Source organism: Chaetodon trifascialis, chromosome 1 (assembly GCF_039877785.1).
Source record: "Chaetodon trifascialis isolate fChaTrf1 chromosome 1, fChaTrf1.hap1, whole genome shotgun sequence".
Classification (NCBI taxonomy): domain Eukaryota; kingdom Metazoa; phylum Chordata; class Actinopteri; order Chaetodontiformes; family Chaetodontidae; genus Chaetodon; species Chaetodon trifascialis.
This window is the reverse complement of record NC_092056.1, coordinates 7,767,179-7,909,880: the sequence shown is the minus strand read 5'-3', so window position 1 is coordinate 7,909,880 and position 142,702 is coordinate 7,767,179. Positions and strand designations below refer to the sequence as shown.

Genomic DNA, 142,702 nt, shown 5'->3' with positions numbered 1-142,702 from the left:
CACCAGATTCACCAGGCGATATCGGTGCTCTTTCTCAGCACAGATTCACTTCCTCCTTTTCACTCATCACTTCCTGTTCCGATCCCTCCTCCCTCTTGCATGCCCACCCACCATCCTTTGGCATCCTTACTGTTGTGTACCAACTCCTCTTTGAACCTCAGTATCCTCTCTTTTTCCCAAATTGTTGCAGCGAACAAACAAATATGTACTTTCATTGGTCTGTGAATGTGATAAGACAACACGTTGTTAAAGGTTAACTGTGGTTTATTCATTATTTTGTCAGACACTAACCTTAAAAATCACCCATTGCCTATGCCTACTAACTGGGATGATAACAGTATGCTTTACCCACGTCTGCACAATTTGTTAACAGTTTGTTTGTCACCACAGACATGGAGTTTTCATCAGCGCCAGTCACTGTCCACCCCAGTGGGCCCATACACCCCCCAGTACTCATACCCACTCAGAGCCCCAGCTCTGGACCTGGTCCAGAGCTCTACGGCTCAGGCTTTGTGCTGCAGGATGACCCAGCCACCTCCCATTCTTTAGACTCTATCCCAGGGGGCCAAGAGGGTAAGGCCCGCAGGGAGGCAGCCAGCATGCTGCATTGAGCCTGATCTGATAGCTGCCAACAGCTCACACTAAGCCACATAAATGAGAATCCACACATAGGCACACATATGCAAACACACATGTGCACACAGTGGCAGCTATTTAGGGTTTCCATTAGTTTCAGATAGGCATTTTCATACATAATTTATGTAACTATACATATTATATTTTCATGTTGTTTTGTTAAAATTGCAATTTTCTTATGTTCTTTCTTTCTTTTTCTTTCTTTCTTTGTTTCTTTCTTTCTTTCTTTTCAATTATTTATTCCTAGTTTTCTAATCATTAAACCTTACACTCACTGTTTCTTTACAACCTTTTGTTTGAATTTAGTTTCTGTCTCTGCCAGTGTAGTTTTTGTTTTTAACTCTAGCTCTAGTAACAGTTTACCCTGGCTGGTAGATCATTGACTGGGCCTGCTCTGCCACATCACCGCTGTGGCCGCACGGTGGATGACTAACTCTTTCAATGTCTGTGGTTACTAACAAACTTCCAGTAAAGCAGTAGCTGTCCCAACACCTGGAAGGCAAGCACTGCTTCTCTTTCCTTTGAACAACTTCATGCTGGTTGATCTCTTGTGCGAAAAGATCGATTTGGCTCGCTATCTCAGATAAGAGTGCATTCCTAACCCTTTCGAACCGGTTAAACGCATGACAGAAAGGCTGTAGTGAAACGTGGATCAAGGCAACACAAGTCTTCCCTTCTGAACTAACATAGCACTGCTAGTTGCAGATGGTGAAATGGATGTGGGTACCTAACAGCTTCTGCCAATTTTCACCATAATTCTTCTTCATCTGGGTTTAGATGAATAGGAATGTGTCGGTATTTATGGAATTTGGTTGTGGTTGACTGGCTACCTTGTATGGGGGAGGTGTAAAAGCAGAAACTCATGCATGATTGTGTTCACACATAAACATGCACAATTCTGCTGCTGAATGGGGAGGGATGCCTCACTGAGCACTTTGACACTCTTCGCCAGGGAGTTAACCAATGCCTCAATGTTTTGTAGGTGTGTGGGATATCCAAGCAGGTGAGACCAACCAGATGGTCCACATGAACATCCTCATCACCTGCGTGTTTGCTGCTTTCCTCATGGGTGCTCTCCTGGCTGGTCTGATTGTTTTCTGCTACCGAGACTCATTCCTCCGTAAGCCAAGACATGTCCACAAGGATACAGAGTCTGCACCGTCCTGCTCCGATTCCACTGGGAGCTTTGTCAAGCTCAACGGCCTCTTTGACAGCCCCGTGAAGGTACGCCATAAAAACAGCTCCAATGCTACATCAAACTTTTTTGTGCAGAGGAGTTATTGAACAAGATACGAAAGGTGTCTAACCTTACTCATTTGATCTGTTGTCACAATCTTAGGAGTACCAAACCAACATTGATTCTCCAAAGCTTTACACCAATCTGCTGAGCAATGGCAAAGACCTGAATACAGCCAACGGTGACACCAAGACCATGATCCTGCGGGAAGGCTGTCAGCCACCTGAGCTGGCTGCCCTGCCTACACCTGAGTCCACCCCTGTGCTTCAGCAGAAAGGCCTGCAGCCCATCAAAAACCAGTGGGAGAGAGCTCAAGGGAAGGCCAGTGGGCCCCGTAAGGAGTCCAACTCATCAGTGAAGAGTCCTCAGTTCCTTCCTTCTTCTACTTCTCCTCCAAACTCCAACTCCCACCCACCTCATCTCACCCTGGGCCATTCCCACATCCCGAGTGCAGTTGTCCTGCCCAATGCCACACATGACCACCCTAACTTTGACAATGGAGATGATACACTGCCACATTCGTCTGAAAAGAAGCTGAAGAATCCAGATCCTAAGGGAAGTCGGAAAGACCAGAAGAGGTCTGTGGATGCCAGAAATACCCTAAATGACCTTTTAAAACACCTCAATGACTCTGTGGCCAACCCCAAGGCCATTCTTCAAGAGGGATCAGGGCCCCGCCCAAGGCAGCAGCTCACACTGGAGCCCATGGAGGAACTGACTGAGGTACCCCCCAGGGTGCCCAGCCGGGAGGCTTCCCTGTACTCCCCTTCATCCTCCCTGCCGAGGCACAGCCCCACCAAGAGGGTTGATGTGCCCATGCCCACCACTCCCACGACGCCAACAGGCAGCCTAAGCATGGGGGGCACCCTGGAGAGGCAACGAGGGGGCTATCAACTCCACCGGAGTGCCTCTCAAAGGCAGTCCTTATCCACCTCACCAAATGGGGTAACCATGGGGGTGTCTGTGTCTCGCCAACACAGTATGAACAGAGGGGGTTACATGCCCCCAACACCCCCCTCCAGACTTGACTCCCATGGCGGAGTGATGGGGGCAGGAATGCACTCAGCCCACCCATCCTCTGTTTCCCGACAGAGCAGCTACAGTGGGCACTGCTCACTCCCTCGCACAGGGCTTAAACGGACCCCATCACTAAAGCCAGATGTGCCCCCTAAACCCAACGGGTTTTCACCACAGACTCCACAGATGCGAGTGGTCAATAAGTACAGTTATTGAAAGAGCAAGGACACTTCTGAGTGAGCTCTTGGCCTTGACTGTAGAGCTTTGAGCCCTGAGGGCTTTTGGGGGGCGGGGGGGTTACGGATGGGGTTGGGCCTATTGTGTGTTTGTGTATCAGCTTGAGGTGTTTTCCCCCTTTAAATGATATGCACATTCACTCACACTAAAAAGGGAAAATCACACATGTGGCCAAAGATACTCCTTGGGGCTTTTTCGCTCCCTATGTCTCCATCTCGCTCCCTTGTCATGGTAGCCACAAGATATGAACAGTGGACAGTGGTCAGTCTGCTGCTCCTCATTGTATCTGGGCTTGGGTGTCGCCCGTTCCCATATCAGGTACGAGGTTTAGGACACTAGCTAGGGCCGCTATGGCATCTGTGCGTGGGGTACCAGGACAAACACAGTGAAATACTTGAAGAATGGGTCTCATTTGTCACTGCCCTTGAGCACTGTCTTCCCACTAATGTGAACTGAACAAAGAGACGAGGTAGGCAATGCCTTTGTTAGCAAGATGGCTGGGGGCAGAAGAGAGGAAAACTGAAAAATCATAGTGTGCGTGTTGCTTAAGATACATATGACTGCAAACAGCTGAATCAAGAAGCAAACGAACAAAGAAAAAGCGTGCAAATGAATGTGTTTGTTTGTGTGTGTGTGTGTGGGGGGGGGGGGGGGTTGACTGGAAAGCAGGTTTGTGTAAAGGCAGTACACGTAATTGGCTTTCACATTTGGTTATCAAGAGTGGTGCCACATGCCAGAGGATGCACCTTAAGATCTAAGACCTAAGTCACTGTCTCTCATTTCAACAATATTATATCTTCTCTGCTCTTGTTTGAACCCATCTGAACTGATCCTAAACCATATTTTTTGTGTCACGCTGTAGTGTTTCTGGTAATTAGGTTAGGCTGAGGTGAAGTGAGTCGTGCTAGGTGTATACTGGGACAGGGAAATTTTACATAGTACATTTGCTGCTATTGGTTTTAGACATGGGCGTTTGTCTTGGATTTTTTTCGTTACCAGACTTTGATAGCCCTCGATATGGGTGTGCACATCTGCTTGTGTGTGTGTGTGTGTTTGTGTGTTATATTGCAGATAGAGGCCATGCAGTACAGTTTTCAGTAACCAAAAGCACTGTTAAAACTGATACATGGCAAAAAAAAAAAAAAAAAGACTGAAACCTCCCCTAACCTCCACTGCCCCTTTGTAGGACTTTACTGGTGGTTCAAGAGACTTCTTTCTTTATGTAGCAATGGTATTAAGAAAAAACATTTCTCATCTCATTCTATAAATGAATTTTGAACAACATGATTTGCCTTTATAATGTTATAATGTGTTATTTAAAGAATTTACCATATGAAACTAAAGCAACACCAATGGTTTAGCCCATGTATATGAATTCAACATTTCAGGGCACTTCTCTTCTGTTAAACCCGTGTGTCCCCTAATAGAAGAATACTAGAATTTTCTTCATACATTAATCCTATTAAAGGTATATAAACTGACCCTAGAACAATACATGGATGTAACACCTCTGTCATCTGCCGTGCTGGTTCTGCAGCCCGTGTTCCCTGTGCAGCCTCCCTGCAAGTGGCCAGTGTACAATCAACACAACATTTACCAATGTGTCCAAATGAGTCATGCTGGGAATGACAAGATCCTGTACATACTTAAATATTATAAATAAGGAGTATAAATATTTTTAGGCAAGTGAACCTGAATCTGTGCATTGTGTGCCTTATTCACAAAATGAACTAGTACATTGTATAATATTGGCAAAGTCAATTGGTCCTCTGTATGTTATTGTCATATACTATATAGACAATTTTTATATTAGCAATTTGAAAAACAGCAGGATGTGTTGGAAAAATCCCTCCCTAATCCAAACTGAAGTGATCTGAAAACAAATTGTCTGAATAACATTCCACTTGTGAATGCTATTTGTAGAAAAGGACAGTCAAAAAGACATTAATTTGGGGCATAAATCAGTTTCTCTCCTTTACTGCCGGTGTTGAAAAGAATGGTGTTAATCCACCACGTAGAGGTGCCATGCAGTGAATGTATTTTCTTGACAGTGGGATGTAGGGTGGTTAGACCTCGTACTGTGGAGCAGTCGGCTCAACGCAGCACATCCTGCCCACAGCCAATGTATTAACACAGTGTTCATGTGAAATCCGTCTGTTGGCATGGGCGGTGGTCACGCAGAATCTGTAATTCCCCAGGATTGCAGTGGCAGGAATTGTTTCTATTGGCCAGTAGGGATGACTGAGGGATCATTTCTCTTAGCAATGGGTTCATTATTTGGGTGACATCTGCAATCCTATCCGAGTGTCAGCTGCCTGTTCAGCCCAAAGCCGCATTTTGTTTACAAGTGATGATTGTATGTAAAGACTTTCTGCCTGTCATCTAAACCAGTGTTTGGGCTCTCTTTTCTACTCGACACGTGCACACTGACATCACAAACATACACTCAACATAGACTGCTCAACTGCCTTGTACATTGCAATATGAACTGGGTCTTTGTGTTGCAATCTAAATTGAAGCCTTTATATTTCTGAGCTCGGTGTATGTGCAGATGAACCGGATTTTGTCACGTAATTTTGATTTAAATACTGTGCAACATGGCGATGCAAGGCCAGCTGTATATATGGTCTCCAGAGTATTTGAGCGTGTAGATATGTTGTAAAGTTGTACTGTGAATGTGTAAATAATAATGATGGTCTTTGTTTCATGATATTTTTTGTTGATTTTTTTAACACGGCATGTATAGTTGAAATAAAACATTACTGCACAGAAGATGGGCCTTGTTTTGTTGTTGTTGTTTTTTCAAGTCATGGTATTTTAACCGGTTGAGTTTCAAAAGTCGACTCTTTCTGTTATGTCACAGAACATGATGAGAAGCTGCAAACAGTTAAATCAGACGCTTAGTGTCTTTGCAAATCCAGCCTAAGAGCAATGAGATGTTTTCAGTACTTAGAGCATGACTTGGGTGGAGGTTATTTATCTGTCCAAGCTGAGGTCTGTGAGCTGACTATCAGAGACATTAAGAGTCTGCAGAATGATTAAGAGCTTGAGACTATTTTTAGAGCTGGGTTGTTTTGAAGTTTGGGGCCCGTGCGGAGTCAACCACACCAGCTAGCATGTGGGAAAGTTTCCAGGGTAGTATGTTGCTGTATACACCAACATCTGGGCTAACTGCTGCTCAAGGCATAAGATCTGAGCCACCAATTAGCTGTAGAGGAATGCACACACACACACACACACACACTAGATAATGCATACATTTAGATGCATGCAGCATCAACATCCAATGCATGATGTTACGCACAGATAGCCTTGTAATAAGATTAGCTGCCAACAACAAAGAAACAAAGGAGTGATGGTTGGATGAAGAATAATCACTATGATGTGTTTCTGATATTCAGACCGGAAAAAAATTAAACTGCTTGTTCTTCATGTCTCAGAAAGACTAAAAACATACAATCGCGTGTGCTTCATGTGCTGCAGTGCTGAACCTCCAGGCATTCGTGTGTAGTTCACACAAATACATGCAGAAAAACACAGTGTAAAAACAGGATTTTGTGTGAAAACATGACAACAGGAATGCAGATGTCCGAATTGTTCCAAATCACACAAACACGGGATGTCACGGTGGCTTAGCGGTCTGAAAACACGTACCACATAACAGCAACATCGCCAGTTTGAAGCTGGAGACCTTTGATGCATGTCATCCTTCCCCTCTCTTCCCCACATTTCCTGCATCCCTCTTCATGTTTACAAGCAATCAAAGAAAAAAAAAACATCCAAAATATTATCTTAAAAAACAAAAACAACTTTTGACCATCATTTATAATCACCATATTGAGTCCTGACTTCGTGCGGAAGTCAACGACCGCGGAAACACTTAAAAGTCAACTACAGAGATTGAAAGCGAAAGGGTTTTCATCTCGCTGATCTGCACATAAAGAGGGGGTGCAGGAGGGCTCTGAGAGCGCAGCCCTGGCGTTTTCACAGGGAGGTTATGCAGCCCCTTGGCTGTTTGGCTGGGAGGCTTTGTGGCTCATCGCTGCCGTCAGAATGTTGACACAAGTGCTCCTTCATTTGCTTTCAGCAGGACCTCCTGAAAACTCGCACCTCCTAGCAACCCAGCTCTCTCTCTCTCTCTCTCACACACACACACACACACACACACACACACACACACGCATGCACATGCACACACACAGAGGCAACATTCTCCCCTCTGGGTGTTCTAACGGGGGCTGGTGTGTGATTTGGTTGGAAATGGGGAACAACAAAGAGGCGCCTCTTGCTATTCTGATGTACATCCCATCCTCTCAATTTATCAGATGGTCTCTTTGAATTAGTGGAGGCAAATCAAACACAGCTAGTGATTCTGTAGCTGTTTCATTCACTTGTCCCTCCGCCTGGCCACACTTAGTCTCATTACTCGCACCGACTGTTCCCGGACAAAAAGCATGTGCTTGTCATCATGCAGACGTGTCCGTGTGTGTCTGTGCACATGTGTGTGTGTTTATTCCACCTCACAGGGGACACAGAGAGCAGATGCTAAAGAAAAGCTCATCTCATAGTTAAGTGTAAGTGGAACACAGCAAGGTCACTCATTGAGATGCAGGGAGATGAAAGAAAATTGCTTAAGTTGAAAGAACAGATTAAAATGTGCTTTGAAACTACGATGCTAGCAAACTGGAAAATACAGAAACATGCAAGACACACGCCTCATAGTACGTACCAACAGAGAGAGTGATCGGGTCCATTTCTCTGCTTTCTGGCTTTCTCTGCAGCATGTCTTTAGAAATTTAAGGATGGTGATTAGACTGAAAATCATCCATCTGTACTCCTTCCTGTCCTCTTTTCTTAAAAGCCCGGAGGTGAAACCAGCAATTACATTTACAAGCCTCAGTCATGGAAAGGTGCTTAGAGGGTTTCTTTGTGGGCTCTAGCAAGTACATGTGCTCTCTCTCTGATGCATTAAAATCTGACAGAGTGTCCGGGTAATGCTTCATTTGAAAGTGGAAATAAATGACAGGGTAGGAGCTGAAATTTCTCCAAGTTGGATTGAAAAAAAAAGTTTTGACGTTTTTGCAGTACAGACTCGGGAAAAGCCATCAAGTCTAATCCATAGGCCAAGCGCCCTTACATTGACAGTTGGTTAATAGCACATATTGCTTTGAAAAGTGACTTTAAAGGGAGGCAGAGAAAGGGAATGTTGAAATACGAGGAATGGATGTGCAGACAGGAAGGGAGCAGCTTTTCCTATGTCTTTATGAGCCAATACAGACATTTGGATTGGAAATAAACCATAAACAAAACAGCTTAATGAGAGACTAAAGCACATACAGGGACTTTTCCAGCGCTTCCTTACTGAGTTGCAGCCAAGCTCTACAATCAGCGGCATTGACACCATAGTCAGGGACACACAGAGAGACATGGCGGGAGGGAGAGAGAACTCAGCGGCAGAGATTTTAATTCACTGGTTGAAGATTTCCCCGCAGTGACTGGCTGCTGTGTAGCCAGATAGCCTCCAGAAATGACATGATGACCTCTTTTTATGCCTGCAACTGCACTGCCACCTGTGTTTTATCATCAGACAGTATAATTACGGAGGAATATGGAATGCGATACACAGGGAAAAGATTATGCCGAGTCGTCAGAGGCAATGCATTTATTAAGCAATGACGTCAAGAAATTACTTGGACACAGAAATAGAACATCGGTGCTATTACTCACCAGTTTTTGTCCTTAAATTTCTTGCAATACAAACACAGTAGCTCTGTTGCTTCATGTTAACATATTGTGCACAATTAGAATAATTAATTTTCTACCTTATTTCTTATACAGTTTTTCTCCAGCATTTGAACACACCACCGTGCCTGCCAGGGCGTGCTTTGCTTTCGCGTGGATCACACCTGGATAATACAGCCAAGCTCAATGTGCACTGCAATGGGTATCGTTGCAAGTTTCATGTCTTTTAAAGTTTCGTTCACACACAACACTGAAGCAACAGGAAGAGCAGTGTAGAAGGCGTAGTGTACAAAGCTAAGTGAAGTGTAGAAAACTAAAGGTGTAACTTCATGAATGCAAAACTGTCACTCTGCTGAATAAATGTAACAAGCTGGATCTAAAGAATTAGATGTAACAAGGTAGGGTGTCTTGTTAGTTTAGCAAGCTTGACATGTTGGATTTGTAAGCGTACTGTATCTACTTCTTAACAGAAAATAATACTGTAGAGGAAAAAAAAAAGCTATGAAGAGATGGGGTTCCAAGGTAAGTCTATCTGTAAACCCAAGCATATTAATGCATCTAGCAGTGAAATGTGGACATATTAGCAGGTAGGCTAATTTTAGCAATATTTAAGTAAGGAGGTTTGGCGTTACAGTATATAAGAGCTTTGTCTTACAACACTAAAATGTGCCAGTTTTCACCACAATTAAAATAATTAGAATATTAAATTTGTTCTCAGAGCTTTCATAGACATTTATTATGTTCCGTCTCGCTCATTATTACTTTGGCCCGGTTTAAAAACACAAACAGTGCACCATGCTTCTCATTTCAACAATGACTTGTCTGTGTCAATCAATCAATGTGCTGTCGTCTATGATGCTTGCAGCTCCTTCTGACAGGACCTGTCACTATGCTAACGGTTAGCTGTCATGCAGGAGAGAAAGTCAGTCTTTTCTAAAGAGCTCCAGGAGACTGACTCCTTCCTTCACAAAGTACCTGACGAAGAAAATGCTGCACTCATGGCGTCCATTGTGTTCAAAGGTGGGCTCGGTAGGTGTGCCAAGTGCAAGAAATAATTGTCCTCCATCCAGATGAAAACGCCTCGGTGCGTGCAGAAGTGCATATGCGAGCACATGCATGAATGTGCCATACATTTAAGTGTCCCGGTTTAAGGGTTTGAAAATATAGTTACTCTAAACGTTCACCTGTTAATGACCTTGGGCCTCCAGCCATTAGTCTGTGATTCAGTCACTTCACATTCCCTGTACCAACCATACAATATTAGTCCCTATTCTGGACATAATAAGCAGCAAAGAAGAAAATCAAACAGAGCCAAGTTTGAAGTTATTGAAGGTAACAACGCAACAAAAAAAAATTTACTCAGCCTTAAATGTTCCCTGGGCATATATTTTATTACTCCTGGCAGCCGGCACACATCTGTGTTATCACAGATACCTTCGAAGATACCACCCACAGCTGGAAAATCTGTCTTTTGAAATGAAATAAACTTTTGAACTTTTCCTCAAAACTTGGTATAAGCAACACTGTGTGACCAAACAGAGCAGTGTGTGGAGTGTAAGGTCACAGAGGGGCTAGTACCATCTTTGGGCTTGTTACCAAGTCTGGAAATTAGAGTGACAAGGTCTTGAATCTAGATTTATGTCATTCTGCATTACCATGCATAGCATCAACCCGCGATACAGGCCGGTCTGATAGAAGGAGTCGAGAGGCGCAGATAGAGAACAGTGTTAAGAGCAAGAGGAGAGAGTGAGATGAATATCTGACCAATGTGGTTCTTTAAGATGCACAGACCCCGCTCCAGCACCTGCAGGTAAAGGTGCTTATCTTTCTGATTCAATCTGCTCACCAGGCAGTGGTGTGTGTGTGTGTGTGTGTGTGTGTGTGTGTGTGTGTGTGTGTGTGTGTGTGTGTGTGAGCATGTTTTGGAGAAGGGGTGTTGGGTGGGGCAAGTTGGAGCAAGCCTATTGAGAGATCATTCACTTACTGAGACTGTAAACACCTCACAGAGTCTAACTCGTGTTGCACAGGTATCACATGTTTAGGTCGGAGTTTATCACTACAAACTGTCCACCTGATAGCTACGTAACCCTCGACCTGCTCTGTCGAGTTGGAAAAAAGCAACTTCTCTATCTTTACTTTCTTGTTTCCTGTTTGTCTCCACTTTCTTGATCTGCCCCCCCTCTGAAGCCTGACTCAGGCTCTTCACAGTGTGGGTGTTCTGGGAGCTTTGTTGGTAAACCAATGGATTATCCCAATTGCTTTATGACTAAAGCCAAGCCTGCTATTACGGTGCTTTGTCATTGGGAAAATCACATCTTCCCAGACACTCACCCTGAGACACACCCCAACACACACACACACACACACACACCCTACCCCTGAGGGGTGAGGAGAACATATACATCCCAGCCGACGGGACCCTCATCACCTGCTAAACCCTGAGCCTGGGAAAGCCCCAAATGCACAAATACATACATACAAACACATAAACAGCCTGTAGTGCAGACCTACCCTCGGGCAAATACTGTGGTTGAATGAGCCGGATGCTGTAATAATTATAAAAATCTGACGCCATGTGCAGAAACATTTCTTCACATAACAAAGAACCCCTTAATTGCTGTAGATCCAGAGTTATACAGTATATTACTGCTCGGAGCACCTGCATGAAGACAGGCCATATGAATCACAGAGATGCAACAGTCCCACAGATCAGGTCATGTGGGGCAGCTGTAAGTGCAGCACTTTGCTTTTGCTATTGAACATAGCTCAGATCTGACGCTGGCTAACATGAAGTTAGCTCCCTCCTGCATTAGTGCCAGAGCAAATTAATTCTCTCTACAGATCAATGGGCGTATAGTCTATACACATCAGCATGGAGAGATTTCACAAGCCGGCTGCCGTATCAGCTGCCCAATTTTCTGCCTTTACTCCACAGCCATCCCCCAACCAACCTTGTTTATTATTGAGAAATCAGATCAACACACAGAGGGCAACACACAGCCGACAACTTTCTCCTGTTGTTTCCATCTTTTTCATCTATATCGATACAATCATTAACGTGCCCTCGCTGCCCTACACAAAGCCCAGATCAATACGTAATGGGTGTCACGCTGAGCGGATGAGCCCTCTCTGACTCTTCCCATCCTGACTGAACACTGTTGTGTTGTTAAGGCTCGTCTCGAGTCTCAGAGAGAGCAAAAGGACTGAAGGAGAGTAGCTGGAAGGAAAAAGAGGAGTGAGGACAGAGAGTGACGGAGGGGAGAAGATGGCACAGAAAGGAGGGAAGAGCTGAGTGCCAAGATGTTGCACAACAACCCCTAGTCTTTCCAACAGGCAGAATTATCATTCAGGGCAAAAACACATCAACAACGATCCAATACCCTGGACACACAGGATATAGCTTTGCACCACCCCCATCCCCAGCAGCACATACCCACACATAACCTAAAAGCAGAATTCAGCCATTTTCGTTTCTCTAAATATAGCCAAGAAAAATTCTTCTTAACATACCCTATAGAAGTTATAGTAAAGGAGAAGAAGTTATTCTCTTCCCCACTGTGAGCAAATTCCATGCAAAGTCCATCTCTCAATACTTTTCACTTTCTTACTTGAGCCCTAAGCCCATTTGTTCCTACTGAAGATGTACTGCAAATCCTTGAATTGTGTCACAAATACGCAGTTTAATTTTTTTAATTTTTTATTTAACAAAAAAAAAGGTTCAGTAAATTTTTAATAAAAAAAAAAAATTAGCAAGCGTTACTCACAGGAGTATGTGAAGTGGTATTGACTAAAATGAAAGTGAAGGAACATGTCATCCATACTGTGGCTCATTTCTGCATTTATTACCCGAGCTATACAGCAGCCCAATCGGCATTAATGAAAGCAAATGGGGGTGATTTACTTTTCTTTCAGAAATGACAGACCTAAACCCAATTTCAATGGAGTGAAACCAGGGTAGCCGGTCAGAGCTACCTGCTTTCTCAATACGATTTCATGCTAAATCTTCGTGCAGCAAGTGCTTTTAAAATCTACATCATGCGGAGAAAATAGCCAAAACCTTTAGTCCTCGGCAGTCGGCCCTTGAGTGCTGCTCTTACAATAGTGGCAAGGCAGAGTAGCAGCCATAGCTTAGCAGTTGTGCCTCTGCATGATGTGGAAAGTAAAAAGGCTGTCGTCTGGCCTTAGGAGCACTTCAAAAAGCCCAAAGCAGTGTGAGCTGCAGCACTTGTGACACACACACAGAGGGGGCCAATGGCTTGTGTATGTGTTGCATAGGTGCACGTGTGTTTGCGTGTGCTTATGCATGTGTGTTTATACGTGTGTGGGTGGGTGCGCTGGGTGAGGGGAGGCCTATTAAAAAGCTGCCTGAGGAGAGGGCTTTCAGTTGGGAATCTATGGGGGGCAGAGAGGATGGCAGGGCCATTGTGTGTCAGAGTTCCATCCTGAGAGCTGGAATTAGAGCCTTTCTCCTCTGCTCGGCTGGAAGACTCTGTACCACCACCGACCCCATGTTTAATTAGAGCAGTTCTGGAGAGACAGCAGAGGGAGGAGAAGAGAGGGAGGAACACGAACGATGAAGATAAGAGACAAATGAAAGAAAATACATAATCATCGGGGGGAAAAGAAAGAAAAATTGGATACACACCATTTGGCAATGCTGTATAAGTTTGATTGGAAGTGTAATGAGGTGAAAGATAACAACATGATATGAAATATGATAAAGGCCAGCCCCGGTGGAGTCATGAGAATCTCTATAGCGTGCCGCGGATTGGAAATAGCAGCTAATGTGACAAATTTTTACCTGGGTGGGGTTTATTTGACTCTCTATTCAATTAACCTTTCAGGACTCCTCACATAAACAACACAGGGGAGCGTATCTTATGCCTTTGCAGAGGTTATAGTCCAATCAAATTAGGTAAACAAACATTAATGGATGATAATGAATGCGAGCATTAACTCCAAATTGAGTGGCCATTAATATTGATGATTGTTTTTATTCCAACGCATTACAAACCAAAGCAGCATCAATATTTGTCAGAGCAAACGAGTGCGAGAATGTACATTCGTCAGTGATTGGATAACTAAATGGATAGATGGAGGAGATAAACACAGGCTGGTGTCTCCTCTGCTGATGATCTATCCATTTAGGCTTGTAGGGTTCATTTACGTTAAATGGGTTGATTGTTATGGGAGGTAAACAACGTGTCAAGCTTTATTCCAGAACAACTCATTCTGCTTAACAGTTAATGCCATTAAGGCCTGCTGGTAAAAGGGTTTGTCTTTGAAAGAGCTGCTTGTTTCTTATAATACTGGATGTCAGTGTAAATGCTGTTGTACTGTGTGTGTGTGTGTGTGTGTGTGTGTGTGTGTGTGTGTGTGTGTGTGTGTGTGTGTGTGTGTGTGTGTCTTTAAACTCCCACCTGACAAGACTCCTCACAAAGGAAAAAGAAGGTTTAGTGATGTTGATGATGGATTTTCTGAGACTCATGTCATAACACTGTGAAGCAATTAAATGGGGGGGGGGGGGGGGGGGGGACCTATCATGGGACATCACAAGACTGGGCCTACAGTACACACAGACACACACACGCTCCCCTAGCGTGAGATGTGTGTTGACCCTGGCTATATTTGGGCTTTCTCTCTCCAGTGTGTCTTAAGCCTGCTGTCTGCTGTGTTCCACCTGATTAGTCTGATCATTCACTTCTGACAGACCCATTTCTTAACAAACACACACACATAGAAGAAGCCACGCACGCTCGGACAGACACACATGATACGTCACACATACACACGCGCGTGCAATCTGACTCGAAGGGCAAGAAAATAAAAGCCTGAAGAGAATGACGTGTTGGCCCAGTCACTCACAAGGAAAATATCCCATCATAGCCTGCAGTTACCAGTGTCACACATCACTTCACATGGCCAGTCACAAACATTGGCTCATTTAATGTGAGCTGCACACACATAAACACATAATTAAAGCCAATCAACATATATAAATCCCTCAGGAAAAGGTTTCCACATCAAAATATGCATAATAAACCCATGTGCCTTCTCCTAGGGGACTTCAGCGCTGTGAGATAGAGAGGTATGAGCTCAGGAGGCAAGAAACGGATGCAAATGTGAGACACGACTGTGGGGGACAGGCTGGGTTTCCCGAACAATGCCTGAACAATGTTGTTCTTCACCTGCCGAGATCTAAAGCAGTAATCAAGAGGCGTGGAGAGCCATGGCGACTATTTCTGTGCAGGGGACCTCTCTGACTCGTACTGACTCCCTCAGGCTGCAGATAAGAGTCAGCGTAGTGTGTGTGTGTGTGTGTGTGTGTGTGTGTGTGTGTGTGTGTGTGTGTGTGTGTGTGTGTGTGTGTGTGTGTGTGTATGTATTCATGCATGCAGGTGAAGGAAGTGAATCCCTCCCCCTCTGTTAAGCCATCTCTCTGTCTCGGTTGCTCCCCAATCTCATTGATCGTGTATTCCAAGCAGTTCCTCGACGACCAGCCTGCTGTTTGAGCTGTTGTTGTAGTCGCAGTTGATTTAGTTGAGCTTGTCGTGCCTGATGTCTGAGGGACCATTCTGCTCAGTGGCTGTAAATTACATTTATTTACAAGGAAGATCAAGAAAGGCAGGAAAATGTGTGAGTGTGGGTGTTTTATCTGTGTTCATGTTGTGCATGCCCAAATAACTCAGTGCTGCTTTCTGACCAGTCGCCCTTTATGCAGTCTATAAGACTTGAAACGAATGCTATTGTTAATGCTTAACAAATACTAAACTGATGTTTTACGGATCAGTTATAAGACATTAATGAAACAACTTTGGGGTTGCCAGGTTGTGAAAACCACTATCTTCATAGGGTTCACCTTAAAGGAATATATTGATTTGATTTGGGAGGATTAGATTTGAAGATTGGTGCCACTCTCATGATAAATATATAACTGGAACATAAGCTGCTGGTTAGCTTAGCTTAGCATGACTCAGGGACAAATGTTTAACCTGGCTTTGTATTCTCACAAAATCCTCCTACCAGCGCCTCTAAAGCTCACAAACTGTACCTTGTATGTGTAAAAATGCTAATGTGTTGTTTTATGGTTATGGGGTTATGTATCAGGCCATTTCTCAGCTGGTTGCCTGCCAGCTGCTCAGATTTTGTAACCATTGGACAGAGTCAGGCTAGCTGTTTCCCCCTGGCTCCACTCTTTGTGTTAAGCTAAGCTAACCAGCTGTTGGACAAAGCCTTATCTTTAATAGACAGATGTGACATTCATCTAACTCCATAAAGCAAACAGACATATTTCCTTACAATTCTTTTCATTCCTCTGGTCAACTGTTGGACTTACTTAGACTTAACTGATGCAAATTTGGGAAATTCTTTACCTTCTGGAGAAGAGCTGCAGAGCTTCTGGACCAGAATCCATTCATTAAGAACCTATTGACATTTACAGCTGTAGACACAATGGACTGTTTTCTGGTTTCCCATTTTTTTAAAAAGCCATCATGTCTGCGGTTATATGTTAATAGGTCATTAATAAAAGGGCCACAATTCATCAAGTCAGCTGCAGCTGTAAATGTTAATTTTTTGTTAATTAATAGATTTTGGTCCAGATGCTCTCAATCTTCCTGAGGAATTGGAAGATAATTAATCATTAACCATTAATGAAAGCATTCATTATAACAACCTCTGGGGCTAAAAAATGGAGCCAGCGCATAAGTGCTACAAATTGCAGTTCCTCAAATGGCCACTTGAGGCTGGCACCAAAAGTGAGTCAATCCCAATAGACCCCCATATTAAAATGGCAAACTTTACAGCAGAAACAAATATGTTTAAAGTAACTGTTTTAGTCTCTATAGCTAATTTCATGGCAGCTGTAGGGGGTGAATTTTTATATAACTTAAATCATAAAGGCTTAAAGTTATGTGTAATTATGGGCGTGGCCATTTTGAGTGACAGCTAGCTTCTAAGTTTCAGCAACCAGGCTTCACTCGGCTCACCTCAGCTCCACCTACACTCCACCTCTTTGCCCATTTTTGGATTAGTTTGGTGGAGTCAGGCACTGCCAAGATGGCGACAGCCAGAGAGAGAGCCACAGAGACTACATTCTCTGTTTTATACAGTCCACGGTTACAACCTATAAACCATTTACAATGAGTTCTGTATTAAGAAATGGTGCCACTACTTCTGACACTAAGCAAACATTTCATGATATTCCCCTGGTGGCATCCTAACTTCACCTAAACCACAAATCCCAGCTCAGTCTAGACCACACAAGAAACTCTCACAAAGAGCTGTGGCTGCGGTTTGGAGAAGGTGAACACAAATAAACTTTGCAGAGTGATTCCCTCTTTCTGTCTTCAGCGTAGCTATCCTCTTCCTGCCTGAGGCCAAGATCCTCTTTGTTTAAACAGCGTCACATGGTGTTCTAGATGACCCTACCTGAAGCCAGGGACTCGTATCTATTTCCCAACTCCACTTCGACATCCCTTCCCCTGCTCGGGCCTCAGCTCAACCACAGACCAGCTATCCCATTGCTTGGACAAAGGAAGCTTCACTGGGATGTAACTCATGCCTGCACATATAGAAAGTCAGGACAAAGCCTTCTATTCTCCTCCAGCAACAACAACACCTTTTGTCTTGTCTGACAAAAGAAAATACATTGTGAGCATTTGCCAGCAAGAACTAAAAGAGTTGCAAACAGCCTGAACATTCAGTTAAATTAAAAAGAGACACAACAAATATAAAGTATGGAACAACAACCATTAGTTACATGCTTGTGCATTTAACTTGTGAGGGTTTGTGTAAGCGCATGCAACTATCCAGAACTGCCAATCCCCCCCTCCCACTGCTCCTGATATTGTGATATTAGTGTGAAAGAAGGAAGGGTTAAGTGTCCCTTTAAGGCATATCCTGTGAAAAACAGCTGTAGGTGTACTGGTACTTACTGACTGTAGTGTTTAACATTAACATTATATATTCCTTTATTAGCAAACTCACAAGTTACGATATGCGCTTGTACTGTATAAAAACAATTAAAAAACTGAAATCAGTATGAGTTTATGACAGAAAAAGAAAAGAAGTCACTCCTCAAATTATGTAACCAGGATCTTAATCTTATCTTAAAATTCCTGCCTGCTGCTTATCTGATTTCCATGTGACTGTGCTGCATAAATGTTAAGGTCACAGGAAACCAATGTGACGATAATGCTGTTTCCATAAACAAGGCATGAAGGCGGAACAACACACAGAAAGCTATTTATTTAGGAGTGATCAAAAAACCATGAGCTGATTCTACTCAATGAACAGATTCCAGTTCGGAGCACAACTAAAGCAACGATTTGAGTTATGGATCTGAAAGTTTTCTGTTGATGAGAGGTAGCTGGTCAAAAGTCTTGGGTTTTTATGCTGGTTTATAATAAACATACAGAAAGAAAATACAGATTTTTTGTGTAAACAGATGCATGTCATAGTGAAGAGAAATAATTTACACATGCGCAGCTGGTGATACAATTCATCCCTAACCCAAATGAAACAGCAACAGACACACACACTCAGCCCTGGAGCATCTGGATGAGACGGTTTGCGAGTGAGGCTTTTTGCATGATGATCCTATACATGTGGTAAACCCAACATCCTCCACAATGGAGACAGTCTTCTCTAACAAAAAAATGCTTCAGTCCTCCAAACATCTAAATCATCCTTCTGTGCTGACTTGTCCTCTACATGCAGCCATAGCTGCAGCCTCCTTCCATACTCTACCTCCCCCATAACCAAATCATCCTCCCTCTTCTCTTTCCCCTTCACCACTTCTATATTATTTCACAATGTGAAAGCATCTGCTGTATATACCAGCTTAAGCCAGCAGACACAACCCACCCTGGCATGGTGACTTGGCATGAATGTAAATGCAGAGAAACCTGTAGCGCTGAGGGAAAAACATGGCAGAATACACAGATAGGAGGCGTATGGATGAACTACAGAACAGACTGGGGACATGTCTCACACTGGTGTCTACTTTAATAGTACTGGACTGCCACTAAAGTCCGACATGTTGTAGGATGTCGTGCTGATACATCCTGTATCATTCATTAGACAAGGCTCAGAATAGCAAAGAAGAAGAGGAAACAGACAAGTTGCAATAATCCTCCTTGTACAAACATTTAAATACTGCCAAGTAGCTCTTTGCACACAGATTAATAACTTAAATCATCATTTCTTCACATCAAAATCTTACTTAAAGGTCCTAAGTGCTGGATTTAGAGGGCTCTTTTGGCAGAAATGGAATTTAAAATAATAATTCTGTTTTCATTGTTGTGTGATCACCTGAAAATAAGAATCATTGTGTTTTTATTACCTTAGAATGAGCTCCTTAAATCTACAGAGTGAGTGGGCCTTTCAAGGAGTCCACCATGTTGCTCCACCATGTTGCTCCACCATTTTGCACCACCATGTTACTACAGCAGCCCAGAAAGGACAAACCAGACACTGGCTCTAGAAAAGGCTTTTCACATTTTTTTGCAACTTTCATGATAGGAGAGGATAAGACAAGGGGTGTTCAGTTGGTTGCACTCTCTGCTGGATGCAACTAAATCCTCCATGCTGGTCCCTTAAAGAACATAATAAATGCTCTTCCTATTTATTCATTCGTTGTTTATATTTTAGTTTGACATACATAATCTACAACTGATATCATATAGATGAAAAGAGGAAAATACTGTCAGATCTCTGTTCATACTAAATTATTATTTTACTGCATCATAGCTACTCTAATTTTAGCCACTGTTTCTGTAAAAATGCAGCCGAAGCTGAGCCGTGTCCTAGCACTGACCCTTGGTGTACAAAAATTAGGACAAACCTTCCAGTGACTTTTATTGGTAAACCAAATGGCAGCCACAGCTTGTGGACAAACTGTGCAGGGAAGCCCAGGCAGGCCTGTGACAGATGGTCACAGTGAACGGGTGACTGCTGACAATGTGTGCTGCGTTCAGGAGAGCACATTCAGCACAATGACACAGAAAGAAGAGACAGGGAAGAACCTGGAGCTTCTGTTGTGTCACTTTAGACACCCAAAACCCACCGTCACAATGGAGGTAGACACACACGGACACAGGCGTGGACAACGGGACAGAAAAACACCACGCGAGCAGGAAAGGACAACGGCAGCTAACACCCTGGACTTGCTTGTGCACAATAAATCTTTCAACTTAGTTTTTCCCAACTCTGTCTCACCTGCTTCCTCGCTTACATCAAAGTCTTCGCACAAACATGGGCCCCCCTCCGCTCCCCAGATAATGCCTCCTTTGCTTTCCTCTTTGTCCTGCTAGCGCTTCACAATTAAGCAAATGGGTCATTAATTAATCGCCGCAGGCAACAGGACACACGAGGAGTTAATCAGACTGGATGGATGGACTGCTGGGAAAGAGCGCGACACACAAACACACATTGGCACACAAACATGCCCACTTTCACCAAGTATTGACATTTCTGCAAAGTGAGCCTCCAGTAAGACGTGCATGAACAGAATTACAGAAAATGGCAGGAGCTGATGAAAAGCAGCTTGATCATTGATTCGCGTTGTCAGACTGTGCTGAGTGGCAGTTTCTTCCAGAAGGAAACTTTGGTTGAAACCTTGCCTCAGGCCATCAACATTCAGACTGAGACAAGAGGATATTTTTCTAGCGTGTGATGGTACACAGCTCAATCATTGAGACTGAGGACTGCTGACAAATCGTTTCCATGAAGTATATACAAACAGGGCTATTGACGGAAAAATCACACAGGATTCGTATAGGCTGGATTTATACTGAGCAAATTGGTTTGATAAGTACAGGGTCGGTCAGGTGCAGGCTCAGTGCTGAGACATCACTTCGGCTGTTGAGACAGAGGCTGATTGTGAATGCAGACATGTCTCTCAGACCTTTTCTGCTTTAAAGGTGGGTTTATCCTGAGGCACACAGAACAGAGCAACTCTTTTTATCTTTCTCTGGCTGTCTCTGACGTGTGTGTGTGTTTGTGTAATAGTTGATAGATAGATTGGGGTACGACTGAGGAAATGACACGCACAAATGTTGGGAATGTTTGGAGTCTGCACCAGCAGGACGTGATAAACAACACATGCAACAACTATTAATACGAAGTACTGCTGCAACTAACAGTCATTTTCATTATCGGTTATTCAGCTGATTATTTTTTCGATGAATCGTGGTGTCACAGTTAAATGGTGAGAAATGCGTTCACAGCTACCCAAAGCAGAAAGCAACATATTGCAATTTGATTATTTCACCCACTAACAATTTAACACACACACAAAAAAAAAATAGTTCCCCTTCATTTCTCAGTCAACATAATGCTATACTAATATTTCTCCACTAGATGGCAGACTTTTAATCATTAGCACCTATGTGGTTTTGTGATACAAAACCTGGATGAAAGGCCCAGCTGCTGTTTCACCAGCAGTATGGGCGCTTGAAGTATTGTTTTGCACACAGATAAGTGACATCACTTCCTTCCCCTGTCATTGAGTCAGAGGGGAAGAGGTGTTTCTTCCCCGGGACATCCTCTCTTTTTTGACCTCACATGCCGACCCCCGCTGCCTCCACTTTTGCTGTCCGTCAGCAGGAAAAAGAGAGCAAAGGAGGGTGAGGCGGCCAGCGCGTCAAAGGACAGGACGGGACGGGGCAGTAGCGACAATGATGACAGGATGAGAGTTGTTTTGTCCAGCGCTCTCTGCACTATCTGATCTGCCAGAGGGGACAACGAGAGGAAGGAAGGGTTCACAACATCAAGCAGAAACTAAGACTCTCACCTGGACAAACCTGAAACACTGTGTTGGTTATATTAGAGCAAATATGTGCTGAGCTATTTGTGAGGTGACTTTACCCGATTACATAATGCTGGCAGCAAACATCCCAGCACTGAAACTGCTGCACCAGATATGAAGCACATCAGCCATCAGCAAAATATCTGCTAATATTTCCAGAGTCTCCTCAATAACGTGAACATAAACCGATCGGCCAAAAGACATAAACCTTGCCGGGAGGGAAAGGAGTTGTGACTAGTATACTCAATATTTGCACTTCATCACTGAGCCAGTGAGACGCTAAGGATGTGGAGTGGAAGGTTTATATATATCTAGCAGAGCATTTGGGCTAATAGTCAATGTAAGCAGTAAGAGAAGAAAGAAATGTTTTATGTTGTACTTACGGACTAAATGGATTCATTTGTTTCTTACTGCACTTTTCTAATCAAATTTCCCTCCTTCATTAAGATAATTACTCAGACAGTCTGGGACAACAGAGCCTGAGACCAACTACTGTAATTTAATTAGAAAGACTTTGCTTCACTCTGCTGAAGCTGCACGGCAGAGGGAGAGACCACGGAGACGGACAGACGGACAGACAGACACAGAGAGACAGGACTTCAGCTGGGTCATTAAAGCATACAGCCAGCGAAGTAGTAAATTTCATTATAGTGGGATTTATTACTCTGTACTTTCCACTCAAGCAAGAAATTGCCCCTGTACCTGAAGACCAAAAATGAAAGGATGGGACTGGCTTGTGACCAGTTTTACCTTTGCTGGGGCTGAATTCAAATTCACTGAGAATAGGGATTTTCTCCACCAGGTGGTGTTGCAGGGCTATCATAAATATTCAGGGACAAGCTGAGACAGTTTGGGCCTAAAGCCTGAACATAAAGCAATGTCCTCTTGTATATTTAAACATGTCCCCGCTTCTTTTTTTTCCACTCAGTACCAAGCTTCCAGGTGTATTTGCTGTCGCAGAAACATGAGATATTTTCTGTGATTAGACCATACAGAAGCAGATAAGCTCTCAGGTCACTGCAGTAGTTAATTCCACTGTTTGATTCCTATCTGGAACTGAAGGTCAAGTGCAGTATTAGAGTACAGCTACAGCCTAGTATGCCATTAAATGAAAACCTTCTGACTCAATTTTCTCTTTAACAACGGCAATAAATCAGACGAGCGCCACCGCTGAGCGGAGCGTGCCTCCAACCCAGAGCCTGCCAGTTGTTTCCCAGCCTGGCCAGTTAGTTCAGTATTGATTCTCTGTCTCGCTGTGATGCCACTATAACCATCTGACCTATGAAGCTCACAGCCCTGGCCTGAAATCCAGTGCACACTGCCCTCGGAGGGGACAGGGAACACCGTGAGAGGCAGGGCTCAGCTCACTCTCCGGACTGTAGTGAGTTCGCTAAAAACTTCTGGCCTCAGCGCACGGCCCGCTGGTCTACCTGCTTCAGCCTCCGCATCTTCCACTCTATCTCCTCAATCACTCACCTTGGGCAACTTTTCAGACATCAGTCATTATATCAAAATAGCAGGATGTTAAAATGAAAATTATTACTGACAAAAAGCATCGAAGGGCCATCAGAGCAAGGATGGATGACCGAGCATGCCAACAGGGCCAGTGCCTTGGAGTTTCTGACCTAGATAAATTGGAGGCAAAGCCCCTTGGCATGGAAGTAAATATGAAAAATCTAGCATTTGATTCCGAGCAAATAAATCATAGTACGTGTGAAAAAAGTTCTAGAGCAGTGGTTCCCATCCTGGGAGTTTGGAGCTCTCAAGGGGTCCAAAGAAAAGTTTTTAAAAAATTCACTTTCTTTTGCTTTTTTCTTGGCTAATTCCACCTATTCATGCAAATGAAACATAATCTGTGCTGAAGGATCACACATGGGCATTGAGAGGTCACAGCTAAAAACACTGGGAATGGCTGCCTTAGAGAAGCAGCTCATGGTTAGCACATCAGCTGTTTCTAATCATGGAGGCCCAAAGTCCTGAATGACTCAAGATATTTAAGATGTTTAATAGCCTCATCTAACGAACTCCTCACAGACTTTACTGTGTGCAACCCTGACTCCAAAGGAGGTGGGATGCTGGGTAAAACAAACAAAACTGAATGTGATAACTTGCTAATCGTTTTTTATACTCAACTGAAAACAGCGCGACACTATATCTAACTTTTCACCTCATCAGCCTCATTGATTTCCATAAATATTTGCTTATTCTGAATTTGATGGCGCAACAAGTTGGGACAGGAGCAACCAAAGACTGGGAAACATCTGTATGGAACATTCCACAGGTAAACAGGCTCACTGGTGACAGGTGATAGTGTCATGATTGGGTATGAAAGGGGCATCCTGGAAAGGCTCAGTCATTCACCACTTTGTGAACACATGACTGTACAAAGGATATTACTACGTGGACTCTGGAACACTTAAAAACCACTAAATCATAAAACCACTGTCAGCAGTTTGCTTGCAAATGATTTCTTTCCATTTATATTTCTGAGTCCCACCTTTTCTGTAATCAGGGTTGGATGCACTTCTACAACACAAGTGATGGATAATAAAAATATTATTTCCATTCCATTGCCACACAGCTGCACATCTCTACATGCTCGGTCAGGCCCTTCTACTTATGTGATATGATGATTATCCAGCTCAAGCTCAAGGTGTGTGCGGATCGGCTCCCACCTGTGCAGAGGTAATTACAGTTTCACTGCTCTCCAACAGTCATCGGGAACGAGACTGTAACTCTGAAAGCGAGACACTACCACACACAGACCTGTCTGATGCAGAGCAACACATGCATATTCACACACACACTCACATATTCACATACAGAAACACCATCCTTACATGCACATATGCTCATAAAGTTGTCCTCATTTTGAGGGATTTATTGCATTCTAATAGGCATCAATGTGATTTAATACAGCAAGTATTATTCATTTTTGCAGGACAATTTAAGACTCTTGGAATCTGTAAAAACAGTGGTGAAAATGATTCAGTATCGAAAAATATGTTAACTACCATAATCAGCACATCCCCACCAGCAAACAAGGAAATGAAGCAATTCTTTAGCTTTACCATTTACCGAGGGACACGCTCAATCTTTGCAGGAATCTCAGACGCGTTCAAACATTTGCATATGCAAGAGTTCAGAGGTAGACCAACAAGAACTGAATAGACTTCATTCCAAATAATCCAAAATGAACAATCTGGAAGACCTGTTCAAGAGTTACAACTTGTGTTTGTACATGAAAACCAGACTGCATATCCGTCATGTATTACCTTTAAATGAACAGTTAGAGATTCATGATTGATAAATGTATCTCATTATATATCATTTAAAAAAAAGAGCACACATAAAGGTGATTTCCCCCCATCCAACAGACAGATAACATATTTAAATACATATGATCTACAGCTCCTGACATTAAGTGAATTGCCACATTACTGTGGGACTTTCTATTATAAGTATTATTATAAAGGGCTTGAAAGCTCTTATTTCATAAATGCAGTAAACATGTTTCGATGGACCACGTTACTAAACACTCCTAGACCCTTAGGCGACATTATTCACTCATCCTAGTGCAATGTGTGCCATGCTGCATTTCCAGTCAAGGGTGTGTTCATAAGGGTGTGTTTGTAAATCCAGCCTGAGGACCTGACAGCTGATGAATGGAAAAACACACTGATTGAAAGGAAAGCCCAATTGTTTAAATGAATCGAATTAAGAGAAATAAATTATGCCGTGGATTTAAAAGCTGTTTGTCTATGGCGTGGGACTGTGAGCAGTGCAAGCTAACAAGCTTCTTGTGGAGGGAAATTTGGCCCTGATTTCAAACAGGTAGTCAAATGCTCTGCTGCACATCCGCCCTAACCAGTGTTGAGCCGGTGTGCTCACTATGCAAAACAGCCATTTGACACTCGCAATGCTGCATGACTACTCAGTTTTCAGAATCTATCCGAACCATCTAAAAAGGCATCTTTATGAACACATCCAATAATTACACACTTGCACCAAGACAGACACAGAGAAAATGCAATGGCATCCAAGCTAATTACACAAGGTCCATTAGGATTTTTAATCCTTGGATTTTATGCTGAAAATCTATTTTAGCATGCCTGCATTACAAGATCAACATCGTTTCTCCTGTTGGAAAATTAGTTTGATTCCGTTGTGCTCATTCAATTTCTGTTTTCCCACAGAAGGTTCTTATTTCAAACAGGGAGTTTGTTACTGCTTCCTGGCTTGCTGGTGTTTTGTTTCCCGTTGCTGTTGCTCATCGTCTCACAGCCTCTGAGTCTCCCTCGAAGGCCCTGTTGTCATAGCGATGCTGATGTCTCTCTGGGTCAGGGCTCGCTGGGTCAGTCAGTGGGACTTCATACATGGCTTCCCCTCCTGTCACTGTGATCACAGTGGCATCTGCTGGCGATTCACCAGAAATGCTGTCTTTTGTCTCCTCCTCAACCCCCAGGGCCTTCATGATGTCGCACTTACACATAGGGCAGGTCCTCCTCTCCAGCAGCCAGGGCTCGATGCAGGATTTGTGGAAGATGTGGTCACATGTCAGCACTGTCACCACCTCCCCTTCCTTGTAGCATTCAATACACACAGCACACATATGGTGCTCGGAGGTCGTTTCCTCGTCCCCCCTCTTGAGTGTGCGTACTCGTAGGCGCGCAATTGCCTTCTTAGCCTCCGATTTCAGCCTCCTCTCATTGCGCCTATGCATGTTCAGGTTGTAGAGACGACTTGCAGAGATAAACACAAAGTAGGTGATCGAGGCTGCTGTCACAATGAAGAAGGCGATGGACAGGAAGTAAAGCCAGTAGGTGTCCATCAAGGGTCCCTGAGGGCTGCCGACATCAATAAGCATCTGAACATCTGTCCCATTCTTCACCAGATTGACAACCTCCATGCCCTGAGAGTTGCCAATCATGATAGCCACCATATCAGTTGCCTCCGAGTGTGCCATGAAAGAGGTGCTGTTGCCACTGCCATCCACATTATACACCACCACACCATCTGCCCCATGGCGTTTGGCAGCATTGATCTTCTCGCTGAAGGTACAGTTGCCTCTTTTAACCAGGGCTATCCAAGGCGGCGAGCTGGAATTGCGGCTGTAGACAGAATCTGAGCCACAGCCTCCGGGGTCTCCCTTGGGAAGTGTTACAATGCCGGAGGCTTTCGTCAGCAGAGAGTTACGGCCGTATATCCCACACTCACAATATTTGTCCACAGTCTTATTGCTGCTGTTAACATAGCTTATTTCCACCATGGCTCTCCAATACAACATGGCAGCTGAATAGTGAACAAGTCCAGAAAAACACAGCAAAAGCAGCAGACCGTGTTGTGTCTTCTTACCCATGGTAACGCTCTTCTTAAAAACAACAGGAAGCCCTCTGTTAGCTTCTCTAAAACTCCTTTGTTAGTCCCAGTTCCTGGTTTGCTCGAGCCACAGCGATCTGAATACAGCTGCAGTTTCACCCAACCTGCTGTCTACCGTAATCTGATATGAGCCTTTGGTAACACAACACGAGCTATGCGTCAGCCACTCACCTCTCGTTATCTTCCTGAACCTTGAACACTCCTTGCAGAGGGCAGGGTGCTGGTATTCAACAAGTTGAAGTACACCAAACACACAGACCTGTGCTGTTTTAGGAGCCAGCTAACAGCATATGAAAAGGCAAGATGCAATAAAGCAACGATAAGGGCGATTTCAAGGACAGAGGTCAGAAACACAGAGCGATCTTATGAAACTGACTTTTCCTATGTAATGATGAGCACAGCAGCTCGGCCAGTTTTTCAGGTTTGGCTGGCTTCCTTCCCCTATTTCTGTGACTGACATCACTGTTGTGAAAGGCAAACTGACAACCCTGGTTTGTGCATATTCACTCTGCAGTCAGCTCCTTCCACACATTTCGACAAACTCACACAGACGTATTATAAATGTGTCCTTTAAGTTTCACCAAATGTGCGCACACTCATATAATAAAGGTTTCCCCTGTGTTTGGATCCGCTCACATACCAGTGATAACTGAGATGGAACAGGGCATTGTCAAGTTTCCACTGTATCTCCTTACACACAAGTGAAAGCACACACACACACACACACACACACACTGAGAGACCGAGAGGCTTCCAGTGACAAATGAGATGGAGAGCTTTCTTGCCAAGCTACCATTTTACCTTAGTTCTCCAACACAGACACACACACACACACACACACACACAGACACACACACACACACACACACACACACACACACACACACATAAAAACTGCAGCACACAGGCCTCTGCAGAATGTGCTTTTAAATCATTTATCTCAGAGGGACAAAAATGCGTACATAAAAGAGAGCCTGGTATTTATTCTTATTTATTCTGCTGCAGCTCACAGTCCTTGATAACAGGAACAATGGCGCTGCACTGACCCTTAAATTCCTGAAACTCAAATAATTACACAGCAGAAAGTAAAGCACAATGTGCAACCCATCAAAGGGTCACGCTTTATATTAAGGCACACAAATTCCCCATTAAATTTCTTATTAGAATGCATATCATTAGCATATCACCTGCCTATTAATCATTAGTTAAGATTAGTAATTAGGTTGTTGAGTAAAAACTCTAACTTACTGATATAACAGTTGTACAGTGTGTTCATGCAGAATAATCCTTTAATGAGTGCTTCATAATGACTGATAAAGAGTCAATATGTCTAATCATTTGCATGCTTATAAGCAGCTAATAAATGCTGAATATGTGTTCCTAATTTAAATGATCTACATGTTAATTACAGAGAAGAAATGTTTTGTTTTTCTCCATAAAAAAAACATTCTACCACATCGGTGTGAATTTAGGAATTGCATTTTCATGATGTCCTCAGAGGCTTTCTGCTCCAACACTGGCATCTGCTGGTTGGATAAGGGTCTGCTCAGAGGCCATAACAAGCTGCTGCACTGAGTGAGTCACTCCAGGCCTGAGCACTGTGAATAATAATGCATGTGACATGAGTATCACATGACTACAGATGACTTTATCCACAAGATATTTAGTGCTTTCTGAAGTATTCCATACTGTCTGCTGGTGAGCTAACACCCACTAATAGTCACAAGTTTGGACAGAACTGCTTATGCAATGCTTTTTCTTTATTTTCTGTTATTTTTACATTGTGGGTTAAACACATGAATAACAGTAATAAAATGGACCTTTTGCTTTGATGACAGCTTTGCACACTATTGGCATCATCTTCACCAGCTTCATGACGTCGTCACCTGAAATACTTTTCCCACAGTCTTTACGGAGATCTCATTCGCTGAGCACCTGTTGGCTGCTTCTCCTTCACTCTGCGGCCCAATCCATCTCATTTCAGATCAGATCAGATCAGATCAGATCAGATAAGATCAGATCAGATCAGATATACTTCTTTGATCCCAGGGGAAATTGCTTTTGTCACAGTGCTCCTTAAAAGAATAGAAGAAATAGAAGAGATGAAGAAGAGATAGAAGAGATAAACATGTGTGTGCAATTAAAAGAGAAAAAACCTATCTATCTATCTATCTATCTATCTATCTATCTATCTATCTATCTATCTATCTATCTATCTATCTATCTATCTATCTATCTATCTATCTATACATATATATATATATATATCCTCAGCCATCCTCAGCCTGCTGCCCCAGCACGCAACAGTGTAGAGAATAGCACTAGCCACCACAGACTCACAGAAAATCCTGAGCATAGTCCGGCAGATGTTGAAGGACCTCAGTCCTCAGAAAACAGAGACGACTCTGGCCCTTCCTGTAGAGAGCAGCAGTGTTCTTTGCCCAGTCCAGTTTATTATCAGTATGTACTCCCAGGTAGTTGTAGTCCTCCACAATGTCCACACTGACCCCCTGGATGGAAACAGGGGCCACGGTGCCTTGGTTCTCCTCTGGTCCACTACCAGTTCCTTAGTCTTTGCCCCATTTAGTTGCACATTTATTTGGGCTCAGTTCAGGTGATTGTGGAGGCCAGGCGCTCGAGTGCTTGGTTCTCCTTCTTGGTCAAACAGCCCTCACACTGCCTGGAGGTGCGTTTTGGCACCACGAAACACAGGCCAGGTGGATGGCATGTCGCTGCAGAATGCTGCGGTAGCCATGCTGGTAAAATGTGCATTGAATTTTGATGAAGTCACCAGCAAAGCACCCCACACCGTCACACCTCCTCCTCTATGCCTCAAGGTGGGAACATGCAGAAACTATCTGTTCACCTTCTCTGCTTCTCACAAAGACACAGTGGAACCAAAACTCTCAAACTTGGACTCAGATTTCCGCTGGTCTAATGTCCAGTCCTTGTGTTTCGAGGCCAAAGCCATTCTCTTCCTCTTGTTCTCCTTCAGCAGTGGTTTCTTCGCAGCAGTTCCACCACGAAGGCCTGATTCACACAGTTTCCTCCCAACAGTTGATGTTAACATCCGTCTGCTGCTTGAACTCCATGAAGCATTGATGTGGGCTCTAATCTGAGATGCCCTTCACTGGTGATTTGTGAGGCTGGTAACTCTAATGAACCCATCCTCTGCAGCAGAGGGAAGTCCTGGTCTTCATTTCCTGTGGTGGTCCACATCAGAGTCAGTTTCATCAGACTGGACTTTCAGATACAGTCAAAGTCTTTGACATTTTCTGGTTTGACTGCCCTTCATCTTCATCATTCAGCATCTTAAAGTGATGATGGACTGTGGTTTCTCTTCATGTGGTTGAGTAGTTCCTGCCATAATATTGAACACTATTGCTATCAAATAGGGCTATTTACTGTATACCAACACTAACTGTGGACAACACAAACTGATGGTCTCACTACTAATTGTATTTACTTATTGTTTCCATAATTCCATGTACTATTTCAGACTTTTGATGTCTTCAGTATTATCTATGTAGAAAATAATAAGGAAAAAAACCACTGAATGAGAAGATGTGTCCAAACTTTTGCCTTGTGCAGTATAAAAATACCACGAAAGAAATCTGAAGTTGCATCACAATTAAAAGCATAAATAAATTGTTATTAAATAATCTTGTGAATAAAAAAGACAAGTCTATATTATAGGCACAAAATGGTAAAATAATCCAATATATTTTTATAACTCAGCTGAAAAGTTGTGTCCACTACAGTAATGACAAGTGAAATTATGAAATAAAATGGTCAGTGGGGGAAAAGCTGTTGTAGAATAAAAACAGACTTTACAAAAAGGATTTTTTGAAATAAAAACTGTTGGAATTAAATTTAAAAAATGACCTGAAATAAACTCTGTTGTGAGGAGAAGCAGGATGTTGTTTATGTTTATTCAGTATCTAACAATCCGTGATGCTCCACACAGCTACACGCGCCAAAAAACTGCAAGATGACTCAAAAGTGATTAAACAGAAGCATGACACCAATCTAATTATACCACACAGGGGCGCCATTTACTCACTCTTCTCTATAATTTCACAATAACAAACACTGCTTTGACACACTGTCATCCATCACAACAACACAAGCCTGCGCGGCCTAATTTGGCGGACGCGCTGCGCCCGCTAATGCGACCAAAATGCCAACAAGTATTTCCAGGAATTAACCGGCAATCTTCAAGAAATCCAGCCCAGTGTTTTTGCATGCACACCTGACAGGCCTGCACGCTTCAGCGCCCGCAAACTGCACAGCTTAGTGGCGCCCGGCTGAAAAAAATGGAAAATAAACAAAGCAACTTACCGCTTGTTCCGCAGGTCTGCCTCCGCGGCTGTCCATCACTTTAATGTCTCCTGAGCGCGCACCTGTCTGGAAGTGCGCACGTGTTCCCTGGTTTGTGGTTGTATTTTTTTTTTTTTTTTTTTTGGGGGGGGGGGGGGGGGGGAGGAGTCTGAAAGAGTTATAATGTGAGTGGGAAGTTTGAATACACACATATTGCAACTAAAGTTAGTCACATTAATGTTTTTATAAGTCATATTGTATCAATATAAATAAAGATAAATCAATATATAGCCTATAAGATAAGATAAGGCAAACTTTATTAATTCCACGATGGTGAAATTAAAATTGTTACAGACAGCAAAGCATAAAAGAGAGATGTAGAAAAGATCAAGAGACAATACAAACGGATAAAGGATAAAAAAAAATAGAAATAAACTATATATGTATATTAGATACACGAGTATAAGAATACCGTTGCCATAAAAATACTATTGCAATTTCTTCAGTTTATAGGCCTGTGACCAAAAATTACCCCTTTGCATAAACATTTCATTATTCATCTGCAGCCTAATGCACTTAGAGGTATGAGTCTGCAGTCGGTGTCAATTATCAAAGCATTACTATAAAACAAACCTGCAGAGCTCCAGTCCTCACCCAGAGTCTAAATATTTACAGGCGTGAAAATTTGCGTTTTATTTCGGCTTCCAGGACAGAAATAACACACTTTGCACACCGAAAGATGTGTTGGGAGCGTGTTAAAGTGGCTTTACGTTGGATTACACCCCTGATGCGCCTCCGGCTGGAGTCTGTTCAAGTGGACCGGAATGACTAGCAACTCGTGATCCCTCATTCTTGGTTGCGCCGGACCTTAAAAGATGCTTTCTCCCCCCAATAATCTCTCTCTCTCTCTTTCAGCTTGTAGTCGTAGTGTAGTGTTAGATGCCGCTCTCACTAGCAGCTTCAGCCCACATTGAATATTTGCAAGCTTGTTAGGCTAAAGACATATGACTCCTTGGAATAAGTGCTAATTCCTCTTTACTGACTCCAGGGACCATGACTAAGGTTGCAGCTCTGCAGAAAAAGAAGAGGAAAGATTTCATACCTTACTTTCTGGGATTTGTTATATTTTTATATTGCACGGTTCACCTCGTGTCATTTACAGCCAGGAGCGCTCGGGATGCCCACCCTGCCAGGCTGCGTCGGGCTCTGGGTAAGAAAACGTTCCCAGATAGATTTGTTTTCTTTTTCTAATCAGTTTAACGTGTCATTAGAAATGTCACGGCTCATTTTCCTGTTTCGCAAAGTGCGAGTGATCAATTGTGGCCCCGCAGCTGTGACAGAGTTGTTTGCTCTGCCAATCCTCGTGTCTTATTGGCATGAGAAGCGCGTAACCGCCGTGAAGAGGTCAGGCTCAGCCGCAGCAACAGGCTGGTTGTTTGGGGTTTGACGGATTTTGATGTGATATTCGTGTGTGTGTGTGTGTGTGTGTGTGTGTGTGTGTGTGTGTGTGTGTGTGTGTGTGTGTGTGTGTGTGTGTGTGTGTGTGTGTGTGTGTTGCAGAGAATGAGACAGAGTGCATCTCACCACAGTCCTCTGAGTTTCCTGACGGCTTCTTCACGGTGCAGGAGAGAAAGGATGGAGGGCTCGTCATTTATTTCATGCTTATTTTCTACATGCTGCTGGCTGTCTCAATAGTCTGCGATGATTACTTCCTCCCATCCTTAGAAGTCATCAGTGAACGTAAGTCACATGAACCCTTGGGTGGGTCATTGCATCCTTACATCACCTCTCATACTCCAGAATGTTAAATTAAATGAATGTTAACTAACTGGCGCCCGACCAATCGATTCATAGAATAATCATTAATAAGATATAAACTGTGGTAATAAACCTGGATAGAAAATAAGGCAATTCCATTTTCCACACATAGTCCTGTAATAAATATGACCCTTATGAGGCTTCAGTTGTTGTTGATTGGTTGTTTTTAGGTTTGTGGTATGGTTGAACTAGACAGCGTGTCATATGTGTTTCTATTATTTTGTACACAGCAGTTTCTTGTTTCCCTCTCAGGTCTGGGGCTGTCTCAGGATGTAGCAGGAGCCACCTTTATGGCAGCTGGGAGTTCTGCACCTGAGTTGGTCACAGCCTTTCTGGGTAATCATGCATTAATATTAGAATAATTACAACCAGCAGTGTTGACGATGATGACACCAGCATCATCATCGCTGCCTCTGTGCCCCTTCCCGACCTGATGAACTGTGACTTCACGGCCATATGGGAACAGAAAGGGACTGTGGCCTCAGATTAGGACATTTCTCCTGCCGGCACTTTGTCATTTTGCTTGTATTTCCCCCGCTTGTTTGTCAGTGCGTCCACGCTGTCGCTGTCCTCAAAGCTGACATGTGCTCTTCATGTGTGTGTCAGGTGTGTTTGTCACGAAAGGAGACATCGGGGTCAGCACCATCGTGGGATCGGCAGTGTACAACCTGCTTGGAATCTGTGCTGCGTGTGGACTCTTGGCCTCTATGGTACATTCAGACAAAGATTACCCAACTACTGCTACCTGTACACAAGAGTAGCATCTGTACTGGGTCAAAGCAGGAGAATCTTTTGTCCACAGTACAAGCTGTGAAGCAACTGTTTTTGTTTCCTTTATCAGGCAGGTAGACTCACCTGTTGGCCACTGTTCAGGGACTGTCTGGCGTACGGCATCAGTGTTTCTGCCGTCATTGCCATCATTTCTGATAACAAGGTGTACTGGTGAGTGCATTTGTGTGCATTAACTCGACATCAGGTTATGGTTTCCTGATCTTCAGACTGTACATGTCAGATGGTTGTAAAAGATGTTTATTGCGTCTTGTGACTCTGAGAACAACAAACGAAAACAGAACACAAAATAACAGCGTCATGCCGTGATGCACAGACATTTATCGCACGGGCAGTAAAGAGCAATAAATGTCCCTTAAATCCTGCGGTATCACTTGATAAACACAGCAATTGCAGTAGCTTTCAGCTTTTATGGAAGATTGTCACGTGCAGTGGAATTATTTATGTTTGACAGGAAGACGTACTATAAGCTGACAAAGAGCACAGCTTTATTGTGCTCAAGATATGGAGTTTCATAAAAGCCAAATTACATTTTTTTTTTCTTGTAAGATAACAAGAGATCAAAACCAGACTGTCATCAAAAAATAACCCAAATATAAAGATGTCTAAAAAGGTTTTAGGCTTTTTAAAGCCCAAACAGAACACGTTTAGAGATCATTCATACACTCTACGTGTTCTGTGGTAAATTTCCCAACAATTTTCCAACATCGCCAGAGCTTTCAACCGTATTCCACAACCCTCTTCAGCAACCTCTTCACATGTTGTCACAAGTTCTCAACTGTATTTTGGTCATGCGAGCTCCATTCACTGAAGCAGGCCATGGGATTTTGGCTGAATAGCCTAATAAGTAGAACTTCCATTGAGACTTCATCGCTCACGGTGTATCTGTCCCCGAGGTCAACGATGCTTCTTCATGCTCAGACTGTGTTGTCTGTGTCCAGGTACGACGCTGCCTGTCTGCTGCTGGTCTACGCCGTCTACATCGTGGTTCTGTGCTTCGACCTTCGCATCAGTGAGTTCGTCCTGAGGAAGGTGAGCCCTTGCTGCACCTGTCTGGGTAAAGGATCTGGCGAGAAGACGGAGACACAGCCTCTGATGGGCTGGAACGAAGACACCAGTCTACGAGTCCACAGTCGCTCCAGGACAGACAGCGGGATCTTCCAGGACGACTCAGGGTACTCTCACCTGTCCCTCAGCCTGCATGGACTCAATGAGATTCCTGACGGTAAAAACACATATTTTAGGGTCATAAGAGCAGTTTTCCAGTACTTTCAACATGATGTCTTCATTTATGACGTCTCATGATGGGATACACATATACTTATACATGTTTTTGCCCAGCAGAGCATAAAAATGTGTTTGCCGTGCCGGACAGCGACCTGAAACGGATCCTCTGGGTTCTGTCTCTGCCCATCATCGCTCTGCTTTTCCTGACCATCCCTGACTGCAGGAGAAGGTTCTGGAAGAAATGGTTCATGGTGACCTTCCTCATGTCAGCCGTCTGGATCTCAGGCTTCACTTACATCCTGGTGTGGATGGTGACGGTGGTCGGTAAGATCTTTTTGGAGCTTTGCATTCCGTGATGAGTAAAATCTTTCAGTTGAGTCTTTTCAGTTGGGTCGCAGGTGGGAATCAGTCTGGGGGGGTTATGGAGCTTTGTGGATCACAAGTGTTTGAAACTTGTGAGAAAAAATGTCTCATTTGCAGAGTAGAATCACATGTTGGTCTGCTGGCTAATTCCTGAGATGCCATTGTCCTGGAAAGTTAAGAGGGGGGTTATTGTAGCTCCAGTGGGCCATGTGCCTACCAAGCCACAGCAGGATTACAGCCTGCTTCACCCTGAAGGAGGCAGTCATGTGAGCCCTGTGGACCCATAGGCACGGCTCCAAGAACAGCTTTACATGTATCTACAACAGAGACGTAAACTATGAAACTGACCTAGGATCAGACTAAAAAGGGCAGCTTCATCATGTGATGCAGCAGGTCTGCAGAAGTATAATGAGATTATTATCCCATAGTCCTCTGATTCACGCGGAAGCAAAGTTTAGTCTTATGAAAGGGCAGACATGGGACCAGGCAGGTACAAACGTACTGTATGTGACTGAGACTTTCTGACTGCTGTTAGCAAGTCATCGTCATAGCACGCGATGCAGAGCAGACGTGAAAGCCTGCAGTGCTCTGAAAACGTTTGGAGGCTGTGTTGAGCTTAAATAAAACAGCCAATCCTTTTTGACATAGACTCAGCTGAAAACCTCGTCAGCTGCACTGAAACTCTTCAGTGGAAGCGTTGGTTCAAAATACATAACGTGGTTAATATTTGGGTGCCATCAGGGCTTAAGACCAACTGAAAACTTTCCCACTACGGCCTCCAATCAGAGTCACAGGACACAAGGTCATGTATTTATATTACTGGAAATCTGGGGGGTTATATTCAGTGAGGATTACACACATATTACGCCTGTTTGGTTTCATAAGGCTCATTCTTGTGTTTTTAGACTACAATGACTTACATTTATAGTACATACGATTGAACAATTAAATAATGAATAAAACACTTTTGTAATTCTTAAAAGTTGTACAGAGTTAAGTTTGTGGATGACTAGTTTTCTTAGATGGGTGGAGTTCTGCTGCAGTCTGGTCTTATGACCTCAGTGCTTCTGAAATCCTGACCACACCCTGCCCCCAGTGTAATGTATTAAGCTTATAACCACTATCAGCTGATGTTCTCTTCCTATCTTGATGTTGTCGGAGGAGACGCCCTCTGATTGTGGTATTGTGTCGACACAGGTGAGACCCTTGGCATCCCTGATACGGTTATGGGACTCACTCTGCTTGCTGCTGGAACCAGTATACCTGACACCGTGGCCAGTGTGATGGTGGCCAGAGAAGGTAAAAACTCACATTTTATCAGCTGGAATCCACCAGATGTAGTTTGAGGCTGGATCAAAACACTTTGCTGACACATTTTCCCACCAGCCTTCTAAGAAATGACAAGAACTAACTTAGATACTGAGATTGTGTGTGAATATAGACGTAACTCCAACATGCAAACGTGTTCTGCTCATCAGGGAAAGCTGACATGGCCATGTCAAACATCGTGGGCTCTAATGTTTTCGACATGCTGTGCCTGGGCCTCCCTTGGTTCATCAAGACCGCCTTTGTGGACACCAGCAACCCCGTCGAGGTCAACAGCACTGGACTGGTCTTCATTTCCTGCACTCTCCTCCTTTCCATCGTCTTCCTTTTTGTGGCCGTTCACATTAACGGATGGAAGCTGGACTGGAAGTTGGGAATCATTTCTCTCATCTGCTACATCCTCTTTGCTACTCTGTCCATCCTGTACGAGCTGGGGATTATTGGGAATAATCCTATAAGACTGTGCAGTGACTGAGATCTGACCCCTGCAGGACTGAAGCCATATTGTCTGAGACTCCGGGAGCAACAGTCCAAAAACATAACATTTTTAAGCCTGTAAATCTTCAAATGTCAAGCTGAGGAAGCATGGCCCACGATACTGTTAGATACTGTAAGATGAAGACGTGTGCTGGTCACATCTCACATAGATGATCATTACTAGTAATATATTTCACTGAAGGCGTATATGTGCCAAAGATCTGTCTGAGTGCATGGCAGACAAGACGTCCCCTGCAATGATGATGTTATCAAGGTCTGAGACGTCTCCTGTCTTACTCAGGAACCATTAACAGAAAATGTGCCATCACAGGACTGACTGCCGAGTTCAAATAAACCCAGAACTGATGAGTCAGATTCAAGTAATAAAGGTGTCAACTATTCTCATTTGGCCTTGTTCTTTTTGGGTCAGTGGTTGAGCTAAGACAAAGATGCAACTCTGATAAGCTTTTATGAGCGAGCTTACTGTCTGCAAAGGGGAAGTTGATGAGGTAAAATGGTAAAAATCCATTTGTCTTGCTTGTGTCAGGTCATCAGGTGTGCTCACAGTTAACGAGAAATCTTACGTGGACTTCAGACGCTGACCTACATTTAGATTTTGTAACAATCAAAGTGATCATCCTATCCTACTGAATCAAGAAGCACCACCAATCTGAGACTTTAAAGAGCTTCCTGTGATTAGTGTTGGACACCACATCCGATAAAATCCACATCCATCCTGTTGTCACTTCATTCCAAATGGCGATTGGTGATTAATGTGGAATTTCGCCCCTTCCAGGAGGCCACTGCATGTCAGTGTTGAGCAATGACACTGAATAGACCAGCACCTTCGGTTCACTTTACCCGACGCCAAGAACACCTTCAGACTTTGATCCCAGGACATTTTACAACCACCAGGTTTAAAAATTAAAAAGTTTATTTGTTGAAATAAACTGCCTGACAAATTAAGAAGGGTTTACAAAACAAAGATAAAAGAGCTACGTAGTATATATATAAACAAAAAAAGAAAAAGAAAAAAAAGAAGAGAAACATGGACACATGGAGATATGAAGTAATTGTGTTTTTAAAACAAAACAAAAGCTCATTGGCAAGAGGGCTGAATGTGGAAGTGTGTTAGCAGGACTTCTACAAAAGCTCTAGGCGTTGCGGTCGATGCGGACGTCCACCTCTCGGCCGTTGATCTTGGTTCCGTTCATCATCCTGCAGGCCTTCTCAGCGCTCTCTGGAGAGTCAAATCTCACTGTTCCGCAGCCCTTTGACTTTCCGTTCTCCATCTTGATCTCCGCAAACATTACCTGGCCTGAAGTGGACAAGGATGAGAAATGAATGCATTTTGAAACCGCCGCGTTCCACAGGGTGTTGATGAATGTTAAAAAACACGTCATGCTGGCAATCACATCAGGATTAAACGTCCGTGAGAAGTGGCTTTCAGATAGAATTCGTAGTAATCTGAAGACTTACCGCAGTGACTGAACTTCTCTTTCAACTTTTGCCATGTCAGATCATAAGATAGCTGCAACACAGAAGCGTAAACTTCAGTCTGTATGTTTGTCAACATTAACATATTTGAAGCTAGATGAAAGACGAGCGCATCAATAAATCATATCGTACAAATACACCATAGAAAGAGTCAGACTCAGAGGGAAGTATGCCAGCAATCAAAACCCTGCTGTGAAGTACAGCACCAGTTCATTAATCTAAACAAATCAACCACGGATCACTCATTTACATCATCATTACCATTTATATTATGCACAACAAGACTGGGCTGCGTCCCATTAAAACTTCAATCAATACTGCGGCATCAACGCACAGAAAAATGAATTTATGAATGACATTAAATCAGCGTGGAGGTCTTACGGACGGCTCCGTAACTCCTATCTTATTTAATAGATTTTTTATCCCACACTTACATTTCGCACAAAGATCTGACAGCCTGCTTTGGACCCAGAGCCTCTGTCAGACATGCCTGCACCCATGTGGCCAGCTCCGCCACCTCCATAGCCACCAAAGCCGCGGTTCATGTCCATTCCTGACATGCCCATGCGGTCAAAGCCAGAGCCCATCCGGTCCATCGACATATTGCCCATTCCACCTCCTGCAATAAACACACACACACACATTGATGAAACAAGAGGAACTCTAATGTTCTGTAACAGGGCAGCGTGTCGAGGTTCCAGCACGGTTTTAGCCCTGCAATACCCGGTCGCACGTTTATATAAATGACACAATATCTGCATACACCGAACTTTACAATCTTACACATAACTTCTCATAATTTAGCTCCACTGCATCAAACCAAATCGTGTAAAACTGTAAAATTATATTAGTGTTCCACCACTTGAAAACAGGAGCTGTCAGCGAGCCCAATGTCACCACGACATTGACTTTGGATCAGTTCGTGTATTCTGCATACAACTCCAGGGGCCCTATTTTAATCACACAATGTCAAGTGCAAAGCAGATAGGTCTTGGGTGCACAGACTGTGTGGAGCTGCCGCCCACTCGGTTTACATGATTGGCTACATAAACCGTCACTAGACTGTAAACCGCTAAGGGCTAATAACTTTTGAATGTCAGCAGTAATAAAGCGGCCAGTGGCTCTGCTGCAGAGCTAACTGTACCTCCAGTCAATGACTTAAAACAGATGGAGTATTTCATGTACCTAATCCAGTCCCCATGTGGCCCATGCCACCACTGCCCATGCCTCCTCCAAAGCCTCCACCTAAAAGGAAAGAATGCAAATTGGTGCAGATTAGATTACACCAACACAACAATTTAACAGCAGCAAACACAGACAGTCAGCCTAAGTCATAAACAGATCAGCACACGACCCATCATAACACCAAACTCCACAGTGGAACGTGTGTAACCTCCACTGTGTTTGATGTTTACATATGACTGAATTCAGGCTTGTTTGAGGTCAGAGCATCACTTACCCATTCCTCCAAAAGAATCCCCAAATCCTCGATTCATTGGCATGTCACTGTGGCCAAAGTCCCGATCCATTCCACCCATTCCTGACCGGTACATATCTCAACATAAGAAAAGAAAAAAAAACCTTAGATTTAAGTTACCAAAAGCACAAAGGTGCACCTCAGTGTTTACAGTATAACATCCTCAAACTGAGGAGTGAATACACTCACTCACCTCCCATCCTGCCCACTGGGGCCATGTCTCTCCCTCCAAAGCTGCCCATGTTGCCCATGCTATCCATGCCCCCGAAGCCCCCACCACTCATTCCTGTCAAAAGCAGCACCAAGTTTGAACAAAGCTCTCTCTCTCCTCCCCTCCACAAAAAGCTGAAAACTCATAGGTAGCAAAAACCTTACCTCCTCCAAGTCTGTTCATTCCACCACATCCTGGTACATCCATACCTGTGGCAGAAGGTGATGTCACATGGGCCCAAGCACACACTCTGTTTACACCCAAGGGGCATATGACACTATGAAAAAGCACTATGTGTAGCCCAATTTTAAAACACTACAAAAGGTGCTTGTAGGCACAATTGAAGTCACATCCTAACATCTAGTAGTGTAAAAGTCTTGTTTTTCAGCAGGTAGGAGCTCTGTTTGTCTTATCTCTTTGACCCATATTGAGGCTGCTGCAGGGTCAAAAGATGAGCACTGAAAATGCCAGCCAAGACCTGATGGTTGAATGGTTTACACATTAACTGTCTGTCAGGTTTGCCGGCATCTGAATTATGACAGAATGATGGTCAAAGTTGTTGATTAATGCTGCCTTGTGGTGCCGCATCTCCTTCCCTGATAAGCATTTGTCTATAGAAACAGGCTGTTTTGCAACACAGGATGTGAGATCCTGTAAGGACACAAATAAAAATAGTTGACAGGTGACTAACCTCCAGGCCCCATGGAGCCCATGCCTCCTCCACCGCTCAGACGGTTAGCATTTATAGGCTGCCCTCCTGGACCCAGTCCCATGCCTATACCTCCTAGACCTCCTACACAGACAAAAGAACATTGTTGATTGCACACAAGAATTTATACAAAGCTAAATCAATAATGACATTCATCATAACAGACTTTCAGTGAGATTTTTTGCACCTTAATACAATGTTAGCTGAACAAAACTGTGCCTTCTACATGATCCTGTACTGCATCTGCAATGCACCAACTTTCAAGAATGGTAGATGTACTGCTCAGAGCGCACTCTAAATCAAAGGCACACAGACGTTGCCGTTGGGTAGAATAGATGTTATTTATTTACCTATGTGTCATATTGTTCAACTGGAGTATTTCTACATCCCGTTTTAGTACAGCAAGGCTTTCCTGTCAGTGTCACAGTGTCTGTCAGCTCCATTAATAAACATGCACACCATAGCTTGGGCACCCGCCACAACTCAAACTGACTGCCTGGCCTTTTAAGACAAGGACTTTCACTCCACACAACAGCTGCTTATAAGTTGTCAGTGTCTTCCCATATCATGCATTTTATCGCCAGCTTTCTTTTTTTGTTTGTTGTTGCAAAAATAACGTTTGTAACCAGAGTAAAACAAGCACACACTTTGGAATTCGGCCAACAAAAGAAGCAATACATAATGCAGATTTTCCATTTACAAAAACTGTCCAATGACTGCATGTGAAATACACCATTTAATACAATAAACAACCTGGACATTTAAACAAATGCCGGAGAAATCCTTGCCATATCAGTGTTTAGCTCTCTGAACTCCACAACCCAGTGGTTTTTAAAAAAAATTACACCATTTATCAAATTCAGAAACTTTTTTAAAGTTGATAAACACAACTTGTTTTTCTTTATTTGCATGATTTATGTCATTCATGTTATACTGCACAAAATACACGTTTTGAGTTCTCCTCACTTCTAGCCATGATTGTGCTGTTTTCATAGAGAAAAAGACCCACAGTAAGTAAAAAAACAAGCAGCACTTGTTATACTGAATATTTAACTGCAACGTCAAACACAACTTCTTTTAACTTGTCTTTACAGGTGAAGCGGCCCACAAATGACAGAAAACATCGACAGGAAAAAAGCCACTGGAACTTTCTTTAGCATACTGCTTCAGCAACACATCTGGGCCTGTCTAATGTCACTGTGAAATGTTTTTACAAGTTTATTAAGATGAGTCATTTGTTCCCAGAGGGTATCATAATTCTCACAGTGACAACGTTAGCGCTGTACACAATTCACTAAGCATATTACTACGGATCTGATTTGATATCAACAACTGACAGGTGCACAGTGCACTCACGTGGTAACTGAGGTGTTTTTTCTACTTGACGGAAATCATCAGGGGGAAGAGACTTCTCATCCTAAAAAACAAACAAACAAAACAAATGTAAAAATTCACGCTGACATCAGCTGTCCAACATAAGTTATATAATAACTAAGAATAACATACCATTTTAACGTGCATCTGTCTGTCAAAGAGCATCTGTCCATTGAACATGGCTGAGTCCAGAGTCAAGGAGAAGGTCATGGTAAAACTGTAAAGCATTTCTTTTTCCAGTTTTCTTTCTATCAAGATGTTCAGTTCTGAAGGATACATATGGCCTGCACAGCCTCCAGTGGCTGCTCAAAAGTCACTGTTCCCATCCCACGGCTCTTGCCATCTTTATCCTCCTTCACATCTGCCCGTTTGACCACACCTGCCATGCCAAACACCTCCTTTAACTTCTTCCAGCTCACCTTGAAATCCAGCTTCAAAACAACAGAAAGACACCACCAGCCTTAATCAACTCAAATAGTCATCAGCAGCAACAATAAGAAATTGTGTCTTACTGTGTCCTCACATTGGCTACAAACACCGTGCTGCCCAGTCGTCCGGCCTGCAGTGCGTGGATGACGTCAGGTGGGATGTTGGGGTTGTTGGCAATAGAGGGTGGGATGTTCATCCCACCAGGCCCCATGTCCTGCCCACGACCTCCATGTTGACCTCCTCCCATGCGCTGCAGCACACGCCGAGCATGTTCCCCATCAGGGTCCTTCAGTAAGAAATACATTACAAAAATACCAAATGAAGACAACCGAGATAATCAGTCAGGTAAACGCAATTCCACACTCGATTGATATCTCAGCATCCATTATATTTTCAGTTCCACACAAAAAATTACTTCCACCTACAAACAAATCTTTCAAACCTTGTCTGAGTAAAATCGATGGAAAAGCCATGAGCAATGTGGAAAAAGTAGCATCAGCTCAATATCAAAGAGGAGACGTCAATGTACAATCATCTGTCACTGCAAAGTATTTTGATTTACAGGAAGATGACAACATTTCATATCTGCTGCTTTCCAAGAAAAAAATGCAGGGCTCCAAGTGTGTGAGTGAAAATTTGACATGGTCCTCTTCATGTGAAGGGCCCAGTGTGGGGGACACATTGCCCTGCGGAGCTGAAGAGCCCCCACAGTTCGAGATGCAGCAGTTTCAATTAGGATGTGTATGTATATGCGCTTTCACTTAATCCGTTCAATCGACAAAGCAGTACAAAGAACTCCCAGAGAGCAATGCAACAAGTAGGCTCCAGCGAGCCTAGAAGGACACCTGAAATACATAACGTCCCTCCTCTCCTCTTCGTGTCGTGCACAGGCAGTCAGTGTGTGGATGTGTTGCATCACAATCATTTCAACATAATTTGTTCTCACCTCCTTGATGTTGAGTGGCCTTCCACTCAGGTCATGTTTATTCATAGTTTCTATGGCCTTCTTCACGAACTCCTCATCTTTGAACTCCACCACACTGTTGAATCAGGGAAACAGCAGCATCAGATGAGTCCATGCAAGTGTGAGATAATATGAAAAAAAAAAAAAAACAGAATAATAAAGTAAGTTTGAGAAAGTAAGGTAGTTTCTTACCCACAACCCTAACCAGGGGGCATCACAGGCATCCAGGTAGCACACATATCCAAAGTCGAGGGAGTGAACAAAATGCAGTTAGAATCAGGACAAAGCAAGAGAACATTATAAATCTAGTGCATCAACATGCCTCTGCTATTTTCTGTAGTGTATGCTGGCCATATTTTGGCCACTGGCTTGAGCCAGAAAGTTTTTGGCTGTGTTCCAGTCTATTGCAAAGAAGACCTAGATGCTAATAAGACCATATTTTTTATCATTATCTGAAGCAATGTTGACAAATAATAATTAAAAAACAACAATGTATATTATATAAAGGTTTTGGTAAAAACATTTATAAATACCTATGCACTGTAATTTTACTGAAGCACTGTGTTGTTTTGAACTGGACACAAAAATCAAAGTGGAAAATAAGAAAAAATGCAGGAAAAAAAATGTATTTAGCACATTACTTAGAATTAAACAGTTTTGCAATAAAGAAAAATCGCAAGGTTCACCTTTGCATCTATAATATTCATCATTGCCATTTAGTATAAAAACAGAAAAAACATTACAGGATCTTTCAAGACTTTTGTTCCTTTGAAGAGAGAGCTGTGTCATATAACAGAATTGTAAAAAAAAAAAAAAGATTTTGAGACATGGGGGTCAATCAATAAGACAAATCACACAACCCACATTTCCCTTTGGAAAATGGCCAAACAAACAATCTTTTACACCAATTGAAATGACAACAACAAAAGCAAAAGTGTACTCTTAGATGATTTCATTAGACTACTTTTCCAAAATCAACAGGACATCTCCCTTTCAAATGAATATCATCATTAGCCATCTATCAGGCTCTAAACACAACCTACAGTATCTCCAGTTCAGTAACTTAGTAAGACCCAAAGGATCAGAACCTAAAAGAGCACTTGATTAATGAGAGCCTGCTGAGGGCATTTAAAACCTCGTGCAGCAAATTGGCCACAACACTTACCCTTGACTTTCCTTCTGCATCCTTAAAGAGCTCCACGTATGTAACCTCACCAACTACATGAGACATACAAAGGAAAAATACCAAAAGAACAAAGGAATTTAAGTCACCAAGTCTTCAAATCGCCGTTGGCCTTGGCAATGCCGCTACAGATGGAAATGTCCCATTAATGATCAACAGTCAGCCCAGACCAACATCCCACCAGACAACACCATGCCTTTCTGGGCAGTGACTGAGACACCCAAAGGCCAAGGCCAGAGAGAAACACAGCTACATTAAACCTGGGAAATTCAAAAGACTTCAACATGATCAGTTTGTCAACAGATTCCCATCATAGCAGTTGAAAGTTTTAAGCCGTCCTTTCAAAAGGCTTCTTAAGACCCCCATAATTCAGGAAGTAAAACATTACAATATTTCATTCACATAATCAAGATTCACCTTGCAACAGATGCAACAAAATCATTCAACAATCAATTCAACTCATGGTTTGAGGTTACATTTTGGAGCTGACAATGCCATAAAACACGTGACAATGTAACTAACTAAGTGCATCTTCCTTTTCTCACAGACATAATCAGCCCAGACTAAATTGGTGTCCATCCAAAAAATTTATTAAAACTCCAATAACCTAATATCACACTATGTTGGTTCCCTACTGTCACTAAATACATCCAGAAAAAACTACAAGCTAACTGACTACTGCTAGAAGCAGGATGCTCCATCTGGAAACAAAGGAAAAAGGGTCAAGTATTTCTAATCAGCTGAAAAGCTGCAGAGAAGGGGAGACACCATCCCCATCACTGGGGACATTACCTTTCTCACGCATTAGATCTTTAATTGCCTGCCACTTCATATCATAGGGGATATTGCTGATGAACACCCGGTTCCTATGAGCACCCTTCTTGTCTCCACCATGTTTGTCTTTGTATGGATGGTAACGGTTTCCTCTTCGGCTCCCAGAGGACTTCTCTTTAGCGTCATGCTTTTCTTTGGGGGGCTTAGTTTCCTCCGCATCCCTACAAAATGCACAAAGCTGCAAGTCAGAGGACGTCCTATATCAAAACTAAAGTTTAGTAAGCGTATTAAAAGACCTGTAAAATAGATATGTGAGTAATAGCAAGCTCCCATCTGGCACTAAACATTAGAAATCTGACAAATCATTTATAATGGAAATACGTTTTCATGGTCCATGCTTTACTTTGACTTACAGTTTCATAATTTGTAATTTCAAGACGTTTTATCAAATATACTTATATGCTGTAAAAATTGACATCTGGTGAGGTCTGACGGGCAAAGAAAACACTACGGTAAATAGCGTCGTTTAATAACACCAGCTTACAGTACAGCATCGCGGATCCATTTGCAGCAGACCACATACTGTAAGCGCCTCGATTCAATCAAACATGTACAACTGAGTGGAGATTAACAGGGATGCTAACGCTAGCTGATCATGCATTTTGAGAATAAGTGCAGCCTACTTGATTTATCCAACTTGCTAAAATGGCTGATGTTAAGAATAGTTTAATTTAATAATTTAACAAGAGTTGACTTTTAGTATTCCGTTAGCATTAGCAAAACACAACTGAAATTAGCACCCAGGTCAGGTTGACCCATTACACAAAGATGGCTAACATTAGGACAAAAGCGAACAATGCTGAGACTCCAGGTAGAAATTCTATAAAATACTTTTGCCGTCATGCTAGTTAACATGCAAAACGAGCATCTATCGTACCAGTACTTCACAGTTATTACGTTTGATAACAGAGGTTACAGGCTTCATGGCTAACAATAGCTAGCATCGCAGGACTCCATTTTAGCTAAGCTAGCTAGCGGCTACACAGGCGGGACGAACAGACCAATACATCATTTTTACTCACGCTTTCACGCCATTGGGTGTTTCTTCAGATGCGTTCTCAGTATCGGACTTGACGGATGCAGTAGATTCTTCTTGCTTTGGCTCCTCATCAAGAGTTACAACATCTGCCATGTTGAGGTCTTTTGCCCCACGCAACGCAAAATGCTCCTGTAGCTACGCAGTTCAAAATATGCAAAGAAGAGGCTTCTTCTTCTTCTACCGTTTTTTGGCGGGTTAAAACGCCAACTTTGGGTGCCTACCGCCCCCTACCTCACCGGAGACAAGATTCAGTGGAGATTTGTGCCTCCAACGCGAGATTTGGGAGATGTTGCTAGGCAGCCTGAGTGAATGAATGGATTAGAATAGAATGTAATAGAGTAGGTATAGAATAAGCACAAATAAAATAAAAATATTTGAAAAGATTGTCCACATGACTGCTCTGTGGTTAGTAGACACTTACAGGGGCCAGGAAGTGATAAAAGAGAGTAGAAATGAGAGAAAATGAATTTAGTGTGAGCTGAAAGTAATACTAATGGATCCTAACAGCACCCAGACCCCAGAATCCCATATCAAGACCTGTGCAACCCATTAAAGCAGTTGGATCAATGCACAAGACAAAGACTCAACATTTGAAGCGTTTACAAGGAGCAGTAAGCCCCTGAATACTCTGCAAAATGTTGTTATGCTAATGATACAGTGTACAATGAGCCAAGGCAATTCATCATCCCTGAAACTATTGATTGATGCACTTTTACTCTACTTGAGGAATAATTTCATTTTCTTGCAATGCAATATGCTTTAATATTTGTAGAGAATCTGCTCAGCAATTCTGTGCAGATTCCGCCACTAAAAAAAAAAAACACTTTCCAATATCACATAAAGTTGATTGTATTCAAAAAAAAAACAACAAAAAAAAAACCTGTAGCCAGCTCCTTATTGTTAAACGTTTTCTGAGATATGAGGACAACAACTTTTTGACAGTAATAATGGTGTTCAAACCAGTTTTATGTTGCACAAGAAATATCATTACACCTCTGTGTTTATGCCAATAATTCAAAGCAATTGTTTAAGAGTCAGTCTAAAGGGTACGTTGATAATAATAGGGGCCAAAAAAAAGTCTCACCTCTCTCTAGAATCATTTAATCTCTTCAGATTAAATTACTGACAGACAAGCCATTATAAAGTCACTTTGGGGGGTAATTTTCCATCTACAGCCACCTCACACTGCACCTGTGAAGTTCAGATAGTGATTTTACGTGTCAGGATTTTAAGTACATCTACAGGTGAGCTTCTCCAGCCCAGATGTTTGCTGTGTTCTATGAAAGTGTGTGATTCCCATACAGATTGATTTTTTTGATTAGTCTGCTCAGACTTTTGCATGCCATAGCCACAAACTTAACAGCTGGTGAAGCCTCAATCCTGAAAATAATTAAATCTTCAGTTCATTCAGGAACGGATACCACTGGTAAGTCAGGGTGATGAAAGACAGATTGCAACAACTATCGATTATGACCATGGATAAGGTTGACCTGTAATATTGCAGGGAAGTTAACCTTTAACTAGATGTACAATACACGTATTACTCTGTCAATAAAAAAAAATCAGGTCAATAAACTGATAATGCATTTCCTTAAGGCCTAGTTGTTTTCATTATATACATCCCACAGACAAAATGCAGCACAATTCATATAAAGACGGCTGAAGTTTAACCTCATAACTTGGATTTATGAACAAAGAGCGGTCAGCCAACCTAAGGCAGTCAAATCATGTAGTTAATGTTGAAGCCTCCTTCCTGTAGAAACCAGATTAGGGCTTCAGATGTGACTGAAAACCTCTTTGTTGTGATTTCAATGAAAAACACCCCAGACCAAAACATGAAGAAAAGTTATTTTCATTACAAAACAAAGAAAGAACTAGAGGAGCGCCCTCAGCAGAGTGCAGATCTCCACCAGGTGTGTCTGGGGTCATGTGGGTGAAGCAGGTGTTGACCACTTGCAGGTCCAACTGGCCGGTTTGGAGTAGCGAGGGGTCAGCAGTTGATGGTGGTGTAAAACAGAGCATTCAGCAAAACTGCACAGAAAGTATTAGGATGAGGAGTCAGGTAGCATGTGAGATTAGCCGTGGACAGAAGCATCCTCATATCAAAAAAGCTGCTTAATCCTTCGTCAAGCAACAACAATAGAGTAAAATGGGAAGGGCACAACTAATACTAGCATTTAACTAATTGCTTATTTATGGTAGGAATACCACAAAATAGCACAATACAAACCAAACTTGCATAATTTCTATCAATGCTACTGCTATCATCATCTGACCACATTAAGAGGTGCAAAACGTATGTTTGTGGTCATATTTGAACAGTTTCACTGGCATTTACAGCCTTTCTAGTATATGATGTGTGCAATCAGACTGCAATATGTCTTTAAAAGTAATATTGTAGATTATTATATTTATTCTGATAAAACAGGTCATTTTGTCTAATTACATTGGACCATGTAAATGTGATTAAATTGTGGGCCCCAGGAGAATTAGTAATTGCTGCAGTCAGGCTAATGGGGAGGCCTAATAAAGTATTTAAAATCTTTGTGGAGACTGTATTATCACATAAGGGTGCGGTTCATTAACATTAGAGGGGATTCTGTGAGAGCACTTCATAGTAATCATCATTTTATAGTTCTCAATATCAGTTCTGCAGTTCTGCCCTGTTGTCTGGCTGAGATAAAAGTCCAACAATCTTTATCCTTTTGTCCTATGGACACACTATTCTAATACACTTTATGCAACAGGTTTATATTGTCTCAGTAATTCCTCCTCCAGAGCCAAAGGAGTCCAAAGCGCACCAGCAGACCTTGGCACACAAGTGAAAGCACATTTGCTTGTTCTGACTCTTGGCAAATATGATAAAAGGGAATTTAAGAGCAAATGTCCTGATGTAAGTCATTGAGCTTCTGCTAATTTTCAGATGAATGGTCTTATGAAATCCTCTCACACAGCACAGTCGCTGTAATGGATTAATAATAATGACAATTCACACTGTCTGTAACTCGACCTCGTCACTGATGACCGCACACTATTGTGCTGCGACCAGATAGTTTTCCATTTTGACCTTGTCCTTCAAAGTGACGCGAGGGCAGTGAGGCAGCGTCTAACGATTGCATTGTCTGTACAGTGTGACACCTCCTCATCTAATTTGCGAGAACTGTCCTTGAAATAAAAACGTGCTTATGAGTCGCTGAGTGTCTCGCTAAATCACAGCAGTGCCACGCTGCCTATTTCTACCCAAATAGAACCTAGTGTTAACAGAAAAGCAGGACTAGAAATTGCTTCTGACCTGAGGAAAAAGGACAGTTCAAAAGACACTGCAGAGGCATAAAAGTCTGAAATAAAAGTAAATGTGAGGGTGGTTATTCGCCTCCAGATTCTCTCAGGGAATTTGTCTGATGCTTATAACCGAAAAAGGAAAATGAAGCTACCTTTTCCACTTTAAAGCCGTGAATTACCGGACACAACACACCAGTGATGACCATCTCCCTCGTGGCATGCCTTATCCTCAGATCCGAGTCACTGCACCACTGACAGAAACTACATTGCTGATATGAATTTGCGCTGCATAACAACGAAACAGATGGCCAGACGCTTCTCTGCTGCATTCTGTTACAGTGGGCAATCTGATGACCTGCCGCTTGCTGCTTTTCATTCACTACACTAAAATGTATTTAAATACTTCTCCTTCACCGTGTCCAGGGTGCTGGCATTAGTAAGGCTTTAAGCAATACGGGGGGGCTAACTCAATTTGACCACAGCAAACTGCACCAATTAAAAACACATCATCAAACCAGGCTTGGAGGATAATGCTGTGCTGTACCAAAAATACCTTTGCAGCAGCATTTACTGGCCAGGAGCAGAGAGAGGCAGCATTTCTCCTCCCGGCTAAGCCGTGGTATTCCTGTCACATTTTGGTGGAGTCATTTTTAGAGAAGCCAAATAAGCCAGGGAGGGGAGAGAATGAAGAGAGAAGAAAAAGAAGAGGCGGATTGCTTGTTTATGCTGCTGCATCCGTCCTGGTGTTGCTGAGGCGGGGTGGGTGGGTGGGTGTTGGGGGGGGGGCAATGTTGTGAATGACTGAAGCAGCAGAGCAGCTGAGTGAGACTAACAAGTGGTTGCCATGCAGCAGGAGCAAGCGTGCGTGCTTCTGGAGGGAGAGATAGAGAAACAGAATGATAATGAGTAGGAGGCAGCAAGTAAGGGAGCACGAGGAGAGGAGCTGTATCTCTGAGAGGAGACACATATCATAGCTCGATCCAGCCTCTCCCTCGCTTCTCTGTTTCTCTCTTCATCTCCCGCTTTTTGTTTAGATGGGAGGCTAGTGCAGCACATCCAGTATGCCGGCCGCGGATGGATTAATGGATTCGCGTCCGAGGACTCCAAGAACGAGGAGTTGCAGGCAAGAAACAGCAGCAACAGGTCTGTAAGGATGGCACGATAATGACGGTGAGACGCCTGCTTTTTCCTCCTTGGACACCCTCACTAGAGAATCTGTCAATGCAGTGTCTCTCTCTTTCACCCTGCCTCACTCCCTCCCTCTCGCCTCTCTGTCTCTCACACCGTGCATAGTTGTGCAGTGTCCTCCTCACCATTCATTCTGTCTGTCTTTCCCAATTCTCTCTGTTCCTTCCCCCGTCCCTGTCTGTATGTACCCTCCCTCTCTCATCTAACCCCCACCCCCCAACCCCCATCCCTCACTCAAGCCACCTGCTGCTTGTGTTCATATGAAAGATTTGGGAGGAAAAGAATAACAGGAGCGGACTTGCACTTGTGTGACCACATCAGTTTTGTCATTATGTTTGGTCAATCACCGTCGCTTTGTGGTCTACCCTGTCTGGCAGGCATCTGCTCGCACGCAACAGGTAGAGAGCCCTTTCTTCTAAACCAAACATACGTAACGTCACATCTTCATGAGATGTGACGCTTTCATTGACACCTTACTGCTTCGCCTGTCTTTAACAGCTGGCTATGCACTGCGACACACTGTAATTCTAAACCGACTTAAAGGAATGTAGCCATGGCACCGGCTCGCATCCCCGGACCCGTTTTCCTGCAGTCTCCCTGACTCTTCTGTTCATGTTTGCCTTTTGTAATTTTCTGCAAAATTCCCAGAGGGGCAGAGTGAGCGAGAGAGATCGAAGTCTCCGGACATCTGTTTGATACCACATTCAAAAGAGGCTATTTATAGATACCTGTAACCCCTCATGTTTCATGGTCAGCTCATTTCAAAGACATTTAACTTGTTTCTGTGTTTTCTCTTTCCCACATCTGCACCCTTATGTCTCACAGCCTACGCAGCGAATGCATTAAGTGCGATAATGTTTAAATAGGTTGATTAAATGGATCCACTCTGCACGAGAGACAAGGCAGCATTAACCTGAAGCCGTCATGTTATCTCTGTCCAGGTAACATGCAGGCTTCTAAACGCCTGACCCTATCAGAGGAGAGATGAGGCACCTAGATGTTGGTTTACCATGTGTAGCGTCCACTACAACCACTCCCTTGCTGCCATGAGCGGAAACGACATGATGGCGCACTCTCTGACTCTGGAGCAGAAGACGGCGTTTGCCTTTGTGGGGATGCTGCTGGTGTTCCTGGGGCTGCTGATAGTAAGATGTTTCAGGATCCTGCTGGATCCCTACAGCAGTATGCCTTCCTCCAACTGGGCTGATGGCATCGAGGGGCTGGAGAAAGGGACGTTTGAGTACGCCCTCACTTAACACAGGGACACGCACATCCATAGATGTCCTCGCAAATAGAACTGCCTGTAGACACACATATGCAGACAAATACACTCACACACACGCAGATACACACAACACACAGCCCACAGCCCTGCACAACCATTGCACCTGACACTGACACGCCATTAAGACATCTCTCTGTGACGGACCGAACCAAGAGACTGAAGCTGTGTATGTTGTTCAATGTGTGTGCGTGTGTGTTTAGTTCAGAGCCAGTGTAGAGTCTCTCTACTGTATGTGACTACGTGTCCGTTGTTGTGTGTGTCCGAGCGAGTGTGAGGCAGATGCCGTGTCATATTCTTTGCCCTTCTGCCGGGGGGGCGTGCATCTCAGCTCATCGATTTACACGGAAATGGCTGAAGCTCCCTTTAACCCACACCTACAAGCTGAATGTCTGTAGATGAGAGGTGGTAAGAGGTGGATGCTCGTGGGACAGGGTGGGGAATTAGGGTGCAGTGGGATTATTCAGATGTGGTCTGAAGACTCAGGGACCAGATTCCTTATGTGAAAACAGAGTGGTTGCACCTCTGCACAGACAGAGCTGTTCTGCACAAGAATGTATATGGTTGGAAACAGGGTATTCTGTCAAACTAGTGCTTTGTGGACTAATCAAATCCAGTCTGTTGGTGATCCAAAGGAATGCTGCTGCTGCCGCCGCCGCTGCTGCTGCTGCTGCCGCTGCCGCTGCTGCTGCTGTGTGTACAGATTGGTCCTTTCTGTGGCGTGAAAGGCAACTGAACAAACTGTGATTTACATTATGGTGTTACTGTTTCTAAATGATGCAAAAACGACTCTCAGAGTTTGTACTGCTGCTGTCTCCGAGTGATGGTATACTGTTGTTGCCACAATTACATGTCTGAGTGAAAGAAAAAAACACAACTGTTTACTCTTGACAGCATGTCTGCAAAGACATATGGTAATGTTGATTCGTGGACTGCCAATTGTTCCGTCTGTCAAGCGTTCTGTCTAAAGGTTGGCTGATTCAATCAAGCCAAAGAACTTTTAAGGGAAATGAGGATTACAGACTGGGAAGGACTCTTTCTCTCTCTGCGCTGCTAGTTTTCTAATGACAAGGATAAACTCTCACTACCTGCCTGCAGAGGAAAAGGTCACATGGAAAACAGGGGTGGGATGTCTGTCAGCACTGCACCTGAACATCTTTTTCCTCCTGTTCTCAGCCATCCTCACCCTCTCTCACCTGCTCTGTTCCTTCCAGACAGAGGGAGACAGGACAGTCCTAAACAGAGATGCGATAATACGGCAGACTGGTCAAAGTCTTGAGTGTTCCTTTGCTAATTTTTACGGTCTACGGTTTCTCCTTATTGCTGTGAATCTGCCTTACTGTGACCTTCAATGGGTTTATGTGCCTTCATCTAGAAACATTGAAGCACCTGTTTGTGCGTGTGCATGTGTGAGCGTGCGTGTGGCATATCATGATGACAGATAGTGCATCTCCTGACCTGTTGCTTGCTCAGCTGGTGGTAGAGATTTCTCATTGATATAGATTTGATTCAAATTCAATGATGTGAAATAAATAGAATTTCTTCACTTTAAAATATTGTCTGTTGTCAAATCTTTTTTGGGTCTCTTATTGCAATCTGCGGAGCATGTCGAGTAAAGGTTAATGTTTGGGAGACCAGTTTTACAGACTGGCGTTGTCAGTCGTGCTTATAGGACATAGCAGAGGTTCAGATTTCTATCCTTTTTTTCTTTTCTGCTTCTGATGTCTGGCAGTAGTTGTCCAATATTGCTGCAGAAACAGACAGAGGGAGAGGGAGAGGGTGCATTAGAGCAATACTGGAAGACGAAGAGTTGATATATGTATTAAAAATAATGCAGGTAGGAGGAGATTTCTCGTAGAGAGCATTATGATGTGCGGTTATGCACATGCATGGTCCAGAGACAGACAGGGGCTACTGCAGCGGCAGGAAGCAATTCACACATGCATTCATTGACAGACTTGTGGTGATAAGGCAAGTCTTGATCTGCAGAGCCTTTCCAGCTTTTCCTTCTGCGGCCAGTTCACAGTCGGGGGCCAGTCCACCACATCACCCGTCAGGAATGCAATCATTATTGCACCATTATCTCTGTCACCTAAGTGACATCCTTATCTAAAATCTATGGAAAAAAACACTGCCCTTTTCCTCTTCAGCCTACAAGCCCACTAACCTTAGAGGAAAAACTAACCCGCTTAGTAACAAGCACTAAAAATCTATCAAATTTTAACAAATGTGTCTGCCTTCCATTGTATTTTCGTATCTCAGTGTGCAGTCAGGTTGTATGTTGTCTGAAGTTTATGTAAAATACCATAAATCACTTTCTCTTCTTTGATTGGAGCAAAGGCTGAGACAGCTAACCTCATCTTTGCATACAAGGTGAAAAATTATGAGGAAACATTTCAAACGAGGCCTACATTTCCTGGAACACTGAGCATATTTCAAGCCACCCCCCCACCCCCCACCCCCTCCAGCGTGCAACTGCAAACGGATATCAGGAATAATCAAAATGATTTGGAATATAATCCTCTGCTGCTTTCCTTCAGTAAGGGATACAGAAATAATTTGGACACTAATGTAACTTGGGATTTGGAGAAAACAGGATCTGAGTGCTTACAAAATCCTTATTACATATGGGACCTATGAGTCAGCTGAATAGTGAACCTTAGCTTTTGCTGATTATCAATTATCTGTTTTATTGCTATTGGTCTTCGGACCTCAAAAGCTGCGTCCTTGATTTATTGTGATAAGATCAGGAGATACAATCGTCTGTCTGTTACCAAACCAACACACACAGCTCTGAAAGTGCTGTAATAATACACAAACAGTTATTTCATCAGTGCAGTGATTTCCAAAATTAGTAATATATTATAGACAATGTGTTGTTTTCTTTTAATGAAAAAAGGCTGTATTTCATGCTTTGGGTTTTAAGTTACTTTTTTTATTCACACTATATAAATACAGTTTCTCACCAGCTGTAGTGGAGAACTCTGCTGCTGCTGCTGCTGCTGCTGCTGCTGCTGCTGCTGCTGCTGCTGCTGCTGCTGCTGCTGCAGATATTGACCAAGGTGACAAGAACTTATTTCTGCTCCTCAAATGCCTTCACGAGTTGACTGGTGTTCTGACATTAGCTGGAGCCAGCTTGACATCTTAAATCAGATCTGAAGCCTGAGCTGTTGGATTTTAGACTTAAACACACTGAGCACCTCTAGAAGCCTGCATGAATGGAAAGATCAATGATTACCTTGCATGACATACATTTATGTTTTATAACAGTTAATAATGATTATAAAGGCATTATGTTTAATAATTTACAAGCCTGATTAAAAAAAACTCTGGCCCTGTCAAACATAAATTAAACCGATTGGGAGGATATATTTAACTTTTTTTCCCGCCATGTACTCAAATGAAAACAGTACAAAGACAATATATTTTATCTTTTACCTCATCAAATTCATTGATTTTTTGCAAATGCGTGCTTATTCTGAGTTTGATGCAGCAACATGTTTCGAAACACGTTGGGACAGGAGCAGCTAAAGACTGGGAAAGATGTGGAATGCACCAAAAACACCTGTTTGGATCATTCCACAGGTAAACAGGTTCATTGCTAACAGGTGAGAGTATGATGATCGGGTTTGAAAGGTGCACCCTGGAAAGGCTCAGATGTTCACAAGCGAGAATGGAGCAAGGTTCAACACTTTGTGAACACATGACTGTATGAAGGATATGACTACGTGAGCTCAGGAGCACCGCTGTAGGTGAAGGCAGTTCGTTTGCTAATGATTACATTCTGTTTTTATGTACTTTTACACAGTGTCATGCTAGATATTTATTCAAAATTGCACTTGATCCACTCTGTTCTTTGTTATTCTTTTGTAAGTTAATTGCAAATTTAGTTTCTTCCGAATAAAAACAACATAAATATATTATTTTTTTCAATAAGCAATTGATCTTAACGCTCAAAATGACCAATTCAGCACAAAATAGGATCAACCTAAGACTGATATTTTCATTTAGAACACACACAAGAGAACTTAACGCGGGAGAGTATTTAATTTTTTTTAAAATTTGAATATTCATGATTATTGAAAATAAACAAACATTTTAAAAGCTGCTTTAAATCCTGGATTTGCCTGTGACAGCGGGCCACAGTCCAGCAGCTCTGACAGCTCTGAGTCCAGACTGTGGGACAGTTCAGTGCAATCTGTTTAATACACCCACATGTTTTACTGTATGGGGTAGCTAGTTTGTGTTCTTCTTGTTCTATTTAGGGATTATTTGATTTGGTCTCTGCGGGATGAGATCAGATGATAAAAATAATTCCATGATGATCTCAGTTTAACATCCACATTGTTCAATAAGTTTATAACAAAGCATACATAGTAGATCATGTTTTAATGGAGATATTTCATTTAAATTCTGATTGGCAGATATAATTAGCAGGCCTGATGGGAGTATTTAAAGCTGGGATGAACTACAAGGTTTACCCACTCCTTTATTTATTGCCGCCCTTTAAGGTGTCGTATCAGGAATCCTGTCTGCTGGTATCGGCACTTTTTTCTCATTGCAGTGAGCGGGGCAAGGTTTGATGCTACACATGGATTTTTTCCTGCCTCTTATGAGCCCTTTGGACATTACCTAAAGTGCAGATTTTGTTGTTCTATACAAATTGGAGCACATGCACCTGCGGCCACGGACCCGGCACATAGGCTCAACAGTTCTCCGAGGAGCACTGCATACTCTGAATTTACTCAAGCACGGCAGACGAAAGTCTTGCAGCATTGATAATAAAAAGGAATCACCTTAATCTCAAGTCCAGGGAGAGGCAGCAGGGGCCGAGGATCTCTAACTGCACTGAGACAACTGCAAAAACCACGCTGTGTCCAAAATAAACTCTACATCTGACAACAAACATGCAACACAAAGCTGAGGATTAACATCACCATTACCAGTTAAAAATACCTGTTGCCGTCTTATTTAGACAGAGCAGTGAGGCGGAGGGAGGGAGGCTTTCATTGCCGCAGTTACTACATTCCAGGTGGAAATTTTTCTGTCCTCGGCATGACTCAGTCAGTATAATTCCAGTAGAAAATCCAAACAGCTTTGAGTCCCTGTGTTCTGAACCTGATACATATTGTGCAATTGATCGCTTCCTTTCAATCTGCACATAAAAACACGAGCTGGAGTTATTTTTCTCCGCCTGCAATACAGCCAAGGTCAGATTTAGAGTCATTAGCCTGCCTTTCACTGTGTGCATAAATCACTGTGGTGTATCAGTAATAAGGAAGTTTACCTGTTAAGAGGTCTTTTAAAGGTACTTTGGAAGTCACGTGGCTATAGAGAAGGGCCTCGGGCATGTTCCTGTAATTCATGGTCTCATATTAACTCTCATTTCACTCTTAAATACGGCCACGTCTTCTGCGCTCCCGCCAACTTTGTGGCAAAGAGAATCATTAGAGAAAACATTTATTCAATCCAGTATCACTCTTACATTGAGTAATCCCGCTAGTTGTATTGATTATATCCCATTCTTTTATATTTGTCATGAAATTAATATTCTTCCACCTTCCCATATTACTTTATTAATTTTTTCTGCCACAGTCAAGGACACCATAAAGCGTCTGTGACCTTGAAACTTTTCCTGCATTGTTGTATTAGCCTTCTCCTTCTAAGCACTTTCATGTGGATGTTTCCCGATGATTCATCCAAAGGGCTCACACGTCTGAGGAAACACTATCCATAGCCCCATAAACTTCAGCAACAGAACAACATGTGCCGTTGCGTTGCACTTCAGACAATAATATTAGTAATCAATTCTCCATAACTCAGGCTATGAGCGCCCTTATCTCTCGTTTGGCGTTTATGACTTGGTTAATCGTTAAGCAATGCCTTTGTGTCCCCTAGAATGGAGCAAGGACATATCTGACACCCCTCTGTCAGTTTTCTGAGGGTTGATCCAAAGAGTTGGCCAATAGCTGCAAGGCAGCATATGACCCTGGGTTGCAGAGTATAAAGGTAGGACATCTGAGACAAACCGAGCTTAAACACAAGAAGCTCAGAGCGGCAAAAGAGATCTCCATAGATCTAATCCTAGTTGAGTCTATATATCAGCAAACAAGGATAACCCGACTGGTTGATGCAGTGTTCTCCTCTTTTCTAACACTGCTGAATGACTGAAGACTTAACACCTAAAGCGCACTGCTGTTTTATCCTCGACTGTTTATAATCTGAGAATCTCCTCCAGCATTCCTGATGGAGAGGTTCAAGTCAAACGGAAGGGAGCATGTTAACCCCGCTTATGATTCCACTCTGGATGAACCTCCGGTCTATGAGGAGACCAATCGCGCTAATGGGGACCACCGGATGGTCCGACCATCGGTGATCAGTGCCTTTGGTCATGACACTCTGGACCGACTGCCCCACATTGACTTCTATCGCAATGCAGGCAGCATGAGTGGTCACCGGGCTGTGCGTCCATCCCTGCAGGAGCTCCACGACGTATTTCAGAAGGTGAGCACGTGTATGTCTGTGAATGAGCGAGCGTGGACGATATAAAACTTATTCACTTTCTTTTTCCCTGTAACACACAGTCCGCACACCTTGTCCTCTTCTATTCCTCATGTTTGTCCTTCAGCTCACCTTCTGCAGAAAGTGTTTTGCACCTGTTTTCCTCCCTGTGTCTGAAATTCAAGTCTCTGACTCTGTAACTGCAGTCTTTGTTCTGCTCCTGAGCAACACAGGCCGTTCACCCGGGTCAAAGACCCCAAACTGAGTGAAATGAAATATTTTATGGTTGTTTAATCATTCAAGCATCATCACTTTCACTGTCCACAGTTCGGTCATTAAAGACTTGTCTTTGTGAACCTAAAAAAGAAACTGAGAGTTATTTCTGGGACACAACAGCAATTGTCAAACTTCACACACTTAAGAGATTTTAGTGTTTTTTACAAGGCAGTTATACTGCTCTGTGTTGCAAAAGAAATGAGGCTGTAGGTCACTGGAGTTTTATAGGTTGAACTAGATTAGCACTTCTGAACTGACAAAAGCAGGAAGAGTTCCCTGGCAGAAAATGAATGAAATTAGACAGATTGCAAGGCATAGTGTGAGTGTGTGAGGCCATCTATCATCCAATCACCAGCACCTTGACAGAGAGATCTTAAAACCAGCAATTCGTCTAGGAATACAGAAGACTGAATGCAGCTGACTCGCAGTCTGAGTCTATGGTACGCTGAACGTTGCTGCTGTCAACACTTGGAATGAAGGACCCAAACACAATGTTTTAAATGGTCTAATTGCACTCAGTAGGATAGTTTGCTACAATCAAAAAAACCTTTCTTTCAGTGAATGGAAATTAAACCCATCTGAATGGCCTCTCTGAATCAGATATCAGGGCATGCAGTCAGTGTCAGGCGGGACAGTCAGGATTCATCTTCATGGAAAGTTAAGATTAGGTTTGTCTTGTTCTCTCCATTTTTCTCAGCAGTTTACAGGGACACACTCACGGCAGAGTGATGTCTCTGCAAACGCTTTATCAATCTTCATCCAAGACGAACCACCATGGTGTCCTCTCCCCGATGCAGGAGAAAGCCAAACAAACATGGCTGCATGAAGGCAGATGAGAGGACAGAAAATGCACAATGTCGCCCCTTTGCATCAAAAATGCCAAAAGCACAAGCATTGTGAATATGTTTAAGATCCTGTTCATGTTCCTTTCCCTTATATTTGCCTCTACATTTTCCCACCAGAATGGAGCGATCGATGTGCCAGACACCGTGGAGGACGATAACGAGGGGAGCGAGGGGAGCAATGAGACCCCCTCTGATGATCTGGAGTCTGCCGTTCCCAATGACCCCCCCAAAGGAGGAGTAAAGTTTGGCTGGATAAGAGGCGTCCTGGTGAGTTATGTTGGGTAATGACGGGCTCCCTCTGCTTTATAGAGGCAGGGTCACTCTGCATAACTGTGACCTGGCAAGAGGAGACTCCATGTGTCTCGAGAGCACAGCGGGGCCAATTGGGGCTTTCAAGGCCCGAGTCTGGGAGTGATTTACGTTCGCATCAGTGTTGCTGGCACGAAGCTAAAAAATGTTTAGTGCTTTTTTAAAAGGTTTTTTTAATCAAGTTACAAATGTTGCAGTTTGTCATTTCTATATAAATCTATACGCTAAAGTAAGCACCTCATTAACATCACCGTATTTCTCTCCCCCACTTAATAAGAAATCATGACTCGCGCTGGATGGTTTCAACTTAAATTGATCTTCTCTTCCACAGGTGAGATGCATGCTCAACATCTGGGGTGTCATGTTGTTCATCCGTCTGTCCTGGATTTTTGGTCACTCGGGCTGGGGTGAGTACATGCGGGTCAGATGGGACGTGCAGAATGACTAAGCACACATACTTTATTTGTTGAATTGTTTTGGGGGGTGGTAGGGTCCTTTTCTTCTTGCACAGCTCAGGATAGGTTGGCGCCCTCCTGATTTTATGTGATAAATACACTTGACTTGAGTGAGGCAACCGTTCAGCCCAGCCTGTCTCCATCAGTGAATGCAAACAAGACACATCCTACACCCTGTGTGATTTTAGAAATGAGGGTGCTGTTACCAGTGATTCTTGGAACTATAGAGACAAGTAAAGGATTATATAGTCCCCTGCTCATTAGCAGGGAGTGAGTGAACTGGGGCAGATTCCTTCCTGAGGTCCCATAATGATCTAAACTTGCTGAGGGTTTATTCTGAGAGCCAAACCTTGATGAACTATGTGTGTGAGAGGAAGAGAGGGAGAGGGAGAGGCAGAGAGAAAAGGGGAAAGTGTGTGAATGGCTTCATGAGTGTGTTCATTGTTTAAGAAGCTATCGATCGGCAGCAGCTTCTGTTCAGGCGGCGTAACTAAATGGTTTTGAGAAGCAGAAAAAAAGCTGCAGGCAGTAGAGAGGGCAGGTACAGCAGGAACTTAGAGCCCCCAGGCCTTTCTGGGACTTTTGACTCTCTCTGTGTTGAAAGGTGACTGCGGGGAGGGGGGGCTTCATTTCACAATAAGAAAGCTTTACAGCTTACCACTTAAATATAATGGCTGGGTAAACTGTCGTTGAAAAACAATTATTCTGAACTGTCATCTGTGTGCATCGCAGGTCTGGGAAGTGTGATTATTATTCTCAGCTGTGTGGTCACCACCATCACTTGCCTTTCCATGTCTGCCATCTGTACTAATGGTGTGGTCAGAGGAGGTAAGACATCTCACAAGCAGCAGTGCTGTGAATTCAACCTTTCATAACACTGCAGCCGGCACCAACTGTTTAAACATTATTTATGAATGCGTACATCCTGAGATAGCGCACACTCCTCCTGACATAAAATCTTTATTGAGAGAATGAAAAGACCAGGAGGACACTCTGTGTAGATAAAGACACACGGCTCAAAACTGCACCTGAATGTCATCTCTTGAAGCCTTTTCTCTGTTTTACAGCCACCTTAAGTGTTCCTGACATTAAATCAATGAATCAGTGATGTGATGATTAATCATCCACTACTGTATGTATGTGCGTGCCTGTTTTTGTCACTTCAGGAGGAGCATACTACTTGATATCTCGCAGTTTGGGACCAGAATTTGGCGGGTCAATTGGTCTCATTTTTGCCCTCGCCAACGCAGTGGCTGTGGCCATGTACGTGGTGGGATTTGCTGAGACCGTGGTCGATTTGCTCAAGGTGTGTGATGCTTTAATAATCAGCTGACCCTATGAGGAAATGTGTAATATAATGAGATATTTGACCGTACACTCACCCGTGCTTCTTCTGTCGCACTCAGGAGCACGCTTCCCTCATGGTGGATGAATTAAATGACATCAGGATCATTGGATGCATTACGGTGGTGTTGCTGTTGGCCATATCAGTTGCTGGAATGGAATGGGAAGCCAAGGTGAGAGATGAACATCATGCTGGTTGTTTGCCAATCTGATAAAACGTCCGGCCATAACTTTCAATAACTGAATTATTCTGTCCCCACAGGCACAGCTAGTCCTGCTCGTTATCCTGCTGGCGGCCATAGTGAACGTATTTGTAGGAACATTCATTCCTGCAACCGCTGAAAAGAAAGCCCAAGGCATCTTCAATTATGACTGTAAGACACCCACTCCAAAGCAAGCAAACCCTCACTACAAAAACAATAGAATCAAAAATGCGAAGACGACTCACTCACCTCATTTTCTTTCTCACTCTCCTTTTCACAGCGAAAATCTTCTTGGAGAATTTTGGTCCAGATTTTCGAAGTGAAACGTTCTTTACACTGTTTTCAATCTTTTTCCCCGCTGCAACCGGGATCCTGGCTGGAGCAAACATCTCTGGCGACTTGCGGGTAATTTTCTCATTCAGACGTCTTTGCATAAGAGCCATGCATATGAATCATGAGCTACTATGGTACATAGGTTTCTACGGAAAAGGCCGGAGGAGCTTAAAAGTATTAAAAGTAAATGAGCCACTGCATTTTTTGTGCTTTTTACATCGAGTGAATCATGAGATAGCATCAACAGCAGCAGTACCTGAGTTTATTTTATTATCTACATGTTTGAATATATCTCAATTACAGAAACAGGTTTCTTCATAATCACTGTCACCAACCAATAGTCACCAACTTTTTCACTTTTTTTTGTTGTCTTACAGGATCCCCAGGCAGCCATACCTAAAGGTACCTTGCTGGCCATCCTGATAACTGGTGTCACTTACCTGGCTGTGGCTATCTGTGTCTGTAAGTACAGTAATCCATGAAATGCATCTCCAGTGAGAAACTTTACCAACTTAACATCAGATTCAGATGAGGTTGGCTTTTAGTCTTAAAAAATCCTAATCAATGCATCCGTCCTTCTCTCTAACTGATCAGCTGCTACTGTTGTCCGTGATGCCACCGGAAACTTAACTGACCTCGTTACTCCTGGAGTACCGTGCACTGGTCCAGCAGAAGCTGCTTGTGAGCTCGGCTACAATTTCTCTTCCTGCGCAGTAGAATCATGCAAATTTGGCTTGATGAACAACAATCAGGTACGCTGCCTTTAAAGCTCAAACCTGCACAGAGGATGAGCTTTTTTCATCTCTAATGCTCTCTTCTCCTCACTTCCTCAGGTCATGACCTTGGTGTCTGGGTTTGGTCACCTCATCACTGCTGGAACCTTCTCAGCCACGCTTTCTTCAGCTCTGGCTTCCCTCGTCAGTGCACCCAAAGTCTTCCAGGTCAGCAGCTCACTGCAGAGCACTGAGATACAGCTAGATTATTGCTCTGAGTTACTGCAAGAAACAAACAAAAAAAGCTTTTCTAACTTCAGCTCTGCGTCTCCTCAGGCACTGTGCCAAGACAACATCTTCAAGATCCTGCACTTCTTTGCCAAAGGATATGGCAAGAACAACGAGCCAATCCGTGGCTACGTCCTCACATTTTTCATTTCTGTGGCCTTCATTCTCATTGGTCAGTTCAGCTGTTTATTATGGCGTGGTCCCAACATCTTTACAACAAATTAAAACAAAATCATTTTGGGCTTCAAATGAACCAAGTATGCTAATGGTCTGTTTACTGCTGTCATATCTTTTATGTATTGAGTCTGAGGTGATGAGGGTTTTTTTTTTTTTTTTGTCTCCGTAGGTGAACTCAACACCATCGCTCCTATCATCTCAAACTTCTTCCTGGCATCTTACGCTCTCATCAATTTCTCCTGCTTCCTTGCCTCCTATGCCAAGTCTCCAGGTGGGTCTCTGCAGACAAAGTAGCTTCTAAATGAAAACTTTTGGCACTTGGCTGACGTAATTCTACATGTATAAGTGACTGTGAATTGATTGGAAAGCGGCACTATTACAATAAGGACCTGATTTAAGACATTTCCTCGGACAAACTGAGTTGCATTAGATAATTAGATTTTGATGCGTTTTAAATTCAAAGCAAGATTTCAAGACTCAGCACTATATATCACTGTAAATGGGCTTTCTTTCTGTACATTGTGTTTCCCAACACTTGTCCAGCAGTCTGCAGTTTCTAAAAGTGGTCTCTCTTCTTTCATGCTTTCCCAGGTTGGAGACCAGCATATAAATACTACAACATGTGGCTATCCCTGTTGGGCGCATTGCTCTGCTGTGCTGTCATGTTTGTCATCAACTGGTGGGCTGCCCTACTCACATACGCCATTGAAATCCTCCTCTACATATATGTCAAATTCAAGAAGCCAGGTGAGCTGTGTGTACATGCTTGAAAGTACATTCCTGCTGCCTGGATGGCAGAACTAACCTCCTGGGACTCTTTTCTCTCTCAAGATGTGAACTGGGGTTCATCCACGCAGGCAATGCCATTTGTGAGTGCAGTCAGCAACGCTCTGTCTCTGTCTGGTGTCGAGGATCACGTCAAGAACTTCAGGTAAGAGTCGGCATCGCATCGCTGTGGATGCACATATTCAAACCAGTACATCGTTTTCTGAATCCTAAAACACAGAGTGCCATTGTAACACATTCTTGTTTCTTTCTCAGGCCTCAGATCTTAGTAATGACAGGTCCTTCACGGACCAGACCAGCTCTCCTAGACCTAGCTCACTCCTTCACTAAGAACTATGGACTCTGTATGAACTGTGAAGTCTTTGTGGTAAGGTTATACTGGAATGTCATTATTTGCAAATGCAACAGAATGGATATAACCAAAGCAGCACATAGCATCTTTCCCAAATCTTTATTTAAATATCAAACTTCTATTCAAATCAAGATTTGCACGTCACAGTTTAAATTGTGTGAGACTGCAGACTTCACATGCAGCGGATATTCAAGCGAATATCAAGCATGGATGAGGGAAATGCCAACTGTCTGGATACCCGACACTAAAGTCTAGGTTCAGTTGTGTCCTCTGAATATGAAAAAGGTGTATGTGTGATCTCTTTCATCTCAAACGCACTCACACAAACACTCATATACAGCTCCATGTTGTGATCTTTCCAGGGCCCGAAAGCAGAGGCAGTGGAGGAGATGAAGGCAAACATGGAGAAGAACCAGCTGTGGCTCAACAAGACAAAGCGCAGGGTCTTTTACACTCCTGTGGCCAGTGAGAGCTTCAGGGATGGAGCTGAGAGCCTGCTGCAGGTCAGTGCAGTCAGGACTTACAAAACTTTCCTTCAGTTGAATGGTAAAAAAAAAACTAAACTAAAACCAACTAACCCAGGAAAATCCATCTGATTAATGTGTAACCTGTGAGTTTTGATCAGGTGTGGATGGCAGATTTAAACACTGCAGAAACAGGTTTTATTGTCCCATTTCTTCCTCACAACAAGTATCTATTGCAGTGTTATGACTCTGGGCTGGGCCGGTCTTAAGGATCTGGATGGGACATTAGTGCAGGAGGAAGAAGAGGAGAGAGTTAATGAGGAGCAGGAAAACAGTCTTATGGCTCTAGCTATCGCACTTTCAAGATAAGGCCCCGGTTCATTGTCAGGATTGCTTACTTCAAACAGCACGGCAGATTAAAAGCTATAATTGATTAACACTGCACTGGATGAGTCCCTGCAGACAAAGTGAGATCTGCTGAGTGATCTGGTCATAATTTCTGGCAGTAAAACAGCTTCACGGCCTTCTGGTCGAGGACACTTTGAAACTTTTTGGAGATTTCTTTTTCTCCTCCAGTTAACGATGACTCTGGGATTTACAACCACAGGGTAACGTGGTGCCTGTGTTGCTTCAATTAACTGATTTTGAGTTTTATCTTTATACGAGTGTGGTGCTTTTCTTTACAGGCCGCTGGTCTGGGCCGTATAAAGCCTAACACATTAATGATGGGCTTCAAGACAAACTGGAGGACTGCAGGCGCAGAGGCAGTGCAGAGTTATGTGGGAATACTGCAGTAAGTCACAAACAAACACACACATAGTAACCATACAAGATAACACACCCAAAAATTAAACATAGATCGGAGATCTTTGTGTTGAACTGGTGTCCTCATTCTCTCTTCCTTTCTGACAGTGATGCCTTTGACTTTGAGTATGGGACAGTGGTACTGAGGATGGACCAGGGACTTGATGTGTCCCACTTTGTTGAGGCAGAAGGTCAGCATGACGACGTGCTTTAATTTTTAAAGGAAGTTTAAAGTTCTCTTTAAACAAGAGAGATTAGCAGTGTATAAAAAACCAAACTGCCATTTGTAAATGTGTTTCCAAGACATAAAAATACAGAGAGGGTAGAAGTCAACCTGAACTGAGAAACAACAGTAATTGTTACTGCTGCTGCAGTGTGTTAAGTTGTATTCTCACAATAACACACTGTAACTGACTATAATAAATAGCGCTGATAAGCCATGGCACTTTGTTCTGTAGATTACAATGGATTCATAAAGGTCAGGTCAGTTAACAGATAAGATATTAAAACAACTATCAGTTTACAACTGTGCCTCTGTGGAAATCCTTATAATAACAGTATAACAAAATGGATAAGGTGTTTGTTAAAAGCTTGAACTCTGATTCTTCATTCAGATGAGATGCTAAGGGCAATGAAGGAGCAACAGGAGCTGGACAATGAGATGATGTCGAACGGAGGGAAATCAAAAGGACTATTCAGGAAGTCCAGGAAGCAGTCTCAGCAAGTGCTCGCAACAAGAGGTATTATTATTATTTCCTCAGCCAAGATCTTATCTGACAGTTCAGAGAAGCTTCGATCTGAGCTGTTTAAAGCAAAGGGTGCATCAAAAGATGAGTACCTATCCTTCTCTCCTCCATACACTCATATTTCCACTGAGATAACATACATTTAACGAATGAAGCCAATGACACACATCAGTTTTGCAAACTTCTCCACACTCCCACTGAGATATAATTGAATCAAGCGCTCCCACTAAAGATGTCTCCGAGGGTGTAATCCAATAATATGGTCCCTTTCGTTCCAGTTTGAAGAGCATCGCTTAAGAGCAGCCCTTTAGCCCAGACAGCAGAGGGTGCTTGCAGCCTCTCTCTCGATCTGTCTCTGTCTCGACATCTCACACACACACACACACACACACACACATACACACACACACACACACACACAAACCACCGCGCTGTATCTTGGCAAGACTGCGATGGTTGTTAGTATGCAATCTGGATCCCACTCATTGGAACATTAAACCTGAGAGATGGCTGTTGCTGCCGATGTAGAGTCAGCTCTTAATGTTGATTTGTGCTAGTTTTCTCATCCAACTGAAGTCTCCGCGCTCGCTCAATGAATTACATTCCCTCCTACTGTTCCTCTCGCTCATCCAGTTCTCATTTCTCCTATCTGTTTCTCTCTTTCTCAGTGTCAGTGAGCAGCCCTCTGCCCCCGCAGGTTACCAAGATGAATGAGAGGCTGAGGGAGGCCAGTGCTCAATTCAAGAAGAAACAGCCCAAAGGCACCATTGATGTGTGGTGGCTGTTTGACGATGGAGGTAGGTTTTTGGATCCCCCCAGGCAGCCGTCTCCTATAGATTTTAACAGATCTGTGCACAGAGGCACGTCACGTTCTCCATGATGCTAATGCAGACAAATGCAGCTTGAAGAAATCTGACTCACGACCAATAAAATAAACAGTAGAAATAAACAGAGGAAAAGATGGTAAACGAAAAGTCATCAATGCAAACACAGAGATGGAGATAGCATTCTTATGAATTACTGCTTAATGATAATTACTTTTAATATATAATTAGAAGTTGCACACAACCATAATATAATCAACTGTGCCAAAGCTTGATCTGTCCAGATTTACAATAAAAACATCATCTCTCCTCAATCAGGTCTTACCCTGCTGCTCCCCTACATCCTCACTACCAGGAAGAAGTGGAAGGACTGTAAATTAAGGATCTTCATCGCAGGGCAGCCTGGACGCAGTGAGCTGGATAAAGAGGAGTAAGTAAAAAAAAAAAAAAAAGAAAAACAGTCTCAATATCAATTATAGCTTAATGGATGGAAGTTAGATTGGGCAAATTAATGAAAATTCATGAGGCAACAACATCAATTCACAGGAGATGTTATTTAGCATTAACTGAAAATAATTGCCAACATTTACATGAAAATTAATCAGTGTGATAATGTGTCTTGCAGGATGAAGTCTCTGTTGCACAAATTCAGAATCAACTGCAGTGACATCAATGTCATTGATGACATCCATGTCCCGCCGGGCTCTGACACGTAATTGCTTTTTTTTTTTTTTCAGTTCTAACATTGACAGCAGACCAGATGGTGCAACAGTTATAGTAACATTTAATCACCTCATAGTATCTGCACATTATTTGATAAAAATATAGTCTACATTCAGCTCATGTTCTTATCTATTTTCCTCCAGCTTGAAGGATTTGGAGGACATGATTAAGCCTTTCCGTCTGCACGAGTCTAAAGACAGGGCTCAGGCCGAAGCCATGCGGAAAGAGCAGCCCTGGAAAATCACTGACGAAGAGCTGAGCACCTTCGAGGAGAAGGTAAAACCACTACCTCAAGACTTCATATACAGCGCAGACAAAACTGTGTATGAGTTTGGTTTGGGGGTGGAGCATTAAACAGCAAAATCAGCTTGAAATTCATTAAAAAAAAACAACAACTGCTGCTGTTTTACAGACGAACCTCCAGGCGCGACTGAATGAGTTGCTTCGGGAAAACTCCAAATCGGCCAATCTGATCATTGTGTAAGTACGACTAACAGTTGCCTTAATAACACTGAGCTGCAAAGTTGAACCCAGAGCAGTGTCTAACATAGTCTGCGGACCCTTTACCCCCTGCAGGAGCATGCCCATCGCTCGTAAGGCATCCATCTCTGACTTCCTCTACATGGCCTGGCTTGACATTCTGACAAAGGACCTTCCACCCACTGTGCTCATCAGAGGCAACCACAAGAGTGTGCTTACTTTCTACTCCTGAGCACCTTACACGCTAAACATTAAGGTGCAGGTAGCTATAAGGGAAAGAAATGGTAGCAGCATAATGACGGACCATGTTCATAAAGCATACCAGAACCTTGGTTGATGTTATTTAGTCTTTCAGACCAACACAACAATATGACACAAGTATGTTTAGCTAAGTCCTGACGAGGACATTCATAGTCCAAGGGCAAGAAATACTGTATGAGAAGTACCTTTAGAAAGAGAAGTGGTCAGCTGGCAAAGTTGTCAACAGCATAATAAAAACTAAATTTCAGTCACAGCTAAATCTTGTTAATATTTTACCATTAATGTGTTTTTATAACTTTGGTATGCACTGTTTCAAGACAGCTTGTGGCACATTTTGATCTGGCAAACAATGACTTGTACTGTGTGAAACTGCAGCCAGCTTGGCAGCAAGAGAACCTCATACTGTGCTACACCGCATGGCTACCAGTGTCAACATTTAACCGGTGCGCTGCACTCAGAGCGCTCTGTGGATGGATGTGAATTTAGGAGCAAGGTAAAGTTAAGGCCCTTTGCAACTACTACTACTGGACAAGTACAGAAAAAATGTCATTCTCGGATATTATTAGATGTATACAAAAGGAAATAATATGGGGTTAGAACAAAGTGAAATCACTTCACGTCTTCCTCACTCAGCCACATCAGTCCATCGAACAAAGGCAGAAACTCAGGCAGAGAAACGAAGCTGCTTTCATGGTTACACTGCTGCTGTTAAATAAATGTATATAGAAGATGTCTGAACTCACTAGTGGATATTTCTGAGGAAAAAAAACCTTTTCACAAATGATTAACAGCGTCCGTTCTTTTAAGACGAGGTTAGGGATGGTTTGATTCTTTTTAAAACATTCTTTGATATTCACTAATTGTAAAATACACTGCTACTATAAAGCTGTTTACCTGCTCAACACTATGCTGTTTAAATATTGTTAATGTTACTATCACAGTACACTTTTTGTTTAAGGAAAGTTAAGTAAAACCAACTGTAAAGCCAAATCTTCTGTATATTTTAGCCTATCGTCTGTCTTTCTATTTAAATATCGAATTGTGATTACCTGTAATAAGGAAAGAATAAAAATTTGAGCAGTTCTTATTTTTGTCTCTGTCATTTATTAGGTGATGAGATACTAGAAGATCAAATTGTTTTGAAATCAGTTTTGTGAAACTGTTCTTTCAATTATACTTATATATACGCTATGGTTGTCGTTCCAAAATAACACACCAGTGTAAAGTCTCTGTATTATAACGTTTAAAACAGTGGTACACAAGATATTTAGAGTTTTGGCCAGTTCTAAAGTCACAAGGTCTGAGGAAACCTGGCCAAATAGAGTCATCTGGATACTACAAAGGAACTTCTGAAAGGTTTTTAGAGTTAGAGGTCACAGATGAACGTCCTGAATATGAGCACTGAATGTGGATTCTGGCTTTTCCGATGGAGGGCAGTAATGAGCTCGACATCTAAGACTTGGGATCTGGGTGTATAATCTCAAGAGAGAAGAAAGGTTTTTTTGTGGGGGGGGGGGGGTTCTCCATTTTGTTACCATTGTTACAAGCAGATTATCCAATTTCATAATGAGTGAGGTGAATTGTTGTTGAATGACTTTTGGTTATTGATTGTGGTCTTTCAGATCTATTAAGTATCAGGAAATAAAGCTTTATCTTACCCTGTATGCCTTACGAAAATAAATATTAAAAGTTCCCCATTGTACATACACTTACCTGAACTATATATCCTTTCTTATACTCACATTTATACTATTGTCCATGCTGTATAAATCTGATTCTTATTCTGTATATAATGTCCCACTGATATACTGTACTTATACCTTCATTATTCATACTTACCCTTTCTGTTTATTCAGTTTGTTACCTCTTTACATGTACAGCATTGCTCTGCACTTCACTCTGTTTTCACCGTTGGTTAGAATCTTAACTGCATGCTGTCTTATTTACACTCAATGACGTGAAAATAATCTAAAAAAAACAACAACTCAGATTTAGTAAATAGAATGAGTCGCAAGTCAATAACGTAGCATAGACAATACGTCTCTGTGATTTTTATCTGCATTTCTATCCAAGTTATTATCGAGGCTGTGTTAATCTGTCGGAGAGTGACGAGGAAGCGCAGTGAGATCAGCTGCGCGGACGTTACAGCCGTTAGCTTCCAGACGACGTTAGCAAACAATATGACACGAACGTTGCTAAGGCCACGGAACCTTCGGCTGCAAATCTCCTCGGTTTTTTCTGCTGCTCCACGTTTCTTAGGAAAGGAATTTCACATTCAGACGCTCACTCAAAACAAAGGCAAGCGAGAAATTAGGATGGATAACGTTGCCATTAGCCACAGATTGAATGTTTGTTGACGTTAGCTTTGCTAGCATGCCTAGCATTCTGTAACTGAGCGCTTTGACTTTAGTTTGTGGCATTTTAACTTGACTGTCCTCTACTGGCCGCATAAACAACAGCGACACTACGCCTGCCTTATTTTAGTGCAATGCGTAAGTAACACGAAGCTTAATGTCCTGCTTTCTCCTTTTTGTATTCTTGTGCTTTTACTGCATTTTTCTATCGGAAGTTACGGATGTTTATATCACTAACCCTCGCGAGAATTTGCTTTCACAGAATAACGTGGTGACGAAAGGGTTGCTATAGTTACACAACATACTTGCTTTCTTGCAAATGCATTCATTAAACTGTTTTTCTCCCTGTGCATTCATGTTGTTGCTTTTATATAGCACTTGGTGTAAGCTACTGGAGCTTATTTCTCCACGTTTTGCGCTGTTTTGCTGCTGTTTGTTTAAGAAGACGTGTGTTTGGGGAGGGGCTAATTGGACGCAACTTCCAGCGCGGGAGATTCATAAAATTGGAGGGATCGCTGAGAGACTGCAGCAGAAGCTTTGGGGGTTTTAAGCTCGCAGTAGTCGGCTGTAGCTCTGTTTCCTCCGTGGTGAATATTTAGACTTTAGTCCGTATAAGTTGATTAGTGTGCAACCGGTTTTTAACTGCAAACTTTGCCAACATGCCCGTCCTAGAAGTCACAGATGCTTCAGCAATTTCTCCATCAAAGAGGCCAAGGACAGAAACAAAGCCTGCAGAGGAGAGACCCGTCCTCAGATTTGCTAAACTTTCTGAGCATGCCACGACACCGACCAGAGGCTCAGCTAAAGCAGCTGGTTATGACCTGTACAGGTTGGTTATACTTCACTTTAAAATCACGTTTGGGTTTGCTGACTGATCATCAGCCTTTCCTCGTGTGACCATGTGCTAATTTAACTGAAGGTGTAACGGCTGATGTAACTGTGTTTGTAAAAACCAGTTGTCAGTTGAATTCAAATGTTTGACATTTCGTTTGTGTTGCTACAGAGGTTGGATCTACTTATTAAACGTCATCCTGAACAGAAACGTCTGTCGTGAATATCGTGCCGTGTAACCTTGATTCTCTCAATTGAAACAGTGCATATGATTACTCCATTGGTCCTCTGGATAAGGCCATCGTGAAGACAGACATCCAGATCGCTGTTCCACATGGCTGCTATGGCAGAGTGGGTGAGTGTTCGACATGCTGATGCAACCCCGCAGCTAGAAGAGCCTGTATTGAGTTTTGCTCAGTGCATGTGAATTCGAGTCAGGGTTTCCTGTTGGTGGACGATGCAGGCCATGACTGTCTTTTTCTCCTTCACAGCACCACGATCTGGACTTGCAGCAAAAAACTTCATTGATGTTGGCGGTGAGTCTTAACCTACTCGTCCTTCTGATGATGTGAATCCATGCACGCAGATAACGTTTTAAGCCTCATCATGTCAGCCGTTTTCATTTCCCTGATGGGTCTGTATGTTCTCCTCAGCTGGAGTTGTGGATGAGGACTATAGAGGAAATGTGGGAGTTGTGCTCTTCAACTTCAGCAAGGAAACATTTGAAGGTGAGTCGTGGCAGAATTAATGAGGTCATCTCTGATACTAAAACTACATATATACTCAAACTGCCTACTGTGAAAGTGATTCTCTTATTTAGGAAAACACAAAAATGTCGAAAAGTAATCTGAAAATAAAATAACTTTGTTTGAATGTGTAATGTTTCTAATTACTTCTAAGTTAAGGGGTGGGATTAGCTCAAATATCTTACTGTTCACATTTGCATATTGCAAATTAGAAATATGCAAAGATCTACAGTCTTTGATGTGATACGCAGTTTAAAATGATCGCTTCACCTCCTTCTGTTCCTCTTCCCAGTGAAAAAGGGCGACAGAGTTGCTCAGCTGGTGTGTGAGAAGATCTGCTACCCAGATCTGGAGGAGCAAAAGGTAAATGGCAGAGAAATTCAAATGCAGCATACACACATCTGCACCCAGTTGCCAGTTTATTAGGCACCCCTAGGCTAAATGGTTTGGTGTCCCCAATAAAGAAGCAACTGAGTGTATTTTACCTGCTTAAAATACATGTGCATGGTCACATGACATTGTCAGATTTTCCACTGGATGTGTGACTTTACTGCATTGTATATCATGTTTATGTCTTCAGATTAGTTTTAATGATCAAATCAAAATGCCTGGTTGTGTTCTTTCAGACACTTGATGAGACGGAGCGTGGTGCTGGAGGTTTTGGATCTACTGGACGCAACTGAAAGCTGCTAATGTAACTGGGACGGTGGTGGATTGTATATGTTGAAAATATATGGACTAGGTGTTAATAAAGTTCTTTTTTTTTGTTATTGGTGTTGTTACAGTACTTTTGTGAGTCCACTGTCACTTGCTTGATCTTTGTAGCAGCTGAGTTCTGTCTGTTAAACTGACCCCACTCATAGTTAGTCTTCCAAATCACCACATGGGGGCAGTGCAGGGCAAGAATTGCACCACAGCTGCGCAAACGAACCTAAAGAGTTGAGAGTTTCACTTGCTAAAACATTCAGAAGTCATGTTCCACTGTACTTTAGGTTACACACAACTACACGCTCTCTAACTTGATCTGGATGAAGGGGAAAGCACCGCAGTGAATACATATACACCAAAAATATGTTTTTATTGTGAATTTACATCTAAACCCTCACTGATGTGAACAGAGAACACAGACTGGTGTCAGGCTGGTCCGTGGCAATGCAGCACTGATTGTACTTGTGAGAGAATGTGTGGCCACGAAGACCTCAGTGCATAATCATGAAGGCCCAGGTTTGGCATCATCAATGTGTGTCGTGTGTGCAGGTGTGTGTATGTATACACAGTTTACAAAGGAAGTAGTTGGTCATTATAAGCACCATTACAAACCCCTCTATTCCAGGGGGCTTCCTCTAGTTTACAAATGCTTCATAGATTAAAAGTGGCATCGATTATTACAGTATAAACACAATTTACATGTAGTATAGAGGAGAGCAGACAGGCTATGAAGCTAGCTGTTACTGTTGCAAAGACATGAAATCTTCAGAATGGCCGATGGGATTGTATCTTGTTGACTACAGAGTTTTGTATAGTAGTACAGTGCATTCAGAAGTCTATGTGGTTGTGTTGCTAGCACCAGTAAATATGAATTATTCTAGTCAGTAGGAAAGATGGAAAAGCATAGTTTAAATATGCAGTAGGAGTCATTCAAGCTCAGACATGGCTACATCTCAATAGTCCATATTGGGTTCCTTTCCTCTCCTAACCTCCTAATCTTTTTTTCATCTTCACTCCATTAAATTAATATCTGGGGAAGGACAAATGTGTTTACTTTCATGTATCCAGGTTTGTTCAGTCGTGTACCTGAGGGGAGGAAATGAATTTATTGCAGACTATTGGGACTCACCCTTTTCTTCCACCTAAGCCGAGTTCTAAAAAACTCCGCCTTTAGAGCTTTCTGCAGTCCACATGCCCTTCGAAGTGGCACCTGATTCCACATATCATCATACAACATTAAACCCCACAATTAAAAACCATTCACACTCTCAATAGCGCTGTACACACAGCTGAAGTGTGTCAGGGCAATATGGTCTTCATTTGACTGAAATCTGTCATACTGCCTCATTCAGCTGGTAGTTTCCACAGAATTGTATCTATGATATGTAGAATCATCTTTGGCAATCAAATGACGCAGTCCCCCCCCACACCCCCTTCTTGTCTCTTTGGTGGCGAGCGCTTCTCCCTGTTGGAGCAAGTAGAAGTTGTCCCTAACTGCTGATCCAGAGTCAGAGATGTTTGGCCTTTAGGGAAGTGAGCCCGACACTGGATTAGCAGCTGCCGGCAACGTCTGCCCGTCTCAGTCTTGCGATGGTTAATGGAGGATGATCTGCACCCTCATCTTCAGTATCTCTCCCAGCTGTCCTGTGAGGTAGTCTTTATCGTGCCGGTCCTCCAGCTCAGCCAGCTCCTTCTTCCTGTAGAGGGGAATGCTGCTGATCTGAAGGTCGTATGCCCCTGGGGGGAGGGTCTTCTTCTTGGTCAGATGCAGGTAGCTGACGCCCTCTCTCTGGTTGATCTTGAAGTAGCCTTCTTCGTTTCCGTAGTCGATGCTGTAGCGCACGTGGTCACTGAGGGTGGATAAGGCCGGGGTGAACTCAAGGATGTGGTCGCGGTTGCTCAGGTCGCTGATGTTCATGTGGAACTGCAGGGTGTCCTCGATGTCCACGCTGGCCATGCTGACCGTCTCCTCAGTCAGCTGCAGAAAGAAAACGTGGTCCAACTGAATTTAGAGGATATTAAGTGCATGTGATCAACAGTACGGTTTGTTTTCTGTCATTCATCGAGAGGGAAAAGGACAAGGTGTAATTAAAGTGCATACAAACAGGGCTATTGCCAGGATTTGAGCAATAATAATGAGCCCGCCCTCAGAAAGTACAGAGAAGGTTTCTAAAAATTTTTAATTACCAGGACTAAACTGCTCAATTATGCCTTCAGTCTAAATGTCTAATATGGTGACAAGGCCTTCCCAGCAATGCCAGGAAAAACTTTCTGGGGGGTAACTGCTGAAGCCTTTATCTCATTACTTTGTTGGCCTAAAAGTGGTAAAATTACACATCATGAGTCAAACATTACTGAAAATTGTTGAATGTTTAGTCCCCTCAGGACTTAATGTGACAGAGGACGTGACTTCGGCGTCCTCAGACAGACAGATTACCTGCATGTCCTCCACAGGATCCTCTTGTGTTGAGTTGGTGCTGCGACGTTTGCGTCCCTTCTTGGGATAGCCGTTGATCTTACATTCATAACAGGCCTCAGGAGACAATGAATTATCATCCACCTCGCCTCCCTGTCCAGCACTGGAGCCGCCACTCGTAAAGGCCAGACCTGTGACACAGTGCCTGAGGCAAAGACAAAGCCGTCAGTCAGCTGGAAACACCCACTGACAGCTTGCACACAGTCATTCGCTCACGTACCCTTGTCCTGCGCGGTAGTATCCAGGTGGGCATCCACAGAGGTAGCCCCCGTCTGTGTTTGAGCAGCCAAACTTGCAGGGGTTCTGGCTGGTGGAGCACTCGTTGACGTCTGTGCAGCCTCCGCCCGTCTGCTCGTAGTTGAAGCCGGTGGGGCAGAGGCAGCGGAAGCTCCCCAGGGTGTTGTGGCACGACGCGCCCCCGCAGATCTGGCTGTTCAGGCATTCGTTCTCATCTGGGTTACAGGAAGTTGACAGGAAGTAAACAAACAAGAGGTCATTCCAGTTTAAGGGCACAAACAATACTGGGAAAGTCTGCCGTGAATGCTGTAAATATATGGAGGGATTCAAATAAAGGTTTAACGAACAAAAGCTTGTTATTTTGGGGTGTACACAGAGGCTCATACACACTGTACCACACAATTACTTTGTCTATGCCTGAGCTATTTCTTGTGCCTACAGATTCTGGTGTTGCACCACCATCCTCATCTTTTCATTTGGTTTTTAGCCCTACTTGAATAAGTCCCTTTAGTGTCTCTCTTCTCATAGTTTTTATGTTTTGCCTCTTTACTAATTAAGCATGCAAACATAATAAATAGATCTCTTTTTTAGGGTTCGAAGTCGGATGCTGGACATTTTGTTTTAACATTTCCTTTTCTCATGACCTTGCTACAGTAAAGGAAGGGCTGAACTTCCAGAGGAAAGGAAAAACATTTTTGACATATTTATATTGTCAGAGTGGCAGGAAATAGGTGAAGGATGGATAACTTCTTTTAAAAAGGCTCCAGAGCAAACTCTATCCCAGAACATCAAGACTGCATGGTACATACTTTGGCAACCAAGCCATCAGGATCCCAAAAGGAAAGAATTTTTATATTTGCTGATAAAAGAAAGCTGGCATTCCTCACCCACACACTGGTTCCACTGGTAGTGCTGCAGGTAGCCTTGTGGACAGCTGCACCTGTATCCACCCACTAAGTTCTGACAGCCGTGCTGACACCTGTGGTTACCGTCACACTCATCCATATCTGTCAGGGACACACACACACACACAATAAAACTACTGTAACAGCCTGTTTTCTGTGATGAATCAGCTCATGCTGACGTGGGTATCAATTGTTCTCAGACCTTCACAGGTTTGTGCGTTGGGATCTAACGAGAATCCACGCTGGCAATCGCAGTTGAAGCTCCCCGGAGTGTTCTGGCAGACACCATTGGAGCCGCACAGATTGGGGTCTGATGCACATTCATTGTTGTCTACACGGAGAGGAGAGAAGGTTCAGACAAGGGTAAAACAGGAAACATGATATGAAGGCTGATTATGAGCCTGATTTAGATGTGCTGAGCCATTTCAAAATCTGCGGACATCGCTCTTGAAAAATGGAGCAGGTCACCGTGGACTGTTGGTAGAAAGTATCTCATGGTCCGCAGGAGGTTAGGAATACAATCTCTCACCTACTGATTTAATCTCAGACCAGAGGAGTTTATCACAAACATTTGAGTGTGTCAAACAGTCATTTGAGTCATACCAAAATAATGTAAAATCAACATTTAGAAGCCTTTACCAAAAATAAGTGGTAAAGTGAGCCTTGAGTCAAACATGTTTGACTGACGTGACTGGACTCACGCAAATCTGAACACAATCATGTATTTTAAGCCATTCAGCAACTAAAATCAAAGAGGAAAAATGCTGTAATCTCTAAAATGTCAGTTGTTTAATGTCCGATTCTGAGTCTTTACAAAGTCTTCCAATGTGTTCACGGTTTTACATCCTTGCTGGACAGTCAACATGTGGGATGCAGTGCTCCATAGCACAGAGGAAGGGCCTGCTTTCCCTATGCACCACCTGGTAATTGCTTTAAAGGAAGGCTCACTGTCAGTCAGTCAATCATCATTATACTGGCTGCAGACAGGTATGTCTTTACAGCAGCAGCAGATACATTGGAAGGAATGACAAGGTCTTACAAACAGCATTTACAGTATGTCTGGAAAAGTGTTCAGCTCAGAGTTAATATTTGTGGCCAATGAGCACCTGCCCTGAAGGACTTCAGTGCCCTCCACCTGAGCACATCAGCAGTAGTTACTGAGGTATGACTTGAACAAATGTTTGATGTCACGTCCATGTTTCTCCGACCTCCTTACATCTGAATTAATAACACATCTCCACCTGCTGCATGTCATTGGGGTTGTTCCTATAGTCAAAACTGAGAGTTCCCTGTCTCTGGCTTGATGTGAGGTCATGGGAGCTGCTTTATGGTCTGGAAAAAAAAGGCTTGTGGTAGTCATGGCGATCCACTGCAAAGTTCCATAACAAAGCATTGTTAAGCTGCCATGACTCCAAAAACCAGTCCAGCCTAATAAGATCAGTGTGATATCAGGCAGAGTCCATTAACTCTGAATGAGAGTTAGGAAAGGTTAAACAAGAGGGTGCTTCAGGGGTCTTTTATGGGCTGGGCTGGAAGATACTATAAGAAATCATACTGTGAAAGACCAAATCGTGTCCCCATATTTGACGATTGGAGTGTAATCTGAATCTGTCTGTGTCTCATAGCGTGTCCCTCTCGCTATGAAGACCATCTCTAATTCCAAAATATTTAAATGTACAGTATTTCTATATTGTGCATGTGTTTATTTACCAATGCAGGCAGTATGATGCTGGGTGAAGCCAGGAGGACATTTGCAGGTGAACCCACCGATGGTGTTAACGCATAAGAACTGACAGTTATGCTGTTTGGTCGAGCACTCATCCAGATCTGAAAAAGAGAAGTTGTACAACGTAAAATCAGTTATAAATGTGCCTTAGTGCCTTTAAGATGCGGTGGTTGGAGCTGTGTGAGATCACTGCCTGTACTATTGTATGGGGGGGGGGTCTTTTCTGCTCTTTTCTGTGAGTCAAATTCCAGTCCTTCTGCAGTCACTGACCTACAAATGAACTGCAAATGAACCAGACACCGGAAACACAGAGGGGGACTGCAGAGGGGGGAGACTAAAGCTATGGTAAATAAAGATAAAAAAGGCCCTGAAAAACTGACAACCATGCGCACACTTGTTTAGACTCACAAACAAGCCTGATAAACACTTGGAGACTGCCAGATGTACTGTGTTGCAGAGCCTTAATGTAGGGTGCACATTCACGAACAAACACACAAATGTGGACACACAAAATGAAGCGTCTTGGGAGCAGAATACCACAGCCAAATACCTGCTGCTGGTCGCCACAGGACCATCGCGATCTACCCACCAAGATGATGCCACCGAACTCAACTGACCTGAGTAGCACAGGGCTTAATGTGGGCTACTCCTGAATATTAAGAGGCTCTGCTTTGCTGTGCATCTCACCTCTGCAGCTCTTTCCATCTTCCTGCAGGATGTATCCACGGGGGCAGGAACAGAGGTAGCCTCCTTCCGTGTTCTTACAGATGAAGTTACAAGGCTTTGGTGCCTGTATGCACTCATCCACATCTAGAGGGAGAGGACAGAGAGAGAGTTTGATCCTGTAGCCAGAAATTCCATAAGGGGAGATGATGAGACAGACAGACTCAGGCTGCATTTTTCAGAGGAGTGTGTGGGCAGTCCACCCACGTAGTTTCAGCTCTTTACTAGACAGCAGGAATGAGAACGGGAGGTAGGCATGGTAGGAAAGAGTCCATAAAGTGTAAGTGCTGGAGGTGAAATTAAGCCTTACCCACACACAGTGTGCCGCTGATGTCAATAGTGTATCCAGGTTTGCAGGTGCAGCTATAGGAGCCCAGGGTGTTGATGCACTGACCGTTCTTGCACAAGTTCCCCATCACACGACACTCATCAATATCTGGACAGAAACAAGAAAAGTGAGCTCCAGATAAACGTAACACAAACGAATTTCCAGGCAGTCGCCTGAGTGGGAGTCCTGATTTCTTTCAGAGAATAATTTGCCATGAACTGGATTTTAATAGTGAATAACATCTGTGTGCCCCAGTTCTGCAGTACCTCAGGGACATACTGTTCAAAGCATTCTGTTATACATCAGTGTTGTGTCAAGTATAAAAGTATTGATTTTTACTGGCAAAGAAAAATCAATGGTTTGAAGTGATTAGATCAGCCAACAACAATCATCTCTTCATTTAAAACCCACCACTTCAGAATCATATCAGTGGTTTCATCTGTACAAATAACTGCTGACAATTTTACAAAGTACAACAACTGATGTCCTACTTTTCATCTGGGTGTTTCCCAGTCGTTCCAGTAGACACACAATATTAACTTGCAGAAGCCTGAAACTTGTCGATATAATCCGTCACCTTGAGCAATTCACCGCTTTATTTTTTGACAAGGTACCTTATAAAACACAGTCATTCGGCACTGACTGGCACTAACAGGGGTACTTGAATGCAACACTTTGAAGCATTTTAAACATTGAAGTTTGCTTGCTGTCTTCTGGGTTTGATCTGTTGATGTCATAGCTGCTAAATACAATATTATGAGGACGAGTTTTAAATCTTGGATGCTGTAGCCTCCATTAAACCCAAGACAGGTTTTTAGAATTGAATCTAGGTTTCAACTGCAAGTTATTGAAATGAATAAAAGTGGTTGCATGACAGGTGGTAGGAAATCTGTCTAACAGCTAAACATATAAAGAACTTGTGGTTTTGGACTAAATCATGTAAAACTACTAGTAAAACTATCAAACTAGTATGGTCATTTTAGCAATGTTAGATGTGTATTTAGTTTTGAAAACCCACCTCGTGTCAGCTCTGTTCATGAAAAAACATTGCTTTTCAGGGAAAGAAACATTTGCTGTTGATTGATGTGAATCTTTCACAGTGATTTAGTTTCAACACAAGTCTCTTCAGCAGTAACATACCTCTGCCATCAGTGGTGTACCCGGGCCCCAGAGGACACATCCTCTTGTACTGTGTGGTCCCGGGCAGGGGGCAGAGCTCACAGTTGGTGCCCCAGCCTCTGCCTCCATCACAGCAACACTCTGACTTGGTCACCAAGTTCCTGTTACTAGAAGTCATCTGACACAAAGTGGTCAGAACTTCAGTGAAGCAGAAGCCTTCGCGGTTATCTGGAGGGTGGGACAGAAACGTGAGAGTGAGACGAACAGACAGCAGATGACAAAGAAAGAGAGGTTGGCCTCAAGAAAGCAGACCAAACCACCCAGACAGGACCGGGCCTCAGAGAACCAGACATAAATAGATAACCCACACTACTCTATCACTACTGTCTGTAAGGAGCAAGATAGCCATAAAACCACAGAGTTTACGAAATCTCCCTGGAGTTTTTCTCACCGACTTCAGCACATCACGTCTATCCAGAAGTGTACAGTATATTTAGATTAGGCAGGAAGGCTTTGAAAGGATTTCCTTGCCCCTATCTTGACAGCAGCAGACACATGGTTTTAAAAGAGACAGTGGAGACTGAAATTCCCATGAAAATTGACTTTCTTACCTAGTTAACCACGATTCAACAGCGTAAATCATTTATATTTAAATATAACAACCATAGAAACTGCAATTGCTTGTCTTCCTGGAAAATTATTATTATTATTAGTAGTAGTAGTAGTAATAATAATAATAATAATAATAATAGTAATAATAATAACAATAATAATAATAATAATAATAATAAAGATTTTAAAACTGCTCAGTACATGGGTGATTGAGTGAGAGGAAGAGGTACTACGCTGTATATCTTTTTAATGATCATTAAAGAAAAATGTCTGGTTGCCATCAAAGGCAGAATTTATACAAGAATCCCCTTTTGCACAAACTGTGGTCAAACAAATTAAAAGAGACAGTGAGGACACAACAGACCCTGCTTAAAAACTGACTGAACTCAAATAAGTGAAGTTAGACAACAGTGAAAAAAAAAAAACTAAAAGCAAGACATATAAGTTGATAACAGCGTACGTACCGATACATTCAGTCTGTGTGGGGTTAGCGATGAATCCTTGGTCACATCTGCAGCGGTAGCTTCCGACTGTGTTCTCACAACGGCCATTCTTACAGATGCCTGGTTTGGCTGTGCACTCGTTCAGATCTAACAGAGACACACATGCACGGTGTGGAAATAAAGCTGAATTTCTTACACAAGACTTTCTGTTAAGTCTTAATCTCAGTTAAATTACCGCCCTCTATCAAATCACACGTTCTTGTGGTAATCGTTTGCAAACATGTTGATACACGTTCCTCTCTTTTTACTGTGACGTCCGAAGCATTTAATAAATGTTCGTTAGCCACTTTTCCCATGTCCACTACCCAAACATTTCCCATCACATCACTCCTGTAAAGTAGACACATTTATTAATATTTTCCCATTCGCTCAGCATGGTATCATTGTCTTTCATTGCACCCCAATGCTCCACCTGCACGTTCACTACGCCACCACCTGCATCGAAGACATGGAACAGCTCTGCATCAGGGACACAGCCGATCTTTAAGCCTGTGACAGGGTTTACTCTAGACTGCCCCGTGTTCTTATGAATCTGCGAACTCTAATGGTTCAACATCCAGAATGCACAACAAGCACACAGAGGTGGATAAATACCAAAATACGTTTATTTTGTGCAAACTAAAGCCAAAATTGGAGGCCTTGAACAAGGACGATGGTTTATTTTTTCCAACAGTGGGACAATATGACAGTCTTACCCATACAACCGTCTCCGCTGGGCTGCCGTGTATATCCAGGTGAGCAGATGCACATGTATGTACCAATCAGGTTCTTGCAGGACATGCCTCTGCTGGCACAGTCATCTATACCATCTTCACACTCATTCTGATCTGGAAAACAAACAGTACACTAAGCATAAGAGGATGCACAAGTAAGAAGTTCACGTGTAGGCATGCGTGTGCAGATTACACCAGTGATGTAACACAGACACTCACACACTCTGCAGCACTCCAGAGTTTAACGTAACTGCCCAGTCAAACACTGAGCTCTGTAGTGCTAGCAGGCGTGTAGTGGGAGGGTTGGTGGTCTGTTTGGAGCTGTAATGTAAACGGTGACGCGATGGACACTGAGAGATTCCTCCTGTCTCTGCACTTCCCTCCAAATACAACCGTTGCTATGGTGCCCGAGCTATCTGCGAAAGCGGAGGTGTAAACACTGACTCCAGCGGTTACAGTTTCCAGAGAGTGTTTTAAGTTCGTCCGAGACAGAGCACCCTTGAGGATCTCACAGAGATAGCGTGTTATGTAACTTTATGGAGAGGGCCGGCATGTCTCTATGAGGTACTTAGGTTATTTTCAACCAACGCTTTCCAGAAAATGGACCATGACTGAGAAAGCTGAGTGAGTCATTGAGCTACAGTACCTTTACACATCCTCCTGTCCTCGCGCAGCACGTAGCCTGTCGGACATTTACACTCGTACGAGCCCACCACGTTAACACAGCGGAAGGCGCACAGCAGAGGATTCTGGGCGCACTCGTTGATGTCTGGACAAGTGACAGAAGGCAACAAGTTACAGAAGCAGTAAAGGCTGCATGAGGGACGTGAGTGTGCAGACGTCATTCCACATACCTTCACAGGTCATCATTGGCCCAGGCTCAAAGCCGTCATCACACGCACACTCGAAACCACCGATGACATTCGTGCATGTGCCGTTGCCGCATGGATTGCCGATGTCACACTCATTAGTGTCTATATTGAGTAAAGTTACAGAAACCATATTAAGCATGTTAGCATTGGACAAAGAGAGGAGGAAGACGAGGACATGGCAAAAATGAGAGAAAGATAGAGGGTGAACTGGCCTTCGCATCTGACTCCACTAATGTCCAGACGGTATCCCATGGGACATTCACAGCGGAAAGAGCCATCTGTGTTTATGCACTGGCCATTAATGCAAGGGTCATTGAGGCACTCATCAATATCTGCAATTAAAAAATGATCCACATTAGGAGAACTACATGCCAACAGAGATGCAGGACAGCGTCGATTCAGCGCGACTGACACACATACCTTTTGGCCCTTCTGGCCCTCGCTGATATCCCTCATTGGGACAGAGATGAGTATAAGCGTCTGGAACCATGAGATGTGAAAAGTCATGAATGCCATTAAATACACTGAATTATTCACATAATTAGGTGCATGAGCTTGCATGCACATGATTGTTTCTGTGCAGAGGAAGTGTACGCACCTTCTCCCTTTCTGGGGCAGATTTCACAGGGGTCTCCCCAGCCTTGACCTGGCATTCCAGTGCAGCAGCAAGCTTCCTTGGAGGTGTTCTGAGGCTTTGGAGCCAGGCAGCGCCCATTTTCAAACTTGGTATAGCAGTAGTTCACACGGATATCTAGTGGTTAACATACAAAGAGGAAAAAAGCAGTGAATGAATGAGAGCGAGACTGAAAGAAACAAAAAGGACGAATCAGAGGGAGAGTAAGTGATGGAAAGAGCAATGGACAACATGCGTATGTCCATTTTTTGCTGTTTATTCTCCCCCATTTATTTCGTCTAAAAGGAAGAGGTCAGCATTCTGGAAAATAAACATATTTATGCCCTCATGTCTGTCTGTTAAAGCTACAACCAACAGCCGGTTAGCTTAGCCTAGCATAAATACTGGAAATAAGTTCAAACAGCTAGCCTGGCTCGGTCAAACGGTGAAAAAACATCTTCTGACCTGCAACTCTAAAGCTCACTTATTAATACAGTTAGCACTATTATATCTGTATCTGTTTATTTAATCTGTTCAGTTACACCAAATATATACACTTTGCACAAACTCCTCCATAAAACTACAACTTGTCGACCGTTCCTTTAAAACCCAGGTACAATCATTTTTCAGGTCGAGCGTCGTCAATAAACTTCTTAAATCAAATATTTCAGTTTTGACAGAGGTGAAAATATACTGAATGTAAATTAAATTATGACTCATATCAGATTATAAGTTGTGAGTAATAGTGGAAAACTCCAGATATCTTTACATCTGGGTCTTTTGGCCATTGTTTCCATAGGTCAGTGTGGTATATAAATACCACCATCATAGAGACTGAGACTAGTTTTGGTTAGAGTTTTAGTTTAGTTTAGTGTTATATTATCCTGTAGGTATTGTGAATTGACCAAAGCTACAACATATTTTAAGCATTTTTCGTTTACATACACGGTATGTCATTTCTGTCACTTGGGTTTCTCAATCAAAACAATGAAAACAAGTGATGCAGTTTGATGACGGATCAGTGATCTACTCAGGGATCATGGGAGTTGTTGCATTAATTGTTAACAAGCATCATTATCTGAGGTGACTCAGGCAGACGTGTTCACGACGAGCCAATCTATTACAGCATTATTCATGTTGCGTTTAGTCACCTTTGCATTTCCTTCCTCACTCTCTGAAATCATCTATTTTTACTGTGTAGCAATTGTAGCAAATTGTGTAGCAATTGTAGCAAATTGTAGCAACTACAGGGGGTAAATGGGACATGAAACCACTGACAGGTGACCAAATGAAGCGCACCATTATTTTGAATAAAATTACGGATTCTTTTGGGTTTGAACATTAGAAAGATAATGTAAGTAAACAACTCAACAAAGTATAAAACAGAGGACATTTTAACGCAATATTACCTGTACCTTTAAATTAAAAGTTACATTTTTTGGTGAAGTTCTTGTTGTGAGGACAGAGGTCGGCTAATTATCTCCAGTCGGTGATCTGTGTTTGCCAGTCTCTCTCCCTCACCCTGATTCTGAGGGCTCTTGTTCCTCCTCGACGAGGCAGGCACTTACTTGTAATGAGAAGCATATGGTTGCACTCTCCTGCTAGCATTGGCCTTCACTGAACTCAACACAAATAAGCTTTCTGACCACCATAGATCACACACACACGCACACACACACCTGGCTCAGAGGCAAGGATCACATACATGAACACCTGGCGCTTTGAGGAGAATGTCAAAGAGTGTCATGTTACTTTGCTCCATGAAACTGATTTGTCAGCCTTTCCGCAAAAGAGATTTATGGCGCTTTGCGCACAGCTGTTGTTCAAGTGTGTGAGCGCATGTACATGTGCATCTGCATCTGCACGTGCACGCCATTCTTATTTTGTAGTTTGTGACACTAAAGGTTTCAGATAAAGTCACCTAAAAATGCTATGTAATTTTTTTACATTGGACAGAATACAATACTTCAGGAAATTAATAAAAGGTAAAAATAACTTATTAAACACAACGTCGGTTGATTTGTCTGCGTTGGCACAAGTCTGCTGGTGGTAAGGATGTTCGTATCTAATGGTCACGGTTGTGGAAATTTGCAAAAAGTAGCATTTCTTGACGATTGTCAATAAAGACTGAGAAAAAACACATCACTATTTGGATTGTCTGGTTTTCTGTCACTTGACAGACTTGGCATCTGACTAAGTTAGCAATTTAGAACAGGTCCAGCTAAACCAGAGGGTACAGTAGCTTAAACTCAGCTTGGTGTTGAACTGGACCTGATTGCTCTGTCAAAGCAGCCAAACCAGCTAAACAGCTAAACTACAGCTAAACTACCACTAAATTACAGCTAAACCGGGTGTCTGAGATGCGCAGCACAGGCGTGTCAGAGAGTCTCAACATCATGTAGCATACTGGGAGTAGGTAATTGATCAATTGGATAAGTTTGCTGTTTAAGACTGTTGCCTAGTTGTGCTAATGTTACAATATATTAGTGTATTTATCATTACTCTGCAATTGTCACTTGTTGCCACAGTGGCCACAAAAGCTACATAATCTTGCTGATGTAAAAGGACAAAAGATATTCAGACACCCTGGGATATGAGACAAGGAGTGGTTATTATTTATAATGTTTTAAACTATTACGGTGTGCAGAACTATGGAGAATACAATAGATCAATTTCATCTTACTGTATTTACAGTCACTGCTCATGGCTCTCTGTCATAACACCTAAAAAAGCAGTTCATAATGGCATCTTTCTCTTTACAGAGAAGGGTTATTATAATTTTTAGGGGGCAGAGATGATATATAAACTGATGAAATCAAAAAACATTTAGAATATTAATAACATGAGTGCACCCAAAGACCCAGAAATGGTTGTCATCACTGCTGTCATCACCATTTTCTTCATTGTCTTTATGTCTGTCCACATTTTAAACAAAAACAATGGTTTTCTCAGTGGGACAAGAACTCTCTTTTACTGCCCGTGTTGCTCTCTCTCCACCCAGCTCCTCCCGTTTATCCCCCAACCCTCACGTCTGACACTGGAGAGAAAAGTGAAATACAAACTATAAACTGACTCACTGAACTGATGATGTCATCACTTCAGTGTTTGGAGGGGGAACTCCCTAACAGAAGACTCAGCGCACCCAGGCCCAACCCAAAGGCACACATATATACATAAACACACACACACACACACACACACACACACACACACACACACACACACACACACAAGTGAGGAAATGGAAAAGTGATCTGTTCAGAGCCACCCTTGGCCTTGTAGAGGCAGCAGCAGCAGAACCAGCTGGAACACAGTGTGCTATCATGAAAGAGCAGGAAAAGTCTGACACCACCGACTGCTGCTTAGTCTCCACTCGCACTCAGAGACAGACTATACAGATACACTGGTATTTACATTTTGCACTTTAACATGTGATGCATAAGATAGATTCATAGCAGCAGACACACACACACACACACACACACACACAGTTACCTAAACATCTGCGTCCTGATGCAGAGATCTGGAAGCCCTCGGGACACAGGCAGGTGAAGCTTCCTTCAGTGTTAGAGCAGGTTCCAAACGTACAGATCTCAGGCGACTGGGAGCACTCATCAATATCTGACACACAAAGAGGAACGGCATCACTCATCGCATCAGATTCACAAATCTAATCCATCAAAATGAATTCCCAATTTGTACCAGAATCCACCCCAGAGTTCTGCATTGGCATCTTATTTTTCCTTGAACTACTGTCAGATCTGCAGGGATGAAGTCACACCCGTACGTCACGGTCTGTCCAAATGTGATAAAACAGTATGTCATCTCGCTAACGGATAGTTGGATACTGGCGTATTATCTGGAATAGCCTCAGTGTCACGTGTTAGCTCATCATAATGACCAGCTGCTGCTGTTACTGATGCTGAGAATTCAGCGCCATTCCTCCCTGCTTCCAGGAACAGAGCACAAAGCAGGAATGTGTTGAAGTCTGCCGAATATCTCTTCATCAGCCCCACTGTATAAACAATCCAAGTGTTCTGGCTAGGGCCCACTCCCACGTGTGAAAGGGAGAAGAGGGGCGATTTGTAGCAGCAAGGCAACTGAAGAGAAGGAGGAGGCCAAGAAATAGTTTATTCTCTTCTTGTACACCTCAGCAGAGCTGGTCTAAGCTGTGATTTGTGCATGCATATATATGCCTGTGCGTGAATGTGTACGTAGGTGTTCTCCGCGCCGCCTGAGGTGAGATTCATACCTGCATGCAGATATTTCATTACTTCAGAAATTCCAGTTTTTACTTGTGCTTATTGACCATGATGCAGAAAGGACTGGCTTCAGGCTGCTGTACCTTCACAGGTTTCCTCATGGAGATAGTAGCCAGGTGGGCAGATGCACCTATAAGAGCCGTCCAGATTCAGACATGTTCCTGCTCCACATGTGCCTGGACTGACGGCGCATTCATTAATGTCTGAGAAAAAAAGGAATACACAAGGGACATACTGTGAAACACATGTATTACATTCAGGTAATCATAAAAAATGAAAAATGGCAGTTCCTTACCTGCACACAGTCTGCCGTCTAAAGTGAGCTCATAGCCGTCGTGGCACACACAGAGGAAGGTGCCCACGGTGTTCACACACTGCCCGTTTCGACACAAGCCCCTCTGCGTCGAACACTCGTCGATATCTGATCAATGCACAAACAGCACAGTCTATCACATAAACGCTATAGCTCTGTTGCTTTTTCTCTCGCACTGACTCACATCCACAGACGTACACACCTATGCAGTCGCTGTTGTGCGAGTTCTGAAAGCCGGGGTAGCACAGACAGTTGTAGGAGCCCACAGTGTTCTTACAGGTCCCGTTGCCACAGGGTTGTCTCTCACACTCGTCCACGTCTGAAACCAGAGAGGATCATCAGAGTTTTACCTCAGACAGTACGGAGTTACACTGCTGAGGCCACACGTCAAAAACAAGTGAGAACTGACACCAGCGCAGCTTACCAACACACATTGTCTGATCCCGCGTCGGTTTGAAGCCATTGGGGCAGATGCAGCGGTAGCTCCCCACCATGTCAATGCACTGACCAGGACTGCATACACCAGGGCTCTCAATGCATTCATTACGGTCTAAAAAAGGCAAGAAAACAGAGTCAAGTCAGGCAAAGCTCTGAAATATACAGTCCCACTGATTCAGCAGCAGTTCAGTCAAATGACTTCCTGACTAAATTACAGTTGTAACCAAACAAAACAGCACTTTTACGTGATGTGGTAATTAGAGGGTCTGAGGTGTTCTGTGATGGCTTAATTTGGCACATTTTTTTATTTCTTCTGGTATACATAGATACATACAGTGGACATAAGACATGAAGAATATACCAGTATATATTCAGTATATATATACCTACAAGTATATGACATATCAAATATATCATTCAAGAATCAATGAAAAATATTTTACAATTTTGCCAAACTTTCTACAGTAAATTTCTAAATCTATCTGTTAACATTAATTAGTCAAACAGGTAGCTCGTCAAGTTGTTGTGCACCATACGATCTGACTATGCGAGATTAAGCTGTGGGCTAAACAACACCTCACATCACACTGCGCAAAATCTGACAGTCAGATTTAGAATCCAATGGTAACTGACGTTATTATCCACAATAAATAACTCACATAATCAAAACATTTTAATTTCATTGAGTTTATTATGACTTTAATGACTATTAGGATATTTGTCGCTCGCCATAAACAATCGCTGACATGAGCGTGTATTTATTGCTTCATAGCATAGGACACTGCCCATTAACTCTGCCGGATGATGACACAATAACATTATTATTGTTTAAATAGGTCATAACATTTTTTAATTCTGCATTGCACATTCTGCCTTGCACCAATGTTTATTTTTTTCCAATTACTGTAAACCACCGTATTATTGTTATAATGCATTATTAAACAGTGCTTAACTCTAACATGTAAAGTCATCATTGTCTCCAGCCAGTTTCAGTTTTCTCTCACTGCCGTCTGTTGTTTTGTTGTTCAGAGTCACATGAAAAGCTGGAAGCAAAGGCTCTTCCTTAATAACAAGCAACCTCTTTGTATCTGGCATATAACTGTGTGGTTTGATACAACAGCTTGAAGAGGCAAAACAGCATCAGGTCACAAGAGAAGTGAGCCTCATCCTCAAGAAAGACAGCAGTTTTTTGGCTGCTTCCTCTAATCATTTCTCTCATCCTGCTTCAACCCCTGTTAGTTAAGTGAACAGTGACACTTGTGCCATTTATAATGTCATGTATAATCTGACTCTGTAAAGGCCGATTACCACCACAGCCTTACCTAGACACTGTCCAGTGGGGGTGAAACGATATCCGGGTTTACACTCGCAGCGGTAGCTTCCGGGCATGTTCAGACAGGCTGCGTTCTGCTGGCACACCGGTCCATTCTGACACTCGTCAATATCTAACAAGAGGAAAGGAAGCATTCAAAGACAGTCAGAATAAATAAAAGTGACCTGATCAATCCTCAGAGCTCACAGCAGCTTTAACTTTCAGTGGCACTTCAATGGACTGTGGGCCTTACCTTCGCAAATCAACAGCTTGTCGTTGTAGATGAAGCCGATGGGGCACTCGCACCTGAAGCTGCCAATCATGTTGATGCACACTCCGTTCTCACACACTCCTGGGATTTCCCTGCACTCATCAATATCTAACAGATGAGGAAGAGACAAGGGGACAAGATAAGAGCAAAATAAACTTTGCCTTTCATCACATAAGCCTTTGAATGGGAAAATCCTACCGATGACCCGTCCAGTGGTGATGTCGATGTAGTATCCTGGTCTCTCGCTGCCACACAAGACCGCAAACTCATCTGAGTGGATGCAAAACATGAGTTTATAAAAGCTCATTTCAACTCCTTATTCCCTCTACACATATGCGTGTGGCGAGACCTCACCGGTGCTGGGCACAGGACACTGTTCACAGGGCTTATTCCATGCACGGCCGATGTTGTAGGAGCAGCAGCACATCTTCTTGGTCATGTTGAAGGTCAGCTCTCCATCGCACGTCCCGTTGTCTGAGTAAAAGTTCCTGTAGCAGTAGCTCTTCCTCATGTCTGTGTGCGTTTACAAGAAAAAGACAAAAATGTCACTGCATGACAGTTACTGGCATTTCGCTGACTGGTACAGGCGTAAGAGTGCAGCATGCACACCTACCCATGCAGTTGTTCCCTCCATTGACCTGCATGTAGTCCACAGGGCAGATGCAGGTGTAGTTCCCAATGGTGTTGTAGCACTGGCCTGGGCCACAGATGCCTGGTCGTTCACACTCGTTGATATCTGCAGGACAGACAGAAATGAGTCCATTGTTTTGATGAATACAGTGTCTGATTTACATCCTTTTATTATTTAAAATATACATCTTAAAATATTACCAGTGATCTAAATGAAAGCAGAATTAGTGCAGTAGGAATATATTATGACGCAGATTTCCTATCTGAAAGAAAAACCTCTTTAGCCCTTCACTTCACCAATAGAAACATGCATTCTTCTTCCTCTGGGCATATTTCCACACACCGTGTCTCTGGCTAAGTGTACAATAACCCACAGTGTCCTCTTATGTGAACATACTGTTCATCCCAGGATCAAAAATCACTGCCACAACAAAAGAAGGACTTGGGGCGGATTTGCTTTCAATACCTTTTATATTAATTGTTCTTCTTATTTCTATACTTTCTATAGTAGAACTCTTTCTCTCCTGTACCAACATCAGTGCCAAATACAGTGCTTGTTCCTTCCGGTCCAGCTAACAGCTGAACTGCTGATTAACTAGAGACACAGTGAATGTGCAGTCCTGGACTTCATAGAACAGACACCCGCTTTTGTTCTCCTCGCCAACAAACACACGCTAATTAAAATGCCGCCAGCCACATGTCATTGTCTAACCCTGAGCTCTCTCCTCTCCTCTCCTCTCCTCTCCTCTCCTCTCCTCTCCTCTCCTCTCCTCTCCTCTCCACTCTGTTCCCGTTTCTCTTTTCTAAACACCCTTCTCATGTATCTCCTTTTTTCCCCCTATCTTTCATTCCTGTGTCTCTCCCTCCCTCCGTCATCTCTGGCCTGTCTACAGGGGACTCGGTGTACTTCCCCGAGGAGAGGGCTGACCACATCAGAGCCTCGCTCCTCTGGACACAGTTAGGCGCTCAGCTGTCTCATCATCCTGACTGAGCTTTGCTGGGTTAGCAACAGACGGGAACTAGAGCAAAGACATATTGAGCTACAATGAGCTGCAGTGTTGTCTACGGGACAAAAAGGTCCAATAATCTTTGTCTTTTTGCACTCAGTGCTTTTTCCGCTCTTCCTCCATGTGTCCCCGCTGAACGAAGGCCTCGACGGCTGGACTCAATTTCCTTCCCACTGAAACGTCCCAGGGCAAGAGCTACAGTAGAGAGGAAAGGGTCACCTGTGTGTTCACGTGTCTGTGTGTGTCTAATACCTTCACAGACTCTGGTTTCTGTGTTGAGGGCGAAGCCTCTTGGACATTCACACTGGAAGCTGCCGAAGGTGTTGATGCACTGTCCTCCCTGGCACAAGCCTGGCAGCTCCTGGCACTCGTTGATGTCTGCCAGAGAGAGACAGGAAACACTCAGTGACACTGTTGGGTGGGTGCGTGCTAGCTGTGCGCATGACTGACAGCATGTTGCTGTGTCTGACCTTCCAAGATGACGGTGATGGGGTTTGGTCTGAAGCCCTCTCCTCCAGGGCACAGCGTCTTGTACTCAGCTGTAACGCAGAACACAGCACCAAATCACATAAACCAGCGCCAATAACACAACACATAAACCACAATCAAGGTTGTTTTATTGCAGGATTTGACAGTAATGGTTGGCTGATGGTGAGACGCTGAGTTAAGTCACATGCTCAGCTGGTCAAGTGCCTGAAAAATATGTTTCCTTTCACTCTCTTTGTTGTGCTTTTTTTGATCAGCCATCTCAGATCTCAGAGTTATCCACAGAGCCCAGTGGACCGGACATGACTGCAGCTCCTCGGAATTACAAAGCGAAAAGAAAAAGGTTTTGTTCTTGTCATAGGAGCAAGCATTTCCTTGAGCTGAAAAGGGTGAGTCATTCCCTGTAATGTTTTGAACCATCTGTTGGCAATTTCAAGCAAGTTGCACAAAGCTGTCTCATCTTTACCAGCAACAACAATTACAGCAAACACACACTCATTGCATGACAAGAGCAGGCAGCATGTAGCCTGAATGTTTGCAGAGAAGCAAGCTAACACACACCTTATCTGACCTGAATTTCATGGTGCAGAAAACCTTAAACAACTTCAAGGGACATGAGGGCAGCAGGTGCCAAATGGCTAATCAACTGATCTATTCTGCACCATGGTACAAAACAACCAACAGAAGGACTTGACAGGGTTGCTGATCAAAGCCAGCGTCCCTTCTATTACTTTCCCAGATAGTGACACTCAAAGCTTCCTTTTCAGCCACTTTTCGAACAGAAGTTCCCCGTACACTCAACTTTTAAGACAGTCAAAAGTGTTTAACTCTACTGCTCACATCTTTACTTATTCAGTGACAGTGTTGGAGTAAGAGACTGAAACTTTAAAACAACTCAGCTGCATAAACCAAAAAACTTTGGACTCAAGGCAAGAAAATAAATGACAAGGTAGCAGCAATTTCATTAAGTATGAATCATAAGATATTGGTTCTTTTGGTTGCATTATCGTTTAGCAACTTTCAGTTAAAGGCTCACGTATCAGGAGTTGTGCGGGTGAGTTGGATTGGCTGGAGTGATTTCATAAATGTTGCTGCATCTCTCGTCATGTCGCAGATGACAACTGAAAGGCTTGAAAATGGCGGCTTGCTTCTAAATAAAGGTGACGAACAAACTCTACATATATTATGACATTCGGTGTAATGATGAAAGGTATTGACGGGATAAACAAATCTAAGGTGTGTGTTTCTTGCATTTAATTCATGATGGCTGATGATGTTGTTGTGGAGCACTTTGTTGTTCAATGTCTGTTTTAAATTGTAGTGTCTTTTTGTTGCGGTTGTATTTGTCTGTCAGTTGCCACAGGCACAAAGGGAATTTCCAAAAGGATAATAAACAAAACTAACTAAAATAGCAATACCCAGTAAACAAGCACTAAATTTACTGTGTGTTGACTTAGATGGGCCGTACATTTAGAACAGGCGTGTCAAACTCATTCCACAAAGGGCCGTGTGGCTGCAGGTTTTTCCTCCAACCAATCAAGAGGATGCAATCTGACCAATCAGCTGTCTGAAGAGTGAGATCAGCTAATGAAATGAGTCAAGTCTGGTGTGCTGCTGCTTGCTTGGAAAGAAAACCTTCAGCCACTCGGCCCTTTGTGGAATGAGTTTGACACAGTCATAGATCTTCATTGAGGCTGTGAGGAGGTGTGTCATATCAGCTCAAGCCCTCTATCTGGCTGTGCATCTCTGGCTAGAGGTCATAAACCAAGCTAATGACCTGAAACATAAAAATAAACATGCATAATGACACAGACTGTCCATAGCAATGGGTTGACTCACTTGAGTTGACAGATGGGCATGCTTCACATGGATTTCCCCAGCCCTGGCCCAGGGAGCAGCAGCAGGATGCCTTTGAAACACCAACTCCGATCTCATTGGAGCAGTCCAAGCTCTCTGATGCATCTCCTCGGGAACGAACGTCCAGGTAGCAGCTTCCAGAGCGAGTGTCTGTACACACACAGATGCACGCAGGTGTTCAGGCGGACAGATGTGTCTTGCTTTTGCTTCAAATTAGTTCTATGATAAGCTAAGATCAAGCACCAACACTGTGTATGAGAACCTGTCGAGTCTCACCTACGCAGCCCACCCGAGTGGGGTTGAGTTCAAAGTCTGCTGGGCAGTTACAGTGGTAGCTTCCAGGGATGTTGACACACATCCCATTAATGCAGATGGTTGGGTCTGCACATTCATTGACATCTGAGAAACAAAGTCAAAGCAACAGTTTACAAAAATCTCTTCATCTCCACAAATATATATATATATTTAGCCAATAAATCACTATTTTCCACAACAGCTAGGAGACGAACGGTGACTTTTCGTCTGTATCTCAGAGGAGATGAGAGCTGTTCATCTCCTCACTGCTGCTGCCCCATTCTTTTTACACCCTTTCACATTTCCTTAGCTCACTGGGGCATAAACAGAGCATCACTGAGCCAGGCAGCTGGACTGCTGTGTTGACTAGTATTACCTGTGCAGTTGCCTCCACTCCTGTCCAGTTCATAACCAATGTTACATTCACATCTAAAGAGTCCTGGAATATTCTGGCAGCGTCCATTGACACAGATGTCTGCAAAGGTACACTCATCGATGTCTGTAGGAGAGAGAGAGAGAGAGACAGAGAGAAAGAGAGAGAGAGAGAGAGAGAGAGAGAGAGAGAGACAGAGAGAGAGAGGCCCAGCTGTGAGGGATTAGTGGATCATGGGATCATGGTGGAAAATTGGCAGCCAGCAATAGGAAGTGAAGGCCGCTCACCTCTGCTAAAGAATGACAGTTCTGGGGCAAAAAAATGCCCAGACATCTCCAGACAGACACACACATACACTATGAGAGCAGCAGCCAAGGTTATGAAATTGTGCTCTTCCACATCATTAGACTCTGCGCAAGTCATTACTGTCCAGTCCTGCCTGAGTTGAGACAAGGAGGACTGGACAGGTTATTTCAGGATGTTTGACACATCAGCAAAATGAGGTCAGTTTGTTCATTCAGTTGAATCCAGCAATGCCTTATCACTGGAAGCATGAGTCACACCACTACCACGTCAAAATGTGTTCAAATGTCGACTCTACAGTAGCTCAGCGCAGGATTTCACACAAGATCCCTCCTCAGTTACAAGTCTACATGCAGTCTTACATCACCTCAATATTTCAATCTACTGGTGGAAAATCTACATCCCTTTTAAAATAACTGTAAAAAGAATTTACTGTCTACAAGATACCTCGATAAGTTTTGTAAGCTTTTGTTTTATTGACAATAAATGTTTATGCAATGACTATTTGTACTTTCAGCAAGCAATAATATTTGGGTGTGGATTTCTGTGGCGCAAAACAAAGAGTTCCATCCACCCAGTCCATTGTTTTTCTGCATCAGGAAAGGTCAAAGACTTTTATCACTCTGACACTGACCAAGAATGTTATGTTTAATCAACTCAAGACAACATTTACAGGGCGGTTAAGTTATTTGGCTAACGTGCAAGTTAACGTTAACTAAATTGTTATCTAACGTTAGTGCTTCTCCCACCTGAGGTCTGCTATTTATTCATGTAACTTTCTCAGTTATACACTGTGTGACATGAGTGAAAATAGGTTTAAAAACAGGAAAAACAGCTGATCGACTCAAGACCTGGACTTCATGGAGCAGACACCTGTTTTTGTTTTCCTGGCCAACAAACACACGCTAAAATGAAAAAGCTAAGTCAAAGCTAAATAAAAATATTTACACACAGTCTATGGTTGAAACAGAAGTGGAAATCAATTTAACACACTAGCTAACATAATGTTAGCTAACTGGCAAATGTTAAGATAGGAAGGTTGTTATCTGCCTTTGCCTGTTAAGTTAATGTTCTCACAAAAATAAAAGCAAAACATGTTTGACTGACCAACTGATAGCTACATCACCACAAAATGTGATGTTTTGAAACGCAAAAAAACACCAAATCATCAACCAAATTTGAAGGAGGAACAAGACCCATTGTTGCTGTGAGTCCCTTAGCAATGATCTCACAACTGAAACCACTTAGATGCTAAGCATATTACGTTTTTCCCATTTCTAAAATACTATCTCACGAGTTCCATGTGAATCTGTTTGGATTGGTTGTTTCTCCAAACAGGAAAACAAAAACCAATTCACCAGAGTAACATCAGACCTTTTTGAATCACTCAGCATAATTTAGGACGTGGGCACCTATTCAGAGGTCTGGAACCAGGACAGTCAGTAGTAGCAGTGTTGTACTGCCTTACCCTCGCAGGCCTTGCCGTCAGGAGTGGGGATGAAGCCCATGTCACATTCACAGCGAAAGCCTCCCGGCAGGTTCAGACAGTGGCCGCTCTCACACAGGTTGCCATTCTCTGCACACTCATCGCTGTCTGTAGTGGTGACCACACACACACAGTCCGTAAACACACAATGCATTCAAGTATCTTTTAAAAAGCAAAGATGTGGTAAAGGATAAGACCTGAGCAGTAGAACCCATCTCCAGAGAATCCATCCTTGCACGTGCAGCGGTATGAGCCCATGGTGTTGTGACAGTCGGCGTTGTTGCTGCACATGTGTGTCCCATTTGAGCACTCGTCCAGGTCTGAAACACAAAAAGTCCAAAAGCAATTACAGGTATGCAGGTGGAACCTCCTTTTATCGAAATGTTGAAAAAAGGACAAGCCTGGTGATTTTACATGTTTTTCTCACAACGCATTAGTGCAGCTCTCTCTTTGTGACCTCTCTACCATGTCTGTGGCACTCAACCACAAGCTCACTCACTGCAAATTACACAAATGTTAAAAAAATAAACTTTTTCACATATGTGACTCAGAAAGGGGTGAACAGTGCATCCGTTGGGGGATATTTTCAGCACCAGGATACTGGATGTTAGACTCCAGTGACTGCATACATTGTAATGTAGGAACAAGTGCAACAGCATGCATCATTTCAGTGTTTTATCACTTGCAGCTTGTGGACAAAAATGAAGGTCTATGGCACAAAGGAATACTGCAAACTGCTGTATAAGAGACTATGGCTATGGTTCATAGGATCACCTCATTGTTAGTTTTGGTATTTTTAGACCAGCCCAAACAAAAGTTAGTTTTTTGCTATGCTATATATATGCTATAGATTCATATATACTATTTCAATGGTCATATTAACATTAACATCACACTTACCTGTGCATTTGAGGCCATTGCCAACCCACCCTGGAGCACAGTTGCATTTGAAGCTGCCAGCTGTGTTGGTGCAGGTAGCATGTCTGTCACAGTTATGTGCTCCAATCTCACACTCATTGATATCTGAAAAAAGCGGGGAAACAAATGAGAAGCCATGTAAAGAATAGACACTGCTCTGATGGTCTAATGATTTGGGTCTGCATTCTCATTCCAGTGGGGTTCTTGGCATTGTGGAGTGAGTTGATGCTTGGTTTGAATTGTATAAAGACAGCAGGAGACAACAGAATTAAGTCTTTCTGGGTCACTGTCTTCATCCATGGAGAGCTGTATTTCAGAGCAGAAGGCACAGAGACATTCTCATGATCTCTGATACTAATAGCCTTCCTGCAGAGGTTTAATGAGCAGACCCAGTCTCTGGATTTTCATTGTGCTAGTCTGCCCAGAGAGCTACAAAAGAGACTAAGAGGGAGAACGATATCCTAAAGCTAAGGCCTTGTTCTGTCTGCTCTGTCTATACTAGTATTTCTGAGGTTATTCTAGGCAAAGATTTCCCTCTTCACCCACAGACCCACAGACGCTGCACCTCTCACATGAGGCTTTTGTAACAGCTCTCTTTTAAGGCTCATGTTTGGTCTTCTCGCCACCCCAGATGTCAGGTTTGGAAATTTAATCTTTCCCAAATATAATTTCTATCAAAATGTGATGTGGTAATGTGCCAACTCTACAAATAAACATTCCTTCACGGCAAAACCATTATAATTATATTTGAACTCTGCCAGTGGATGAAATATTGAAGTACTTAGAAGATACAGTAATGTGGTTATGAAAATACCTCTCTATATTTGCTAACCTATTGTATGTGGCCCTAGATTCTAATAAACAAAGAACAACAATTAATGGGAACAATTAAATTGGCTATTATTAAAATCTACCCGGCCCATAAAGCTGTTTACATGCTGTAGGGTGTAACCAATGAGGATCTCCATGAAGCAGCTGGTGGTGATAAGATACTTTGAATGTGGCTGTGGCTCTGCAGCTCTTGTTCCTCCAGCAGTTCTGACATGATCAACTACATGGTACAATGGAAAAAGCCTTTAAGGGGCTACAACAATGATGATTGTTAACTTGAGTCAAGGCAACCCCGTGATACACCAACCGACACGACAGCTCGCCTCGAGTCTGAGAACTGAGTGTTTCAGCTTTGATAGATGGACTGCACAAGTGTGTGCGCATGTGTGTCCCTATACATCAAGGGAAGCCATGCTATGAACTCAATCAAGATGTTAGGACTTATCAGCCAATGAGACACACTCCTCTTTGTGTGTCTGTTTGTGAGGGTAGTAATTCAAAACAACGTCAATTAGAGATTAGTGCTGCTGGTTTACAGTCTTCCTGAGGAGAGGGTATGGTATATTTATGCTACATTTGATGACGGGGTTAATATGAGGGCTGCGAGCAAACGAATCTCCTGGGATTACAGACAAAATTAGAGATCATTTCCCCCAAGCCTTTGATGACAGAGTGAGCACAACAAACACACACACGCAGACACACTCATCAACACACCCGTGTGGAAATGTAAAATGCAAACAGGGGGTGTTGCATGCGAGAAGCGTGTCAGCGGTCACAGCTGGTGTCAAAGAGGAGGCTTGATTTAACTATAGCTAATGTTTGACAGATGAAGGGCAAAAAAAGGATAAAAAGGGATAACAGAGGATTACACATCTGCCTACCTGGCAGTGTAGCTGTCTCCCAGTTTGAGTGCCTGCCTGATTGCCTGTCTGCTTATGTCTGCCTGCCTGTCTCACTATATCTCTAAATGTCTGCCAGCGTGGCTTCCCTCCTAACAACCTGATCCAAGACATAATGAGCATATTTAATATTCTCAATTCTCTGCATTTGAAGTAAGTGACTCAGTAATGTCAGTTACGCAACAATATCTATCTAAAGTTCGCCAACATTAACTAATATTAGCCACCATTAGCTACTGGTTTACCAGACCCAGTAGAATGGGTTTAAGTGGGATTTTGTGGCCACGTGTCATTGATAGTAGTCTAGATATTCAAATGTAGTATATAGTAGCACAAGTACAGTGAGTCATGTATCTACCAAGGTGCTGAGTAATGCTAAATTTGCTAACATTAGCTGACCGTATCTTTAGCCACCATAGCAACATTTCATACTAGACCAAGCTAAATCTGTTAAACTGAGACTATGTGGACACAGGTGTCAATAAGATAATGGTAAACATTAAAATGTAGTGTAACAATGCCACAAGAAGAGAGTCGTAAACTGACTCAGGAATGTCAGTTACAGAACAATGTCAATCTGAAGTTTGCTAACATTCGCTAACATTAGCTGACATAAGATAACATTACAGGTCATGCCAGACCAAGCAGAACCAGTGAAACTGAGACTTTGTGGCCATAGACTTCGTGTCAATAACGTAAGATATTAATTTTAGAATGTAGTGTAACAGTAGCAGTAGCAAAATGACTCAGCAACGTCAGTTGCACAATATCTACTTTGCTAACATTAGCTAACATTAGCCACCATAGCTACTAATGATAGCATAACCAGTTCATCCAGGATAAAGGTGAATATTAAAATGTAGTGTAACAGTAACACAAGTAGATAAGAGTCATTACAGTAGCAAACTATCTATATTTGAATCTATCTAAAGTTTATTAGCATTACCTAACATTAGCCAAGATAAGCTACTGGTCATACTACACCAAGTGAGACTGTCTAAGCAAAACTCCTGAGTTTATTGAATTGACCAAGGGTGTGTTTTATTGCGTCTAAGTTTAACTTTTCATTTTAAAGAGGAAGACTGTGTTATGTCTTGTTTTTAGAGTTACATAGTCTATAAATGAAATTACTATTTTGCAGGGGCGGCTGGCCCATAGTGGGCGATAGTGCACCGCCCTCCTTAAGCCACACGAGCAAAAGAGAGAGAAAAGAGTTTATTTTGCCGGTCTAAGTCTTAATATCATTGTCCAATCAGCAGCCTGAATATTACTTTCCAACCAGAAGCCCCGCCCCCTCGGGGTGACTTCAGTCAGATTGAAAATCACCCCAGGCGCTCTCATAGACTTACATGTTGAGATTTTTTTTTTTTAAATTTTTTGACCCTACAATTCATTTCTATGGGCTCCGGGAGGGCTTGCCCCAACGTGATTTCGTCATACGCACTGATGCGTGCTCGGACGATACGCACAGCACGCGCACGTGTCGGGACTCAGGAGACTGCAAGATCAACATGGCTAGCAACTGTAACATTGGCCATGCTTTCCATGGAGAGAAAACTTGTCAGGAACATGCCTGATTTCAATGAGAGGGTAACTGATCACTGCCCTGCAATCGGCTGGCAACCGGTTCAGGATGTACCCCGCCTCTCGCCCGTTGACAGCTGGGTTAGGCTCCAGCTCCCCGCAACCCCAAAAAGGGATAGTCGGGTATAGACAATGGATGGAGGGTAATTGATCACTTTGCCTGCTTGAAAGAGAGGCGAAATTTCAGTACAAGTGATAAGTGAGTGTGTTATTAAATGGTGAGTTGTGTTATGTTGTACTCTCCAAATGCTGCATTGCATATTGCCAGCCAAATACTGTATTGAATATGTTCTGGAAAGATTTGATTAATTACAGTTTTGATGATAGTATAATTTGATTTGATTTGATTTGATTTGATTTGATTATTGCTATGGCATCTATGGTGCCTATAAATTGTATGGATGCATGGGCAAACTAGTAGATGACAGTGTATCTGTTGACAGCCAAGGTGGAAGTGTTTTATTGTGAAACCTAATTTGAGACATTTAACTATAGCTACACAAAAATACTGTACAGTATGTACAATTCATGTCTGGTGTTGTAATGTAACACCATAAAGTTAGCTATCTGACTTTTATTTAATATTATTTTACTTATTGAACGGGTCATCTTAGCCATCATCGCAACAGTTGCCCCCCCCCCCCCGAAATTTGTCAGGACCTACCACTGCTATTTTGTCATTTAGCTAAAAGATGATAAAGTCTGCACACTTAACCCATCGCCCCGATCCTCTCTTTAAAGCGGATAGTCCCAGCCTCGTAAAGTCCACCCGTGCCTCTCCACCCAGTCCTAACTTTCCAATACACATGCAAAGACACAAAAATGCTAAAGTGGACAAATACTCACACCCTGCCCCTAAGTTCTCAGTGTTGTGGAACAAAAAGGGAAATTATTCTTGTGGGAGCTTCATCAACAGCTGGATTGAATCTGGGTTTAAGAACACCACTTATTAACACTGACACACGCGAGACCATTTTGTCCACCCATACCAATGTGGTCACATAAGGCATTTCGACAACAAATTTCTCACGTATTTTTCATCTGAATGTATTGGAAAGGGATCAGTTCCAAAAAGAGTAGCAGGTTTTGTTCACTTGTCTATAACAAGACATCCTGCCTGCCTGAGAGGAATTAGTGTCTTGATTCTTTGGTATTCTGGGGCTGAAATTCCAAACCTGTGAATCAGAACCGGCTGCTTTACTGCAACTCCAGCTTTCTCAAAACAAGGAAAATACTGTATGGACGTTTTAATGGGATTAGAATGAGCAACAGTTTGTGTGAGTTAGTGAGATTGACTCATACTTCAGACAGACCTGCGTCTGAAAGAAGACGTGCTGCTGCTGACTGTGTGTCTGACTCATTTTGATCATCAATACAAGTCAAGATAAGATCATGGGCCAAACTCTCAATCCCAAACTTTTAAGTGGCTATATAAATCAGACTTAACTCTGGCTAGACGAGAAGTGAGTCCAAACCTAGCAAAAGACTCTACCGGCCGGATGGACTTTGTATTTATGTGTTCTGGAGCCGTTACAGGTGATTACGTGCGGCAGAACTATTCCAACCATCACGTAATGTTTAACTGGCCTTAATGAAAGAGCAACAAAGGAATAAACAAAGGTGCAGTGTGATGCATATATCTGACAGAAAATAGTGATCTCACTGCTCCTGCTGCTGTTGCTTGCTGGTGCATGTGAGTGTGTGTGTTGTGTGTATGTTTGTAAGCGTGTTTCTCATCAAGTCAGACAGGAGCTCTTGAATGAGGGTGAGTAATGTTAGAGCTGCTTCTGGTTAGCCAGACATTCTCCTTGCATCCTCTCATTTCTCACCTCTCTGAGACTTGCTTTCACTCCTTTCGCTCAACAAAAACACTCACTCTCTCTCTCACTCACTCACACACACACACACACACACACACACACACACACACACACACACACACACACACACACACACACACACACACACACACCTCTACCACTTAATCAGTAGCAGCCTCTACTGACTCACCATCCTTTCACTCCCATCCACGTTCTTCCACTGACAGGACGTTTTGTTGTGGGTCCAAAATGCTCATGTGTGCGTTTGTTTCGCTCACCTGTGCAGCCTGTGGTTCCCTTGCGTACAGAGTATCCCAGTTCACAGTGACAGATGAAAGATCCCTTTGTGTTCTCGCAGTTCCCACTCAGACAGATGTTTGGGTTCAGCTCACACTCATCCACATCTAGACAGGGTGGGGGGAAAAAACAGTGAAACAGTGAAAGAGCAAGAATGTTTATTTGCTAAACACAACTACCATAAAGGAAAAGTTTATGACAATGAATAAAACTGGATTAGCTGCTGTTGATTCGGACTGCCAAACAGGTTTTGATAAGCTGTGATATATGCAAGTGAGTCACAGAGGAATTACATCATGAACTATATTAAGACTTTAAAATGTGTTCACTTTTAATAAACAGAGCAATAATGGAGTATGTGTTTGTGCAGACCCATTTAGAAGTCCTTACATCACCGATGTCAGGTTTTTGTTTTCTCACTCAGTGGAACCAGACGTCTAAATGTCACGCATTCCTCCTCGCTCAACCCAACTAACACAATATTCACTGTCTTTTATATGAACAACAACAACATTGCTCTCTGTTCCCTCTCACACAGAATCATAGATCTGAGTCATTAAGTCTTATTCTCATGACTCATATCTTGGATAACCTTTATGGTGATCATTACCCTGTTTCAGTAAATCTCTGAGAACTGGATCTAATAAGCACCGAGCTGCAGAGGGTGTAGCAGCAGTGTTTTGGGCATATATAATGTGCATCCATTACCGAGGCAGGTCTTCATATCTTCAGATGACATGAAACCGTCAAAGCAGAGACACTGGTATGTCCCTGGGGTGTTGGTGCATTGGCCACCATCACAGATGTCTGGGCTCTCCTCACACTCATCAATGTCTGGGGATTGAAGGCAGAAAAGGCAGATTTAACAATTGAGACACATCAAGATTACATTATGGAATGCTTTCGGGGACATATTTCTTTTTCCGATACACAACAAACACAAGATAATACAAAAAAATCTGGTGTTACATTTACTTCTTCGCTCATAAATCACAAAGGTCAACTCAGGGCAGAGATGATGAGCACTGGTGAGGTAATTTCAGCTCTACTTGGGCACAAAGGACACTGAAATTATGCCTGTGCCACTTTGATCTCTGCCTGTATATCTGTTTCTGGCAATTAAGCGAATATCACCCACATGAAGCCAACTCTCATGCTAAAAAAAATACTCTCTAAGGAGGAAATGCCAGTAAACTTTGCCAGATAATCATCCATCCCACACTTTTCTCGACAGATAAATGCTTTCTTTGAACAGTCAAATCACAGCAGTGAGTCTCCACAGACCAGGTTTGTTGATTTTCCACTGCCCTTAAATGAGGTCTCTCTAAACGCAACCTTTGAACTGCTTCAGTGGTACCATTTCTACAATCTATACAACCTGTTCTCATCGTTAAATCATTGAAAGGTGCAGCAAAGGTACATTTAAGGATTATAATTTTTCTTTTACTTAATTATTAAGATGAAGTGTCTAGATTAATTAGGACAGAATGAGAGACAGATAGTCAAGATGCAAAGCTGCTTACCAGTGCAGCTTCTCAGATCAGGCATCAGGGCGTACCCACTGTGGCAGCTGCACTCATAGCTGCCCTCCGAGTTGGTGCAGAAAGTCTCACAGCCCCCATTCTCAATGGTGCACTCGTCGATGTCTGACAGGCAGAAAAACACACTATCACCTACTGCTGGCGTTCAACCTTCAGATCTTTGAAAGGAAATGGTAATATGTTCAATACGCACCGACACAGTCCAGTCTGTTCTCAGTGGATTTGTACCCCGTGTCACAGGAACACTGGTAGCGGCCGATCATGTTGACACACTGGCCGTTCCTGCACAGCCTGTCACTCAGTTCACATTCATTGATATCTGGGAAAGAACAGAGCAGTCGTCAATTTCTTACACAAAAACAATAACCCAGATGTTTGAAGCTGGAGGCACCGGCAGCATGTTTGCATGACGGTTGGAAGTTTAAATCCTGGGACATGAAATCAAGTCAGGATGGAGTAAAGACGCGTTCTTCTAAAGGTCAATCACTTGCCCTTCAAAGTGCCATTGAGCTGATACTTACAGTTATTTTCATTATCGATTAATCTGTTCGTTATTTTCTTGATGAAGTGATTAATTGTTTGGTCCACAATGTCACAAAGCGGCATGTTCGAATTCCTTCTTTTTTCTGACCAGCAGTCAAACCCAATGATATAGAGTTTAATACTGTGGAAGAGTACTTTTGGCAATTGTGTCTTAAAATTAGCTAAAAAAATGACATAATTAATGCACCCTCAGAGCTCTCAAGTGTACATGTGTGCATAAACTATTTAACAGAGCAACTGCCTTAATCCACTGGATTACAGTAGAGACCACTAATCAGCGTTGAATTAAGAACTGAGAAGCATCATGATGGATTCAGGGCCTCAGGATGATAAATAGGACATTTCAAACAAGGAATCTGAAATCACTAAACACACTGTATTACACCCATCTGTGTGAAATCAGCTATATAAATAAAGTTTATTATCATTTTCGCACTTCAGTGCGTTGCTTCACCCAAGATAATTGAGACCATTGTCTCAGAAGGGACGAGGTGGGCAGTTTTAATTGTTTTTATAACTTTGGGTGGTAAAAAAGAAAACAAATGAGCTTTAAGGGCAGTGATTGAGCATTAGATCATGGACTGAAACCTTCACAGGCTGCATTAGGTCATCAGAATGACACCCAGTGAATAATGCATGGTCAGCTCAATGCTATAAACTAAACATGAGAGTTGTGAAACTATGGAAAGCACAGGGAAAGTTACTACTCTGCCACTTCTCCAGTCAACTACGTGCTCAAGTAACCAAAATGTGAAAAAATGATTACACACAGCTCTAACTGACTTTCTGGAAGAGCCTGACAGTTATTCGGCCAATGTGTTTCACGCCAGAGCCTGCAGGAGGGCCTTTTACAGGAAGGGTACAAAAACAAGATGGCTGATTCTTTGTCACTTATTAATGAGAAATAAACACATGAAAGGGCAGCCCCTAAAGAACGCTACATATCCTGCACATACTGCACACAGACTTGACTCAAACACTCCCACGGAGCCCCAGTGAGCCCACACACAGAGGCAGAAACAGAGGCAGATGCAGGCGGATGATCCAAATCTCCCTTGTCCTTCAAACTGCTCTGTGACAGCATCTCCGCTCACTTATCTTCTTTCCTACTGGAAACTGCATTCTGCCACACAGATTTCTCAAAGATTGGAGAAAAGCAGGAAGGAGGAGAAAGTTCGGGGACTCTGCCCGACTCATCACTCACCGAGACAGGCCGACCCATCCTGTGCGATCTCGTGTCCTTCGGGGCAAACGCACTGGAAGCTGCCCTCCGTGTTCACGCATTCACCTCCGCGGCACAGCAGAGGGTTCCTCTCACACTCATCGATGTCTGACAGCGGAAGAAAAACACACATGTGCAGCACACACACGGACACAAGTAGTGATATTTAATATTAGGGTTCAGTAAAAAAGTCAGACTCCAATTAAAGAGAGACCGACATTCAGGAAGCGCTTGTTGCATATGTCTTCATAATATATAGCTGCGTGGAGAAATAGCTCCATAGTGATGTTCAAAACCAAGACTGACGATGAAAAACTTTTTGAAAAAGTGTTTTTACTTGTTATTTGTTTTCGTTCGCCTGCTAGCCCAGCCAGTGCCATCAGCTTATGATTGCAACTCTGCCCACATTACTTCCAGCCCAAGCTGAATTTTTTTGCCACAGCGTGCAAGTAAATTTTGTCTTGCCAATTTTGGTCTAATGGCGGCTGGCTATCGGCCAACAAAAGTATTGAGACTCTCCATTTTGTGAGTACGATTTCTTCCAAGAATTTAATCAAACGGCGTCAAAGGCAGACCAGAACAGAAATAGAGCATTAAGTATTTTCACAGATGGCAGAACATTGGGACTTGTAGCTGCATATAAAAATCATTTTGCTGGGCAGCTGATTGGGTGTCCCTCACATGCAGGTCAAGTGTGTAATAAAGAACAATTATCTTTAAGACCTTACGGAGCAGTTTTGCAAAGCGACTGTGACGACACTTGGGCTGCACAGACTAGAGCTTTTCAACACCCCACGGGGGTTTAAATAAAGTCGGTTTAATTCTCTTCCTCTCTCTCACACGCACATACACACATATATGGAAATGCACACAGCCTGGAAATTTCAGATTACATCAGCCGTCTAAACAGTGAGCTCCAGGTCTGGCATGTTAGGCGAAGCACCTCATCCAGAGCTTACGGCCCAAGAGGGAGCCTGGAGGAGATGCCTGGGTTGTGATTGGGACTGGGGTTGTGTGGCAGGCCTGCCTTTCACTTGGAGGCCGTTACAGGTTGGCAAAGCTCTCCGCTCTCTGTGCGCGAGTTGTGAAGGAGATCAACTTTCTCATGTCCTCAGAGACTGAATGATTTCATATGAAAGACTGCTGTCTCTGCATGTGACTGTGCCAAATCATCTCAAGCTGGAGAGGCCATTGCTTCGTATTCGCAAGTGCTGGTGTGCGAGGGTTCTTCACTCACCCATGCAGTTTTTCATCATCATGAAGCCGCTCTCGTAACCTTCGAAGCACTCGCATTCAAAATCTCCTGCTGTGTTGATACACCTGCCCTGTCCACACAGGTCGGGAGAGATGCGGCACTCATCGATGTCTGCAGGAGAGGAATGCAACAAAACTCAGCGAGGCAGAACCTCCATTTAAAACTGCACTAACATTCACGCAAGCAGAGGAAAGCATTTACAGAGCTCTCTGTGTTTATTATAAACATAGAGAGATATCATTTTAAAGAACGCGATAAAAACATTTGTTTTTGCAGAGACTTTCAATTCAGTAACAAAGTGATTTAACACAGACATTAAAAATGGAAAAGATCAGTAGCAAAAGCAATGAAGCTCAGGTATGCACTATAGATGTACGGCAAACAGAGCATAAAAGCACAAAATGCCCGAGAAAAGGTTACTACATGAAAGAAAACTATAAAACAAGATTAAGAGGTGAATTCAGAGATAATTTAGGCAGCCTGAGCTCCTCAAGTAGATTCTTCCAAAGTCTAAAGCTAAAGGCCTGATCCCTTTTGAATTTAATCCCCATTTTGGAACACTTCACGCTAAGACTCTGGGCTGGGATCTCACTCATATGGGGTTACAAGGTCCCAGATATCATTTACTAACTAAGAGCCTATAAATTATTTTAGAATAACGCTATTGCACTGGCATTTGAACTTAAAATGATGTGTGCACATTTCAGCGGAGCAGTAATGTAGCTAACCAGACTACAGGGACCAGTTCCAACAAGTCCAAAGCAGCCAGGCTCCCATTAGACTGAATGAGCTGAATGTCGGCAGTGGCTTTACACCACTTTACTGTAATTAGTGTTGGCAGAGGGGTTCAGAGAGGGGGACTGATGAAGAATGGTGAGACTTGTAAAAATAAAATGGAGATACTGTCATAGCTGATGTTGAGCAAACATTCCAGTCAGTAATAGCAGATACATACATGTCAGCTCTCACAGTACTGCAAATATGTGACCAGCTGATTCAAGAAGAGCACCGATTCAACATCAGTCTTAGGCAACCATTGTACAGTTAATGAATTGTTGTGTGCAGTACTCACCACTAAGGTTAAATCTAATGTTTATTTTCAATGTTATTACAGATTATGCAGTTAATTTTTCAGTTGTTTTTCAGTAAATCAACTATCTAATGCCCAGAAAGAAACTACCCCAAAACCCAAAGATATGAAATTCATAATGATATAAACCAGCGAAAAGCACATTTGAGAAGATGGAACCAGCAGATGCTTCACATTTTTGCTTGATAAATGACTTAAAGATTAAGTAATTATCAAATTGCTGCTGCTTAATTTAGTATATAGTATAGTAGTATTCAACACTACTCACCAGTGCAATTCCTCTCATCAGAGTCCAGAGCGTAGCCGTTATCACAGCGACAACGGAAGCTGCCGATGGTGTTTCGGCACCTTCCATTGGAGCACAGTGAGTTTATCATCCTGCATTCATTTATATCTACAGTGCAGAGCAGAGGGATAAAGACAGGTGAGAGTCCATTGATGCAACAACCCGGGCAGTGCATGCAGCTTGTGGACGGTACAGTACCTTTGAGGAAGGGTCTGCCGTTGATGAAGTCACCCCTATGCGAGAAGCCTGGGCCACGAGGACAGAGCTGGGCATACTCCGGAGTGCCCTTCTCCGGACATTCGTCACATTCAGGTCCCCAGGCAACACCCACTGAGCAGCAGCAGGCATCCACACGGTGCTTCCCTGAGATAGGAGCCCCACAGCGCTCGTCCTCATGGGTGAGGTAACACTGCTCTGTGCGCAGGTCTGGAAGTCACAAAGTTTCCATACAAAAGTTTGAGACATGAATATGAAGTGGTGTAAGAAGAGAAAAACACCTGCACACATGACATTAAGATGACATCAATACCACTACACATGCACGGGACCCACCAATGCACGTCCTGCCACTGACATCAACAGTCATTCCTGGAGGGCACTGGCAGAAAAAGGAGCCCGGGGTGTTGATGCACTTGCCATTGATACACACTCCGGGAAACACTTGACACTCATCCACATCTGACAGTCGGCAGAGAAAACAACATCAACAACAGGTTCACATTAATCAAGTTAGATGCCGGTCTGAATGTCTGGGCATGACCTTACCTTCACAGACATTTCCTCTGACTCTCGCAAAGCCTTTACCGCAGATTGGATCTGGAAAAGGAGGACACACAAGGCGATGTCAGTCAATGCAGTTACATGGTCAAATTAGAATTCAGTAAAATGTGCAAAATGGAGCATATTGACCATTTCACCTTTTTCACATTTGGCACAAGGACTGTTCCAGGCTTCTCCCAGTGTGGCGCAGCAGTGGGACTTCAGTGTAGCCCCATTGATGTTGACTTCACAGCGATTATTGACTATCTTCAGCCAGCAGGTGCTCTTAGTAGTCTCTGTTTTACGAACCTTATAGTTACTAGATATTCAGTTACATGTAATCAAATAACTTGCAGGTAAACAGGAGCTGGTAAGTGTCACTTGATGTGAGAATTCTGCATTTAATTAGAGAATCTTACATCAAATCTCCATAAAAGAAAAAAGATTTTGATCGGCTTTCTAGCAGTCAACTTGCACGAGACAGGAAAACATCATTCTTCATCGCAAAGCAAGCGTTCATTTCATTTAAGTGGTCCAATTTTTGATGCAGTGCTGGTGCAGCGCTTGACCCAATTCTTCTCACATTGTTTGATGCAGCTGATCACCGAGCTGCCGCAATGTTAAACCTGAGGCCAGACAGCTTTTTTGTGTTAATAAAAAGTGGAGCAAAGATGCTTCTAATTTTTAAACCTTATTACCTACTTTTAATACTTGATACTATTAAATACGGATAGTTTTGAAGAGGTCGAGGTTGATATCTTTTTATCGATTTATTAACATTTTGCCAGTTAAAGTACTGTTTTGGTAACCATATCACGCTATGCTCACTTACCGATGCACTCCAGCCCGGTGCCGTCAAGCGAACTGCCCACTGAACACAAACACACAAAGGACCCTTGGCTGTTCCTACATTCTCCATTAACACAAGGGCTTGACTTACACTCATCCACATCTGTGGGAGAGAAAAACAACATCTCTTATCAATCTGATCTAGCAGACATGGTACACATGGTGCAGCGATGACGTGGCATTGTACTGTACAGCAGAATGAATGAGACTCTGACCCTCGCAGATGTCTGTCTCAGGATTAAAGAGGTATCCTTTGGGGCACTGACAGGTGAAACTGCCTGGTGTGTTCCTGCACAGACCGTTTTCACACAGCTGCCGGTTTAGCAGACACTCATCAATATCTGCAGAAGGACACAGACAGAGAGACACGACAGCTTTCCTCACACTGGCGTCTGATATGAGGGCTGCACACTTTCAGTTTCTAAGAGGACGTTACAGAGCCGTTAACCTACCAACACAGTTTTGGCCCGTCAGGTCGACCTCAAAGCCTTCATTGCAGGTGCATTTGTACGTCCTCAACATATTCTCACACACCCCATTCTGGCAGATGTCAGGGTCGAGGGCACACTCGTTAATATCTGAGAAGGCAAAGAACAACCTGTTTAACATCACAGCAGGAACAAAACGCTAAGTAATAACCAAAATTAATTACGTGGCTGTGACTGGTTTTAATTTCAACGAAACACACGACCAGCTCGCATTCATTACCTCTTCCATCGCCGGTTATGCCAACGCCATTGGGGCACAGAGCCAGGAACTCAGCTGCAGGAAAACACACAAACAACGACGTTTGGTTGACAAAAAAGAAGAAATAACAGTGTTTGGGAAAATATCACATTTGCCAAAATCCAAGATATCTCAAAGGAAAACATTTAATACCATGTCATTATCCACTTCCCAGCTTTGTCATTTAGCCCTGATGTATATAAAACTGTGTCCTTAATGTGGTGCAGCTCTGGCATCTTTTGATATAGAAACTTTAATTGGCAGGACTAATGAGAAGTGACTTTAGGGCGTGTGTGTGTGTGCACGTGTGTGTGTGCGTGGAGGCTGTCAGTGTCGAACTGTTGGCATCTCTGTCAAACAACTTAGCCATGACTTATTCACTGTTATTCTGCCATGAAATCCAAGCTGTTATGTCAGAGAGGAGGCAGCATTTGATCTGGTCATCCTCACTTTAACAGGTGTGTTTTGAAGTAAACACAAGCTCTGTGTGTGTGTGTGTGTGTGTGTGTGTGTGTGTGTGTGTGTGTGTGTGTGTGTGTGTGTGTGTGTGTGTGTGTGTGTGTGTGTGTGTCAGGCAGCAGAAGGTTGCTCCATATGTGTAAAGGGTGGAGTGATTTGAATATCCGTACCAGAGCTTTGTGGTGGGCAGGGTTGGCAGGGCTCTCCATAGGCGTACTCTGTGCTGGCACAGCAGCACTCCGACTTGGTCACAGCTCCAAATAAAGGCCTAACACATTGCCCTCGCTTGTAGCCACCATAACACGAACTGCGCATGTGCGTGTCTGTCTCAGACAAAACAAGGCAGACAGAGTGTGTGAGAAACAGAGATGAGAGACCTGCAAACAGGCTGAGCGAAAGAGAGAGAGAGGCAGGCGAGAGTCCGCAGCTCCAATAAACAACAACACCAGCAAAACAAATGGTCGTTCTCTCTCCATAATATCCAGGGATTTGCGGCAGTCTGCTGCGCTGATATCATCCTGACAAAAACTCACCCAGAATGAACAACAGCCTTGCGACACTTCCCACACAATACACAAAGAAATGTTATTTGGGGGAATGCAGGAATGGAGAAAATAAAAGCACAAACAGATCCGCTCTCCAAGTGTCAGCCCAGGGGGACGGAGGCAGAACATTTATCAGCACTGATCAATGCGTGCTCACTAATAGTACTGAACATGTGGTTGCAACAGGTTAACAGGATAAGCCGGTGGTGAAGTTTATTACGATGTGATTATTCCCCGCTTCGTCAAATTCAGTTTTGCTTATTCTATCACTGAACTGGAAAATATTTGTGTTGTGGTTATTCTGCTTAAACTGTGTAGACAGTTGTGAGATTAATCCTTAAAAGTATGCTCACTCTGAGCTTTCAGTTGCTTGGAAAAGTGGGACTAACATTTCCACAAAAGCTTTGTACAGTCACCGCTGGTTAAAAAATGCATAGCTATCGAGCTACCTGCAGCAGATTACCGTCATCCAAAATGAACACATCAACCGTTCCTGGAAACAAGACATTCACTCACCAACACAGACCCGTCCATCCAGGCCCACGGCCATCCCAGCCATGCACTCGCAGCGGAAAGATCCCTCCGTGTTGACGCAGTGGCCGTTCATGCACATGCCTGGAGTCTCACACTCATCAATGTCTGGAAGCAGACACAGCAACATCATTTCTCCATGCACTTCAGCTTCACACGGCTAATGGTTCGAACCCATTAAAATAAACCAGTGTGGTTATTAAAGACCTCAGGTGCTTGATTCATTAAAAAACAATGACTCCAGAACTGCTGTCTTATGCTGTTCTTCAGTCTAACGATGTCAACTAAGAAAACATTCTTTTCCCTCCACTTGATCCTGTCAGCGTATTACAATAATTATCATAATGAGCGTAAACAATGATATGGCATCCAGGCTAAAGCGTGTGTTTATGTGCGTGCGTGCGTTCTGTCTGGGCGTGCTGGGGGACAGAGAGATGATGAGGCCCCGGGGCCCCTTTAGACTACACATTCCATTAATGACTGCATATATCAGCACTCTTCACCCACACCCTGCTCTCCTATTTATTTATTCTGCTATGACTTAATCAGGTCAGTGTCTCTGAGATCAAATGTCTGTATCCGAAGTCATGCGGAGCAAGATTGCTGCAGGTTAAACACTGGACAGACTGTTCCTTATTCGCTGGTTTATGTTTGAAACATTACATTCATTTAAATCCCGTTTGATGTTGCGTCTAAGTTTCATGCAGCGTCTCATAGAGTCACATGCAGAAAAATGGTGTGACTCAAGTTTGTGTCTCTTAATCAAACCGGTGCCTATCGTGGCATGTTTTTCCACTTTCAGGAGACGGCCAAATCTCTTTTCTCTTTGCACTGAACAAGTTTGGGGAAGGCTGTCTGCTAGAATCTCAAAACAGGCGGGCCCCAAATATCCACATGTCCAGCTGGCCTGCCAGGATGCTGAGGGATTTTTCCAAGGCTTTTAGGGGGATTTTTGGCTTGTGCGCTAAGACTCACATAATAGAACTACTAACATGACAGAGAGGTAGCCATCTTCCAACCTTGCCGAAAATACAGTTCAAAAGAACAATTGGCTCAAAAACTGTCGTGATGAAAAGGTGCGATCTTAGTAATCTGCAGGCCTTCTGACAAACACACCTACACACATGCGTCCACTGGTGTCCAGCAGGAATCCGGGTTTACAGATGCATTTGAAGCTGCCATCTTCATTGATACACAGTCCATTGAGGCACATGTTCCTGATCAGACACTCGTCCTGGTCTGTGGGCGAACAGAAATAAATTGATAGACAGACAGCAGTGCATTTTTGGTGTAAAGATACAGTGGTTAGTGTAGTGGCAAGCAAAAACTAGCTTCTAAACGTTCCTTGGTACATTCAAGGACACTCACACATTGGAGAATTGATAGTCTGCAGACGGCTCATTACACTGGCGAGCTACACACGCTGTCAGAAAATCAAGTCCACAAGACAAACACTGAGCAAACATAGGAATCAAGAAATTCTGGACTAAAACTTATGCTTTTGAGCAGCCAACTCTTTCATTTTGGATCTTGGAGTATCCTTGAATGGAACGACAAGCAGACATTTCGATACAATCCATGCCTAAAACTTCAGTCATTGAGTTTGACAACAGAAAATATAAGGGCCAGGCTATGCTCCATCAGAACTAGCATTTATAGTTGCTCCGAAAGGCCACACCCCACCCAGTCCTAAGGACTGAGGATGGGTGGGGGGTTTCCAAAGCTATTCGCCTGCTTGACAGCTTTTCTGATGGAATATACTGCCCCCTTAATGGAAACAGATAGACCACCTATCTAAAGCAAGTTTGCAAGTTTTACAGACTAAAACGAGTGGAAACAAACAGATGCCTGCAAGGTATGAAGTACATATTAATATGATGGAGTCTTTTGGAAAACGTTGCTAGTAATATGAAATGAACATATTTTGTAGTTAATGGGCTGAAACACACAAAACCACCGGGAAGATCATTTAAAGTTCCGTCTATTACGGCACATGCTTGGTATTAAATCACCACCTCCAACAGATCCATGGTCCATTAAACAATAACATTACACATACTGAGGTTGTTACAGAAAAGTACCCTTTAAACATGTCCCTACTCCATTAATGCAGATGTCAGAACTTCACAGACCTTGACAGTTTTTGCCATCTGCTGAAATCTCAAATCCAGCGTTGCAGACACAGTGGAAGCTGCCCTCGGTGTTCACACAGCGGCCGTTGTTGCAGATGCGACCGTTGGCCACACACTCATCCAGGTCTGGCAGACACGAGCACATAGCACAGTAAACACATACATTCTCTTTAAGTGCGTATGTACACATGTGTGCGTGTGTGTGCATAACCTCGGCACTCCGTCCTGGTTGCAGTAGTCTGGAATCCAGCAGGACACTGACAGATGTACGACCCAGGGGTGTTCACACATTCTCCATGGGCACACGGGTTTCTCTCACATTCATCATCATCTGGAGAACAAACATAAAGCTCGTAAACACTCTTCACCTTCATGTACCTCCAGTTTAGTGCTTAAGAAACAAGAAGCTTACCTATGCACTCTCCTCTTCCATCCAACTTGAAGCCCATGTTGCACTCACAGCGATATCCAATACCCGGCATGGGGATACACCTGCCGTTCAGGCAGAGGTTGCGGTAGGCCTGGCACATGTTGGTGATATTCTGGGTTTGGATAATGTAGGGACCTGACGGAAACATTTGCACAAATATTCTGCATCATCCATGGGTCCAATCATTGCTGCTGTTTTTTGGTTTCTTGACATCTTAATTCATAGCTATTTGGTCAACAGAAAATGTACATACAGTATGATCAAACAAAGTAGTAAAGGAAATGTAGCATCTCAACTGCCTCCAAAAAAAGAAGGCATTTCATAAGCATGCAGTCATGAATTGCCAGACAGTGTACACACCACATTTTCACTGTAATAATGTCTGGCAGGATACAGTATTATTCATTAAGGCAAAAAATGCTCTGAGTTGTTTGAATTTTCTTGAGAGGAGCCGAAACTCTGCCAAGTTCGCTTGAAAAATAGTTCGGGAGGAAATGTTATTGCGGAAGATTTTGCACATGGCTAATTAAACTCTTAACATGGTCTGGGCTGCAAACATGCAAGAATGTTTTTATTTTTTCAGATAGGACATTTTCTGCATATATATTTTGGATATCTTTGCGGCAAAACCCAATCTACACAAGCAGCCCTGCGTCAGTGCACAATTCAAGTCTTAGTCAGAGTTTTCCATCATTAACATGTAGCTCGTTCGCTGGAGGGTGTGGGCTGCAATTGCTCAAAACCAGGATTTTGAACATAGTGACACAAGACCAAGTGGGAGGTCGGGCACTGCACATCCACTGAGTCAGAGCAGAAACTATGAGTTATTAACTATTATGGCTCACATCAACACTGAAGACATGTCATTTAAGAGTGTGAACTTGAACCAAACACAAGCAGAAAGCAAAAACACACCTGGTGGAGGAGGCTGTACAGGTGGTTGTACTGGAATTGCTCCGGGGCCTGGAAGAGGGGCAACTGGAACCTGACCCGGTACATGGACAGGAACGTGAACGGGAACTTGACCAGGAATCACTCCAGGTCCACGGCCCGGAGTCTGACCGGGAAAAGGAGCTGGATAAATGCCAGGTAGGTCGGGGCTCCCTGGGACACGACCAGGTACCAGAACTCCACCGTTCCCATCAGGTATCTGGATGCACAGTTTCTGGTACTCTTCTAAAATGAGCACATGTGAAAAACAACAAGAGGTTGACTCTGCACTGAGACAAGGAGACACATAGATGAAGACAAGAAATGTAAAGCCATGTGATGGTGAGTGACCCCACCTGTTCCACGAATGGGGCACATTTCAGGAGTGGACCCATCAGACCAGCAGCGTCCACTATCACAGCAGCACTGAATTTTGGTCAACAGCTGCGAGTTTTGGTTGGCACAGCGCCCGTTCAGCAGGCTAGCATAGCAGTACCCACCACGAGCATCTGTGGGAAATAACACGGCATGAAGTCTGTTAAACTAGCTGTACTGTATGGAATATGGCATGTGCTGTCTGCATGTTGAGCAAACTGGCAGGAGTACAATCAAAAACTAGTCGTCGTGGCTTCAAATTTTCCATCATTTGGATGATGGAAGCCACTTCCAATAGTCATCACTTCCTATTTATTTGAACCAGTCCTACATCCTGCAGTTTCTGGCACTGTGCACCAGCATGACTAACTCTCAGGTTCCCCATTAACATAAATATATCATGTCTTGTTTCACACCCAGTCCATCCAGCATATTCACATGGAGAAACTGACAGGCTACACTACTGATTGCTTGGTTAAACTCAACAAGATGTCAGACAGACATAGAGGTGGTGGGAGAAAAAATAATCGAGCCCTTAAGGGGCCGCAGTACATGTTAATGCTGAGTGTTGCTGCATGGGAAACTGACTAAAATGTTTTGGCACAATCCTTTTCTGGAGCAAAAGACTCAGACATTCCTTCCTCACAAACATCCTCTCCTGGGGGGGTAATGTGAGCGTGTGATTGCATATGTTTGTGTTTGAATACATGTGTGCATGCATGCACGTGTGAGTATGTGCTTGTACATCTAATGGACTATTCAGGCCTGTTTTGGCTTTTCTGCTGATTTTGAGTGTGTGTGTGGTCAACAGTGAATTTACATACACACACTGTTATCATCCTCCCAGCATGTGGACTGTTCAATGGCACACACGCACACGCAGACTGACAGACAGACGCACACACCCTTCACTTCTTCCAGCCATGATGTCAAGTCACCTGAGCGCGAGAGGACTTCTCTCATCCCCTCCTTGGTTTTATTGTTGTGGAACTAGAAACAAGTGACTACTGACCTAAATTCTACCAGCTGGAACATTGGACAGATTTCAGTTCTTTCTGCTGTCAGTGCCAGGCATAAAGGGAGAAGAACCAAAATGGGGTGGAAAAAGGAAAAGAGAATGAGGCAGCACCTTTTCTGCTCAGCTGCTTTGTCTCATATTGTATCTGTCCTAGTGACAATGGACCAGAGCAAACACAATGCAGATGGCAGATGACTCACCTATGCACCTGGATCCATCCACAGAGGTGTAATATCCCTGGGGACACTTGCAGAAGTAGCTGCCGACAGTGTTAGAGCATTCACCTACACCACAGAGACCTGGTATGTTTGAACACTCGTCCAGATCTACAGAGAAGAGGAGAGGAGAGGAGGAAATCTTAAAAAAAAAACTATCCAGTACTTCTCAAAACATCTTAGATTCCTTCCTGTTTCTGTGTTCCTAAAAACTGCATGGTAATCATAACTGCCGATGAAAGTGATTAAACTGAAAACGAACTAAAAATGAACGTCTTTAAGAGCGCCTCAAGCACATGCTGGCAGAGACAATGGAAATAAGGCATTGTCACAGGATTTTAAATCCAGGGGCCTGTAGCTGCTCCTCTGTTAGCACTGTTAACCACTGAGTGCATATCATCATGCACAAAGAAATACACTGTAACTCTGACCCATTTGAAACGTCTTTTACACAGTCCAGAAGTTTCCCGGCAATTATTTCTGGGCATTAAATAGCACATATTTTACTCTGCAAGCGAGTGCCACAAAAACCCTGCTCAGTCCGTTTCACCAGAGTTACACTTGGTCTGGAAATTGTCACATTCGTGTCTTAATGAGCCAATATTTTTCACAGCCTAACTGTAGGTCTTTATTTGTGCAGAAGTGATGCAGAGAGAAGGATTTTATTTAAGATTTGTCAGCCAGAAACATTAAAAAATATTGCGAGAGTCTCAGAGGCCACAATTATAAAGTAAGAAAAGACTGTGATCTAACAATTCTGTAAGCCAGTCAGAAGTTGATAATTAGGAACCCCAACGGAGAGAAAAATGTGCTTTCAATACTACATGTGGACATAAACTTCACTGACTGTCTCTTGATTATCATCAATTGATTATCACAAGCGGTGTAAGTCAGCGAAGTGACTCAGTCATGCGTATTATACAGCAATATTTACATCAAATGTTAGCTAGCATTAGCTAATGTTAGCTAATGGTCATACCAGACCAAGTAGGGTTGTAGCAGAAAAGGCCCCTGACTGTACTGAATTAGGCTATGGTGTATTTTATTGCTCATGAATTCAACTTTTCATTTGGAAGAGGAAAAATGTTATTTCCTCTTTCAAAAGTTACATAGTATCACTTTAACTTGAAAACTAATGAAATCAGCATTTACGTCAAGCCAACAATTAAGTGTTGAAAAGGATTACTGAGAAAAGGCAGTGCTGCTTTGGTTTAATTAAACATATTTCAAGGGAAGTGGCTTATGTGTGGTCTTTTCCCACAAAGTAATAATCAGAATACCGCGACTGCGGTGAAGCTAACCACAACTCGACGGATGTGGCTTTTAGCTCTACTTTCACATTGTTAATTAGGAACTTTGGAAATAATCTTTTTTAGCCTACTCTGTCATTCACGCTCACGCTGAAAGTCAGACATTTCTCTGTTTTAATGTGATGGCTGCTAGCTTGATTCTTACCTTCACATTTCTGTGAGACCTCGTTGAACTTGTGCCCAGCGGGGCATTTACATTCAAAGGATCCCACTGTGTTGATACAGTTTCCTCCCTGACAGATGCCAGGGATGGCCTGGCACTCATCCACATCTGTACATACACAGCACACAATTAATACACACAAACACATATGAATACACGCACAAGCACAAATTCCCTTCATGTGCAAAACAAGAGAAATGAGACAGAAATGGAGGCAAGAGGGCAGTACACACACACACACACACACACACACACACACACACACACACACACACACACACACAAACATTTACACACAAATCTGGCCATGTCTGAATCTGCATGGATTGAAATTGGGTCTGTTTTTACAGTCTGGCTCTGAGTTTTCCTGCGATCAACAGAGTGACAAGGGAAAAGAGAAAGAGAGAGAGGAATGTCTCCTGCAGGAGGAACAGAAATCGAAGCCAAGTCGACCAAGGAAGAGATAGACAGAGGAGGGGAATCACAGAGAGGACAAATCTGCATTCAGAGAGAAGGGTATACATAAAAACTGTGACTTGGTGAGGTACATTGGTGATTATATTAATTTATTTCATGGATTTGACACGATTAAGATGTAGGTCTCCGGCTGAAAACCTCCAGGAGGCTGTGACCTGATGCAGGCCCAGAGTACTCCATGTTCCTCTGGGTCCTGGCTCAGGTCCGCCTCCCCTGCAGAGGTTCTGATGTTGTTGGGTCTGGGGCAGGCAGGAAGAGGGCCGTCTTACCAGAAATGAGCTCTCCCACGTGGCACCGCCACTGACCCGTGTTACTGACTCTGACAGTCCCGCCACAGCGGGTGTCTGCGGGCATTCCATACACATGTGGGAGGCACTGCCACCCACCCCAATTTAACCCAATTAGAACTAATCCCCTGGAGAGGGGATGATGGGTAGAGATGAGGGGATGACAGAGGGAGAGGGGTGAAGGCAGACAAGGAGGGAGAAGGAGTTAAAACGGGCAGAGAGGACAGAAGCAGCACTTTGCTCAAAGAAGGAAAGGACATGGAGAGTGACAGAAAGAAAAAGCAGACAAAAACAGAAAAAGAGACCCAGGCGCTGAGGAACAGACTTTACCTTGGCACGCCCCGGTGCGATGGTTTGGTATGAACCCTCTTCGGCAAGGGTGAGGCTGGGCCGGGCACATCTCACAGGGGTGACCCCACGCCCGTCCCACTGTGGCGCAGCACAAAGTCTTTGTGCACACAATGCCTGTGAGCTGGCCTTGACACATCTGGTTATTCACCGAGGCAAAGCACGGCCCAGTGCGGTAGTCTGCAGAGGCAAAGCAAGAGTTCACCATTGTGGAAACTTCACTTTGTCTCTTTATTCACAGTGCAAACACAATGCAAAACAGCTCGGTTTGGTAGCCGGTCAAACACGTAAACAGAAAGGGAAATTTGAAAAAAAAACCTCTATTGGCTGACGCACGTTAGATTTAAAAAACACAAAACAGCTCATTTTGTGAGACATTTCAATCAAAACCGTGACAAAGGGAGCTAAAGCTAAATGCTGAAAAACCTCGAACCCGACTTGATTCTGTGAGCAAATATCTGTCTGGCACACACAAACAGAAACACTAAAACTGAACGTAGTTTTGCATGACGTCTACAACTCACTCACAATATATGTGATGAAAGTGCTGCGGAGCGGACAGTAACACACTCCATAAAGAATGCATTGTCTGTTCCTGGCATTTTAATCGGTCTGGCTCTCAGGTGCATTGGTGTGCGTGTGTGTTAGTGTGTGTGCGTGTGTGTGTGTGTGTGTGTGTGTGTGTGTGTGTGTGTGTGTGTGTGTGTGTGTGTGTGTGTGTGTGTGTGTGTGTGTGTTCGAGAAAAGCAGAGATAGAAAAGGGGTCTGGAAAACCTTTTAAAGTTGTGTGGGCGGCTGTGGAAGCTAGAATAAGCAAGGACACCCAGACAATGAAAAAGCAGTCTGGTGCATATATTATATGGTCATCAGTTCTCTCGCTACCTGCACTGTGTTTTTACGGCACAATGGCACATTTAACATGCAGTGTGCTGCTTTTTATTATTTTTCTCGCGATACGCAATCTGGGGAATAGGTCATCATCCCTCAGGCCAGCAGAGGATGACTGACAGGGCGTGTCTGTGGAGCACAGTAGGTGATTTCCCCACTAACTACAGCAGCCTAGAATTAAAATTAAATAGCTTATGATAAATATGAGCTCAAGAGTGTGAAGAATGTCCCTCCGTCGAGATTCTTCATCTCTCCTCCCCTTCAAACTGGTTTGAACCTTATTCCCTTGATCCCACTGCTTGCATGCATCTATCCCCTCACTTCATCCTCTCTCCAAACGCCACTCCTTAGCTGCAAACTCCCCACAGATCTAACAAAAATCACCGAATCTTATCAGGTGAAGGCCTGGAAGAAGATGGTGAAACCGAGATAGGGACAGAGAGAAAGAGAGAGGAGAAAACCCATCCCTCCCAAAAGAATCTGGCCGAGATCCAACGGCAAAAATCATTTCCACATTTCACGGCAGACAACAGACAGCGAGAGGAAAGAGGGAGACCAGTTCCAACAGCGCAGTCGTTTAAAACAAACGAGACATTGTGCGTTTCCCGTGTGGACCGGGGCCCAGCCCAGGCCCGTCACGTGCACCACAGCCTCCACGGTCTCTCTGCCTCTGGCACCAGCGCTGTGTGAAACAGAACTGGGTCATCTCTCCCTTTCTCACTCCCTCCTGCTCAGGCTCGACTGGAGACCGAATGCTTTTGATTCTCAGTCTACTCCTCCTTCCACCCAGAGCGGCAAAGTAACTAAGTACCTCTACTGAAGTACAGTTTTCATGTACTTTTATCTGAGTATTTGCATTTCAGCAACTTCTATAACATTTCAGAGGGAAATCTTGTACTTCTTAATCCACTACAAGTTAACAAACATTAGCAATGACGACCAGAAAAAATGAATCAACAAATTAACTGACTTTATTTACTGATTTAATTAACTTGGTAAGTTTTGACACCAGACATATATGACTGATAAATCAGATATTTCACTGCCTTTAATAACTGTATTTTAGTTGTAAATGCTTTTGGTTAATTTGGAAGAGTGCATGCAATATCAAATAGATCTTGAATCTCTTCCATCATGCAATCACTCAATGTCAGAATGATTCATAAACCATCAACATGAGCTGTTCCTATCAGGGACAGAAGGGAGAGCGTATCTAAGGCCTTTTGGTGTGAAGTGCACTTTTATGGAATCAGAATTATCCTCATTTCTCGGTAACTTTCACTCTTCAGCTAAAAGTTGTCACCGTCTGATCTTACTGCACTTTGCATAGACTGAACGGCCGTCACGCAGAGATCAACCTACTCTCTGTTACTAACACCCTTATTTATCCCATCAGACAAAATCTGTCCCTCTCTGCAGCTCTGACTAAGGGATTGTTTGGGAAATACATTTATGTGCCTTCTTACTGAACGTAGATGAGAAGACTGATGGCACTCTCATGTCTATACAGTAAATGAAGCTATGGTTAGGTTAGGCTAGGTTAGCACAGATTAGCATACAGCAGCATAATGACTGGAGAAGCTAGCCTAGCTCTGCCTAAAGTTCAGTCTGTCCTAAATAGTCCTGCACATAACACCACGTAAAACCACAACATTTTGTACACTTTAGTTTTTCTGTGCATGCTAGACTAAGCTAACATTTAACATCTTCTTGATCCAGTAAATGAACTGGTCAAGTTAGCATACAGTAGCATTAAGACTAGAAACAGCTAGCCTAGCTCTATCTAAAGCCAGGTCAATCAACATGCTACTTAGTGAACTTAAATGGTGCAGACAGAGCCAGGCAAGCTGTTTCCAGTCTATATGCTAAACTAAGTTAATGTTAATCATCTTTTGGCTCCAGCCTCACATTTAACAGATATGAGAGTTGTGTCATTCCTTCTATCGAACTCCAAGAAAGCTAATGATTGCACTTCCCCAAATGTAATTTATCAACACTTATGATACTTGATTAAATTGTTTTGCAAAGTCGTCTGTACTTTTACTTAAAATTTTTGAATGCAGGACTACTCGTAAAGGAAGATTTTAACATAGCTTTACTTTAACTTTTCATTAAGTAAGGGATCTGAATAATTCTTCCACCACAGCAATGTTCAGCTTTGAGACAACAAACCCAGCCAGTTGTCAGGTGTCACCTGTATCTACTTAAAGCATACATTATGTACCTTAACTACACAAACAAAGGAATACCCTGTGTATAGGAAAAGAAGCAGCCTTGGGAAGTTTTTTACATGGCGCCCATATAAGCTGAGTACAGCCGACTGTGTAAAGAACTCAAGTTTCTCCTTTCATCAGGTTAAGGTTTACGTGTTATTACTGTTGGCTGCTACACATAATCCACCTGACATAATACGTGCTTATTACAGCTGTTAGTGGAAGACTGCAAGCACTAAAACACACAGATCTGTGCATGGAGTAAAGTAAATACAAGTGTAGCACTTAAACAGTCAGCTGAGGTAAACAGGGAGAGGCAGACAGCTGTAGGGTGAAAGTGGTGTCATTTCATCTGTCATCTTACTGTCTCTCTGTGAACTGTATACAGCTGGGGGATCCACCCATGTCCTGTACATCTGGGAGCAATCGCACGTGTTCACACACAAACGCGCTCAAACGCACACACAGAATCTCGGCCAAGGTCCCAACCCCTCATCCGCAGTCTAGCCAGAGATGATCTCAAAACAGACCAAAACTTACAAAAAAAAAAAAATCTAGCTCTTGTTTTCGCTCTTACTGCTCTACTTTTGGAAACACGTTAGCATATTATTGTAGCTGCTTCAGAAAATATGCATCTTAATATGGGAGTGGATAGTTTGGTTTGACCCTCATTTGCCAGCGATTTCATGTCTGTGCAGAAGTTCAGTTACTTTTGGAACACAATAGAAACGTCGGCTTCCTCAATGACCTGTGAGTTTATGCACAACAACGGCCTCGGTGTGAACAGGAGGGAAGCCCGCCAGGAAGTGGGTCAGAAGAGTTTCCTGGATTAACTCCAAAATGTTTGTACACACTGAAATCTGTCCACCTTTTCCACATCCACCCTTCCTCAATCTGCCCCTTGCAGATGGTGCTCACAGCATCCTTACAGGGATTAACGTATGTGTGAGCTGTGCACATGCATCTGTTTGTGCGTGTTACCATGCATGTATTATGGGGTCTTATATCTGGGTGGGGCCTTCCCTATTGGCCCGTCAGCAGATTTCTCCATCCTCTAAGGACTAACAAGTTGAGCACGCGCTCAAACACACACACACACAGACACACACACACTTGATTATCTATCTACTGAGGTTTGCACTGGGCTAGAACAGAGCCTGATAGGGGAAAGTCAGTGAGGCATGAAGAGACAAGTGAGCCCCTCAGCTGACTGACCGACTTCCCTGTTGTGCTCTGGCTGCTGACTTATTGACTGTGTAACTCACGTGTTGCCACGTCTCAAGCCAGTCTTTCACCACCATCCCAAGTGAACTCAATGGCGTCACACCGAAAGCTCGACTTTATTGCTCCGAAGCTAAACGACTCTACAGCAGGAGCACAGAGCCCTGCGAGCGATCAGCTGCAGAGCGGCTGGATCTCACCAATCCCACATTCCAACCTAAATCACATTTGTAACCAACAAAGAGCACGTTGATGTACCAGGCTGCATTTTCCCTGCGGTCAGCTGTGCCTGGTGGTGGGACCACTGGTCAGCAGATCACCAGTCACTTTGGCAGCATACAGCTCAAAGTCACACAGCTCTGTAGTAGTGATGTGTTCATACTCTTTCCACATCCTGAGTGCAGCTACTTCTCCTCTGGTCAGATCACGTGTTTGTGGAAAATCCTGTGTTCTTGCTAATGTGATAAGATCAAGCCATAATGGGGAACGGTTCTGTAAATTGCTTTAAAAACAGTGCGGTGTTGTGCATGTGTGCATGTTTGTGAGTACACATGTACTTTATGCATGTGCTTGTGTTTGCGCGAGAGCACAATGGCTTTCCCTTGGGAGGTGATGGATCCAAGCCAAGGAAATTCCAGTGAAAGTAACTTAACCCGAAACGCCACTGTATCCATTGGCCTACTTTCTCTACCTCTCTTAGTGTAAGCAAATGCAACACGGAGGACCAAACAACTGACACATTTACAGGGCTGCAAATACTGATTATCTTCCTCATTGATCAATCTGTTGATAACTCTTTTAGTGAATAAGTCAATAAGATCTTGAAGTAATATTTAGTCGATAAAAATCGTGAATAACGCCCTTCACAAGTTAGTTGTTCTTGTTTTGTTCAACAAACAGTCTAAAACACAGACATTCAATTAGCAATGATAGAAAACAGAAGAAACAGCACATCCTCATCTTGGAGAAGCCGGAACCAGAGAATATTTGGCATTTTTGCACAATTAATGACATAAATGACTAGTCAGTCAACAGAGCTGTTTTTGACTGATTCTCTGTCAATCAACTAAGCACTACATATATGATACTACGCATTGTATAATCAGCACTATGAAAACATAAGAAGACCAGTTATGGGCTCATCTAAATCTTGGATTTCAAGAAAATGGTGAGCTCATAGTGACACAAGTTCAGCACAATATAGTGTGTTAAGATGAATGACTGAGGATGGAAGCTGGTCTCCAAGCAGCTGTTCCCGGACACACACACACACACACAATAAAAAGTCTGTTTCATTATACCAGACGAAAAACATTCATAATGCAACTGAAAGTGAGTGGCAAGTTTGCGTGCTTGTCACCTTACATGGAGAACCAAAGTTTTAAAACCAGATGTGGTGAAATCCTTTGCCCGTACATCATTTGTTCATCAGAAGCCATTGCACAAGACAAAACAGCAGAGTTTCTGGGATCCTTTCTGTTCTCAGAAAAGTATGAACATCTTGAAGATACCGTGGGCTTAATTTGAATTCCTCAACAGTCTCACAAACGACTTTGGCCGAGCTTCCACGGGAAAGGATGGAAAGCAAAGTTACAACATGTAGAAGTGTGCTTCAGCAGATAAGGCCTGGCACTCGCCCACCAGGCAACCAGATAGTGTCTTATTAGCTGCAGGGTTGAAGAAAACAAGTAAACCAAAGGATGAATCCACAGCCAGACCGGATTGATAGGCCTCTGAAGCATGGCCTTGTTAAAAAGGGACATTACTAATTAGAAGATCTGCTGCCAATCCAAATATTAGCTTTACAAGGTCACCACTTTGACCTCTACAGGTCATCCCTGCCACAGCACATACCCAAAACATACACACACGCCTGTATATGTGCATGTTTTCCTCACAAACACAGTGCAGGCCACCCTCGGCTTTGCATGTGCTTGTATATTTTGGAGCCACATGTGCCAGAGAGCAACCACAGGAGGTTGGGAGGTCTTCGGTTAACAAACAGCGCACATTTAGAGAGACATTACATTCCCCAGAGCATCGTTTGAGAACAGATGTGGAAAATAACGGTCATTTCTGAGCTCCAGCTTGACATGCAAATGTTCCACAACAAACCACATTCCTGAAGCCGCTGGCATGACGAGGCAGGAATCGTCCTCAGTCACAGAAAACAACCGCCATTCAGTGCCGAGTCACGTTTTCACAAAAGCAGCGCATGTGGCTTTGAGAACTACTTCAGCAGTAGTGAGTAGTGACAGAGACAGTGTGGCGTAAGACGGGTGAGAGTACCGCAGTGTGACGCTCATTACCTCTCTCACACTGAGCCCCGGTGAAGCCGTAGGTGCACACACATCTGTTGGGAGCCACACACCGTCCTCCGTTGAGACAGCCGTTTTCACAAACCGCTGGAGAATAAAAGACAGGGAAAACAAACAGTGACACCACATGTATGTGAGGACACGACGGCGAGTTACAAACAGTTCAAAGGATATCTCTGGTTTACACGACCTGGGTCTTGTGTTTGCAGTTTCAGCCATCGTTTGTATTGGTTATGATAACATTGCAGTCACTAAATCGATTGCAGAGATGTGGGAACACGGTGACATAGCTAAAAAGAAGTCAGATGGGGCACAGAAGGGTTTGAAGCTAAATGCTAATGCTAGCGTAGCAATATGCACTCAGTGATAATGTTAACATGCTGACCGCTAATGTTTACCATGCTCAAACTCTTAGGTTTGCATGCCAGTATGCTAACATTTGCTATATGGCACTTACATAAGCTTTAAAGGAAAAATGTTTGGAAACAGACATTATTTGACACATCTTTGCCTTCAGTAAACCTAAAATGACGTTAAAATACGCTGATGTGTTGAAATCTGTGGTATTTTCAGGACGATACTTACGTTGACCGCAGTGGTTTCCCACGTAGCCTTTCTGACACAGGCAGTGGTCCTCAGCACACGACCCTCCGTTCATACACCGAATATTACAGTTCTGGACTGTGGGCAGAACAATGCAAACACACACAGACACGTTGAGGTTAAATTCAGAGCACACAAACATACACTGCAGATTAGATTTACAACATTTCTACACTGTGAAGTTTCTTAAAAGTCATATTCAGATATAATTTTCTAGAAATTTATGGTGCGCAAACAGATGAGCGCATTGGGTTGAAGCACTGTGAGCTGCGAGAGAACAACATGGAAGAGATGTTGATTGTGGACGTCTTCCAAAACACACACACACCCAGTTCACACACGCACACGCACACACACACACACACAACAACAACAACCCATGAGATTGACCGCTATTTGCAAGAATGTGATTGCAACATACATATACTGTATCAATTGCTTGGGGCAGTTTCAATGGATGTTTTCAGGAGGTTCTTTGGCTCAGTATCTTGTATTTTTGTACCAGGCTAGTAAGTGCTCATTACTCATGATGAGGAGAAGAAAACTTGAGAAAAAAGATGCAAACGAAACAGCGTGGTCTGCACTCAAAGAATCTGACCCAATTACAAGCTCTTTAATTATATACATATATTACAAGACTGCAAACTTTCTGTCATCTATCATCTGTCACTGCTTGTCGTTGTTGTGATGGCATAGTGAAATGTTTTTCTTAAGATTACAGCTCCTTTATTAAAAATGCAAAGGCAGGGGTGTGGTCCAGGCCGTGCTTTCCAAAAAGCACTTAGTTTCAACGTACACTCCTATTTACATAAATCACAACATGAAAATGTTTATATATTGCCCAAGTATTAGTTACCAACCTCTCCCATCTATATCTATGTACGCTACATAATAAAATCCATCTAGCTGATGATAGTAAGCTTCAAAGGAGTTCAGGAGAGGTGTTGTTTAACAACCTGATTTGGATCCACAGGATGGGGCGATCTGGCCGTTGGGGCAGGTGCACATGTTGGGCCTGGAGCAGAAACCATCTCCACATGAACTCCGGCAGATCGCTGCAAAGAGGAACATGACACTCGGTCAAACAACATAAAAACGTCCTCTGTCAGGTGCAAGATAAAATAATAGTCCAGCGCTCGCTTTATGGCGCTGGGATTTGTCCTGCGTGAGAGAGAATTCCTGTTATTTATCTGTTGCTTGTCGGCTCGTCCGCTCCAGGTTTTGAATTTCTGGTTAGAGTTTCATTTGGTGCAACTTGTGCCATGATCTAAACCTCATTCTGAACTCTCATCTATAATATTCCAAAACTCAAACACACCGCAGTCCAAATATGGTGAAATTGTCCTTTTAACTTTCATCATGGTTAAGTTATAGAAGCCCACTTGGCAACGACTTTGAGCTATTTTCTTCTTTGAATTTTGTTGCCATAAATGTGCACCAGTGTGTGTTTCCAGTTGGCGCTGGCTGTTTTCGCTCAGTTGCTCTCTTTCCCACAGACTGTTGTTGGCATGGTCCCCTGCCCCCTGCTCCCATCAGGTAGAGTCCAGCCACTGACCCCTACTCCCTGAACCCCACTGCTAAACAATGTCATTAGAGCCGCGACAGGCATCCGGCCAGCCGACCAGCCAGACTGCAATCACACAACTCTGCAGCCTCTCAGACCTTCCTGTCTACCGGGGGGTTGGAGAGAGGGGAGAGTGAGGGGAGAGAGAGGTGGGGAGGAAATGCAAAGAAAGAGAAGAAAACCAGAAAAAGAAACCAGAGCAAGAAACCACTGCCAGAATACCAAAGTAAATTGACCAAAATGAATGACTACCTGTTTTGGGTCATGTTGCCGGCCCATCACCACCACTAGCCACACTAAACCATTGCTAATGTAAAATTACTTAGGCAATCAAACAGTTTTATGCCAATTAAATGGCAATAGTTTGGTTTGTGCCTGTGTAATGTCTCATAGATGAATTGCATTCATTAGGAAAAAGGACAAATATCAGGAAACAATAATATATTATATTTTTGCACACTTGTATAGAAAAGGCAGGTGCATGACATCATTTCTTGCATATATTCTGAGTTAATGATATTACAGTAATCTACAAGTTATTGAAACTGGAGCTTTGAGCAAGTGGACCGTAACTGTTACCTGACTTTTTCACCTGCCCAAACTCCAAACCATCTGAATGCAAGAAAACTTCTGAAAGTGCTGGAAGTCAATGATATTAATGTTCATTCATCGCCTAAAAACTGCAGTCCCTGTCTGGTGTGTGACCTGTAGGTTTTATACGACAGACCCGCTCAACAAGTGCAATAAATAAAGTTACATACTCAGAATAATCATGCATTTTATTCTTACTATTAATTACAAAGAAAGAGGATGAATTTGTTTCTTATGTGCTGAATATTTAAGTCTGGTTTGCAGGAGTCACATTCCTGTTGGATTTTTTTCCAACAAAGTCTAAAATGTCACATAACGTACAGTAAGATGCACTCCCTTTGCATCCCATGTGGTGTGAAATACACTGTGGCTGCAAGGCCCCAATAAAAACAGCAGGGTGCTGGACTCTGCGAAACACTGCTGGTGATGGTCATGAGGAGATCGAAGTTCTGCCTGACCAGAATGTATGGCAGTCGTGTAACAATGGAGGTGATACTCACGAACAATGCACTGGTTTCCTCCAGTCAAAGTCTTCCAGCCTGGGCAGCAGTAGGCGTTGTTTCTTGAGCCACACACATTTGGCCTGTGGAAGATGCAGCATTAGAGGGCCAATGATCTTAAGTCGAGTGACTTATATTTGAATTTACCATGATAAATTACAGCTTTGTCTTTGTGCTTTACAGTTTGGACAACATAAAACAACGTCTGTCCTTAGAGCCTCAATTGCGCTCTACTGATGGACGCTCATTGATTAATGATCCACACAGAGCAGGAACTAATCTCCTGTTTCTTGACCTCCTCTGCAGAGCACTTCCATCACATTGCTCAAGGGCACTTCAGCAGAGATGGCAATTTGCAGCCTGACCCAGCTGCCCGGGCAAGGGATCAAAGTTCAGTCACCACATGCTCACCTCCATCTCCAGTGACATTTTCCATGACGTTGACATTGACCCTCCCCAAACACAAAAAATATTATTTCACAGCCCCCAGAAAGCATAAAATGTCATTCATATAAAAAGAAGTATAACATACATTTGTCATGCCAGAGGATTTTTGCTTGGGACCCTCATTCTGTGAAACAAAGCCACCTTATGGGACCTCATCATGAGCAGTGAGCCGTTTAATCATGTGTGATTTTTCCTTCTTTTTTAGTCCTGAATGGGTCAAACTATTTAGTAACTTTAAAGACAAATTACAGTTAATCACTTGTTACCCCTGCAATTATCTTAAAGTCATCTCGTCACCCACTGCGGGGTCTCGGACCACTGGACTACGCTATGACCTGCGCTGCTTGTAGCGATCTTCCTGCTGTCGGGTGCGGTCTGGCATGCAGCATTTGGCACTTTCCAGCGCCAAATGCTGCTGGTGAGGAAAATATTATGCTGCACAAGGTGTTTTAAGAAATCTGATGCACCTGTAAAAAATATTCCATCTCACATGGAAGCGAACGCCTGGGCCATCCTGCCACCTACAGGTCTGAGGCAGGCCTACATACTGCATGTGAATCTGTAGTCACCAACTGGGCATGCAGTGACCCGGGGGTCAGCGTGGGCACCGCACAGCGTAACTTAAAACTGATCCACGAGGTGCATAATGAAGCCTGTCGGATCTCTGAAACATTATAAGTCAGTGTGACACAGTATGCAGCCTGTGTGCACTTCCTGCCTCTGAACCCAGATGTTCTGATAAATTAACTTAAAGCATGTCAAATAAAAATGCCTGTGGAGAATGCTCATTGAGCTGTCTACTGTGTGACCTTCATCAGCTGTTTGCTGTCATCACTGGACACAGACGCTCCTTCTCTTCTTGTCTGTCTTGCTTTCCCTATGTCTGTCCCTCTTTCTCTCTCTCCTCTCTTTCTCTTATTCACACACACACACACACACACACACACACACACACACACACACACACACACACACACACACACACACACACACACACAACCTCTCCAGCAGTGACCCACTGTGTACAGCTGCAGATGTGATTTATCCACAACTGGGGTGTGGTGTTTTTGGCCAGAAAGAGGATTAGGCTGAGTCTCTCTCTCTCTCTCTCTCTCTCTCTCTCTCTCTCTCTCTCTCTCTCGCTCTCTCTCTCTCTCCCTATCTGCCACAGCCACACACGACCAATGGCCTCCTTTGTTTGGATGTAATTTATTATTGCAGTCAGCAGGAATGTGATATTCTTGCCAGTATTTAATTACTAAACTTTGCTCCAAACTTCCCAACACAGACAATGTCACTCATGGGTCTCATTCTGCCTTATTAAAAAACGAGGAAGAAAAAAAAAAAAGACACGTGAGAGGAACAGACACCTGCTCAGAGCCAAAAAATGAAACACACACACACAGAGAAAGATGCTCATTTAAAGTTGCAATAAGCTGGAAAGCCTAATGAGGATTATCATAGTCACATTACCCTCTGAGGACGTCCGTCCCTCCCCTCCTCTTGGCCCTGCTGGCTCTGGAGTCGGTCGTCTTGCTCATCAGCTCGCTGTCCCCGGTTTCCACCACCTCTGCAGCGTCTCCAAGCTCGGCGCAGAGCGACAGCAAGGCCACCAGAGCCACGGCCAACTGCAGCAGCCGTCCTCGACACTGACTGTCCGGCATATCCACTCTCATGTGTACAAGTCCAGTGCTCGCTAGAATAAAAGTTTCCTGAACTAATTTCCCAGCCCCCGTCGGCCTCTGCAGTCTGGAGTCAAAGCTGGAAAACAATAATAATAAAACATTTGGAAAAGACGCAGAGGAGAGTGCAGGAGATGCAAAAGAAAAACAACTCTGCAGCGCTCTGGGAAGTTGCTGGTGATATGACTTCTGCAGTTTTTAAGTTAGAAAATCATTCAGCTCAGAGTCGCAAAAAGCTTGCAGTGTAAAAAAGTGCAAAATTGCGCACGAGTGAGTCGTTACTTTACCTTGTCTCCCGAGCAGGAGATTCGCCTCAGCCCCGACAGAGGACTACACTTCACTTTTCCTTGCAGGTATTGCTGAATAAACGTTAAGAAGCAAACTGCGGAGAAGCAGAAAAGTCACTCAAACCTTTCGCTGAGCTGCTATAAATAGATGCGCATCGTAACTTTTGGAGTCAGCTCGTGCGCATCCAGTCGCGTGTTGACTTTGCACAGATAAGTTAGAGGAGCTGATGCATTCCAGAGGATGAGAATGGCAAAACTCACTGTGACTCTCCCTCACTGCACAGCTCTTTCCTCATCCCTGCTCTGCTCAACTTTCCCCAAAACTGTTTTTTCCTTTCTTCCCCTGCTCTCGCGATACAAAAGCTGGAGTTCAAAAATGCACAAGTTAAGCTCTGGACCTTCAGCCTGGACTGTCAGCTGACGATATTATGGCCAACACAGAGTTTTTTAAAATACAGGGCTTCTTACATGCATGTAGATCTGTGTCAAAGTTTGATCATAAATAATTTGAAATCTTAAAAATAAATAAATAAAAAACATTAATAATAATAATAATAATAAAATGCACCTGATCTTTGCTGTAAAATGTGGAATGCATCACTTCCTTTGTACAGAAAATGCTTAATAAATTGTAGCTAATGACTTCATTAATGTTAATAATAATTAACAAACAAATTCTTTATCTATCAAATTTAAGCCATTAATAAGATTAACTGATCTCTGGCTGGTTCTTTGCATTTCATAAGGATGAGTAGAAGACGTGCAGTACTTACTTTTTCATCCTAATTTCTCTCTTAATATGTTTATTGTTATGCACCAAAACACCAAGGCAACTTCCTCTTATGTGAAAAGCTACTTGGCAATAAAAGTGATTCTGCTTCTGGTATAAATATTGGTAGCCAGTCAATAAATGCTCATGGGTTTCTCATTTTCTAATAACCCATCAAGTCTGCAGGGATAAATGTTAACAAGACATTAATAAAGTATTTTTTTCTCCAAGTGACCCATTAAATCTGCAGCTGCAAAACATTAACAAGTTCTAAATAAATTGATTTACATCCAGATTCCCTGGTGTCCTTTTCCAGAGGGTAGTTCTTCCTAATGGCCTAAAAAGCTAAAGCATCTTGCATCCTGCTAGAAGAAAATAAACCACTGCCAAAGGAATTATTTGTAATCTGAGAGTTAAAAACGAGTCGATCTATAAACCATTACAGCCCGTACAGCTTTTAAAATGGCGCCTTCCTACTGAAAGTGGTACCAAAATGCAGTTTAAAGCCGTTAACCTTGATCAAAAAGTGAGAGTGATGATAGCTGATTTTCATTAAACTTTTTATGAGTCCCAGTTGTCAGAAGTTCGTGACTTCTAATAGACACATTTTGGATGACAAAATCTCACTTTTGCTCCAACGAATGAAATATGAAAACAGTTTAATTCCCGTTCATTTAGAATTGAATTAAGCCCCATAAATATTTACACTGTGTGTACTGCATGTTTTGGAGGAATTTTGTCCAGTGCAGTGATAGTTTTCACACACACTGATTCATGCCTGCAGCCACGCCCAGCAAATATAGAGTCAGTCTGGCTCCTCTCTCCAGTATGCTATCACTCTAAAACCCAGAGACACTGTGTATATTATACACTGGGTTCCACTATCAGCTTTTTTCCTATTCATGATTAGCCACGTGTCCGAACACGGCCTCAACCTGCGCTCATCCATAGATCATGTGCTGATCAAGATAATGGTGCCATGAAAGGTCCTCAGCACAGAACTTTGCAGGGTTGAGACAAAAGACTAAACTTTCTGTTTCTTCTGACCCGCACCTCTGTGCCTCGTGCAACCCTCGGCCCATTTTTTCACCTCTTCTGCAAAGCAAATAGCAGTGACCTGTCTAAGCTGCTCCAACAGGCGTCTCGCCTTGTGTAGTATTTCATCTGGTGTACAGGGTGGTGTATATATATCATTAACCAAACTTCCACAACTTTTCTTTTCCGTCCCCTGACACTCAGGTTGAGGCATGCATCTCCACTAGTCTTACTGACATCTCCAGTTGGATGTCTGCCCACCACCTCAAACTTAGTCTCAACAATATTGCGCTGCTTTTTTTTCCCCCTGGAAAGTCCTGCCCTCTGCAAGGCCTCTCCATCACTGCTGACAAGACCACGTTTACTCCTGAACAGCCAAGAGTCTTTGTCTGCCTCCAGACGACCAAGTGTCAGTGCAATCACCGTGCAGTCCTGCAGGTTTGCTCTCAATTATCTCCGTTCAATTCCACTTCAAATCTGTGTCCTTGCAAAGCTTCTTTATTTTTTCTATAGTTTTGTCCTGTTTTGGCTAGTGCACCACTCTCTTAGACAGCCTCCCAAAACACACCCTGTAAGCCCCCAACCACTCCACCAAAATATTGGAGGCCGCCCCATCTTCAGTTTCATAAGTTTCTCTATTTGACTCCCTTTGTAAACTCCCTTTCTTGCCTGCCCGTGACCTTTTCTATGTGATCTGAAATGCTGATGTTTTCATACTGTATAAGGCTTTGAAGGGATAGCTTTCATACCTCCACATCGCGGTCCAGACTTTTTTGCTGGCTCTTACTCTGCAGCTCTCGTCATCGCTCCATCAAATCCAAACTCATCTCTCTGCTGTAGTTACACGATGGAGGAAACTAACATTGTACATTTTCATCTGAATTGGTGCTTTCTTTTTGCATGTTAATGACTTCATCTCTGAATCTAAATACTCTGGAATTTTATATGCTGATGACACACTACTTTACTATTTAAGGTCCATTGTGTGTAAAAAATAACAGAATGCATTCATTCCAAGTCGTTTTCATTGTCTACGTATCATGCCTCATTCACCCTTGTAGCAAAATACAGATATAAGCCATCATCCAGCAGTGAAAGTATGATCTTTTACTTCTGTGAAAGTACAAATGTATTAGCATCAAAGCATACTTAAAGTACCAAAACTAAAAGTGCTCATTATACAGAATTGCCCACTTCTGAATAATGCATCTTATACAATGGGATTATAATTACTGATTCACTAAGGTGTACTTCATTTAATGTTGCAGCTGGTTAAATCAGAGCTAATCTGAATTACTTTATATACTGCTGGGTAGCTTGTGAACTTCCTCCTGGGGAAGTCTTTTTTATTTGAATGTAGAACTAATATCTAGAGTTATTAATTAAGGGTGGTGAAGCAAAAAGGAAAATATTTGCCTCTAAATTGTAGCAGAGAAGAAGTGACAGAAAGATAAAATACTCAAGTACGGTGAAAGTCTGAGTTATTCATAAATTCATCTTACCAAGAAGCTCAAACAGAAACTATACATATGTCCACAGTCTGTCAAACAAGACTCATTCAAGATTCATGTCAAAGCTCTGCTGTGGATTTAATGTATCGCTCTGTCACAGACAATTGGCTTGACCTTCCATTATTATACAAAGCAGCTGGCCATCGGGATTTACTTTCAGCTTTACAACAGTGTCTTCCATCATGTCCTCTGGAGCCTCTTATCAAGGCAAAGCAGAGCTCCTTCACAAAGCTGTTGGACAAGCACTTTTTTTTATTAACTCACATTAACGCAGTTTGGAATAATTAATAATCACAGCTACCCTCAGATCACCTTCCCTTCTTTACTTACTATTTCTCCTCTCTGCGACTCAATTCCCTCTTTTTTTTTTTTGCTCTCTTAAATTATAATTATCTTGTCACTGACATATCATTTGGGACTCTTGGACTCATATCTCTGGGCTCCACATCCATGGAAGTAATATAATAATGGCAGTGCTGGTAAGTATGTTTGGTGATACAAGAATGTAAATGAGAACTGAACCTTATCTTACCATTGGGCTTGTTGCAAGATAAGCACATCAATTACTGTAAACGGTAGGTATGAGTAGTGAGGGATGCTGGCGGAAGAGACAAAGGTCCAGAGGAAGGGATTAAAGGTTTTTAGTGGAGGAATGAGAGAGTCTGGGGGAGAGGCAGAGGGCAGAAGTGGCCACTGTTGATTGGAGTGGACTGTTTTGACAGTAAGACAGCCTCTCCCTGGATCCTCTCTCTGAGCTGAGCTGAGATCGGCCTCTCAAACATAAGTGACCTGGGTGTGAGGAGGTGAGATGTGGGTGAATAGCTGAGTGCAAAGTGGTTTGGGGTGTGTTGGCGGGAGGCAGAGACATCTCACCGACTTTGACACCAAGAAATTCTTGACACAGGGCATCAACTATTGCAGCCTTTCCCACTTTCAGCCACTAAGTGAATACATTCGCCCAAATTCTGTATTTATTCACTTTCTTGCTGTGAGTTAGATGAAAAAATACCGCTCTCACGCTGATACAGTAAATATGAAGCTACAGCCAGCAGCCAAAGACAAAATACAGCCATGAAAATTGCAATACAGTTGAATCCATGGCAATATTTTAATGTGTAAAAGATGTTTTTATTGCATGGAGTATCAACAGGGCATTACCTCATAAGTGCACTTCATTAAAGCAATAATTATAAATATGAAGCTACAGGCTGGAGAACGTTAGTTATAAGTTATCAGATGAGGATGAGATGGATTTAACCTTTGAACTGATCCAGGTTAGCTGTTTTCCCCTCTTTCAGTTTGAGCTAAGCTAACCATCTGCTGGCAGTAACTTCATATCTAGAGAAGAGACATAAGAAGGGGATCAATATCCTCATCAAAGGCTTGGCAAGAAAACAAAGAAGTGTGTGAAGTTATGAGGCATTTATATTTTATGCTGCTCTACTCATCACAGTCACTGTCATAGGCAACACACACTGTAAATTTCGTTGTATATATTGTTTTTACATTTTTGCTCCATTTAACTTACTGTTAAGTCTTCTGCACGTCTTTTTTCCTGTGCAAGTACACCGAGTGCAATGTTTAAACCAGTCAAATTCCTTGGCCAGTAAAAATCCTGGTTCTTATACGTTACATTTCACAGGGGACACATACCTCTCTTTATCCTATTACATTAATAGGACAGCTGCAGCACAACCCATCCACCCCACAAACATGATAATCTCATAAATTCCAAAATGTCAAACTTTATAAAACTTTGTGCTTTAAATCTTTTCCAAAACTGAGATTATGTCACATAAGAGATTTTGTCAGATTTGACTACAGAGTTGCAGAAGATTGCTAAAATTGGCGCAGCTGTCTTCAATGCATTAGTAATAATAAGCAATGCAACAGACATTTTGGATAACGGTGCAGAGATGCCGCCATTAAAGACAAACGCAACACACACGCACACACCACGTAGTTGGAGTGAAAGCAGTGATGTCAGATGCAGGATCGTTTCTCGCAAAGCTTCCAGTCATGGTTCTCATCAACGAGACGTAGTGTGGGAGACGTTGATGCCCAGCAGTGCAGGGTTGCCCCCTGCTCTTCCTCCGCACAGAGGAGAGATGTCATTTACTGTAACCCCACCCCCACCCTCCTCCTTCCTCCAACCCACCTCTGTGTCTCACCCCATCCTTTCCTCAGTTAATCTCCTTACTGTTCGTAACTGAGCGTGGGTTTCATTTTAGGGAATGTTTACTCCTCTGGCCTGAAATGGCTGAACTAAAAATCCTGAAATAGCAAGACATGAAACAGAGGTTAGATAAACATTTTTTACAGTGTAGTCTGATTGTTTCTGTGGAGTATTTCAGTACCAAACAAAACACCCCAAGTTATTGTGATTTAGTAATAACACAGCTCATGTTCTATAATTTACTTCTCTCTTGCTTTAATGTTCACCATGACAGAAGCTCATTTTTCTCCAGCTACATCACAAATAGGCTGTTCTTTCACCAGCTCGCTCTCTTGCCTATGTGTTTCATATATCCCAAGGCAGTTTTTAATAGCTTAGATTGAGATTGTCTCTCACTGTGCTGCGAGCAGTAACTGTAGCGAGACTTTCTCACACTGTGTGTTGTCTTTGGCTCCGGCAGCCACGGTTCATTTCCTTTTGTCTTCTGCAGCACAACTGCTGCCAATATTCATGTGAAATATTTCAAGAAAATGAGCTGCAGCAGAAATGAGTCTCCCCATCTCTCTCTCTCTCTCTCTCACACACACACACACACACACACACACACACACACACACACACACACACACACACACACACACACACACACACACACATGCACGCACGCACTCTCTCTTACTTGTGATTCTGGAGTTTGGTGGCTTTTTTGTCTTGAGGATAATGCAATGACAGATTTCTATCAACTGTTTGGGCTTGGCCCTGTATTAGCACATATGGCCCCTTCCTCTAACACACACTGCATACATACAGAGAACTGCTGCAGCACGAAATCAAACATAACCACAAAATAACTCAGAGGAATCCCTTTTCACCTCCAAATGGATCATTTTCCTCGTGTGTATCTAGGCGCTGCATGAACTCATTTCCCTTAAAAAATTGTTTCCCCAGAAGAACAGACGAGGATTTTTCGGGTCATAAAAAGTTGTAATTGGTCCCTTTCATGGCGAGGATGCCTCTTTTGAGCAACAGCTATGAGGAGGAACGCAGGGTTGACACCATGAGTCATCTCTGAGTGCCCTGGGAATAGAGTTTAATAGCTGGTGTACTCACCCTGGATGTTTTTTGGTTATACCCCTCGGCCTCTGGCGTCACTGCTGATTGAGAAAACAGGACATTGCATCAGAACGCCCCCCATGGATGGAGAAAAGTAGTGAGAGAGCCCTCAGCATCGTAGATCCTCAATGTCATCCCTATTAGCTTGTATTATTGGGAGCAATAAACACTCTTGAATCTGCTGGCATAAACACCCAGGAGTGTATGCACATGGAGTTTAGGTGTGTGGAGAGTTTCATACACACATGCACCCAACGTACAAACAGAAGGGACTTCAGAGGAATAGGTTGACAATTTGGGAATTCACGTCCTTTCTGAGAACAAATAAAAAGATACAGCTGGTTATCTTAGCTTAGCTTCTCTTAGCTTAGCCTATCTTAGTTTAAAGACTGGGAACACGGGGAAACAACTAGCTGGCTCTGTCTAAAGCTAACAAAATCTGTCTTCCGCTACTTCTAAACATCTAACACATTTGTGTGTTTCATTGAGATTATTTGGTTGTCTTTTTCGTGACCGGGAGCAGAGACGTGCTGGAGTGGCCTCTGATTGCCAGGCAACCACACAGTGACACTATGGATTAAACAAGCTAGCTATACATGCTAATTAGTTAGCTTTAAGATAGATTCAGCTTGTCGGCTCACAGGAAATCCTGCCACGGATACCAATGCAGCACAGGTATAAACATGGCTGTAGAGGTTTTTGAGTCTTTTGAAATGACCAGGCTAGCTGTTCCCAAGTCTTAACACTAAGCTAAGCTAACCATCTCTTGGCTAACTTAATATTCAGTGGACAGACAGACAAACAGAGAGCAGAATCAATCTTCTCATCTATCTCTCAGCAAGAAAAGCCTAGTGATGAGTTCAATGACCAATAAAATATTTCCACACACACTGACACTGATTCAACTTCATGGCAGACTAATTTTCAGGGGTATAGTTTCTTATATTGAGTTGTAACACATTGTAAGGTGTTCGTGTTATTTTGTCCACGCCCTGTGTCTGAGCACACACAGATTTATTCAGGGTTTGTCCCCTCTGGGGCACCGTAGACAGTATTTCTGTCTTAAGGCATCCATCCAGGCTGGTCTAGCCGCCCACTTATCTCCCCTCCACATGTGATTTACTCAGAGTCGGTGTCCCCCCACACAAATCTGACCATCTTAGGGATGGAAAACATTCCCTGTTGAATTTTCCCACCCGGGGTTCACTGCCACCATCTGTAAGAGACACTCAGCACAGATGTAGAGAGCCATAAACACACTCCACGTGATTAGACGCATAGAGAAATATACCTTTACGCAAACTACTCCAGTATTAAGGTGATTCTTTTAGGCTAGGGTATCAGATACGGAAGAGGAGGTGGGGACGATAAGAGAGAAAGGGGTTGTCAGCAAAGATACAGTAGATGAAAAGATGGAGGTGATGTAAAAGAGGGCACAGAGCTTAACCCTTGAGTTTTGTTGACACAGGCTTTGCTTGCTCATTGTTTGGGGTCCCGTTGACCCACTACTGTATGTGTAAAAACAAGGCTGAGTCGACAGCCATGCTAGCAGCTCTGCGAGGCTGCACTCAGATACAGCAGTGCTTTGAGCTAAAGGCTCATATAAGACAATGCTAACATGCTGATGTTCATCACAATAGTTTGGCATGTTATCATGCTAACATTTGCTAATTAGCCCTAAACACAAAGCACTGCTGATAGGAATGTCATT

At 43.1% G+C, this 142,702-nt stretch overlaps 8 protein-coding genes across 16 annotated transcripts in view; 5 read left to right on the top strand and 3 right to left on the bottom strand.

Annotated features, from left to right (window-relative positions):
- The window catches only part of sema6d (semaphorin 6D), a 20,357-nt gene extending 14,458 nt beyond the window's left edge, over positions 1-5,899 (top strand). For 4 of the 7 annotated variants that reach the window (XM_070985808.1, XM_070985977.1, XM_070986062.1 and 1 more), the window contains 2 exons: positions 1,619-1,860; positions 1,976-5,899. In XM_070985808.1, coding sequence (XP_070841909.1) covers positions 1,619-1,860; positions 1,976-3,106 — 1,373 coding nt within the window. In that variant the 3' untranslated portion in view covers positions 3,107-5,899. Of the gene's footprint in view, positions 1-390; positions 574-1,618; positions 1,861-1,975 lie in introns of all 7 variants that reach the window. The other 3 variants (XM_070985726.1, XM_070985555.1, XM_070985642.1) reach the window with 1 other exon arrangement.
- Positions 5,900-24,559: 18,660 nt separating this feature from the next.
- LOC139331703 (RING finger protein 148-like) lies at positions 24,560-27,417 on the bottom strand. Its single transcript, XM_070963336.1, has 2 exons — positions 27,231-27,417; positions 24,560-27,051 (listed from the first exon to the last, which is right to left on the bottom strand). The coding sequence occupies exon 2, from the start codon at positions 27,037-27,039 to the stop codon at positions 25,951-25,953; it is 1,089 nt and encodes a 362-aa protein (XP_070819437.1). The 5' UTR covers positions 27,040-27,051; positions 27,231-27,417; the 3' UTR covers positions 24,560-25,950.
- A 4,832-nt stretch (positions 27,418-32,249) lies between these two features.
- slc24a5 (solute carrier family 24 member 5) lies at positions 32,250-37,780 on the top strand. Its single transcript, XM_070965579.1, has 9 exons — positions 32,250-32,589; positions 32,940-33,119; positions 33,450-33,533; positions 33,804-33,907; positions 34,039-34,139; positions 34,928-35,211; positions 35,331-35,537; positions 36,774-36,875; positions 37,055-37,780. The coding sequence occupies exons 1-9, from the start codon at positions 32,433-32,435 to the stop codon at positions 37,375-37,377; spliced, it is 1,542 nt and encodes a 513-aa protein (XP_070821680.1). The 5' UTR covers positions 32,250-32,432; the 3' UTR covers positions 37,378-37,780.
- Positions 37,781-38,291: 511 nt separating this feature from the next.
- Positions 38,292-47,249, bottom strand: myef2 (myelin expression factor 2). The gene is made up of 17 exons (XM_070965042.1): positions 47,080-47,249; positions 46,016-46,218; positions 45,206-45,258; positions 44,233-44,240; positions 44,023-44,116; positions 43,171-43,362; positions 42,925-43,078; positions 42,780-42,829; positions 42,630-42,690; positions 41,256-41,357; positions 40,729-40,773; positions 40,547-40,639; positions 40,336-40,431; positions 40,062-40,121; positions 39,311-39,495; positions 38,859-38,910; positions 38,292-38,697 (listed from the first exon to the last, which is right to left on the bottom strand). Exons 1-17 carry the CDS (start codon positions 47,187-47,189, stop codon positions 38,534-38,536), a joined length of 1,722 nt encoding a protein of 573 aa, XP_070821143.1. The 5' UTR covers positions 47,190-47,249; the 3' UTR covers positions 38,292-38,533.
- A 4,169-nt stretch (positions 47,250-51,418) lies between these two features.
- Positions 51,419-54,392, top strand: ctxn2 (cortexin 2). Its single transcript, XM_070965346.1, has 2 exons — positions 51,419-51,548; positions 52,508-54,392. The coding sequence occupies exon 2, from the start codon at positions 52,577-52,579 to the stop codon at positions 52,820-52,822; it is 246 nt and encodes an 81-aa protein (XP_070821447.1). The 5' UTR covers positions 51,419-51,548; positions 52,508-52,576; the 3' UTR covers positions 52,823-54,392.
- Positions 54,393-59,094: 4,702 nt separating this feature from the next.
- Positions 59,095-70,699, top strand: slc12a1 (solute carrier family 12 member 1). The gene is made up of 26 exons (XM_070975826.1): positions 59,095-59,352; positions 60,588-60,737; positions 61,111-61,186; positions 61,967-62,062; positions 62,401-62,540; positions 62,641-62,751; positions 62,841-62,952; positions 63,062-63,186; positions 63,492-63,576; positions 63,709-63,866; positions 63,948-64,055; positions 64,164-64,287; positions 64,462-64,563; positions 64,884-65,039; positions 65,124-65,223; positions 65,334-65,445; positions 65,793-65,933; positions 66,581-66,687; positions 66,807-66,889; positions 67,313-67,438; positions 68,113-68,241; positions 68,587-68,698; positions 68,894-68,980; positions 69,135-69,267; positions 69,404-69,471; positions 69,568-70,699. The coding sequence occupies exons 1-26, from the start codon at positions 59,095-59,097 to the stop codon at positions 69,701-69,703; spliced, it is 3,135 nt and encodes a 1,044-aa protein (XP_070831927.1). The 3' UTR covers positions 69,704-70,699.
- Positions 70,700-71,644: 945 nt separating this feature from the next.
- Positions 71,645-74,432, top strand: dut (deoxyuridine triphosphatase). 3 transcript variants are annotated; one of them, XM_070961339.1, is made up of 7 exons: positions 71,645-72,224; positions 72,759-72,915; positions 73,181-73,272; positions 73,409-73,453; positions 73,571-73,645; positions 73,956-74,026; positions 74,290-74,432. In XM_070961339.1, the coding sequence occupies exons 1-7, from the start codon at positions 72,221-72,223 to the stop codon at positions 74,344-74,346; spliced, it is 501 nt and encodes a 166-aa protein (XP_070817440.1). In that variant the 5' UTR covers positions 71,645-72,220; the 3' UTR covers positions 74,347-74,432. The 3 variants fall into 3 exon arrangements, with proteins under 3 accessions (XP_070817440.1, XP_070817424.1, XP_070817432.1); XM_070961323.1 differs by having other exon boundaries at positions 71,836-72,030; XM_070961331.1 differs by lacking the exon at positions 71,645-72,224 and having other exon boundaries at positions 72,629-72,915.
- A 284-nt stretch (positions 74,433-74,716) lies between these two features.
- fbn1 (fibrillin 1) lies at positions 74,717-134,710 on the bottom strand. The gene is made up of 66 exons (XM_070958583.1): positions 134,388-134,710; positions 133,892-134,179; positions 131,972-132,054; positions 130,273-130,371; positions 129,299-129,394; positions 128,705-128,800; positions 122,056-122,253; positions 120,944-121,069; positions 119,474-119,599; positions 118,237-118,389; positions 117,866-118,126; positions 116,933-117,085; positions 116,732-116,851; positions 116,521-116,646; positions 115,505-115,627; positions 114,374-114,496; positions 113,483-113,635; positions 112,836-112,889; positions 112,580-112,705; positions 112,343-112,468; positions 112,111-112,230; positions 111,437-111,574; positions 111,285-111,335; positions 111,072-111,197; positions 110,718-110,945; positions 110,502-110,627; positions 109,126-109,254; positions 107,871-107,996; positions 106,317-106,442; positions 106,106-106,228; positions 105,291-105,416; positions 104,564-104,689; positions 99,131-99,253; positions 98,428-98,550; positions 98,213-98,338; positions 96,445-96,567; positions 96,051-96,173; positions 95,757-95,924; positions 93,902-93,970; positions 93,684-93,809; positions 92,408-92,530; positions 92,149-92,307; positions 91,993-92,064; positions 91,777-91,902; positions 91,534-91,656; positions 90,198-90,323; positions 89,976-90,092; positions 89,756-89,881; positions 89,544-89,663; positions 88,694-88,819; positions 85,184-85,336; positions 85,006-85,065; positions 84,798-84,917; positions 84,568-84,687; positions 84,360-84,482; positions 83,696-83,827; positions 82,962-83,087; positions 81,907-82,113; positions 80,749-80,874; positions 80,403-80,525; positions 79,700-79,816; positions 78,192-78,320; positions 77,972-78,091; positions 77,068-77,299; positions 76,809-76,992; positions 74,717-76,349 (listed from the first exon to the last, which is right to left on the bottom strand). The coding sequence occupies exons 2-66, from the start codon at positions 134,092-134,094 to the stop codon at positions 75,966-75,968; spliced, it is 8,745 nt and encodes a 2,914-aa protein (XP_070814684.1). The 5' UTR covers positions 134,095-134,179; positions 134,388-134,710; the 3' UTR covers positions 74,717-75,965.
- Positions 134,711-142,702: the final 7,992 nt, after the last annotated feature.

Excerpts from the sequence above, each read along its gene's own strand:
- LOC139331703 (XM_070963336.1), bottom strand. The coding sequence starts at position 27,039 with ATGGGTAAGAAGACACAACACGGTCTGCTGCTTTTGCTGTGTTTTTCT.
- slc24a5 (XM_070965579.1), top strand. The coding sequence starts at position 32,433 with ATGACTAAGGTTGCAGCTCTGCAGAAAAAGAAGAGGAAAGATTTCATA. Across the intron at positions 33,120-33,449 it reads CTTAGAAGTCATCAGTGAAC|GTCTGGGGCTGTCTCAGGAT; the intron begins GTAAGTCACATG and ends TTTCCCTCTCAG. Across the intron at positions 35,538-36,773 it reads GTGGATGGTGACGGTGGTCG|GTGAGACCCTTGGCATCCCT; the intron begins GTAAGATCTTTT and ends GTGTCGACACAG.
- myef2 (XM_070965042.1), bottom strand. The coding sequence starts at position 47,189 with ATGGCAGATGTTGTAACTCTTGATGAGGAGCCAAAGCAAGAAGAATCT. Across the intron at positions 43,079-43,170 it reads GCACGGTGTTTGTAGCCAAT|CTGGATTTCAAGGTGAGCTG; the intron begins GTGAGGACACAG and ends GTTGTTTTGAAG. Across the intron at positions 38,698-38,858 it reads AGAGAAGTTCAGTCACTGCG|GCCAGGTAATGTTTGCGGAG; the intron begins GTAAGTCTTCAG and ends TGTCCACTTCAG.
- ctxn2 (XM_070965346.1), top strand. The coding sequence starts at position 52,577 with ATGTGTAGCGTCCACTACAACCACTCCCTTGCTGCCATGAGCGGAAAC.
- slc12a1 (XM_070975826.1), top strand. The coding sequence starts at position 59,095 with ATGGAGAGGTTCAAGTCAAACGGAAGGGAGCATGTTAACCCCGCTTAT. Across the intron at positions 61,187-61,966 it reads TTTTGGTCACTCGGGCTGGG|GTCTGGGAAGTGTGATTATT; the intron begins GTGAGTACATGC and ends TGTGCATCGCAG. Across the intron at positions 66,890-67,312 it reads CCACTTTGTTGAGGCAGAAG|ATGAGATGCTAAGGGCAATG; the intron begins GTCAGCATGACG and ends TTCTTCATTCAG.
- dut (XM_070961323.1), top strand. The coding sequence starts at position 71,913 with ATGACACGAACGTTGCTAAGGCCACGGAACCTTCGGCTGCAAATCTCC. Across the intron at positions 73,273-73,408 it reads TGGCTGCTATGGCAGAGTGG|CACCACGATCTGGACTTGCA; the intron begins GTGAGTGTTCGA and ends TCTCCTTCACAG. Across the intron at positions 74,027-74,289 it reads CAGATCTGGAGGAGCAAAAG|ACACTTGATGAGACGGAGCG; the intron begins GTAAATGGCAGA and ends GTGTTCTTTCAG.
- fbn1 (XM_070958583.1), bottom strand. The coding sequence starts at position 134,094 with ATGAGAGTGGATATGCCGGACAGTCAGTGTCGAGGACGGCTGCTGCAG. Across the intron at positions 110,946-111,071 it reads CAGTGGCAGGACGTGCATTG|ACCTGCGCACAGAGCAGTGT; the intron begins GTGGGTCCCGTG and ends TGTGACTTCCAG. Across the intron at positions 105,417-106,105 it reads TGATCTGAGAAGCTGCACTG|ACATTGATGAGTGTGAGGAG; the intron begins GTAAGCAGCTTT and ends TTCAATCCCCAG.